This window comes from Musca vetustissima, unplaced genomic scaffold (assembly GCF_032173495.1).
Source record: "Musca vetustissima isolate MV318-11 ecotype Yass unplaced genomic scaffold, APGP_CSIRO_Mvet_v1 utg25715, whole genome shotgun sequence".
In the NCBI taxonomy this organism is placed as follows: domain Eukaryota; kingdom Metazoa; phylum Arthropoda; class Insecta; order Diptera; family Muscidae; genus Musca; species Musca vetustissima.
Window position 1 is genome coordinate 1 of NW_026872799.1, and position 137,819 is coordinate 137,819.

General features: G+C 33.6%; 2 protein-coding genes across 2 annotated transcripts; one reads left to right on the forward strand and one right to left on the reverse strand.

Moving 5' to 3' along the window:
- Positions 1–61,890: 61,890 nt before the first annotated feature.
- LOC133338629 (serine/threonine-protein kinase BRSK2) lies at positions 61,891–87,922 on the reverse strand. Its single transcript, XM_061546799.1, has 15 exons — positions 87,742–87,922; positions 80,412–80,506; positions 73,432–73,658; positions 73,214–73,364; positions 72,676–72,891; positions 72,123–72,322; positions 69,287–69,511; positions 66,598–67,124; positions 66,366–66,524; positions 66,128–66,294; positions 62,835–62,939; positions 62,569–62,644; positions 62,323–62,492; positions 62,120–62,250; positions 61,891–62,039 (listed from the first exon to the last, which is right to left on the reverse strand). The coding sequence occupies exons 1-15, from the start codon at positions 87,827–87,829 to the stop codon at positions 61,955–61,957; spliced, it is 2,622 nt and encodes an 873-aa protein (XP_061402783.1). The 5' UTR covers positions 87,830–87,922; the 3' UTR covers positions 61,891–61,954.
- Positions 87,923–126,846: 38,924 nt separating this feature from the next.
- LOC133338619 (larval serum protein 1 beta chain-like) lies at positions 126,847–129,236 on the forward strand. Its single transcript, XM_061546787.1, has 2 exons — positions 126,847–127,050; positions 127,116–129,236. The coding sequence occupies exons 1-2, from the start codon at positions 126,847–126,849 to the stop codon at positions 129,234–129,236; spliced, it is 2,325 nt and encodes a 774-aa protein (XP_061402771.1).
- The last annotated feature ends 8,583 nt before the right edge of the window (positions 129,237–137,819 follow it).

Sequence of the window (137,819 nt, forward strand, 5' to 3'; positions counted from 1 at the left end):
TAACTTGGCACATATATATTTGAAGATTTAAAAAGGAAGAAAAATAATTTACCAAAATTTTTTGTTGTTGTTTTGTTGTTGTTTTTTGGGTTCAAAGAAAAGTCCTTATTTTCGATGGCGGGCATGATAACTCCTCACTGGAACATCGGAATCCGAAAATTCCAACGGTGTTAGAAAGAGGACATGTCTGGCTCTCGTATGAACAAGGATTATTGACTTCGCATAACAATTAACAAAATGGCGGAACTTTGAAAAATTTTTTATGGAAAATCGCCTATTTTTTACCACAAACTAAGTTAAAAAATAAGGAAGATCTTCACCGATTGGCTTTATCCTAGTTCATACGTGAGCTACACTCTCACAGAGAAACGTGTCAAAATTTGAAACCGATTGCATTACTAGTTTTTGAGTTATCGTGCCCGCCATTCGTTTTGAGAATAACGCGTTTAAAGTTTGAGAAGCCCTTTAGCCGTCACTTGATGCTGACACAATAAATCGGCTATATCTTCAAGAGTTCTTGAGATTTTTACTTGAAATTTTGTAGGAACATTCTAGAATTAGAGTAGATTCGAATTAAATCAAAAAAATTTTTGACACCGAGAATGGGGGGGGGTCCCCTTAATACAAATTAAAGCTGTCGTCTGTCTAAGCTATTAGACGAAGATATTCCGATTTAAGGAAATTTGAAAGCGTTGTTGCTATATAGAAAGTGATGGGATGAACGACTTAGAATTTTTGGCAAGGTATTTAAAAAATTCAAAAAGTGCTTCCTTTTCGACCGTCGTAATAAACACAATAATTTTTTGGGTTTGGATCCAACATTTTTGAGAGTATATGATGGCTCCTCTAACATGTCAGGTAACTGTAATGGAGTGCAGATCATTATTAAATCGGTATACATTCATTATTCTTCACATTTTAAAATTAAGTTGAAATGCAGCTTCGAAATATATTTTCTACAATTTTGAAAATTTTCTTATTCGTTATAAAATCCAAAAAACTCCGATACTTTATGTAGAATATTTCGAGAAGCACATAAATCTTTCAAACAACCACATTCATATTGGTAAAGGCGATGGTGATCAGCATGATTGCGTACAAATATTTAACGCATCTATAGAAGAAATAATTGAAATAGGGGAAATGGTAAGATTCAATTTGGATTTATTTCTAAGAAAAAGTAGAAGTTTCAGAGCCAAGCAAGGTTGATACGCAAAAGTACAGTTCAAATGTAAGGTGTTCCGAATATTTTTATAGAACTATATTATTCGTTCCATGTTTTGACGAACTAGTTGTAAATATGCCAAGCAAATTTCAGGACAATGAAAAAATAGTTAAAACATTATCATGGATTATAAAATTTTAATGTAAAGTTTTTAAAGAAATCATACCATTATGTGAAAAATATCTGAAAGTGGATCACTATGTGGAAAGCCAAAGATCCCCGACCCCGTATGTGACCATAGCACGGCAACCACAGCATCACATGAAATAAGTTTTTAGCACTTTTTAAACTCGTTTAGCACCAAAAAAATTGATCTAGCACCTATCACTTTTTTAGCATTTTTATTTTTTATGGAATCTTCTTGAGAATTTCTGGTATCACTCCAAAAAAAGTTGTCATTATACCCTACACAACTATGTTGTCAGCGTATTTTGGGTTTGTGCAGCCCCAAGAGTTTGTAACGCCGAAATATTGGTCCTAGACCCACCTTTAAGTATACCGATCGTTATATCTCGACTAGCTGAGTCGATCTAGACATGTGTGTCCGTCCGTCTGTCCATTATAATTTGTAAACACGATACAGGCCGCAGTTATGGACCAATCTTCACGAAATTTTGCATGTATGTTGGGTTCTGCCCAATGAAGATCCCTATTGTTTTTATAAAGATCGCTTAATAGTTAGGGGATGAAGTGGACCAAAAACTAAATTTTTGTCTGATTTTCTGGTCGCTCTAGAGGCCGCAATTATGGCCCAAACATCGCGAATTTCTACATGGAGAAGGGGATTTGGCCAAAGAATAAGCATGCCTTTTTTGATAAAGATAGGTCCATATTTAGCTGGCCAAATGGACCCTTACTTTTGTGTGAAAAATTACAAAATTTGTATTCTATAGCGTATATATTTACTCATGAATGGCATAGAGCCGAGAAGTTGATAGTATATCCAAGAGGAGTGGTTGACCTTTAAATTGATACAAATTATATTGTCGTATGTACTCGCATGTGGGGATTATTTTAAATATTTACAGGTGCTTACGTACTCAGATATTATTTAGTAACACATTACCACAATAGAGGCGGAAATAAAGCCCGGATCGCTTTGAAATTTCCCATGAGGGTCCAGGTATGGTCTAGGATAACGCCTATAATTTTGGTGAGGATCAGATAATAATATTGGGATGAGGTGGACCGAAAACTTAATTTTTTGTGTTTTTTCTAGTCAATATATATAGGCCACAATTGAAAGCCGAACATCATAACACAACCCACGGTGAAGGGAATCTAAACAAATAATTAAAAGGGATTTACTGAATATTAGTAATATTTGTTGACCTCTAGTCGGCCAAGAGGTTGCAAATATAGCGAAATATTTTCCATGCTCAGAATATACAGAAAGTTAGAGTTTCGTGGAAGTTGTGTAGGGTATCATGTGGTCGGCCCCGTCCGACAATACTGCTCCGCTCACTGGTTTTTCGATTTCACATTGACAAATTGAAATTTCTGTATTTTTTCCACGATGAGTTGGATTTTCCAACGTTAAATCAGCGAGCGGAGCAGTAAAGTCGGTCGAAGCCAACCATATGACACCCTGCATAATTACCAGTGGACCTCAAACGAATTCCGGTGTTGGTGAAAAATTCGCATATTTATCATATGCATATACATCTCCTTCTGTGATAATACTACTAAACAATATTAGAATGTGAAAACTATCAAAAACTATAGATTTCTTACTTGACCATAACCGACATTTCCGCCCTCTGGTGTGGGAATGGTAATATTATACAATATTAGAATACGTAGACACCTGTATATATTTATGTATAGCTTCCACATCTGATTACATACATCAATATTGGTATCAATTTAAAGGTGAACTACTTATAATTCAACTTTTTCGGCCTATGTCTTTCTAGAGAAAATATATACACAAATTTTGACATTTTTCACACAAACGTCTCGGTTCATTTGAGCCGTAAAATATTGAAAATAGTCCAAATATTTTAGGGGAAATTCCTTCTGCATTTCGCGATGTTTATATTATAATTGCGGCCTCTAGAGCGACCAGAAAACAGGCAAATATTAAAACTTTTGGCCATTTCAAATGCTAAATATTAACCGATTTTTACTAAAAACAATATGTATCCTGTTTGGAAGAGTTTCATTTCAACTTTTAATTTATATTTAAGTATAAAAATTAAGAAATATAGATCTCATTAACAACTTTTTTTATATTAAAATCTAGCACTTTTTTCTGGCACTTTATTAAATTTTTTAGCACTTTTTAGCATTTTTTTTAACAAAATCTAGCATTTTTTCTCAACAAGGTTTTGGCAACACTGTATGGATCAGAAGCATGGGTACTTGCGCAAGCAGATGAGGCAGCGCTTGGGGTGTTTGAGAGAAAAATTCTCCGAAAGATCTACGGGCCGATCTGCGTCGACGGTGAATATCGGCGTCGAATGAACCACGAGCTCTACAATTTATACGCAGACATCGACATAGTCAGTCGTATTGAGCTGCAGCGACTACGGTGGCTAGGCCATGTTGTGCGGATGAATGAAGAAGCCCCAGCTCAAAAGGCATATAAAAATGAGCCTACGGATGGTTCCCGTAGAAGGGGAAGGCCACGAATTAGATGGAAGGACCAAGTAGAAAACAACATCTTGGAACGTGGTCTTCCAAATTGGTGGACTTGCGCACAAGACCGACGCGCTTGGAAATCTTTTTTAAGCTCGGCTTATGGAACAACCGTTCTGTAACAAGCCAGCTAAGTAAGTAAGTAAGTTAGTTGGATCCAGAATCCAGAATGTTAAATTAGAGCGACTTCATAGTACCGAAAATGGGTCGCGTCCCTCTTCATATGGGGGTTATGTCCAAAGATGGACCTACATCGAAGAATTTCCCCAAACATATTTTTTTTAAATTACAGCCACTTTGGTGAGAAAAAAAGGTTTTAAAACCTTAAAAGTATGCAAAGGCCGGAAATTTTATATGGAGTATATCTCCAAATATAGGAAATTGTCCGTATAAATATTTTCTACCCTAACAGAGCCCGGAGAATACGACTAAACCCCTCAAAATACCGAAAATAAGTCGGTACTTTAATATAAGGGCTGTGAGCATATGTGCCAGCCTCTGAAAACGTGCAATGTGATATTACAATCAATTCTATTAAAACATTTCCCCGACCGTACCTTGGAGGCTACTCCGAGACACGTACCAATACTGATAATTCATGGTATGGAGATTTTCTGCCTAATGAGAATCCAAAATATTAAATTGAAGCAACTTCTGTTGAAAAAACCGTATAATTGAGGTACCGCACTACACCAAAGCATGGACCCATATTGATAATTTTTGGTAGAGAGATTTTTTCAATTAAAATCCAAAACGTCAAATTGGAGCCAATTTGATTGGGGCTACCCTAAAAACGACAGATATATCCCATTTTTAGTGCCAAACACTGTAAAAATGTTAGTAATGTAATGTAAGTATAAAAATTAAGAAATATAGATCTCATTAACAACTTTTTTTATATTAAAATCTAGCACTTTTTTCTGGCACTTTATTAAATTTTTTAGCACTTTTTAGCATTTTTTTTAACAAAATCTAGCATTTTTTCTCAACAAGGTTTTGGCAACACTGATGGACAGTATCATTAAATATCGTAGCAGTCTCATTGCGATTCGTGTTTACACCAAATTGAACTATTTGTTAATTGAGGTCAAGTAAGCAAGTGATTGTGATGTGGCGAAATATCTTCATTTGAGGGAGGGAAAAATGTTAAATAATATTGAAACAAAAAACCAAGAGATATCAAAAAAATGTGTCTTTATTATTTGATTTTGATTTGGTTATGGTTAAAATCTAATGTCAATGAGACAATTATATTCAATTTAATTAACTTCACTTTAGTACTTGAGTCGGACGGGATACGATACCCTACAAAACTACCCCGGAACTCAAATTTTCTGCGGATGTTTATTCCGAGCCTGGGCAATATTTCGTGATGTTTGCACCCTCTTGCCCGATTAGAGATAAACAACACCTCTTCCTCACACTGACATATTTTCCGAATATTACGAGTATTCAGTACAGCTATTGTCCAGATTCCCTTCACCGTGGGTTGTGATGTTCGGCTTTCATTTGTGGTCTATAGATCGACTCGAAAATAACACAAAAAAATAAGTTTTCGGTCCACTTCATTCCAAACTTATTATCTGATCATCACCGAAAATTATAGGCGTTGTCCTTGACCATACCTGAAACCGCATGGGACATTTCAAAGCGATCAGCGCTATAGTTCCGCTCTCTAGAGTGATAATGGGTTACTAAATAATATACGAATACGGAGATACCTGTAAATATTTAGGTGTAACTCCCACATCCCAGCACATACAACAATATAATTGGTCTTAATTTAAAGGTCAACCACTCCTCTTGGATATAATATCAACTTCACGGGTCTATGTCTTTCAGTGGTAAATATATATGCTATAGAATACATATTTTGTAATTTTTCACACAAAAGTCAGGGTGCATTTGACCCGCTAAATATTGACCGATCTTTATCAAAACAGGCATGCTTATTCTTTGGCCCAATCCCCTTCTCCATGCAAAATTTCACGATGTTCGGCCATTATTGCGGTCTCTGGAGCGACCAGAAAAACCGAAAAAATAGTATTTGGTCCATTTCATCCCCTAAATATTAACCGATCTTTCCCAAAAACAATAGCGGTTTTCATTGGCCAGAACCCATCCTACATGCAAAATTTCGAAGATTGGTCCATAACTGTGGCCTGTATCGTGTTTACAAAATATAATGCACAGACGGACGGACACACATGTCTAGATCAACTCAGCTAGTCGAGATATGACGATCGGTATACTTAAAGGTGGGTCTAGGACCAATATTTCGCGGCGTTACAAACTTTTGGGGCTGCACAAAGCTATAATACCCTGACAACATAGTTGTGGAGGGTATAAAAAATGTTGTTCTTTCTCATTCTATGCAGTGTACCTCGATTTAACATCATTAATTTTCCCTCATAACCGATATTAATTTTCTCCCGTATATTTTGTTAAGAAGATACAACAATTGCTGATGATATTTAAATTCATTTGCACTGGGGAATTATTACGTAAATTATATTAAATAATAATATACCAAAAGTAAAACTGCCGACGCTTATGTGAGATAATTTATTCATAATTCACTGAATCATAATGAACATTTATTTCCTTTCATTTTCATTCGTAAATAAACACAACAATGCCATTAATTTCAATTTTTCGCACAGTCAGTTTTATAAAAAGGAAAACTGTGTTATACAAATGTAATTTTGTCATTGTTCCTTTTTTACAGAAAAAATGTTGGGTAAACAGATATCCAGTAATGAAGCATGTTTATAAGGAACTATATCAAAGAACAGCCTATGGATGGTCGTCTACTAAAGGGTGTGACATTCGCCGTTACATTTTATTTTCGAACTCAACCTTTCAATGGTAATTTGAATGAAAAATATTACTGACTTTGTTATGAAAAGTGTCAGAAGGATTTATATAAAAATTATTTTTTTTTCTCAACGTAACAAAAATTTACTTACACAAAATTTACTATTCATAACTCTTGCCATAGTAACATAATTTATTTACTATAAAACTAATGTACACCAAAGGCTTATTTGTTTCTTTGAAATCTTCACTTTTTTATCTAAATTAGAATTTCAATTAAGACTTCAGTTTTAAATAGTTATTTACAGGAACCATAGGCTCAAGTACTAAAGTGAAGTCCTTAAGTCAAATCAGAGAGAAAGCAGTTGAAAAAAACTTTTCTTTTTAAGCCTTTATTTGCAGTAATTGCAGCATTGTTAGCTTCTTAGCCCGTATTTGTAAAACACCAGTATTTTATCATTATGAGGATGCTGAAATGAAGGTTTAGTAGCAACAACAACAAATCCCAACTGCAGTTTTTGTTCATTGCGTTGCGGTACAATAAACCGACAATGTTGAACACGTCTCTTGAATAATATCTAAGTTTTCCCCTCAACCAAAAATTGTTAAAAATTTGCTTTTTTTCTAAGTTTCTAAATAAGTTTGTGTGCCTGAGTATTTAAGATTTTATGTTGATGTACAAGGTGTCGACTACATGCATGCATACGAATTTAGTATGCCTTTCAATGGCTTATATTTTTCTTCCACAATTTATTACGAATATTCTCTATGGCCCACTAACTCTCGCCATTTCCATCTCACCTCACTTTCTCTACCGTTGGAACGACATCCTTTGTAAGCCTGTGGCTGAAGTTCTAAAATATTCTTTTGTTGGTGAAATTCAGGGTATTAGGAATTCGTTATTGCTAACTCAAGACATGTACTGCTTTTGCGTGTACACGCGTACAACTACAAAAACACAGAATGCACATGAATACAGATGTGCATTACAACAACATCACCACTACATATGTGTAGAATGTATATTAGGATGTTGTACAAATTCATAGGTAGCACTTGATTCGAATTTAATGTATGTAAATGTGCACAATATGCACTTCCGTTCCAACATCAATTGTTAATTCCTCAGAGATCAGGTAAAGCAAAAAGGATTCTCGGTGAAGCCATGAATGCTTTTAATGTGCTTTAATAATCACATAAATTTGTCGAAAAGTTTTATTATTCAAATAAGTCAAAAAACTATAGACTTGTATGTACTCTACCCTATACGGTGCTATATTATGATTTTTAGTTTTAATACACAACATGAAGGAAATGTGTTCATGCAAATGTTTACATAAGTATGTGGGACCGAAAAATGGAAAATGACAAGTTCGGGTTATAGCGGTTTAGATTTGGATATAGGCCACAAACACATTTCTTTGATTTAGCTATAACATGTACAAATTTTGGACCTCCAAATTCATAAAGTATTGAATGCATGACCAGCTAGTGACATTTACAAATTTATTTCACTCATATATGAATTTGACGTTGGGCAACGAAGAATATCAGAATAAAGACAAATATTTATCCATAACTGAAACTTTTGTTAGCAACAGAGACAAAGCTTGCAAATTCTTTACTTTTCGATCGTATATGTAACATTTTATGGCTACTTTACTCTTTTCCGTAATATATTCCCATTCAAATCATATATTCCAATAAATCCTGATATTAATGCATGTTTAGCAGTTTAATATTGTGTTTTGTCTAAATTCCCAATTTACTTGTGCACATTGGAAGACAAAGCTAAAAAACCGGTAACGAATGTTCAAAGCACGGATGGGACCGACTATATAAGAAATGCTAATATTGCATCTTTTCTGAGGACCAAAGAAATGTATTTGGACGAAATTAAATGTGTTGCCTACATAGATATTTGAATAAATTCAGTGTATACACTTACCGTTTAGTATACAATTACCTTTCTGAAATTTATAAAAATTGCATGTCAATTGGGCAGACTTGGATTCATTGGTGTACCATATATATGAAATCGAACAACATGATGTATGGGAACTATATGTTAATCTGGACCTAATTGAGCAACCGGAGCATACACAATTTAACCTAGTTAGAAGAAACCTTTACTTTTTGGTGCTCAAATTACATGAACTCATACGAAAATATAAAGGGGTTATATCTACATCTGAATATATTTTACAAAATCCAATACGGGAGACTGGGGCACCTTCGGCATCGGGGCACATTCGGCAATCGCGTTTTCGATATGAAGCTCACATTGTACATCACTAGCTTCGAGACATAGGTATCGAATATCAAAATAATTAACTGTCGCAAAGTTTGAATTCTATAGCTAATAAACTTATTTCGATGTCCGGTTTTTTATAATTTTTACAGATGGTTTTTTTTTTTAATATTTCCATTCCATTTCGTAAGTATTTTGTGTATAAAACTTTTCAATGTTTAAGGCAGTATTATCAAAACGTTACTATGCGCATTCTTATAAAAATAATTAAAAACACAATGTTTTTAGAAGATTGGTAGAAAAAATTTAAAACAACGCATAAAAAGTACAATCGGCGTAGAATCGGCATTTATTTCGTTAAAATGTTTTTATGTTTATCTTTAAAAATAATCATTTAATATGGTTCGGAATTACATATGTAAGACCAAACGAGCTTGTAATGTCATAATTGCGACAGAAAAAAGCTATTTCTGATAGTGTATGTGGCCTTGAGACGCCAACGTCCGCCGCTAGAAAATGTAGTATTAAAAGTCAAACATTGAGTCGCGTATTAAAACAAAAACTAGTAAGGGAAATAGTAATGTCGGACGGTGCCGACTATATGATACCCTTCACCACTTTGGGTATATTCAACAGATGAATCCTAATATATGGGGGTTATATCTAACTTCGGACAAACTTTGGGTCTTTAGTGCACAATTTACATAAAATCGGAAGAAAATATATAAGGGAGCTATGTCTAAATCTGAACCGAAACATAGCACACATCATTCTAGAATTAATAGGAGCTATATCTAAATCTAAACCGATTTTCAGGAAACTTAACCCATTTCATTCTAGACCTAATTCATTACGCTATGCCCACTTTCGTGCAAATTGAAAGATATAGATTGACTTTGGTGCACCATTTACATTAAATCGGAGGAAAATATATATAGGAGCTATATCTAAATCTGAGCCGATATTAGCACACGCCATTCTACCAACCAAATTACCAAATTAGGTACGCTGTGCCAAATTTCATCCAAATTGAGAGATATATAGGAACTTTGGTACACCATTAAATCATTAATTCGGACGAAAATATATATGGGAGCTATATCTCAATCTGAACCGATTTTCAGGAAACTTAAGGGAACCCCCCATTCTCGATTTTAATTTTTCGAGATTTTCAATGGGCGGTAAATCAATATTAATGCTTGTTAAGGTTTGTAACTTTGCACATATATGTTTGAAGTTTTAAAAAAGAAGAAACATAATTTTCAAAAAAAATTTGTTATTGGTTTGTTGTTGTTTTTTGCAATTAAAGAAAAGTCCATCGGAATCCGAAAAATCCAACGGTGTTAGAAAGAGTACATTCTGACTCTCGTGTGAACTAGGACCTTTGAAAAAATATTTTTTGAAAATCGCCGATTTTTTAACAAACCCCAAGTTAAAAAATAAGGAAGACCTTCACCGATTGGCTTTATCCTAGTTCATACGATAGCTATACACTCTCAGAGAAACGTGTAAACATTTGGAATCGATTGGGTTATTAGTTTTTGAGTTATCGTGCCCGCCATTCGCAAAACAATGTTTGAAGAAAAACGCGTTTAAAGTTTGAAAAGTCCTTCAGCCGTCACTTGGTGCTGACACAATAAATCGGCTATATCTTCGAGAGTTCTTGAGATTTTCACTTGAAATTTTGTAGGGACATTCTTGAATTAGGTTAGATTCGAATTAAATCAACAATTTTTTTGACCCCAAAAATGGGGGTCCCCTTAACACACATCATTCTAGACCTAAACCATTAGGCTGTGCAAAATTTCGTGCAAATCGAAAGATATATAGGGACTTTGGTATACCATTTACATTCAATCGGACGAAAATATATATGGGAGCTATATCTAAATCTGAACCGATATTTCCTAATTTCAAAAGGGTTCGTCCTTGGGCCAAATAGGTGACCTATGCCAATTTTCGTCCAAGTCGGATCATAAATGCGACCTGTACTTTGTTTACAATTTAACATGGACAGACGGACATGAATAAATTGACTCAGAAAGTGATTCTATGCATATTCTCAAAAGGAACCATGTGTCTATCTCGTTTCCTTTTGCCTGTTACGAAAATATGCACAAACACATAATACCCTGTACCATAGAGTGGTGAAGGGTATACACAGAACCTTCAGAAGTTCTAAATTCCAACCGCGAGTAGGGGCACATTCGGTGAATTTGACTTTTTTTACAAAAGTGTAAAAATGTTTAATTAATACTAATATTGGTAGTTGGATGCACCATTTAGATAAAATCGGACGAAAGAACAAATGGGAGCTATATCTAAATCTGAACTAATTTTCTCCAGTTTTATTAGGGTTCATCCTTGGGCCAAATAATTGGCTTGTGCCAAAATTCATCCAAATCGGTTATCAGATAGTGATTCTATGCATATTCGCAAAAGGAACAATGGGTCTATCTCGTTTCCTTTTGCCTGTTACAAACATATGCTTCTGTGTAGTAAAGTGTATAATAAAGACGAATGCCTTCCTCACAAAGGGTTAACATTTGAACATTTTTTAAATCTCGTATGAAACTAACGCATTGTAATATTTTACCAGGCTTACCTTCCACACCTTCTCATTTTAAAATTTGTAAATCCAATATCGAATTGAGTTTTGAATTAAAACAAACTTTGCGCACCGTAATACTTTTACCAAGCCTCAATCATGTCCAATAACTAGTGAATTGAATGTCAGATTTTATCCAAAGTAAACCCTCCGTAATATTCTTAACAAACCTCATTCTAGTACTTTCACAACACAAAATTTTAAATTTTCGTATGAATCTAATGAAGTATCCGATTTGGTCCATTATAGTCGTATCATAATATTTTTACCAAACTCAGATCGATGCCGAATATTGGATCTATCCGTCAACTCCTTCTGCTATCTCTCCAAAACGAAGAATCAATATGTTGAAAAATTGTACATTTTTTAGCAATCTAATGGAGTATCCGATTTGATAAAAACATATACTTAGTATAAGCCGAATGGGGAATCCTGCTGTGATATTGGATATATAGGTCCATCATCTCTGTTATCTCCCCCTAAAAGGCAGATTTAGTGTATAGTACCTACGATACACAGTGTCACGACCGCGGCCAAAAATGGTCAAAACCAATTTCCTCGGAAGACAAATTTATTGATGAGAATTGATAGAAAACACTCCAAATAGAATAAATATGAAATTTGGTATTGATACGTCAAGTAGTTTTGTCTATACAAAGGTTCAAATCTGGTAATTGTGGACAAACTGTTTTTTTCAAATTTTTTTTCGAGAAATGGGTACATTTTTCTGATGCTAAAATCTTTGAATATTTAAATTAACGGTTATTATAAATTGTTTATTTTGGTTGCTTGGGATGTTAAAAACTAGGATTGACTGTTGTTTTTATGTACAGTCAAATTCGGATAAGCGAATGCCGGTTTATCAAAAAAATCTGTTAATTGAAAGTAAAAATTTTAAACTAATATTTCGGGGGAATTTTCAAAAAAAAAAAAAATCTGAAATTAGACGTTTTCGCTTAACCGAATTCGACTGTAAATAGAGACAATATGGAGTTTACAGCTATCCACGCCTTTAGTTCTTGGTTCGTATAATTTGTAAAGCAAATTTTTAAATTAGTGGAGTAGAACAAAAAAGTTTAAAAAAGTTCCGTCCTAATTCTTTTTTTATTTGAATTGTGAAAAGAGTGTTCTTCAACGTGTTGAAAAAAATTAGCGGAGATTTGCGGTCCTAAAAGTTATTTACGTTTTTTAGTGACCACCTTATTAAAAAATATGACATATTCACGAAATAGTTAGAAGTTATGCATACCAGGAAAAAATTATTGAGGGTCAAATTGGGAAGGAGAAGGACTGATTCAGAAGGACTGATTCATAGTAATCATACAATATTTTACATAATATTTGCAATTAATTGGAAAATAATGTTATCAGAAGCGGAGATATAGTCGAATTAGTATTAAAATTTAGCTTTTTCATGGTTGCTTTTGAACTAGATTTGGTCAGCATGAATATTATACTAATTTAACGCATTATTTAGTCCTTGTTTAGGGAAATTATAGTATAAATGTATGCAACGCACTTGCATTACCTTTATGGAAAGTTCATACAGAAAATTTTCGGTACATGGCATTGGATATGTATTGTACTGTACCTTTGGAGTGACATTCACAAGATGCAATCAAGTCATGCCACAAAGTAATTAGGACCAACCCGAATATTTGGAAGAGCCGAGTCAAATAAGGATTTTACTCAGTATTTTATATAACAATCCGACCCTGTTATATCCTTGAACAGCCATAAAATACGGGTCCGAAATATTGTCCGGGAAGACAATATTTAATTTATTCCTGATGTATGTTCTGAAAATCTAATGAATGATAAATCAATAATAGTGGTAAATAGTGAAATAGTGATTTTATGGTATAGAATAGTTACTTATTCAGGAATATAATTACTTATTAAGCGTTCTGAAACGTCAACCAACAACTAAATTGCAACACTTATTACTGTCTTCGTCCCAATTTTGAGTAAACTTTCAATTTTCATCGAATCTGGCAGAATATTAACGATTTTATAGGTACAAAAAGAGGATTTTTCAAGACCCTTTGTATGGAGGAATACCAAATCGTGGTCCGATCTATTCAGTTTTTTGTCAGTTGCTTTATGGATCCAAGTGGATATAAATTGCCAATTTTCGTTGAATTTGGTTAAAGATTAAAGATTTTATAGGCCAAAAAGGGTAAAATTCTCAAGACCCACTATATAGGAGGTATATCTATCCAATTTTTTGTCTCTTGCTCTTTAGGCCAATAATAAGCACTTGTATCAAATTTCATCCACCTACGACAACTCCTTAAATTTTTGGCCGCTGTTAATATGAACTCGCGACATAGTGAGATATATCATGGGCTGAAGGTACACAGCTGTCGGCAACACCTACTGACACTTTTTTATTTGTTTATTTTATACGTCTACTTCTCTCTCAACAAAAAAATAAAAATTTCAAAGTTTCCCATTGAAATTTTAAATGTTGTTTAGGCCAAAAATATATAGTGGCGCGCGAAATGCTATCCTTCATCGGGTTTATAAAACCATGGTCAAAATAATGTAGTAAACCATATGCAACTAAACGATTCTTTATAAGTCTTCGACGTCGACCCATACTTTGATATTTTGTGAATTTAGGACACAATTTTAAACCGACCCATACTTTGAAATTTTGTGAATTTAGGACACAATTTTAAACCGAACTACGAAAGTAAATATTTGAATATTTTTAACCATATTGAAAACAAAGCAATTAGATTTTTAACTAATAAATAGTAATTTAGTTCCTTCCGCCCATTTTAATTACCTGTTTTTGTAATCATATTCTACCAAAAATAAACTTTATTTTCATGAATGGTAGTTGCTCTAATATACATACATAAATATCCTTTATATTAACCCTTTGCTCTTGTACAATGTCTAAGCTAACATTATCGTTTTAGCCAACTTTGACTGGTGCTGAATGGAGGGCGTAACACAATGACATAGAACAAAAACCGCAACAGGCGTATTGCCTCAGTTCACTTGGCCGCTTTTATGGCATTGTGTATATGGAAGTGTGTTCGTTTGTTAGTGTATTTGTGTGTATGCTTTCGTTCTCCCCCATTTGCATTTTTCTTGTGTTGTTGTTGTTTTTACAACTATTGTTAGTTTTTGTTTTAGAAAAGGCTTTATTTATGATTTTTTTTTTTAAACAATCCCCTTTGTTGCACAACTACAGCAACTGTTATAAAAGTGTACAAATGCGGCAACAACAACAACAATAACACAAACACTAACAATAGGAAGAGGGCTTTAGGTATCAGTAGCAGCGATATAAATCAAAATTTGAGTTTTTTCCTTTCAGCCAATTGGTTTTTTGTATTTGAGTATTTTTTCCCTTTCATCGCCATAAGAAACAAATACAAATTCAAATGAATACCTTCCGTTTTACAATTTTGGCCAGTTCTTTTACATTGATTTTGTTTCTTGTTTTTCCCTCTCGAGCAAACATTTTCCATTTCAAAAAGCAATTCTAATGAAATTTTTTCTCCATCGTAGTACATGCCTCATCGACCAATATCTATTCCATGTTTTATCGTTCATTGCAGTCTCCATCGCTGTTCGAACTATTTTAAAGGGTTGCAGCCGAACTGACCAGAGGAAATCAAACATGTCAGTCGTTTAATATGATTTCTCAGTTGGCATTCATTGGAGCCAAAGTGAAGCATTTCAATATGTTTATTGTCCGGGTAGATACGGACACAGGTGATGTCTGCCAAACAAAAGGCAATTTTCATTTTCATTCGATGCACTATGAATAACATTTTTCAACTATGCCCCTGAATTCCCATCATTACTTCAGTTTCGTGTCAGGTATTTTGTTCGTATCATTTATATCGGCAAAAGAATTGTCGGTATGGACGAAGGAAATGTAAGAAATGTGGAATGAAGTTGATGGAATAAAAAAAGAAACGAATGTCTTTCTATACCTGTCCCATTTTATAATATGTTATATAAGCCGTTCAGTGCACACATTGGTTAACTCCAATATTTAAAAATTAAATTAAAAGTCCTTGATTTACGTATGTCCGACATTGCTAGTACACCTTAGATGTTTGGTATTGGAAATGGGATTTATCGGTCCATGTTATGGTGTAGCCCCCATACAACGGTACCCCCAATATTCCGTATTTTTGAATTTTGGACACGTTATCCAACTGAATTGGTTGTAATTTAGTTTTTTGGGTTCTCATTAAATAACACATATCCGTACCAAAAATATCCGAAAGTGTTTAATATTACCTAAGATTAGGGTGGCAACCGATACCTCCAATAAACGATACCTCCAATATTCCGTATTTTGAGGATTTTGGACACAACATGGCTGTAATTTCATATTTAGGGTTCTCATTTCCATTTTTGACACGTTGTTTAATCAAATTGGCTGTACTTTGATATTTTAGGATTCTCACAACGGTATCACCCAATCTCCGCACTAAAAGATATTCTCATTGGTTGTCAAATCTCACTACCAAACATATTAATATGGATCTCCGTTTTATTATAGGCCCATATAGCGGTAGCTCCACTTTTAGATATTTTGAGAGTATCAATCATCTGATTACTACTGATTGGAAAATAATTTTTTTTATCAATGCATTCCCGTATACGTGATTAACTTGTAATTAGCCATATATGAAAATAATTTTCTGAATATATTGCCATTGAAGAACATATCTAAGAGCCAAGAAATTATTACTTATATCACTTTTCACAGATCATTTTGTCCTTAATGTGATGATATTTTTGTATTAATACATTCCTCTACTAAGTGAAGAACATGTCTCAATACGCATTTCATTCTTATTGCTACATATTCGTTACATTTCTTTTGATGGGTACGTGAAATATTTCACATAATACAATCATATATATATATATATTACATATAGTTATACTATGCTGAGCAAATTGCTCTTCCTTCATGTACGAACATACATACATCCCTACTCGCTGCAATCAATACATTTTCATTTTTATGGATCATTGGATGAACGAAAATGTGAATTAAAAAAAAAACGTTGGCGCGTATAATTTCTTCCTCATACCAATTTCCTTCATGTCCTCGAATATCCGTTGCAGTTTTTCTCCACTATAGCAAAGAGCAAAGAGATATAGATTAACTCGATGACAATGTACTGCAGCACTCAACACGACTATTATCATTGTTGACTCTGTGTCAAGTGTATTTGTGCTTGAATAAATGTAAAGAGAACACTAGCAGGTTATTATTTGTATATATGAGAGTAGTGATCCACCTGCACTGTTCTTACACATACATCTATTTTAATGGAAATGTATGATGTGTGTAATTGGATGGAATTTGAGTAAAAATTGGGAGGTATGAATTCGGTTACAACAATGTATAATTTTAATAAAAAGGTAAATATTTATGTAACTACTGTAAATTTGAATTATATATGTTATATATAGCAAATAGGAAGTCAATGTCTAAGGAAGAAAATTGGAAAATTACCTTACAAAAAAATTGGGATATGGTGCTAAAATGTTTTACATTGGCGACTTTTGTCTGCAGGGCTATATAAGAACTATATTGATTAAGGTTTGGGCATATACCCTAAATATCTCAAATAGTTTACACAATTTGTCCAAACGGGTTGGCTTAATTTTAGCTCTTGCCGTTCTCAGCAGTTCGTATTGTAATATGATATTAATGGCTTTATTTGTATACAAAATCTCTCTACAAAAAATAATCAAAGCTGACTCACATGCAATTTGGACACCCAAAACCAAAAGCTTCACATGAAGCACTGCGGGGAAAACGTACATAATGGGGCCTTTGATCCATCCAAAAAGTTGATAAGATATTAAAGAATGATGTATATTTGATTGCTAATTCCGATTTTCTAGGTCGTGCATACGTCCAAAATTGTGGAAAATCTCTTGATGTGCAATTATTCTTTCTTTTAATTAATGCAGTAGCCAGCACAAAATCCTGATCTGAATTCGAATAAGATTTTTAAACTTCTCCCTTCCTCAAACTCCCCATATTGTAATCTGGAAACTTCTATGGAATGTAGTCTTGGAACCTGATCTTTGATTTTATATACATCATATTGCCTGTCAATAATGTTAACATGCATCTGTATCACGATAGAGATCACAAAAATTAAAATAGAGCTCTGAAATTTTGCATGGTATTGTAAATGGGATATATAGCCCATCTCCATGGAGGGGGTACCTATATAATGGTACCCCCTCCCCCAGTATGCGGTATTTTGAGTATTGGAAACGTTTTCGAACCAACTTGGCTGTAATTTTGTATTTTGGGTACTCATTGCAAGCATATCTCCGCACCAAAAATTATTAACATTGTGCTAGGATTCAGGGTAGCCCCCATAAAACGGTATCCTTTAAGTTTTCGGTATTTTGGGGATTTTAGACACGTTTTCGAACCAATTTGACTGTAATTTTGTTTTTTGGGTTCTCATTTACATTTTTGACCCCGTTATATGGTATGGTGATTTTTGATACGTTTTTCAATCAAATTGGTTGTAATTTGGTATTTGGGTTCTCATAACGGTATCACCATATCTCCGCACTAAAAATTTTTAATATTGACCCAAGTCGGTATTTTTAGAATTTTGGACAAATTTTTCAATTGAATTGGCTGTAATGTGACTATTTGTATTCTCACTGGCTTTCGAATATCACTACAACAAATATCAATATTTATCTCCGTTTTTATAGAGCCCCAGTATTAGATATTTTGAAAATTTGAATAACCTTTGCATTTGTTTAAGGACAAATTGACTTCAAAAATTCCCAGGCCTATTTATTGATTTTCCAATTCCCAAAGATATATTAATAAATTCCAATAAAAGAATTAACCTTAAACAATTTTTGCAACTTACTGGGAAATGTCTTCATAATCGTTTTTTTCAACCTTTATTGGAATATTAATGACAATCTCTAAAAAACACTCAGCAGCGATCGGCGATAAATCAAGGATTTTGTATATTACAAATACTATCTCAGTGACATTTAATTTATTGAGTATATGGTTAATTTGATTTTAATTTCCCACATATTAACGCTTTGGCAACAAGGTCAGCCTTTCCCACGCTCTTGAGTGTCTAATTGAAAACATCCGTTTAATGTTTTAGAGTCATATTATGTACCTGGCAGGCACTTATACATTAAATTACATGGCAATTTAGCCATTTACGCTTCTAAGGAGGACAACGGAGCATGAACAGAAAACAAAATGTTGTTGGCAATATAACGACGACGACAACAACAACTAGAACAAAAACATTGAAAATGAAAGCACTGCACTACACTGCATTGTATACGCTAGGCACTTGTACTCACCTAATTAACAACGTTTTCCAGTTAACACATCTACGTCGTACAGAATGCTACACGCATACGCCCAAAGTCCTTTTTTTAAGTTCTCATACAATAGATGGATAGATTTGTGTTAAGCTAAGTTGTCGTGTGTTTGTGTGTGTAGTTGAGTGTGTGCACGTCGTCAAACAACTGCAATTGAGTTGAAACACAAACAATAAGTCACAATGGCTGATGTTGCTGTTGTTGTCGTCGTCTTCGTCGCCGTTTGTCCAAAGTGCCTTTAGCGTTTTCGTTAACAAATAGAGAACGCACACTCACACAAGCACGTAGGTATATATCTTCGTCGTTGTCGTCGTCGTCTCGAAGAGATGTTTTAAGTAAATAACTGCACTTATCTAGAGCAGACAATACCAAGTGGATGTATGAGAAGCAGAAGAACGCATGGGTCAGACATACAAACAAACAAGCAAACACAATACGCTACATAGCCACCCCTCAACTCAAATTGGGGCTCAATTATTGCTGTCACGGGGACTACCCAGATGCTTAGGCACTGATGTAGGCTATTTAAGATTGCTACAGACTTGCCGGTCCTCTATAACTGTTGTACGAATTTGTTTTTTGTCGTCGTCACCGTTGTTGTTGTTTTATTAGTATATATCAAATGCGCTAAAAAGCTGAATTGCCCAGAATTTTGTTTTGCTTATATTCGTTTGGGTTTTAAACTTTGTTTTCTTTTTCTTCACTACTCCGTTGAGATGCTACAATTTTCTTCCACTTCAATGATAACAATTTCGATATTAAATCTTTGGGAGAATTGTAATGTGGTCTCTGATGCTTTTGTCGTTACCAGTAAAGTTGATGACAATTGTGACGATTGTGATGCTGGTTCCGTTTCAAGTGCTGAAAATAAAAGAAAATGAAAAAATTCCGTTACCACCACTACAATTATAATATTTGACATACAATAACAAAATTTACTTATTTTCAAATATTAGGTTGTGGTAAAAGAAATCTATTATTTTTTTCGTCGAAAATGTCGATAAAATCAGAGAAATAATGGAAGTTCACCTGCATGTTAGCAGTCGTAGCATCACCCAGGAGCTAAAAATCGACCATAAAACTGTTTTAAACCAAACAAAGTTGCATTCAAAAAGAAGATCGATGTTTGGGTGCCACACCAAAATTTCCATCTGCGAAGCCTTGGCCAAACGGAATGAAGTAGACCCATTTCATAAGCGGATGGTGATTAGAAATGAGAAATGGTGACTGTGCGAAAACGATCGCGGTCAAAGGGCGGTGAATCACCTCAAACGGTGACCAAACCAGGACTAACGGCCAGGAAGGTTCTGCTATGCATTTGGTGGGACTGGAAGGGGATTATTTATTGTCAGATGCTTACATATGGCCAAACGCTTAATTCTGATCTCTACTGTCAACAACAGGGCCGTTTGAAGATAGCAATTGGCCAGAAATGGCCCGAATTGGCCAACAGGAGAGGTGTCGTGTTCTACCAGGACAAGGCCACACACATATACAGTGAAAATTGGTATCTAGGGAGGATTGTGAAAATCGACTACAATAGTTTTTTGCAAAATAGAGAGCAGGACTTCTATGAAAGAGGCATTGTGAAGTTACCTTTAAAATGGTAACAAATCACACAACTAAAAGGTATTTGGCCCAAATCGGACATTTCGAAGCATGTAAAATAAGGTCCTATCGTTCATATACAAATAATGGATTTCTTTTTCCCCAACCTAATAGAAACACACACACACCCACACTTATTTCTTAAATAAAGTTATTTAAAATATGACATAGAAATAATTACACTGTGACACAAAACCATGTTCATGGTGTATGTGGTGAAAAATTCAAGAAATTCCTTGGCGATTATGTTAAGGACAAATTGGCCATAGGTCAAGTTTTTGAGTTATAGCGTTTGAGTTTGTTTGCGGCTATTGTCGTTCATAAGATTTTAGATTAGGGTGCTCAAAAACAAGAAGTCGAGTCGATTCTTATGTTATAATCGTCCCTTTCCACTGTTAACCCAACCTTGCTCGGAAAACCTTATATTTACCATTCAAAATAAGTCATATGACCATAACGCTCCGAATTGACGGTCGTTTCATCGAAGAAGTAGGGTCCAATCACACCTTTGGACCAAAAGAGCGCATTAAAACAGTGACTTTTTTCTGGATGTAATGGCCTTTATTCAATTACTTGATGATTCGTTGAAACCCAAACACGACACTTAAGATTGCTGCATTTTCATAGCCTCATTATTTGACGAAGATCTTCAAAATAGCGTAAACAACTTAGATCGGCCTTCTCTGCCAAATTTACTCACAGTCAGATGTTGGAGAAATCTATATATAAGTGAGCTATATATATATATATATATATATGTTATATTCTTGGTTTTTGGAACGGCAAAATGTTTTGTTGAATCTATATACATCATGGTTTATCTAAAGAATATTACGATGTATGCAGATGACATATGGGGTACATAACATTTCGCATCAAAACTGTGAGTTTTTAATAATTCCTACCCTTTTTTAACGTTGTGTGCTAAAAATTGTACAGTCATAGGATGAGGGCATACATATGTCGTCTAAGCCGAATGATAATTTCAAATTTGTCTTCGCCTTTCTCTCTCTATCTCTTAACAATAAAATTACTCATACGACAGACGACACGATAATAATCAGCAGACTGTAAAACAAAAGGTGACAATCTAATTGTCTGTGCACTTACCAGATTTGCATTCTTTTGTAGGCCAGAAATGAAAGGAAAAAAAACAAAAAGCATTTTGGCTCACTTCTTTTCAATGAAATGAATTCATAAAATTATCTCAAAGAACAAAATGAATGCAGAGTTGTAGTCATAAATATTCAAATGAGCACATCTTACCGACTTAATTTAGACTATTTTCATTCAGGTCGTAATTAATTTGAAAGATATTCATACAATATATTAAATTTATGGAAATAAATGTCTTAAGTAATTTCGGCGCCTGTTGGCAAATTTCTAGATTGGTGATCACATAGGCATTGACTGAGCCAATTTATATCTACATTACATATATTACAAAAAGTGTGTTTAGATTTACGAAATCCACTCGATCTCAAATGTTTGTATATTATACATTAAATGCTGAAAATTAGCTGCATACTTCTTAAACAACTGGCTCGATTAAGGCAAAACCACGCCTACTATTCCTGCAAGCTGTACTTACGAAATTCACTCGATCTCAATCTAAATTTCTCTTTACCAACATATATTTGGCAAAGAAATTAAAAAAAAAAATATAGCGGTGCTGTGACACTAGATTTGACTCCTATCAGAATTTTTTGTTTGCAAGGAAAACAGTTCCAATTCAATTTAAATGAAATGTTAATTATCATAAAAAGTTTTTACATATAAACCAAAAATGCGTGACAGCCTGATACGATAATTCTCCAAAGAAGTTGCAGATTTAATCCAAAATTGCAAATCGTAACATTTCTTCAAAACACAAATCAAGTTCAATGGTGGATAATTCCAAAACACTTCATATTCCTCCCCTAAAAATGGTCAACATTTAGCTAGGATATGGTGGGAAATATTGGTCCGCTCCTTCTTATACCACTCTCCATTTTTTGATAATTTGTAAATATCTGATTCAAGTGCGAGGTATCACACATCGGTTAAAAGGTATCACACATCGGTTAGTAGACAGTATTTATCAAAAACTAGGTCCAAGAATTAAAAATTCCTGGCCAGGCGGAGAAAATTGGACGATATTTAACAATAGCTATCATATATGTTCGTATATTTTAAGGGGATTTAAAATTTTCAAGATTTTCATTGGGATGGTAAATGAATACCAATGCATCTTAAGGTTTGTAACTTTACTCATATATAATTGAAGATTTAAATGAGAAGAAAAATAATTTCCAAAATTTTGTTGTTGTCGTGATTAAAGAAAAGTCCTCATTTTCGATGGCGGACATCTCTGGAACATGAAAATCCGGAATATCCAAGGGTATGAGAAAAAGTAAATGTCTGACTCTCGTATTGACTTCGCTCAAATTAACAATTAACAAAATGGCGGACCTTCAAAAATACGACATCTATACACTTTCAGTGAAACGTGTAAAATTTTGGAACCGATTAGATTATTAGTTTTTGAGTTAACGTGCCCGCTATTCGTAAAAACACTGCTTCGAGAAAAATGCGTTTAAGTTTGAGAATTACTCTTGCCGTCACTTGATGCTGACACAATAAATCGGCTATATCTTCAAGATATCGACCAAAATGAGTCTATAATATATGTCATGTTTGCTTCAGGTATACTCAAAGTCACAAACATCTAACTTCGTATATATGTTTTCGTATATTTTATTGACTTTGGTCTACACTGGTGGTGATCTACACTATAGCAACTGCGCTAGCAAAGTGATTATATTGTTTTTTCAGAAATAAATAAGTAATTTATTCAAATAAAAAAAGCAAAAACAAAAAATAAAAAAAAAATTAAACGCAAAATTTATTTTGAAACAAAAATTATTCTATGGAGACCTAAATTGACCCAATTTTAGTTGTACAAAAATAAAGTAACTTTTTAATAGTTTATCATAACCGTTATTTCTGATTACGACAGCGGACCTACGAGGCATTCAATCAATGAAATGCTCATGTTGATCCTTGGGTATACTATTCCTTGCATCCTGAACCTTTGGGGAGAGTTATGTGCGTTTGTTTGCCAAACTTTGTTTTTATGGTGCTATCTACGATACTACAAATATTTTTATGTAGGAAGAAGATCTGATGGTTATGCCATTAAATTAAGGCCATTAAAACCCTGATTTGACTCCCGCAAGCAACCTTTGACATGTTCGGTGTATGTTTGGGTTTATTGTCAAGCCAAAACGCATAAACAAGCCGTACATTAGGTTAGGAATTTATTTAACACGCTTTGGAATGTCCGATATGCATCGTTTTGTTGTATAATTTGTTGCCATTCTAAAGGTAAGTTCATAATTCCTCTCTCATAGAAGTCCTGTTCTCTATTTGCAAAAACCTCTAGTAGTCGATTTTCACAATCCTCCCTAGATACTATTTTTATCATTAAAGACATTTTGCAATGCGAGTCACTGTAGATGTGTGTAGCCTGGTGGAACATGACACCTCTACTGTTTGCCAATTCTGGCCGTTTCTGGTCAATTGCTATCTTCAAGCGGTCCAGTTGTTGACAATAGAGATCAGAATTTTGCTTTTGTCTTTCACAATAAATAATCTCCTTCCAGTTCCACCAAATTCATAGTAGAAACTTCCTAGTCGATATTCAAAATCGTCCTTAGTTACTATTTTTTATCATTAAAGAAATTTTGCAATGCACGAAAATATGATAATCGCTTGGTGCCATGTCCGGACTGTATGGCGAATGCATTAAAATTTCCCAACCATGCACCCGCTCCGAAGTTTCTGCGAGTCACTGTAGATGTGTGTGGCCTGGTGGAACACGACACCTCTCCTGTTGGAAAATTCTGGTCTGCTAACATGCCGGTCAACTTTGATCATTTCTCCGATTTTATCGAAATTTTCTTACGAGAAATCTATCAGTACAGTTATCTGCCGAAAAAATTATGGATTTGTTTTTCCCCAAACTAATATATAAGAATCGAAATAGATATGCATACCAAAACATAGTAATTATATATAATAAAAAATTTGTTATTTGAATTTTGCCTTGTAAGGGCATTGATCATTTGAAAGTAATTTTAAGTGAGTTATTTATTGTTATTTTTGTCCAAGCAAAACTGGGGACAATTTATTTCTCATACATTATTATTCATTTCAAAAGAAATATTGCATTTATGCTTTTGTGTTTTTAAAAGTAAGTAAAGTACTCGAATAATTACTGAAAAAAACAACGCGATCTTTCTTTTTGAAAAAGTTATACGCCATTTATTATTTTTGTAAGTTCAGTTTCTTTAGTTTTGGCCACCAGTGTATATATATATATATATCAATATTATTATTTTATAATACTCCGATTTTTAATAATTTAATAACATATTTGTGATGTCCACTTTTTCCTTGTGACTTTAATATTTTATTAGTCACAACTATAACAAAACGACCTTGAACGAATTTTCTTAATTTAATTATTACAAATTTTGTACGTGGAACGATGTAGAAAGAAAAACAGAACGGCATATAATTAAATAACGGCAAAGGAAACTTAATACTTCGCTCATGGGCAAAATTCAATTTTTTCAGAATCGTAAATTCTGCAGCACACGAAATTTCAACCTTACTTATAAATCTAAAAAAATTATAAATAATATGTAAATGAGTTAAATATGGGATAATATAGAAGCTTATTTGAATCTATATACTTTTTGAAATATTCAATCACAATGGTCTAATCATTAGGTTTTACTTTGAAAACTTAAAATTTCATTTCCATTTTAAATTCAATTGGTTGTCTAAGCTTACGTTAAATTTAAAAGTATATCCTAATTTTTTCAAGCCACAAATACATAGTTCCAAAATTCACACGCAATTTCAAATTCCCTGTTGACATCTTTCAAACTGCATGCATACGAGCACTACACACAAACGTATTTGGCATAGCCCAAGCAAACATTTGCATTCCATTTCACAATCTATGTGTGTGTGTGGCAAACAAACTTTAGCTCACCAATACATCCATTGTTGTTGCGAACAATTTGGTTGTTGTTATTTTTTTGTTGTTGTGTACAAATGATGTCAAACATTGCCAGCAGCGTTGCGAACCGAATGTCCCCAAAGTCTCATAAATTATAATGTCAAGCTATTTATTCAACTAGTCGAGCGACCATTCACACTCGTTCGTCTTCGCGATTGGGAATTCACATGCGACCAACCACTATCGATGGATGGATGGAAACGTGTAGACGGAGTGACGTTCACATTTTCACAGTTCTAAACAAAAACAACAGCAAAAGACGCCTAGATACAATTAGATAAATATGCATAGAAAGATGTTCGTATAGCTAATAAAATTTAAATTTGATATTTAAGAAAAAAAAATATATTTTTTTATTTATGATTGAGTGCAAAAAATGGTTAATCTTGTTCCATAGTGAAAATGTGTGATGAATTGGAGGGATTGTAGGCGGCAGTCTAAAGATCATTTGTGTTTCTACATACTCCACTAAAGGGTGGAGAGTATATTAATTTTTTTGTTCCGTTTGCAACACCTCGAAATATTTATGTCAGACCCCATAAAAGATATATATTGTTGACCAGAATATCATTCTATCTGTTCTATTCCATCTATCTGTTCTTCAGTCTATGGTAATCACGATATAGCTCGCGTTATTGAAGATAGAACTTTGCAATTTTGAAAGTGTATATATGCCACAGGTCTGTAGAGAGAACACAGGTCTATATAGGAATCACTGGTGTGTATACATACCAATTGGTTTGTATATAAAATACAATGGTTTATGTTTTCGAATTGGTCTGTATAAATACTAAAGGCTTTTATAATTAACAATTGGTTTGTAAACTGCCCGATTAGAAGTGTATAAATATCACCGGTCTGCTGAAAGACCTTTGATCTATTTTTACACAACACAATTTATTTTCAAATAATTGTTGTTAGGACAATTTTTGTTGGAATTAGACAGATTTGAAATTTTAACATTTAAAATTGGGGAAAATATATATCAAACGGTTCGGTCCTAAATTAATTCATATACGTTGTTGATACGATCGGGTGATTTTGGGTAATCAATAAAAACACATGCCACTTTCAATTCACTAATTTTTGTGTATATAACATTTACATTAAATTAAATGAATATAGGAGAGCTATATCTGAAATTGAAATTTCAATAGAGTTCCTCCTTGAGCCTGTATCTGTATCTTCCGAATGCAAGGATGTAGCGACGTTGTTTATATCCTACTTAGGATAATTGCATTAGATCTGCCCACAAAAAATAGTTCTATAGTCACGAAAAAAATTCGGGGCTCAATGAGTTAAATAGTTTGGACTGTATATACGAATTAGTACTGTATACATATTTGTCCTCTTCTCAATATTGAAATGCTCATAACCAAAAATTTGAAATTTTTTTATTTTTCTTTTGATATGTGTAGTCCATAATCAGGATTTGACACATAAAATCCAAAGAAGATCTATCTACTAGCTACATATTACGTATAAGCTCTAAAAAATTTTGTTACAAAGGGTTAATGTTCATACACAAAATGAGACTATTGACTCCTGAGTGTAAGTCAGTTGTATTAAATTCGAAATATAATTTTAACTATAATATCTTATATGCCTAATGCCACTGTAAATATTTTACTATATTATTTTCTGAAATACCACTGTCCACCACACATACTATTCATACTTATGTATGTAAATGCATCGTTATTGGAAACACACACACAAAATGCAGTTGTCAAAACATTGTGATTCGCAATGTAAGTCTGTAAGTAGACTAATTGCGGTATACCGATAAATACATGCACGAACTAAACATGCACATCAGCCATTGACAAATTGAGAGGGCGAAACTGGTAAATAGACAGACAGACGGACGGACAGACAGCCAGCCAACCATTTGCAATATCTACAGCTCTATTTGCGACAACGAGAGAGGGCGTACTTGGTACGAAATGTGTATGCATGTGTATCTATCTGGGCATTTAATGCACAACACATGTAAGAGGATCTAATAAAAATTCAATGGTCCCATAAAGTATTCGATTTAATCATTGCCATTGTGACAATAAATCGTATTCGTTTAAATGGTTACAAAAAACGAAGGTATTTGTCGTATGTCGTATGTACAGATACATACAGGTAGCATGGTGTTATCTTTCCGCATTACAATTGGATAAATACAAATATTTGCATACTTTAGTGCAAATCAAATTCAAGTTGATGACACATGTGTGGATATTTGTGCAGTGTGTAGTATCTAACGGTATTTTGTATTACAATTGAGATACGATACCGCTAACAGAATAAAACACAAAGTGCAGTAATACTAGTATATATAAGAAAAAGAAGAATCTAGAACTTCAAAACTTTTCATTTTAAATTCAAAGTATTTCATTTGTGATTCAAATAATTTATATTTGCATTTCGAATATTCACCATTACATATGGCTTTTTTTTGTAGCCTCCACCATCTTGATCTTGAACAGAATAAAATCGATGTGTACAATCGTACACTGGTGGCCAAAAATAAAGTAACTAAAATTGCAATGTTAATAACTTTCTCAAATCGGGTACATTATTCTCTTTAAAAAACAAAAGCTTTTTTTTTTAAATCATATAAAAAATTATATTTTTTGAATAAGGGAATTGTCTCAACTTTTACTTCGACAAAACTAAAGCAACTCAACAGTAAAAACAAATGTTTTTACTGTTGTTTTTTTCGTTATAATTACAGTAAGCTCTCGAAAACGTGAACACTCAAACTGACATTAAATTATTGCAAAATATCAGAGAAATATCAGCAAAATATCAGGTAAAAAAGATGGTCGAATCGAAAATGTGAACAAATTCGAAAATATGAACTACCCCGACATAATATTATAGTTCACATTATCGAAAGTTCTCTGTAGTATGCTTTGGTTTTATACACCTATTTCGATTCTTATAGATTCTTATCCTAAAGGTTTAGGCTACCCAAGGATAAAAATGAGCATCTAATAGATTCAATACGTTGTAGGTTTGCTGCTAAAACAGAATAGCGGTTATACTGTCGATTACAAACAAAATTTACTTATTTATAGAAAAAAACCAAAAAGTTGCTTTAGTTTCGACCAAGTAAAAATTGGGTCCATGGTCCAAATATCAGGTCATCCAGAAGGCGAATTCCTACAAAAATACAAACCTACATCTACATGTATTGTCAAACGTTATTGTTGTGGCGAAAATGTCTTTTGGTATATATTTTTATATATTTTTTTAACGCGAACGACAAAATTAGCACCCGCACTGATTTTTTGTTAACCATAATTAGAAATTAAATATTTTGAGAAAAAATGTAGATAGGTCAATCAAGTGAATAGAGTAAATATTTATTTCTAAAAAAGCTTTTATTATACGTTTATTTTTAAATAGTCATTTATTCAATTTGCAATTTTAGGTGCATTAATTTTTGCCACCAGTTTATGTCTCTCGAAATCACGATAGAGCTCGCAATATCCAAGATAGAGTTTCGGAATTTTTGGGAGCGTTTTTATCCTAATAATCTGTAATTTGGTATTTTGGGTTCTATCATGTAGTAAACCTTGTTACTTAAAATTATCAATATTGGTCCATATTATACGACAAACCACATATAACGCTACATATTACAATTTCGGTATTTTGGGGAGTTTGGGCACGTTTATTGACCAAATTGACTATAATTTGATATTTGAGGTCCATATTTTCAGAATTTTGTATGCATACATATATTCCGAATATTATCAATTACACATAGCCTCAATATAAAAGTACACCCTATTTTTGTTTTTTTTTGAAAAATTTGGCAGCATTATCCCCTAGAAGTGGCAGTTATTTGGCATTTCGAGTTTTTGTAGGTTAAAACATATATACAGTGAGTATAATAAGTATTTTGCCTCAACACAAATTTGACAAATTTCTAATATATACGCCTAAAGCCATCATCCTAAAGATGTAAAATGAATTATGTATGATATGAAATGTATGTATACATATTTAGATCTAATTACTGCAAGAATCACTGCGAAAGACCTATTGGTCTCGAAGATATCGGCCAAAATCTATACCATCCCAAAAATGATCATCACAAAAAAGTATTTTGCTTTTTATTATCATTTTTGAAAAAATCATTATATATAACACGCTTTGTCTTTTTATAGTTTTTAACCACATATAAAAGCAATTTGGCGGCGATTCCAATAAACCACTGCATTTTTTCGCGAATATTTTCTCACATTTACGTTCAATACATTCTCCAGCAATTTTTCATTTTATATATGGTAATTTCTCGTCCTAATCTCAAAATGAGAGTATTAGATATGGTCGTCGCGGCTTCAAAACATCCCAAATAACTTTTGAATAATAAAAAGGAGGTTTTGCAAAATATATCGCGAGGACAGGGCCCTAAAAACTATTAAAACCAAAATCCGACAAACAAATTATTAAACAAAAATATCGCGAAATCCCATTTTTCAGACTTTGAAAACTTTATGGTCCATTAATATTGATCTAGGAACCAATATATGCGATGAAAATAGCAATAAGAAGGTCAGATTCTAAGATATGAACGGTTTTGTGGCAATAGAAATACAGCAAATTTCGAAAATAAATAGATCGACCAGTTTATTCACTGATGCCTTTATTCGCAACTGATGGTGTTAAACGGATGTAAAATATTGACTGCGTATTCGTCACCAGCTACCACAGTTTTTTAAAACGCAATACTATTTGACGAAGAATGATGTTTTCTCCCAACTTCATGTAATGCTTGTAGTTTCTGTTGTTTTAGAACTGTTCAAATTGACCACCTTATTGCTATTTTCATCGCATATATTGGTTCCTAGATCAATATTAATGAACCATAAAGTTTACATAGTCAGAAAAATGGGGTTTTGTAGGCGAAAAAATGCAGTGGTTTATTGGAATCGTCGCCTAATCGCTTTTAGTATGTGGTTACCCGCAATGGTAACTATAAAAAGACAAAGCGTGTATTATACAATGATTTTTTCAAAAATGATAATAAAAAGCAAAATACTTTTTTGTGATAATAATTTTTGGGATGGTATAGATTTTTGCCGATATCTTCGAGACCAATAGGTCTTTCGCAGTGATTCTTGCAGAAATAAGACCTAATTATGTCCACAAACATATCCCATCATACATAATTCATATTACATCTTTAGTATGCTGGCTTTAAGCGTATATATTAGAATTTTGTAAAATTTTTATTGAGGCAAAATACTTATTACACTCACTGTATATGCAGAAATTTTTCTACATCAATTTAAGTACGCACCTTGCGTACTTTTAATGTTTTTGAAGCATTTGCCACCAAAGAGGTTTTAGTTTGAAAATACGTTTGCCAAAAATTTTAAGTTTTTGATCCTCCAACGGTTATGTTGGCTACAGCGGTTATTTTTACTACATTTTCCAACCAAATTGAGATAATAACAAATTTAAGGAGTTGTGCATCATGTGGCCTAAGTCTTCAAAGTCTTTGGGGAGCTATACCAAACCGCAATCTGAAATTGATCATTTTTTGTAGGAAGATTTGACACGCCATTAGAATTTGAAAAATCAAATTAAATGGAATTCGGTTGAAAAACATGTCCAAACGTGTACATTACCACGGCTAAAATCCAAAATATAAAATTACAGCTAATTTAGTGGAAGCACTTTTCCAAGCTCCCCAAAATACTGACGTTTGGAATGTAGCGTTATATGCGGGATTCCCTAAAAAGTGAACCAATACTTATCATGTTTGGTGGGAAATTTGATACCCCATGATAATTTGAAAAAAAAAAAATTAGAACCAATTCAGTTAAAAATCGCACCCAAAATGGCCAATGTTGATAAATGTTCGTAGAGACATTATCTTCTCACAAAAAATTTTAAAATCAAGCTCCCAAAATACAGTTATTTGGGGTGTAGTTTTAAAGGTGATCAATATTGATAATTTTGAGTAGGAAATTTACTAACATACCACAAGCAAAATTAAAAATTACAACCAATTAGGTAGAAACATGTGCCTAAAACCATAGAAATACCGAATATTGCTGGATACCGTTATGTGGGGGCTACCCCGAAACATGGGCCAATTTTCGTAGGCAGATTTGATGCCAAAATCAATCAAAAATACCAATTTACAGGTGATTCTGTTGAAAAGCGTGACTAAAAACCCATAAATACCGAATAATGGGGGTACCGTTATTTAGGGACTACCCTAAAAAGTGGACCAATATTGATCATTTCCGTAGAAAGACTTGGTACCCAATGATAACCAAACGTAGCAAATGAAACCAATTCGGACGAAAAACGTGTGAAAACATTTTCTACAATATCGAATATTTGGTGTACCGTTATATGAGGGCTATACCAAAACGTGAACCGATATACCCCATTTGCAATACAAACCATCATAGGAGTAGTAGCAATTTAAGTGCAAAGCTATATCTCAAATATTGTGATCTCTATTGTTATTCAACAGACAGATGGACACGGCGACATGATACAGAATATGTGAATATTTCGATGTGTTGCAAACGGAATGGCAAACTTTATACACATCTATATAAAAATATGTTGTGTGCGTTTTGTTTTAAAGAACTCATAAACTCTTTTAACATTCTTCATATTGTATATAATTACTAGCGGGCCCGGCAAACATTGTCTTGCCTAGCAATATTGTTGATTTATAATTCCCGGAATTTTAGATTGGTTTTTAAACCCCCACCATAAGGCATTTTAAAGTTTCTGTTGATATAAATTTATTAATATTCGAATTCGTGGAAAAAAATAATTTTAATAAATTAAATGCGCATATAAGTTTGACTTAGGGATTTAATTAAATTGATGTATATATATTTATAAGAATCCCTCATAACGGTAGCCCAATATTAAATTAGCTTTTTATACCCTCCACTATAAGAGAGAGCTTTGAAATTTGCACATACATTACTACTCCTAGAATATTTGGTATTGAAAATGTTCCATATTGGTTCTATTTTAAGGGTAAAACGGTATTTTGTAATATGTGGAATTTTGACGATTTTTTAAACAGAATTGGTAGTAATTTTATATTTTGGATTGTCATTAAGTTGAAAATTTCCGTAGCTAAAAATATTAATGTTTCAGGGTACCGGCCATATTCTCAATATTCGGTATTTTGAAGATCTTTGGCACGGCCTTCAACAGAATTGCTTCTATTTGAATATAAGGGATACTTACTGAGCAAAAAATATCTCTCCTTAATACTATCAATATAGGCCCATGTGTCCGGGTCTCCCCCTAATAACGCCATCCCTTAATATTCGGAATTTGGCTTAATTTTATATTTTGGATCATCATTGAGTACAAAATGTTCCTAACACAGTTTGCCCGAGTTTCCCTAAAGCCTCCACATTATACGATCCTTTGAGGACTTGGACATGTTTTCCAACCTAATCAGCTGTAGTTCGTTGCTTGGTTGTTTTATTTGGTAGCATAAATCCTACTAAAAGTTATCAATATTGGTCCACCTTTGTGGGGTAGCCCCTATAAAACGGTACATACAATATTCGGTATTTTGGGGATTTTCGTCACGCTTTCAAGCAAATTGGTTGTAATTTTATATTTTAGATCATCATTGAGTACAAAATATCATTACAAAAAAATTATCAATATTGGTTCAAGTTTCCGGGTAACACCCATAAAATGCTTCATAATTTTTTTTGCAATTTTTTCGCGATTATCAAATTTTTTGAACCTTTTAAAACTTCCCTGAAGCTCCACTAACATTTCAAGACTACAATTTGCAATTTTAAAAAGATATCCTTTCAGCCGTTTTCGAGTTTTAGCGAGACTAACGAACAGCAATTCATTTACATATATAGATTAACATTCTAAATAAATTGAAATTCGCTGTTGCACATAGTTTATATCTGCTTACCCTGTTACAACACATAGTTTCGTGTATTAACTAATTACATACATATTTAGTGTACAGACCACTGAACTGATTTGTTCACTAGTGGCCATTTGTTGTGATATTTTATTTTTGGGATACAATAGAACATTCCCAGTTTTGAGTTTTTTTTTTTTTTTTTTTTTTTTTTTTTTTTGAATAAACATTGTTGTCAATATTTGTAGGCCACGCTGTTTGTTGGTACTGTGAGGGGGTTGCCTGACCGTGGCATTCTCAAACACACATTCATACAAGTTGTGTGTGCTTTAATATTTATACAATTATGGGTGGACGGCAGACGATATTGCGGACGGACCATTTAACGAGCGTACGGTCGAATGAATGGGCAGGCTCTCGTTTTTAACACCGACGGCAACGTACTGAAGTCAATCTGTCGTGAGAAGGGTGAGAAAGCGATGACAACAATCTCTTCTAATGTTCAGCTATGCCGCCATTCAATCGCCTTGGCTACGACAAATTTTTACATATTTTCTATTTTGTTGTATCGGTTTATTTCGAGAAAATTTGTTGTGAGTGCTTCGTCTTTGGTCTCCTCGCACACAAATATTTCGGCCGACATTGCGGTGCTACGAACCGAACTAAATAAAAATGTGTCGTTGAATTTCAGTTGTGTGCTAGCGTCCCATTTTAATACGCTTTTAATAGTGTGCTTCGGTATTTTCTATGTTATTGTTATTACTTGTTATTGTTGTTGTTATTTCTGTATTTTTTATGTTATTTCCTGATAGCTTGGTCGGTGTTCGAATTTCGTACGGTCTGCACTTCTTGTTGGTCGTTCGTTGAAGTATTATTATTTTTATTTTTTCAAGTTTATTTTAGTGGGTCTATAGATGGAAGAAAATGAGAACGTATGCATGGGTGCGACTGATACTTCTGTCTGAGTGTGTGTGTGTGTGCGCGCGTCTATTTTGTTTGCTTTTATTTGAGAAACACTGACGAACAAACTTGCATATCTCTTTATCGTATCTATTTAAATGTTTGTGCTGTTTATTTCTTCTTGCAACATTTACCCTTAACATTGAAATCTATAAAAATATCAAACGCCTGTGTGGATAAATGGACACAATAAATACAGTGGCATATGTGAACTTGAAAATGTATCACATTTTAGAAATTTAGAGTTTGTATATGATTTACCATAGAGTGGTGGGTATATTATGTTAGGTCTTCTCTTTGTAACCTATCGATATAATCTCTTTAGATAAACTGTATATAGGTAAATTTGTATCTTGTTTTTATTTTAAAAAGGACCAATGTAATGATAAATTGTATATCCTATTAAATATCACAAATGTTTACATTACTTGTTCATGTAATTTAAAAAAAATTACATTACGATCTAAACATCCCAAAGTAAAATTAAAAGCGCAAAAATACCCCTTACCCCTCGGCAAACAATGCCATACATTCCCCACTAATAAATAGTTGTTTTTTATAAAAACAACAAACTGGGATTCAGCCAGACTATTTTGTAAAAACAAAATACAAATGGTATCCCAAATAAACCGCCAACACTACTGAAGCGCAAAAATATTTTAAACTAGTTTTATCGGCCCGCGTTGCCTGTACCTAGGTATTTCGGATTCACATTGTGTAGCAAATCTTCCAACCAAACGGGATAAATATTGGTCCACTTTTAAGGGATACCCGCATTATTCGTTATTTGGAAAATTATGGGCCCGTTTTTGTTTGAATCGGCTCTAATTTGGTGATTGTACTCTGATGACGTATTCCGGATTTTTTAAAATCTCAGTGTCTGTAATGTGGTTTTTCATTTTCCCAAGTACACAAACTACTAGGAGAAAATTTTCAATGAAATTGTCCACATATGAAGTTCCCTACCCAAGCTTTGTTCATAAGGTAAACTTGCACTGGTTGCCACTAGGTTCTGAAAGTCAACATTTTTGGAAAATATGATATTTATGAGTTTTTTTATAGTATAATATTTATGAGTTTATAACCACCAGTTCCTTCTCTTCAATTGACCATCATTTAATGTTAATATTTTGACATATGTCTAGGTTATATACAATTTTTCAAAAATAAATTATATTCACGTCATGTCACTTGTAAACCATGACCCGCTTAAGTCGAAATAAAATCTTTAAATTCAGGTGTTTTTAGTCTGTGACTTTATTGTCACTGAAACACGTTCTTTTTATACCCCTCACCTCACTGTGGGACAGGGTATTATGCCTATGTGTTTATGTTTGTAACAGGCGAAAGGAATCGAGATAGGCCCATGGTTCCTTTTGAGAATATACATAGAATCATTTCCGTCTGTCCGTCCATGTATTTTTGTGAATAAAGTACAGATCGGATTTATGACCCGTTTTGGATGGATGAAAATCGGCTCAGATTTAGATATAGCTCCTATATATAGTTTCGTCCGATTTTAGATAAATGGTGCACCAAGTTTCCAATATTGGTCCGCTTGAGACACAATTTTGCACAGAGTGCTGAATTAGGTCTAGATTAATATATGCCAAGTTTCGTTGAAATCGGTTCAGGTTTAGATATAGCTCCCATATATAGTTTCGTACGATTTTATGTAAATGGTATACCAAACTCCCAATATTGGTCCTATTGAGATAAAATTTAGCACAGAGTACTGAATTAGGTTCAGATTGATGTATGTGAAGTTTTGTTGAAATCGGTTCAGATTTAGATATAGCTCCCATATATAGTTTCGTCCGATTTTACGTAAATGCTGCACCAAACTCCCAATATTGATCAGGTTTAGATATAGCTTCCACATATATCTTCGTCCGATTTCGTCAAAATGATGTACCACGTAACTAAAGTTTGTCCGCTTAGGACGAATTAGTACACAATTGAACCTATAATAATGTGTATTGGATTTTGTGTCGAGATAAATTTTGGATAGTGCACTGTGTTGCAGTATACCAAATGGTGGATGCTACAGTTGCTCACATACGTCCATTTATACATATTTTGCTCGATGATTGACATTCAATTGTTCATAAATTTCAGATTTGTATGTGTATGGGTTGTTATAATTTAGATCAAATATCTATATAATTCACGCAGTTAATATCGTTCGATTCCATTTCAATGGTTTTCCAATGGTGCTATTCCAATGGTGTCTATTCGATCTAAAGGATTTGGTACATAAGAGCATATCTTTTATGTACCCAGAGTGGTGAAGGGTATCATATAGTCGACCCCGTCCGACTTTTGAACTTTCATTGCTGGTTTATTTTTAGGTGGTCTGAAATGCACAATAATGAAAAGACGGACGTAAATTTTTAACTATATACTACGGCATATAGCATTTTCCTCTCTATATTGCTTATCACCGTGTATTGCTGATATGTCCGTAGAACTTTACCATATTAACAATATTAATATTGAACGCACACATTTTTGACTGGGACAATTACTATTTCCACCCGAATTTAGGCAGAAAACTGTTACCAGTTATTTTACACAATACTGTTGCGTGTTCGTCGTAAGAACGACATACATTAATGATGTCTGCCATTTGCAGTCATGTATAAATTATTCATTTGGAAATGAATGAAAAAATATGTTAAGGATGTCAATAAAACCCGTACCTGCCTTTGTAGAACGTTCACTTCCGTTAGGGAAAATGTACACATTTTCACGTTGTCTTGGCAATATGCATATTTACTTAGTAGTACACTTGTTGTTTGTAGCAAAGGCTACAAATAATTGGAAAAATAAAACTATAATCAAGATATAAATGTTTAATTTGTTCAACATTCTTACAAAACTTATTAATGTGTCTATTTTTAATACTTAGATTTGGGGTAATTTGATAGGTGTGTCAGATTGCAGTTGTATTAGTCAATTGCATGTAAGACGATCAATATAGATATATGTAAATATATTGTAATTTATAACTATCATGCCACATATATAATATATTATAGGCTAAATCAACAACAAAAAGAAGGTAATATTGTAGAACTGTCTCGAAATTGTTGTAATTTAGCAATTGATCTTCGTAGTAATCTTTCTTTTGGCAAATTCACGATGATTTGAGCATAATATCAATTGTTGGTTATAAATCAGACTACAGCGTTTAAAATAGCAAAATTGGGAGTTACGGTAAAATACTAGTCCTATTCCGTTTTATACCCTGCATCACAAGATGAAGTATGTATTCAATATGTCATTCAGTATACAACACCTCGGAACAAACCGGTATATTCATCGAAAAGGTATATAATTGAATGATCTTAGTAAAATACTATGTTGATTTAGCAATCTCCATGAGTTCATGTCAATTAGAGAGAAAAAAATTGTATACATTTAAAATATGGGAATTTTGAGGACATAAACATGGGTTCGCAGTCAAATAGCGTTAATATCGGCCAAACTTTGAATACCCTCCACCATAGGTATATCAGGGACGTACGTGAAATTATTTTTTTTCTTTACATAGTTTTTGCTTTGCAGCAAAAAATTTTTAATTCCAATAGAGTTCTCCAAAGTTCATACACGTGCAGATGTGTTCGAATTGCGTCGTTTTTCAGTTAAATTATACCCGGCTTGGCCTCCAGGTTTCATGTATCATTTACTCCGATTTAGCAAAAGGTTCTTTTTGTAAAGTCGGCATCTTATTTTGAAATAAAGGAGGGTGCGCAAAGGGTTACCACCAAGTCCCAAATTACTTCTGTCGCACCCCCATACAAATTGGATCTACTCAGGATTTTATATCGAGAATGAAAGATGTTTTAAAACTTATAGAACATGTTACGGACAAACAAGATTCAGATATATTGAAAGAACAAACTTATACAGTTAAAGTGGCAATTGAGACAATTTTATTGTGTTAGTGGGATGGCATTGCCTTGAGGGGAAGTAAAGCCTCCTGAATACTTTCATCAGACGTAAACTTAGAAAATGTTTGGAGAGACTACACCCAAAAATGCAACATACCTGAGTCCCACAATAGGGTTTATCTGATGAAATATTATATACGTAAACGATTTTTGCAAGGTATCTAAAAAATCATATAATGTTTCCTTGCTACGTGGAATTAGAAGGATTAACAGGAAAAAAATTATTTTCGACCGTCATAATAAACACAGTAATCTGTATATTTGGATCCAAAATGTTTGAGAAGTTAAGTATATGGTATATGGAATTTTTATTTTGTAAAGCATTTTTTAAACTTATTTTTTAATATTTTTTAAATTATTTACAATCATACAAAACGTTGTTATTATTTGTTTTCGGCGGGAGAGCTCCCGAGTTTCCCTTTTTGAAAAATAAGAACGCGGACAAAATGTTCAAAAAAGAGGAAGTCTTTACTCTAAGAGTGAAATCGACTGGAAATATAAAATGTATTTTTCCCGATTTGTGTGTTCGTTTGTGTTTCTAGAGTAGTAAACGGGTTTCGATGTTGTTGTACTGATCTGGTCATATAAGAAATTTACTTTATACAACAATAAAAGTAGGTTGATTATTTAATATTTCACAAGACTGATTGACTGATTGATTTTAGGCCATATAGGTATAGCACATGTGAATACAGGGAATGAAAGAGGGGAGGAAGCAGTTACTATGATTAAAAAACGTAGTTTTATGTGGTACAAAAAGTCACCAAATTTTAAAAAGCTGTGTCATAATATACACAATTATTTTTGTACTTGAAATTGAAAACCCATCAAAATTACCGCTTTCGGCAATCTAGTGTTAAATCAAAATCTTTTCTGCAGTATACATTCATTGTTCTTTTCACATTTTAAAGATTCGAGAAATTTGAATATTGGACATTTGCTTATTCTTTACAAAATCCAAAAAGGACTGCTGCTTTATGCACAAATTTTCGAGAAGCAAATAAATCTTTCAAACAACATCATTCATATTGTGAAACACGATGGCTTGAGCACTATGATTGAATACAAATATTTAACGAATCTCTAGAAGAGATAGTAGAATCGTTGGAAGAAATAGGAACAAATGGTAAGATTTAATTTGGTTTTATTTCTAAGTAGTAGAAGTTTCAGTGTCAAGAAGGGTTGGAGTTTGAAAAATGAAAAAAAAACCAGTAAGGAATGTAGTAAAGTCGGACGGGGCCGACTATATGATACCCTTCACCACTATGGGTATATTAAACAGGACTATTAGCATGAAATTGGATGAAATAAAATATGTGATATTTATATAAATGTGAATCTACCTAGATCTATCCATAAAGTATGTAAATCGACTTCAAAACAAATATAAATAGGTCATCCGTTGGTCTATGCCTGTACTTCTAGAAAACGCAACTATATAATTTTATGTTCAATTTTGTACGATGTGCAAACTTTGATGTCAAGCTGATTAACATGAGGAGTTAGATACCCAATTTACTTGAAATCGGGCGAAAATATATATGGTGCGTCAATTACTTAAAATTAATCTATAATAAAAAGGGCTATATCTATCTAAATCTGGACCGATTTTCACGAAACATGGCAGACATCATTCTAGACCTAAATGATTAGGCTGTACCAAATTTCGTGCAAATCGAAGTATATATAGGGACTATGGTGCACCATTTACATGAAATCGGACGAAACTATATATGGGAGCTATATCTAAATCTGGACCGATTTTCTCGAAACTTGGCAGACATCACTCTAGGCTTAATTCATTACGTTATGCCAAATTTCGTGCAAATCAAAAGATATATAGGGACTTTGGGGCACCATTTACATGAAATCGGACGAAACTATATATGGGAGCTATATCTAAATCTGGACCGATTTTCTCGAAACTTGGCAGACATCATTCTAGACCTAAGTGATTAGGCTGTACCAAATTTCGTGCAAATCGAAAGATATATAGGGACCGTTTACATTAAAGCAGTTAAAAATATATATGAGAGCTATATCTAAATCTGAACCGATAGTTCCTAATTTCAATAGGGTTCGTCCCTGGGCCGAATAAGTGACCTATGCCAAATTTCATCCAATTTGGATCATAAATGCGACCTGTAGTTTGTTTACAATTTAACATGGACAGACAGACGGACAGACGGACGGACGGACGGACATGCATAAATCGACTTAGAAAGTGATTCTATGTATATTCTCAAAAGGAACCATGGGTCTATCTCGATTATTTTTGCCTGTTACACAAAGACATAATACCCTGTACCACAGTGTGGTGAAGGGTATAAATATTTAAAACATTATCGAGAATTATAAAATCTTAATGTACAGATTTTAAAGAAATCACACAATTTTATGAATTCATCTAACCCACTTGATACGATTTTTGTATGTGACGAAATCAATTTACAAATATAAATATATTGTTACAAATCTTAATAACGATACTGGTAATCACAGAATTAGCTAAAAGAAGTTTTTCTACCCCACATAAGGAAGGAACATTTTTACTTTTTTATTTTGCACCATCGGACATTTTTATTAATAAAATTTGCCTCAAAAAGGGCGAATATTAATAAGTTTGGTAGGAAAATTTGTAAAGAAATAGGAATAAGCAAATTCGAAAATATGGGGGTACGGATCAAAAAATTTGTCCAAATCCTCATAATGTTTTGGAGTGGGTTGGCTACCTAAGAAGTAGTAAAATACCCAACAACATCCATTTGGGTTGAAAAGCGTGCCACACTCCCAAAATAAGAACGAAAAGTACCAAATTACAGGGAATTCATTACAAAAATACGCTCGAAAGCCCCCAGAATACTGACATTTTGGAAATTATTACATTTGGGCCTAATAAGTGGACTAAAATTTATATTTTTTGGTAGGTATATTTGCTTCGCTATGAGCATGTTGGATACCAAATTATTTATTAGATTTAAAATCCAATTTTTAAAAACAATCTTCAAATTACTAACAAATTGTTCGTTTAAGCACCAAGAACCTACACTGGAATATGAATGAAAACGTCGAATGTTCATCTATTTCTATGACCAATGTCTCATTTTGTAGCTTCCCATGGAAGTTACGAAAATAAAATTGTGTATGTATGATTATCGATTTTGCTAAACTTTTAAAATGGAATAAAACTTATTTAAGTCATTAATAAATCTCTCTTTAATATTTTATTTCTACTTTTTGAAGTCGGTTTTGAGTCGTTTTTGAGGTCAAAAAGTCATAACCGTGATGTATGTACTCTAAAATACCTGTGTGTTTATATTGTTTATTTTGCAAACAAATACATAAACCCTATATCACAATGAGATGAAAGATATAGAAACAAAAAGATCACCAAAGCTTAAAACAATTTAGAACTACTACTACTACTACAATTTAGAATAGTACAACATAACTTTACATATTTCATTAATAAAATAATAACACTGTGCGACACGACTCAGGGGTTCTAATGTACCAATTCTGTTTAGTTGGAGTCTCTGGACCACGAAAATATCTTTGGTTTTTCTGGGTCACTTCGAAATTTTATAACGGTAAATATAGAGAAAAACGTGGTGTTATGAATTTTCAATTTGAAACTCGAATAACTTATTTACTTTATAACGGATTTATGTTATTTTTCTTCGGACTGTACGATGAAATTATAAAATAAATTTTCGAAGTGACCCAGAAAACCCAAAGATATTTTCGTGGTCCAGAGACTCCAACTAAACAGAATTGGTTCATTAGAACCCCTGAAAAAATGTTTTTGTTATTTTGTAGCACAGTGTAATTTACTCAGAATAAGGACAAAGGGACTTACGATCGCCAATGTTTTTAAAATAATTTCCCAACATCTATGCAACTCAATATTTCTCTCCTTCCCTATGAAAACTTAATTAACCGTGTTTGTTAGACATGTCATAATCCACAGTGTGAAAAAATATTGGTCAAACCCCGGAAAAGTCGGATTATTTTCATTGGGGAGCTCTTACCCCAACGCCTCTTACCCCAAATAACACCCTACGTTAATTAAACTTTGTCCAAAGATACAAATCGGAAAGAAATAATTTAGGGGAAAATATATATTATTTCAATAATTTGAAAAATTATATTTTGGACTTAAACATAAACCCCTGCACTATGGTAGCGGGAAAAATGGCTATATATTTCAAATCTCGAGACTATGGGTCACGGTTTAGAAATGGCATGAGGCCAATGTCAAAATTTCATATTTTTCTGAATAGAATTTTTATTTGAGAAATGTTATATAACATTGGTATTCGTCACAATATTTATAAATCAAAATTTTCGCATATAATATCCATAAATATCATTTTTTCCACCTTCAAATTCTGTAGTTCCCCTTAATGTTACTAACGTTGGTACTGGTCCATCCTCCACGTATAACCGTGTTTATATCTAGGCTTCACCCTAATACCTCGACTGATAACATCCGTGAGTATGTAAAATTTAATTGAAAAGATTTATCTGATGGTGGTTTTAAAAATCCTTGAATTCAATTCCTTTCAACGTCGTTGCAGCTCAATATGTATTGATATGTTCAATATTTATTATTAATTTACACACATATCTGTGTGTAAATTAGTGCATCTATTGTTCGTTATCTTAATTGTACTGCTCTATAACACCGCATGCTCCTTAATTACCTATTCTGAATACTTTTTATTTCTAGATATTTCAGTCATATTATAATTTGTTTCACCTACAAATTATTCTTGCCAAATCGTTTGTTTCATCGGACATTTGTAAATATAAATGAAAAACAAACAAAAAGAGCGACACCTGCGATCGCATCGGTGATTATCACGCCGTACCTACGCTACTGATGCCTCAAAAAGATACACGGGTAGTGGGGGGTGTGGGTCATGGTGCTCGGTGTCCACTTAACATAATAAGAATTGTGATGGTCGCTAAACATTGTGCGGTCGTTAAGAATAAAATTAAGAGTCAAGTGTGCAGTGGCATAGATTCGCTCTGTAAAGGGACACACACACACACACTCAATTTTAAGCTTCGTATCGTCTTCGGCGTCATTGGTGGCCATCGTTTCGTTGTTCATTCACTGTTACAATGCCAGGCGCTGGTAGTACACATTTATAGATCTTGCTGGCTTCATTCATGTTGTGGTTTGTTGCATGTCATGTTAAAGGAGCAATTGCTATGTGAGGGGGCATAGAGGTGGATTGGGGGCGGGGTAAGTCCTAAAACTAATGTAAAGACATTTTTGTAGTTCAGCTATGCAAGAACATTGTTGTGTGCATTGGCATGTCTGGGGATATTTGTGTTGTTAAAATAAAATAAAAATACAAAACAGACACACACACACATAAACACACTAATATATACACACCTCTAATATAATCTCAAATGCTCCTGTAGTAAATGTGTGTTATATATGAGTCTTGCGTGTAATTCGTAATTTTTTTATGAAAAATAAATATGGGTCGCAACTGGGAAACCTTGATACCGTCTATTCCCTATAACCAACACTGCTACTAAAAAAATAGGGAAAACTTGAATTACATTCCTTAAATTACCTACCTACCTACCGCGCTACAGGAATGGAATGCCACAGACCCCTTTAATTTATTGCTAAACTTTGGCCCACTTCCTTGACAGTCTGTTGTGGTCTACACGGAAACCACAAGAACAACACAAACAAACCAACCACTGAGGCTTGTGGGAAATCTGAGAAAACGTGTCACACGCTTTCACATTTTAATACCGTAAAATACCAGCTCACAACATTGAAGACATTGATGTATTGGTGTTGTCGTTAGTTGGCGGCGGTGTCAACACAATCGAAAATACCAGCAGCAGCAACAACAACACGCGATTTTTCAACTCTAAATTGTTTTTTATTATTATTGAAACAAAGAAAAGCAAAATAGAAAATAGAGAAGTAAGAAATAAAAAACACAAACTACTCCACTTTTGTGTATTCCACTTTGAATGAATGAATCATTCTCTTTTTCGAAATCCTGAAAAGTTTGTTACCTTTTTTTCAATGTGCAGAATAGCTTTTTTAATTTTATGTTCTTTTTCTGTGTTAAATTTTCACAAACCTTTTTCCCATTCGCACCGATCAATTTGCTAAAATTTCACTTAATATTATTTTTAATTAGAGCCTTGGCACACATATCTCTCACAAATTATTTTTAGCCTTTTTACAATAAAAGTTTTGCAAAACAAAAATCAGAAAGAACACAAAAAATGCACAACACTTGTACGAGAGCAAAAAACAACATACTATTCATTCAATTTTTATTTGAAATTAAATATTCAGCATTACTTTTTCAGATTCGTTGTTGGTTGCCAGTAATTTCGGGCAAGGGGTGGCCAGGGAGGTGACGAAGTTTTTCCTGCTCGTGGAGTTTTTGCTTTTCACTTTCAGTTAGGGAGTTCGTATTTTTCACACACTTTACATAACCGCCCGAAGCTTAGCATTCGAATAACTTGCTTCTTCGCTTCTCGTTGTATTTTCTAGTATATTTTTGAAAACACTTTTTTCACTATGACTTTTTTTTTGAAATTTAATTTTGTTAACTTCTATTTCTCGCTTTCTATTGGAAATGTTGACTTTTTTAGTTTTCTTCGATTCGTTAGTTTCGATTTTTAACCACTGCTAATCATATTTTTCCTTCTTTTCTAACTGACTCTAGTATAGAAATCAGTTGAATTTTTAAAATATATATGCTATACGCTGCTGAACATATATAATAATTCTCTTTTTTAATATATTTTTCTTCTTTTCTTCTGTTTCGTTTTTCGAATTGTTGGTTTATCCGTTTTGAAGTGTTGTTGAATTGCAAACCCGTCCCGAACTGAAAAGAAAAATGACCAAGTTTTTCTTTTCATACAGTGCAGTACGCATTTTTGGTAAATTTTTGCTGCAAATTTGAAGGCTTTTTCGGAATCACTCCGAATAAAATACCCTTTGAAAGCTTTTGCATATTTCAAAAAGAAATTGAGCTTTAAGCTATTGGCGGCCGTCTGTTGGCCCAAGTGATTGTTGGTGGAAAATATTTTGTTTTGGGATATTCCTTGGCCAACATGTGCCGTCATAGTGCCGCATTGTGGCAGTACAAAGCAAATAAACTGAAGTAGTGGTAAACAGAGAATCAAAACATAAACAAGAAAACGAGGAAAAATGCTCATGCAAGAGAGACAGTGCAAGTGGAGAGCAACGTAATTAGAAATCATCGACAGCGACAATGAGAATGGACACCATTGACATCTAGCAAAGAAATTTAAAAATAAAAACACATCAGCTGAAAACTTTGTTTATGTTTATATTTTGCCGCTTGGCAAAAATATGAATGCTAAAAATACTTGAGGCTAAGTGCTATCTATTTAAGAAGACAACATGGTTACGTTTAAATGACGGCAATTTGATAATTTAAATATTTAATATTCCCATAGGCTTTATAAGCCAATGACAAACTCTGTAGAATTACGAATTAAATGTAGAACATCTATCTATGTCGGTATCTTTTAGTCCCAAAAGAAATGGGTGGAAAATCTAGTTCACAATGACGTCATTTAACTTTCATTTGGACTTGTTTTACGTTCCGCTTTTCTTATTGGAGTTATTTGTCATGTGTTTGGATGTGTGTGTTGTGTTTGTTTTGTTGTCAACACTTTTCCACATTTCGGTTGGTGGTACATTGAACTAGAACGGGCACCACAATGCAACCGTTAAAAAAGCTTTTATCTTCTTCTTAACATTTTTTGTTTTTGGTAAAATAAATTCCTTCATATGCACACAAACACACACTCACAAAATGCAATGTTTTCCGAAAGCTTTATGATGTCATTCCTTAGCCCCTCATAACACCCAGCGCGCACACACACATTTTCTCACTGTCATTCCTACACATGTTTTCGAATCGTGTTATTGTTCTCACTCCGTTTAGCTTTCATCAACGCAGTTAGTTCGTTGAGAGGCAGGGCGAAGTGATGAGCAGTTCAACACACAACCCTCACTATCAACCGGTGCGTATGAGTAATCCCTATTGTTTGTTGTTTGTCTGAAGGGACCGCAGTACGTATGAGTAACATTGATAATAATTATCATCACCATCATCGTCATGCCGGCAAACAGGGCACGGTGCAAATAAAGCAAATAAGAAATGAGCGGCAATTTTATTTTTATTCCATTTTATTGTAATTGATAGCAACACAATACTACTATCATCATATCAGATACTGACTTTAGTGGTTTCACTTTAAAGGAAATATCAATATTGTGTAACTTTGAAGAGCAGGAATGATAAACTCGAAGCTGAATTAAATTAAAAAGGTATTTCAATAAAAAAAAACGAATAAAAAGTTCAGTTTTTTCTTTTTGTTTAAACTATGAGTTAAGCATAGACGGTGATAAAAATCGGTTGCTTTTCTCTGAAGATGGCTGCCGAAGAGAGGTCAAATATTGCAAAATAAAAATAAACACAAGGAAAAAAACTAACAATTTTTTCAATTGAGCCAATGAGAGCCAAACAAAAATCCACATAAAAAGTTCCATTAAAAAGTATATTTTCAGTTATTAGGCGAGAGATTTGAGTGGGTATCATTGTCCTAACCTGCAAAAGACCCTTATTGAAAATGTAAATAATATTTTAATGTTAAAACAAATTAGTTTTTTTTTTGTTTCTTTTTTTGTAGTCAAGTTAAATGGTTCTTCTAACTCGACGCACAATACTCAATTTTCAAAAATCATTTATATAAGTGTTGTACTTCAGACTGTGCATTTTTTTTTTTTTTTTTTTTGATACCAATAGTTATAGGTGCTTTTTGATTTGGAAGCTTTTTTCAATTTCACTACTCTCCTCCTATTAGCTGTTTGGCGCATTAAAAATCGTATAACATTATGATTGTATTATTATACCCTCCACCATAGTATGGAGGGTATATTAATTTTGTCATTCCGATCTAGGCATGTCCGTCTGTTGTAATCAATTCTGATGGATTGGGTTGTTTTTGTCTGCAGGCAGGTCAAGTTCGAAGATGGGATATATCAGTGCACGTTTAGGCATACCTCCCATATAAGGGTACCCCCCAATTTTCTGTATTTTGGGGTTCATGAGCGTGTTTTTCTACCGAATGCGTCGGAATTTGGTATTTTAAAGCCGTATATTGTAACAAATCTCCCTACCAAAAATTACAGTATTTTTCGGTTAATTGTACATTAAAATTTGCACAATTTTTTGATCAATTAACCGAGGATCCAATTTTCCGATACCCGCGTAATTAAACTGTTTGTTGAATTACAGAAATCACGCATAATTCGGCAAAAAAAATCATTCTAGACATAATTCAGTACCCTATACAAAATTTCGCGCAAATCGAAAGAAATGTAGAAAATATATATGGAGGCTATATCTAGATCTAAACAGATTTTCACGAAACTTAGCACACATCATTCTAGACTTTATTAAGTACGCTATGCAAAATTTCGTGCAAATCGAAAAATATAGAGGGACTTTGGTGCACCAGTTACATAAAATCGGACGAAAATATATATGAAAGCCTTATTTAAATCTAAACCGATTTTCATGAAATTTAGCACACAATATCTAGATTTGAACCGATTTTTCTCAATTTCAATAGAGTTTTCCTTGGGCCAAATCAATTTTGTGTACCAAATTTCATCTAAATCGGATTATAAATGCGACCTGTACTTTGTTTACAATTTAACATCAACAGACGGACGAGCATGCATAAATCGACTCAGAAAGTGATTCTATGCATATTCATGCATATTTTATAGACCCATTCTATGCATATTTTATAGAATGGAACCATGGGTCTATAAAAATGCCAGATTATTTTTCAATAATAATGCAATTAACCGGTGAAAAATAAGGGGAAATTTATTTTTGATGACATGAATTTTGAACCAATTTAACGGGAAAATCAATTAACAGGGTTTAATTATCCGAGGAAATTTACATGTGTTTTCGTATGCAATATTTTTTGTCTCATCATGTGGTTCAATTAAGCGGGGAAACCAATTAACCGTAGGGTCAATTAACCGAAAAATAGTGTATTAATATTCGCCCCATTTTTGGGGTAGTCCCCATATAACCCTCTTTTTCATATTAAAATAGTGGCGATCATTTCACCTTCGGAGGATATTGAAATAAAAAAATAGAACGTAAGGTTCGATAATGAACTATAACCCGCATTAAGGCCTAGCCCCTCTGTGGGAGGTACCAGATGGAGTGGTCCGATATTCCCCATCTTTGAACTTGAACTAAGTTTGGAAGAAATCATAAGATGGGCAAAGTTTGGGTGAAATCAATATTTTCTGAAACAAATTTGGTACAAGGAAACATGGGGTCTGGAACCTATATTTCGATGAGGCTAATTTTCACCGTGTTAAAAGTGTATACGCCCTCATTAGCCATAAGGCTGCGGGTATAATTATTCATTAAAACTTTCTGAAAGTAGTAGTAGTAGTTTACATAATCGGTTTGCAGAAATGTCGGTATGAGTCCACTTTTTGGTATTTTCCCTATATTTTCATTTCAACTACATGCCAGTATAACAATGGTGGAGGGTATCCAAAGTTTGGCCCGGCCGAACTTAACACTTTTTCTTTTTCCTCTCTCTCCAGTCGAGCTTTATTATCGAAGTTTTGCAATGAAATGCCTAACCAACATTTTTGCCACCACGAGTATGACATTCAAAATATTCCAAGGAGAAAATTCAGGTTATGATAGGACCTTGAACATTCATGCTTGTGTTATCATATTCGCGAATCTGTGTGAAAATAGGTCAAAAATATATCGATACGCGAATAATATGCGTATTTTATCCAAAATCGAATGTTGAGGCACATCCGCGGTTCTTCACCGATCCTTTTAAAATAGATGCCCTTTTGTGTATTTTCATAAGGGATTACTGAAATCGGATGCGCATAAAAATCGTATGCCCGTTGCGTCATTTTTAGCCATTTTTAGAGTTTTTGCATAGTAAAGTGCATCGAGCGGCACACTTTTGCCGCTAAATGAAACATCGAAAAGTTCATAATTATTGGAAGAGATTGATTCGATTTACACGAAAACCGCATGCGCAACAACTGATTTCCATGAAAACGCGAATTGCATGCTTTTCAATATTGATCATTTTTATGTATTGTAAGTGCAATATATTTAATAATTTTTAACGTCGAAACTCTTATCAGATGAATCTACCGATATTTAACAATCATGCAAAAGAATTTGCAGAAGAAAGTGTCATATATTTTAGAAGATTAATGCAAAACCATATTCCCTTAACCACACTAAAAAATTGAAAATTCAAAAAAAGTTCTGTCTTAATTAAAAAATTAATTTTTTTATTTTCAGATATCCTTATGCTTCTTTTTGTTTTTTCCCGAATATTGTACCGTATTACAATGTGATTTGACAAGTATGCAAAAAAAATGTGTTTATCCATTTGTGAAGAAATTCGCGAATTACAACAAAAAGGAATCCATTTAATATATATTTGAAATACAAGATATAAAACCGCTATAACTTTTGTGCGCAGCATCCGAATTTGTGAACGCGAACAGATTTCGAATCAGCATATTTTTCTTAACCTATGTACCAAAAATCATAAATGTGCTCGCAAAAAAATTTTCAAATTTTTTTAATGGAATTTTAAAAGAATTTTGTAATTTCCCATATATCACTATTGAATTTTTTTGCTAGAGATTTGAAAACGAATGAGAATACAAAATACCAAGTTACAGCCAATTCGGATAAAAAAGTGTCCATTTACCGAAAATGGGGATACCCTGAAACTTAAGCCAATTTAATAGTATGTAAATGAGAACTCAAAATACTATATTATAGCCTATTGGTTGAAAAACGAGTCCAAAATACCGAATATTGGTAGGTACCGATATCGATATATCCCATTTGCAATACCAAACATCCTAGGAGTACTAGCAGTGTCTGTGCAACATTCCTGTGCAAACCTCTGTACCATAAAGGGCAAATACTAAATCCACTTTCTAAAAAGATTAAAAGAGGGACTAAATTAATTTATACCTTCATACTTACGTGTTACTTTTATATATTTAACCGCTCATTAAAACAAAGCCAATAAAATATTTTTAAATATATTTATTTATTTAATTCTTATTTTATTTGTTTTTTGGTTTTATCATTATTTATTTTTTTTTGCAAATATCATCTTTTGTTAATTATAATATTTATCTCTTCTTGGTTATTAATCTTAACTTAATTGTTGTTGTTATTCTTGCATTATTTCAGTATGATTTTCATATAATTAATACTGCAAACAATACAAATAATTATTTAACTACATAAGTACAAACATTACATACGTACATATGGATGTCTTCTGCACGTATGCACTTATATGTGTATGTATGTATATAATAACAAACTAACTTTTACAAAATCTAAGAATAAATAAATCATCACATAATCATTATCTGTTTTCTTCCGTTTAAATATTAAAAAAACCCAAATAGATAATCTAAAATGAAGTAACTTATTTTTTTTTTAAATATTATAAACACATTAATGTATGTATGTAGGTGTATGCTGGCATACAGAACACTAAAACTAAATTCGGTATGTAAGTATGTATATATAAATATTTGTATGTATGTGTGTAAGTATATACGCATATTATCTAATAAAGCAAATCCTTAAATTTTAAGTTCTTTGTTTTGTTGTTGTTGATATCTTTAATCGTGTTATTTTAGTAAATGTAAACATAAGTCATACATAAGCTTGGAATTTGGAATAATAATAATTATATAGATTACGACAATCACTATCTTAGAGTTACGAAACCAAGTGGAACGGAAATGAAAACTAGTTATGATTTACAAATCACTTTCAAAACATAAGTATATCGCTATGATCACTTTGTGCATCATACATCTCTTTTCCGATTGTATTACGAATTAAACGATATTCCAGTGAGTAAATGAGAGAATGACAATGAATGAATTCTAGATGATTCGTGATGGATGTGAATATACATATGTCTTCACGGTTGCTTTTTCGGTATCACGAAAATAATGAATATAGTAGAGTAAAGTATGTAAGAAAGCGTTTATATGTATGTATATGAATACAGGTTCAATGTGAACAGCTGAATGTTAAGTATAATAATTAATGTGTGTTTTTGTATTTTGGCCTGAGTGTCCGCTTCGCATGTATATATACGTATGTGTGTTGTGGGTGTATATGATTTAGGATAATAATGATAATGACTGACGATTAATACATTAATGGCATTGTTGTGATTAGTAATGAGAGTGAGTTGGGTGATTGACGAAAAGCTTGTACCATAAGTGGAGATAAATATATTTAAGGGTCCATTATTTCATTTCAATATAAAATAGATTATCATGCGGATATTAAGATGTGCCAAGATAGGTTTAAAATTTAATATAAATTCACAATGGTTCGTCTAAGAATTTATAAGACATATTTTTTTATAAAATCACAATTTTCAATTAATTTAATGCATTATCAAAAATCAATGTGGGATATTTTTTGTAGGACTAATTTTCGAAATTACTCGCCAAAGATATAATTTATTTAATAATTTCAATTATCCTAGTTAATATGTTCATCTAAAATGTTAAAAGAATATTAGAGAGAGAGAGAGAGAGAGAGAGAGAGAGTGTGTGTGTCCTAATCCCGTACCTATTTGTTATATTTTGTAGTTAATTGGTTTAATCAGTTGGGACTCTTATCCCCATTTCCAATTTGTATCATCTTATGAGAAAAATATTATAAGTCCGACTGTTTAATAAAATTGCAAAACGATGAACCTAGATATTAAAATTGATTTAAAGCCTACCGTTGACATTGCAGTTATTTGAATACGTATTTTCTATTTTCAAACTGCATTCTCCATTCAATCTATGGGTTTATTGTAAAGAATTTGCAAAGGCGTTAGGTTCGGCCCAGCCGAAAAACGACAATACGTAGACCTATTCCACATTTTGCCACATTTTTATTCCAAATAAAATGCCATTTATCGTTCGAGACCTTCATAAATGGCGCGAAGATAGAGCCAATTGGATTAAATTTATGCTCCACGTTATAGTGGAGGATATATATTTTTTTTTCAAAAGAACTTTTTAACCTTCAAATACGGCATAAATTTCAGCAACTTCTTATAAGAATTGAATTACTCTTTTAAAACGGGGTTATAACAAGTCAGAATATTTTACCAAAATGTTCTTTAGGCTTTAGGCCTGAAATGATTTTTCATATTTTCCATTTAGGCTGCTTTTCAAGATTTGGCATTTGAAGATACAGTTTTAATTATTGTAAGGCCAGTGAATCATCGTTTTGATCGTTCCGCTGAAAATATCGCTGCTGTAAGTGAAAGTGTTGCCGAAGACCCGAATGTGTCGATTCCTCGTTATTGTGTGCCATATTTTGCATTTAGATCTACATCTCCATCCATATAAAATCCATCTCACCCAAAAACTGAAACCAGCTAACCATTCACAACATCGTAGGTACGTGGAACAGGTGGTGGAAGACAATTTTTCAAACAAATCTTTCTTCAGCAATGAAGAACATTTCAGAGAATCCTCAAGTAAATGAATAGAGGAGAATTCTGTTTGGTGCGCTCCGAAAGTGTGATAAGATCATAGTTCTTCCAAAACGACGATCGAAACGACTTGGAGAAAATGTGGTTTCAACACGACAGTACCACACAATTCGAGAGAAAATGGCTTTCTCATCATGGCGATTTCAACTGGCCGCTAAGATAATGCTACTTTTTTATTTGGCTATACAAAAGACCGTGTTTATCCAGATGAACCTTCATTTCTTAAGCACTTAAAACCAGGGTGAAAAAAAATTACCCGCGAACAAATAAAAATACGATCTTTTCGTTTTTACTCTTTTTGAATTTATCGCGATAAATTCTTTACCAAACGAACATGCACCAAACGAATGTTTGTACACACATCACAAATGAACTTCGATCGTTCGTTGCGTTGGTGAATGAAATCATTTCTGGTATTTGCTCACGAATGATAACGAACCTTAGCGAATGCTCAAAACAGCAACAATAATATCAACAAAAGTTCGTGAATTCAATAGTTGTGTGTCTTATTATTCCACACATGCCCAACACTTTCTTTTGCGCACACATTAATTCACTGATTGTGTTTATTTGTTTATGCTCATTTTGTTTGTTTGTTGTTGTTTTTAACAACGCTCGCGAGCATTCGCGAATATTTTTGTTTGCGTTTTTCAAATTATTGCTCTTCAGCAACGAATTCCAGCGAAGGATCGAATCGGCGACGCTTGCAACGAAGTTTTATTGTTCTTGAATTATTCGTACAATGCGAACATTCGTGAAAGATTGCAAATGCTTGATCGTTCATTATAACTTCATCATTCGCGATAAGTTTAAAACAATACAATTCTCGCCGTGAGAAAGTGCGTATTTTAGTCGTTCGCCACACACTGCTTTAAACTAAATATTCTTGAAATTATGGCTGAGATAATAATATTAGATTGGACGAAAAAATCCATTATTTTTATATGAACTATAGGACATTAATTACCATGCTTCTGAATGTTCGATTTGGGTCAAATATGCCCCGTTTTGTTGTATGATATGTTGCCATTTTAAAGGCAACATATCATTGAGGTGCTTCACCTCTCTGTGACCACGATCGTTTTCGCACCGGGTTATCTTAACCATCACCATCCGTTTAAGAAATGGGTCTATCTGATTCCGTTTGGCCAAGGCTTCGAAGAAATTCGATCCATCCTATATTTTTTTAATTGCTGTGGCACCCAAATCTATCTGTACAGCCATCTGCAGAAAAAATAATGGATTTCTTTATCCCCAACCGAATATGTTGAAAGCTACCTCAACAGGCGCAATGCTTGCAACATTTAGCTTGAAGGTCATTTAAGTGACGTTGTGATTCACACATAATGTTAACGATCAAACTTTATAATAAAACCGAGCAGTATAATCAGAAAATCAGAAAAATATATTTTTAAAAATTATAATGGACAGACGGGCTTACGAACTCACATATCTAGATCAACTCAGCTAGTCGAGATATGACTATCGGTATACAAAAAGGTGGATTTAGAACCAATATTTCGCTGCGTTACAAAATTGTAAGCCCATATTCTCTAAATGAAATGCTGATATTCTAACAATAAATTAAAAGGGACCAACCCAAGACTTTTAAAATTAAAATAAAACGGCACGACGAACCACTGTATAGAGTGCGTATTGTGGCAAATATTCATATAAAGCGTTTTGTTTGTTTTTGTTTTTAGATTAGTATTTTCTTCTCTTGGTTGGTTTGTTACTTTTTCGTTTCATCCTTTGTTGTTTTTGTGACAATAAAAAAAATATTTTATGTTGTTGTAGATATTAATAACAATATACAATATTTTATTTATCAATTTATTTATTTGCTATGTAAATATAGAATATATATTTTTGGTTTCCTTTTACACACTTGTTTCTCATTTGTTCTCTCTGTTTCATAGAGTATTTCTTTTCGGATTTTCGGCATTGCATTGCATTTTATTTTCTATGGATGTAAGTAATAATGTTTTCGGTTCTTCTTCTTCATTTCTGTTATTTGTCAATTTGCTGTGATTTTATTTCCATGTTAATTATTATTATTCTTTGTATATGAGTATGTATAAATTGTTATAATTATAATAATCATAATAATAATACTTAAGCTTAAATATAATATTGTACACTTAAAAAAATTATTGTATGAAATGCTAATAATGCATATGGTCACATCTTAGTGGATCTCATTTCATCTTCATGCTGTACGCTGTATATAAGAATGTGTTAGTATTTTATGAAATTATGTATTTATGTATGTATATAGAGGTATGCATATGAATGAACATATATGTAATTTTTTTTGTGAGCCAATGTTAATGAACAATAGTTGTTATTTATTTCTTTGTATGTTATGTATATATTAAATTGAATGTATGTATATAGATGTTTTATAATAACAATATTCGAAATATAATACATGCATGATGAGTATTTATATATAATGTGTGTATGTTTTTGTTTGTCTCTGTAAATGACAGCATATGAATGAATTAGGCGGATGTGAATACAATGATTATGAATACTATAATGTTCCATTTGTTTGACTAGATAGTTATACGTAAATAATTGTAGCTGTATGTATGTAGGTATGTTGCAACATATATCGGTGAGCTTTGACAAATTTTTGTTGAGTATTTCAAAGGTATGATGTAGTTGAAAATACTGTATCTAGCTAAGATATTATTGAGCAAATGCATTTGAAGAAATCCAATTTTTTTATAAAAAATAAAAAAATAAACAATAAAACTAAATATTATATCTTTGTTTTATGAAATTTAAAAATAATCCTAATATGTCTAGGAAAGAATTTTTCAAGAACGAACTGATGTTCATTGGCAACATTCTTTTTCAGAGAATATATGTGGTGTAGTTTCCATTTTATTTGAAAAAAGTGTGAAATTTGATCAAAATAGAATAATTGCCAAATTAGAGATAATTTTTTACAAATAAATATCGAGTTTACAAAAATATTTTCTGTTACAACTAACAGCGAAATGCGATGTAGAATATTTTTGTCTTTGCCGAAATATTCCTATGATGCATTCTTATTGAAAATATTCTCACATTTCTTCAAGGTCTTTAATTAACACTTATTAAAGTGAAAACAGAATTTGTTGACAATATTGTTAAATTTATACTGAAAAATGTCTTTAAATTTTAATATATAATTTGTTTTGAGACTCATAGTAAACTTTGACCTAGAATATTTCATTCTTTGACGAGGTTTTATGTTACTTACAAATTACTGGGAAATTTCTATGAAAATAATTGTTAATATTTTTAGAATTTGTTGTCCTAAATTCACGGCTATATATTCGGTATATATATTTTATAAACCTTTTTATCTTTCTCAGTGTCTTACTCTTAAATTTGATGGAAAATTTTTTTCTCTTTTATACCATCCTTTTAAAAAGACATCTAGTGGAAAAAGATTGGTACAAACTCGGAATAAGATCGGTTTTAACCCTAAATGAGTTATCATATTTTTAAGATTTTTGACATTTAGGCAGATTTTCAAGTTTTTGTGCATGCCGAGACTTGTAGTATGCAATTTATGGCGAACATTTTTGTAGAATATTCGTATATGCTATAACCCCGTTTTCTGGCCACTTCGGTGGGAAAATGCTTCCAAAATCTTAAAATAGGTCGATATTTTTATATGGGGTCTGAATCCAAACGTTGGACTAAATTGATAATTATCTGCAGATATGTATCTTAGCCTTAAAACCCCGCAATGTCAAATTACAGTCCATTTGGAGGGAAACTAAAAAACCGGAAATGAGGTGGCACGTGATACGAAGGTGGTACTACAAGAGGCGTTTATATGATCGTATCAGGTTAAGAATTATGGATTTATACCCATGAACCAGAAAAATAAAAGCAGTTGACCGTGTGGGTCTTCGAGGATGGGCCAAAACCAAACGAACAATATTTGTGGTAAAGCACTAACCATAGAAGATGAATTGTACACCAGACATTGCCGTACATTTTTGAGTTCAAAATCTTAAAATAATAAATTACAAAAATATGTTGGAATGTCTAAAGAAAAATTTAAATCAATTGTGTATGAAATATTTCTTTGAATATACAATAGTCATTTATTTTAACAACTAGGTATATGAACTTAGATTGTAAGGAAATTAATGAATTCCATTGACTGAATAAATAAAAAATAAATGACACAGGATTGGTTTAAATTTGAAATTAAAATAAAAATTGAAAAGAAAATTGATTTGCTCTATAATACCTTAGATAGAAATCAATATTTGTTTTCTTTACAATATATACTTATGTATAATTAATTACAAATTTCTTTTATCTATTTCATGTGAATATTTTCAAGATATACCGAAGATAGCTAAAAAAAATATTCACACAATTCATAATTTCTCAGAATAAAAACTAATAAAATAAAATACTGTTCTAAATAATTAATTTATCATATGGGTTACCTAATTAGTTTTTGGATTTCTAAGATTCGTTTTCTTTTCTGTTTTTGCTTGTTTGTTTTTGAAAATGAATAAAATTCTAAAATTACTAATGACCTTTTGTTGTTCTAATTCGGCAATTAGGGGGTTTGTTAAGTTATATGGTTTGTTGTTTTTTAATATATATCTAAGCTTTCACTGCAACATTTCACAATTTTGTGATTTCATTTTGTTGTTGTATTTAATTGTTATTAGTTCTTTGTTAAGTTTAAGTTATAGGAGAATTATTATTATTTTGTATTTTAGTTTATTTTTTTTTCTCTCATTTTGGATTTCAAATTCAAATGCTTTACTCTAAAAAGGTAATTCTCAACTAGTTGTGGCTTACAGTGGTTTCTTTTATTTTTGGAGTGGATACAATTGTATTAGCTTGTTTTTGTAATTACATTATTTATAAAAAGAAATCGCTCAACTTGTTTGACTGTTTTCCAATGATTGCGTGGAGTACCATATTTTGAAGTAGTTTTCATATTTTATTTCCAAAATATTTTCTTTTTTTGGTTTTTGCAAATTATTTATTAAATAATTTGTATAAATTGTTACACGTTTGTTATTTTATCATAATTATTACTTTCTTTAGCTTAAATATGCAAAAATATTTTGTTGATTAGTTTGATAATACTTTAAGGTGCAGTTTGTATGTTTGTGCATTAATGGCCGCTATTTAAAAGGGGGAAACTTGGAAAAATAAAAATTATATGTCTCTCTTTTTTGTAAAAAATGGACGGTATGTTGATTGGATATTTTTGTTGTAGTTTATTTGCCATTATCAAAAAGTCTATAATTATTGGAATTTCATTAAAGGAAAGGTAAGCAATTACAATTTAAATAAATTGAAACAAAATTTTTCCTTTAACTCAGACTGGAATACTACCAAGCCCATATAATCATTTTTCCACTACTAACGAGGATCCCATTCCACACATAAATTACATACCAAAACACACGGAGTAAATAATGACATGTGTTTTCTTATAAATAAAAATAAGCTTAACTGTCATTACCTTCATACATCCCTTGATATCATATTAAAAAATCATTCGACACCCAGACCAACCATATCCTGACATTGAGAATAGAAACGTCGATGTTATCACCCCATGTTCAGGGAGGGGGACATACTTAATGCAAAGTAACTCTGCTGTGTGCTCTAATAACTTCTCTCACATCAAAGAGTCCATTGCTGTTTTAAGATCTGAGTTAAAGGTTAGATCGAGTATTTGAATAATATTGCAAATTATACAAGAATTGAAATAAACAAGGACTATCATCTATAGGTTATGCCTTGGCCCATCTAAACACAGTATGTGTCATCATCCAGCAAATTAATTTAAACTGGTATTTTTGGTTTCAAATATTAGCAAAAAAGCTTTGACAAAATAAATTTATAAAAAAATATAAATCATTCAAAATACACTGATCGCAAATACAAACATTGTGTTTTTATTGTTTTTTTGTTTAGAAACTTCAACAGAACTGCTACACAAAAAAATGCCGCATAGAAAAATACATTTTTATAAAAATTGTAGGTACCATTGTTTATGTACCTTCTGCAAATTCAAAACAGGGTTTTTATTTCTCTCTGAATTCAATTTATACAAATTATTTTGTTTTCAATTCAGTTAAAAATTGTAGTTTGATTGTGAGCATATTTATTGATTCAATTACGTAAATTAACGCCATGTTTATTTGATGGAGGTATTTTTAAATTATGGAATATGCATTGCTAATGGATATTGTAAACGAACCCTAAAATATAACGGAATAAGAACTGTAAATTTAATTTGGTTATGTATATCCATCATGCTACTTTTCTTATGTCAAAACTACCAGCCGTTTTCACATAAGAATAGAGTGAAAACATATTTATAACCTACATAACTTTGTTTTGAAAATAGTCCATTTTTGGTGTCCATATATTTGTTCTAATATTGAGGGTCATGTATGACCAAATTGCAGATCGCAATTATTACCGTATCATCAGCAACATTTGCATAGATTTCAGTCAAGCAAGACACCGGTGATAAAATATATTAGAAGATACAAATTGGCATCTAATAAGCGAGGATAAAAGTTACTAATTATATAGCCCCACTACAGGTTTCAATTTTGGCAGATAATAAGCGTTTAACACTAGATTTACAGAGTGAGCCAATTTGACTCATTTCAAATTAACATAACATTTCATGTTTAAAACTTTAATATTAATTTTAACAAATAAAACAATGTAAAGTTCGGCCCGACGGAACTATTCATACACTCTACCATGAGGATGAAAACCATTATATGTAAAATTTATGGGGGCTCCTAGAATAAAACTCATGTTATAATGAGAAAAATACGATTGAAACTCTCAAAATATTTACTACCGTTATATGGGGCTATAATGAAACGAATATCAATATTGAGTTTTTTGTAGTGAGATTTGAGATCCCCACATTGGGGATTACCATATTATGATGTCTACCCTTAAACGTGGGTCAATAAAAAAATAAGGAAATGAGAATTTAAAATACAAAATTATAGCTAAATTAGTTGGAAAACGTGTCGAAAATCCCCAAAATACAAAAAACTGCAGGATACCCTGAATCGTTTGAAACACATTTCGAAAATCGCCCAAATACCGAGTATTGGGGGTACCGTTATATGGGGGTACCTACCTTGAGACTTGTTTCAATATTATTAATTTTTGGTACTGATCTGTGTTATTCAATGAGAACCCAAAATACCAAATTACAGCCAAAATACCGAGTATTGGGGAGTAACGTTATATTGAGGCTGCCCTGAAATATAGGTCAATATTATACATTTTTGGTACGAAGATGTGCTATTCAATGAGGATCAAAAATGCCAAACTACAGTTGTTGGTGGATACTTCAAGGTGTTTTTATACCCTCCATTTTATGGTGGACGGTATTAAAATGGACCGTAACAATTGTACAGGGAAATCGTTAAAAAATCAAGAACAGCAAGACAGTCGACTATCAGACATGGCTAAATCGCTTTGGAAAAAGGTAGAGGATACAATTAACTCCAAATACCGAAAATTGTTCGCAAGGAATGTCGCTAACACATACTAAAGACCTAAACCTGCAAGGTTTACCAAAATATGGGAAGTATATCTTAACATGGACCGATTTAGCCGACTTTTGGACATGACCTGCCCGAATTACCAAAATCGAGCAAAATTATAGCCTATATATCTCACAATTATCGGAAGAATGTGAGATTACAGTAGGTCATCAGAAGTGGCTAAATCGGTTTGAAATATAATAGAGAGTGTAATGTAATGAAACATTCCAATGGACGTAACATTGAACATTCGAATTTATGTCAAAATGTCCTTACAAAAAAAAAAAAGATATTTTGATTGAAAAAACTGAATTGGAACACATGGTGTATGGCCTAAATAGACGTAGAACTTTATATAAAATACATTCTGCAATATTCATTGAAATGTACTGTGACACAATATTTCAAAACAAATTTTAAACCTTACATTGAGAAAATTTAAATTCCGAATTTAAAGATCATTGAACTGAATGTTACAAGGTAAAATCCTTTTGTTGTAGGCATTATCTTAAAAATGTTAACTTTTACAGTTCGTTTACAAATTCCGTTAATTACATATTCAATAAATTCATAAAAATAAACAAATATGTATGTGTATGTATGTACCAAAATTAAAAAATACCTATGAATTACATATCATTGTTTTATTTTCACAATACAGGGAGGCCATTTTGATTTGTTTTTTCTCTTTTGTCAAGCATTTAGATGAAATTCTAAGATGATATTTTTTTTATTTTATCAATTTTATTAAGCAGAACTTTTTTTTAATATAAAAAATGTTTTTGTCAAACTTCTTCGTCAATTTTCTTTAACAATTTTTGTTTTCTTCTAAATGCATAGAGTTTTTTCTGGGTGTTGATTATTTTTATGTGTGTGTGTGTGTGTTTTTTCGTTTTCTTTGAAATATCTGAAATAGCTAATATTGCATTTTGAGGTTCAAAGGAAATTGAATAAAATGTCATTGTTATTGCTTTATTTGTTTTGTTTCAGTTTCTTTGGTTTTCGCTTCGAATGATATATATATTGAAAAATTCAAGGACAATTCAGATAATACGTACGTTAGGATTTTAAATACTTTAACTTTACGATAAATTATTCTGATTCTGAGTTTTTTTTTGGTTTTGGAATCCTCTTAGGTATTCTGGATTTTGCTACATAGGGATTTGCGACGAAGGCTGCTGCTCATGCGGCTGCTATTTTCAAATATTTGATGTTGCTGTAGTAGTAGTGGTAAAATTTTGGAGATTTGGAGTTGAAATAAAATCGGTTGCATAAACGTATAACCAAATCAGAGAAATAATTCTCATGCTATTGCACTCCCGGACATTGTTGTCGCCTGACGATCACTCTGCAGTTCGCGCGTGCGTTCCTGTTCAGCCGATTCGGAGCTAGCAAAGAATAGATTGTTTCTGTTCACATTTTTGTGGCTACACTACTTTGGGATGTCATTTCGCTATTGGGCACTTACTTGGATCTCACTGCTATAGGACTTCCGGGTATGTCGATTGGATTGGCATTGTTGTTGTTGGTAGCTGAGGAACGACGACTGCTGCCAGATTTGTATGTGAATATTGAGTCATTTTCCACTTCGTTTTCAATCTAGTATCCAATGGGGGGAATAGAATAAAAATAATATAAAAACGCACATTGTACAATCTGAGTAGCACATACCTGACGTTTGTATGACAGTCGCTCACTGGAAACCGAACCGCACGATGAACTTTCTGACACAGCCTGCGTGACAGTTGTCACCGATGGTGGACTATTGGGTCCGGGGAAACGTTTCGAACACACCTGTGATTGTATGTGTTCACAAATACGCCGGAATCGTCGTATATTTCCTGCGGTAATACAAACAAGGGAAAACGTAATATATTTATTGAGAGTCCTTTTTAACCAACCAAATTCCAAATATACCTGACAACAGTGTAAATGTTAAAGCAAATAACATATCGGCCACGTCACCTTGTTTGCAAATTGCACTAATATCGACCTGGAATAATAGGTAATTTGTTATATATAACGTATTTAATCCGAAGGTGTAAACGTTTATTAAAAAAGGTTTCCATGATGTTACCACACAAAATAAATATTCCATTATAAAAGCGACAAAATATTCTCAATAAATTATATCGATACTACTATACATTCTTTCCATCACATAGTTTGAACAAGACACTTACCTGAAATTTGACATGTCTTTGAAACATGACTGGACCATTTCCGTTTCGTTTATACTCCACACGGAATGATGTAGGAGAAACCACACTGTGTGATAATTCTGCCATCTGAAAATAGAACAATGTTAAAAACAAATTATAATATCAATTGCAACAAGTGAAACCACTAAGGGAAGTAGTAAAGTCGGACTGGTCGGACCCTGCACCACTTTATGTATGTTGAACATATGTATCCTAACAATTTCATGTCAATGTTCACTCGAAGGGACATACACTTTGCTGCAACCTATGCTAAATTTAGTTTCAATCGGGCAGATTTAGACTCGTTTGTGTACAATGGGACATATTTATGGAAATCGATTTATAGCAAACTTGACACACGCTGCTCAGTATATCGCACTGTTAAAAATATAGCCTCAATCAGACATCCGTTCGAAATATATATCATTCTAGACTTAATATAGTACGTGATGCAAAATTTCGTGAAAATCGAAAATAGGGACTTTGGAGCACTATTTACATAAAATCGGACGAAAATATATATATGGGAGCTATATCTAAATCTGAACCGATTTTCACGAAACTTAGCATATGTAATTCTAGACTCAATTCAATGCGCTATACCAAATAACGTGCAAATCGAAAGAAATATAGAGGCTATGGTGCACCATTTACATAAAATCGGACGAAAATATATATGTGAGCTATATCTAAATCTGAACCGATTTTCTCGAAACTTGGCACACATCATTCTAGACCTAATTCAGTAATCTATGCCACTTTGATGCACCATTTACCTTAAATCGGACGAAACTTTATATGGGAGCTTTATCTAAATATGAACCGATTTTCTTGGCACACGCCATTCTAGACTAAATTCAGTACTCTGTGCGAAATTTCGTGCAAATCGAAAGATATATAGGGACTTTGGTGCACCATTTACCTTAAATCGGACGAAACTTTATATGGGAGCTATATATAAATATGAACCGATTTTCTCGAAACTTGGCACAAGTCATTCTGGGCCTAATTCGGTACGCTATGCCAAATTTCGTGCATATCGAAAGATATATAGGGACTTTTGGGCCTATATCGGACGAAAATATATATGGGAACTATATCTAAATCTGAACCGATTTTCACCAATTTCCATTGGGTTCATCCTTGGGTCAAATAAGTGACTTGAGCTAAATTTCATCCAAATCGAATTATAGATGCGACCTGCACTTTGTTTACAATTTAACACCAACAGACGGACGGACATGCATAAATCGACTTAGAAAGTGATTCTACGCATATTCTCAAAAGGAACCATGTGTCTTTCTCGGTTCCTTTTGCCTGTTACAAATATATGCATTCTGGGCCTAATTCGGTACGCTATGCCAAATTTCGTGCATATCGAAAGATATATAGGGACTTTTGGGCCTATATCGGACGAAAATATATATGGGAACTATATCTAAATCTGAACCGATTTTCACCAATTTCCATTGGGTTCATCCTTGGGTCAAATAAGTGACTTGAGCTAAATTTCATCCAAATCGAATTATAGATGCGACCTGCACTTTGTTTACAATTTAACACCAACAGACGGACGGACATGCATAAATCGACTTAGAAAGTGATTCTACGCATATTCTCAAAAGGAACCATGTGTCTTTCTCGGTTCCTTTTGCCTGTTACAAATATATGCACAAAGACATAATAAAAAGGGTTAAGTATGACCGGGCCGAACTTTGGGTACACTGACAATTGAAATTAAAGTTATAGTTTCACGCGCCCAAAAACTCCGATCCGTAATAAAAAATGAGTGGGATCTTTAGATAGGAGACATTAAATACAACTAAACTAAGTTTCAGCATTTATTGATGACAAATTTCGAAAGTTTACACCACATTGGTTTGGTAGTGGCTTTTAGATTTGTATTTCGGTAACGACTAAACATTTAACATTTAAAATACCGACAATTGGGATGAATGGAGATTGGTATAGCACATTTTCTAACATGGCTTTTAAGTTTTGCATCCCGATGCCCCATAAAGATAATATGATTCCAACATATGTACAGTCGAATGGAAATAATTAAAGAATACCACACTTTGTGGGATATAAGCAAGCAATTACGAGTTCAGAATATCCTCCATTCTATGTTGGAATACAGCGAAACAAATCAGTTAACTATTTTCCAAAAAAAGGCGAATATATATAATTTTTAGTATGGAGATTTGTTACCAAATAGGAATCCAAAATACCAAACTGCAGTCAAACCACCAAAATAAAGAAATTTCGGATGAATTGTATGGGGCCACCAAAAAAATTGGAGTAATATTTTTAATTTGGTACCCAATTCGCACCCAACATACCAAATTATAGCCAACTTCATCGAAAAATTTGTCCAATATCCTCAAAATCCGTATATTTGGGAGTACCGTTATATGGAGGCTGTACCGATATTTAAAATACAACCATTTCGGTTGCAAAATGTAGCCAACCGAAAATATGGTATTATTATATGGGGCCTACCCGAAAAAGTGGACCAATATTCATGTTTATAATGAGAACACAAGATAATAAATTCCAGCTAATTCGAATAAAGATCCGCAAATTTCGACAATTTCTCTCTCAGTTTCTTCAAGAATATTGGGCAGAACCGTTATATGAGAGCTATACCAAAACATGGACCCCATATACAATATCAACATGCCCCATATGCAATATCAAACATCCTAGAAGCACTAAAGAAGTCTGTGCATAGACATAGATTCTTATCAGGATTGTATATACTTTATGGAATCTCTGGCGATTATTTCAAGGAGTAGTAAATGGAATAATAAATTTAATATACCCTCCACTTTGCCTAATAAGTGACCTATGCCAAATTTTATCTAATTGGGATAATAAATGCGACTTGTACTTTGTTTAATAAATTTAACATGGACAGACAGACATAATATCCTGTCCCACAGTGTGGTGAAGGGTGTAAAAGTTGAGTTTTATATTCAAGCTCGGCAAGGCAACGGTGCCATATAACCTTCAATACATGATTTAACCATATGGGGAATGTATTACAGATGACCCCACAAAAAGGATTTTATACCACAATTCTTATTTCCTAAGGACCAATCCTGAACCATTCTTACTACGCAGAAAGTCTGAATCGGCAGTAAAAACAATTTTAACTAGACAAGGCCGAGGGACCTCGGTCATGTCACTTCGGAAGAAAAACGTATCAATACTACAATTTTTAAACTGATTTCATTCGATCACATTTTCACATCACTTTTTTACATACTTACCGAAAGAAATGCATGTATCAGATGGGCTTTGACTGTGGCAATGGGTTTACCCTTAACTAAAATTGTAAAGGTCTCATCCTTTTCGGTTGTTATTAAATTACCAAACCAGGAACGTTTGGTTAATTCGGGCGATGATTCCGGTGTTAAATGTACCTCATCTGCGGAAACTAAATATAGGACGAGGGGGAATTTAAATTAATAAAATTATTCATTCGAATTATATATTTCATATAAATACCCTGAAGTTTTCTACGATGGAATCTTGGACTGCCCAAGAAACTGTTCTTAATATTGGTGAGTCTAGTTTTCCACAATTGCCCGCCAGGTGCATTACAAGGTGATCCTGGCATGGCAGCTGTGCTATTGTTCATTAGCGGCGATGTTGTAGGATTCATAACTGTACATTGGAGTTAAAGGAAAAGAAAAATGACAAATTTCACATGCTAGGGCTAATAAATAGAAATCCATACCATTATTTGCTTCTGGGTCGTGGAACATACTGATGGCGATTGTGGGTCCCGAATTGGCCCTTTGATGTACGGTAGCCGAATTACCACCAGGACTTCCTGGCACACAACTAGTCTGCACTGTGGATGAACGTTCGTTGCGTGATTCCCTTCGTTCTCGCATTTCCCGGGCCACAACATCGTTACTGGTGTTACTGCTGCTACTACCGCCGCCGCCGCTACCACCACCGCCACTTCCACTGTTGTTATGGCCCTCGACACATGTCTGTGACGAATGCGACGACGATCGTCCACTGGGTGGATGATGGACCGAAGCTGATCGTTCTCGATCACCATAGGAAGAATGGCGTGATGCATGTCCTGATGAAGCGGCCGGTGATGAGGGTCTCGACAAGACATTGGCCTGTTGTTGGGCCGAATTAATGGGCGAATTGCATCTCGTTGGACTATGATATGACGATGAACGCATCGAGGAAACCGAAGTCGGCGAACGTCGTTGATGGTTGCGTGTGCTACTGTAGGACCGGAAGCTGTTTGTTAATGACATTCGGGATTGATATGTGGCGTTGTATGAAGCGCATTGTATTGAATGTATAGTTTGTGATATATTGACATAGTTACATAGATGATGATTGATTTGGTTGGTTGGTTGATTGCTCATTTAATTAATTTGTGTTCATTGATAATGTCGATGATGGTGTTGTATTTGTTGTTGTTGTCGAGCATGTTTCCGAGCAAAGCAGGTGACAGCGCATTCATTCATTTGTATAGATATATTTATTTTATTGTACATTTATAAACATTCAGTTAACCAAATGATTGTGTTGTATATAGACGTGATGTTGTTGTTGCAAATGTACATATGATAATTGTATTTAAATAGATATGTATGTGTGAGTTGAGACATGAAAATACAAAAAAAAGCAGATATATGTGTATTAGACTTAAATGGTATTCAAGCTAAAATCTGAGCGTAAGCATTGTCTGCAATGGAAACTAGGAGTATTTACATTAAAAATATAATAAAGAAAATTTGTAGAACACTTAATTAAAGTGTTACTGTTAATCAATGCTCTGCTAGGAAATAGACATTCCCTAAGAACTACCGATCAAATGGCATTCCAAAAACTAAAATATTTTTCCAGAAGTCTGGGTAGATTATTTGGTCTCATATTCAACAATGTAAGTTCCATGTTCAGAGAGCTATGTATTTCAATATATCAAAGTATAAAGGTAGCTATACGATGGCTACTATACATATTTTCTGTAGACTAGAGTATGTGTCTTGTCCAATATGAATACTCGGATTCAACTCAATGTAACTGAACCTCATAATGCCGAAGACTTTAATATTTTTTTAAAGGTTATAAACATTTTTAAAAAGGTTCTATTCGAGAGGAAAGCCCTTGTCGAGTGTATTAAGAACCCAAAAGGACAAATTCGTCAAGTTTAATAATTTTTTTAAACGGTTATATGGATATTGCTAGTATGGATTTTTTGCTAGTAACCTTAAATTGCATGACTAAAAAGCCTTATAATTTGTTTGTGAATAATGTAGGTTATATTTGAAAACACATGTCTTGAGACATATCAAATTAGGAAGATTTTTTGTAAAACACACCCTACTTATACCTCGAGTCCTTGTGCATGTTTTTCATCCTTATTTTTTATTTTGAATCGTAAGATTTTAGATATGTCCACCAAAAACAAGAAATCGATATAGGCATGTTTTCATCACACTTAGGTTATGCCGACCTTCTGTGTGTTATACTTTTTGGGCCGCACATCGAGTGTCCTATGTAAAACTTTTCAACATTTTAAACTGGGAGACTATCAGTGAACAGATGTATCGAACCATAACATATTTGACACACTTACGATCTGTCCTTACAAATTCCATACCATTCTTTTGATGCCGTGTTCAATAAATTTAAAATTCCAAGTTGTTTTGTACACAATTTCATGATTTCATATATCGTATATTGGCCTAATCAAATTAATATCTCAACTATAATTTTTAAATCAATGAAGCCACACAGCCATTAAACTTAGCCGACTGCCCTGAACTTTAACATAATGATGGAGAATACAAGCCAACATATAAACTAAGATATTTACCACACACACAAACTAAATCTCAATGTTTTCTTAACACACACAAGCGCTCGCACACATATAAACACACACGGCCACATGCATTTGCTAAAAGCTAAACATGAATCTGATGCCAGAGATGTCTGGCGTTAAATAGCTTTGGTAGTTCAAAGAAATGCCACTGCACATAAACATTCATTCACACTAAATGCACGACTGGAAAATGATAGAAATCAAAAGGGATAGGATGCTATAATAAGAATATCCTTGCCTAAGGAAAGCCTGACGCATTCAACATTCAATGCTACAAGTTGACTATAATTTATTTGCATGCCTGCAGGCGGGGTTAAGGCCTTTGCGGTGCAAAAATAACAAACAGCAACAACTAAGACAGCAATCACTAAAAGACTGGAATGCTGGGCTATGGTTTTTGTGAAATAATCGTTATTGGCACTAAACACTAAATTTTAACTAGCATTATGCACAAACACACACACGCACATTCACACCGATAACTAGATACAATCCATTGTTTAAACACTTTTGGATATAGAAATGCACACTCACACATTCAGACACACACAATGCTGATACTCACTTGAATGCCTGTCTTCTTGGCGTCAGTGGAGATCCTTCGGAAATTTGGCCATAGCTGGGGGAATTGGTGCCATTGATGCGGCATGTATCCAAACGTTTGCGGGGCGGATCGGCAGAATCCAATTCACTGCGAGACTTTTGAGTAATTTCATCATCGTCCTCTAATGCTGGACGTCTACGTTTACGATCCAGTAGTAAAAAATAAATCACCTTTTCTGTGTTGTGACTGAAAATAAAATAATTTGTTGTTACATTTTTGTTTTAGAAAGGATATATATGTTAAAAATTCGTAGTAGGTAAATAATAGTATCGTAAAAGCTGATTTTATTTCCGATCTTGTAAAGATTTCAGAATATTGCATTTCGTTAAACGCAACTGACAGATGTAAAACCAGTAAGGAAAGCAGTAAAGTCGGACGGGGCCGACTATATGATACCCTTCACCAATATGGGTATATTAAACAGGACTATTAACATGAAATTGGATGAAATAATATATGTGATATTTATCTAAATGTGAATCTACCTAGATCTATCCATAAAGTATGTAAATCGACTTCAAACAAATATAAATAGTTCATCCGTTGGGCTACGTCTGTACTTCTAGAAAACGCATCTACGTAATTCTATGCTCCATTTTGTAGGTTGTGCAAAATTGGTTGTCAATCTGACTAACATGAGGAGTTTGATGCCCAATTTACTTGAAATCGGACGAAACTATATATGGGAGGTATATCTAGATCTGGACCGATTTTCACGAAACTTGGCAGACATCATTCTAGACCTAAATGATTAGGCTGTACCAAATTTCGTGCAAATCGAAAGATATATAGTGATCGTTTACATTAAATCGGTTAAATATATATATAGGAGTTATATCTAAATCTGAACCGATTTTTCCCAATTTCAATAGGGTTCGTCCTTGCGCCCAATAAGTGGCCTATGCCAAATTTCATCCAATTTGGATCATAAATGCGACCTGTACTTTGTTTACAATTTAACATGGACAGACAGACGGACGGACATGCATAAATCGACTTAGAAAGTGATTCTATGCATATTCTCCAAAGGAACCATGGGTCTATCTCGATTCCTTTTGCCTGTTACAAACATATGCACAACGACATAATACCCTATACCACAGTGTGGTGAAGGGTATAAAAATGAACATAAATTTAAATTTTTACATGAATAATAGGGGAGAGGTGGGCACCTTTCAACGTGGGCACCTTTGAACAGGGCTCATAAAATCTTGGTTTAAAATTTTTCCGATCCGCAACACATTTTTGTATATGGCAATCTTTTTCTCCATCTGCGTAAACCACTTTGGCTAGCTTTTTCAGTTGTCGACAAAATGTCCATGGGTGACTATGTATTCGCATTGCCATTGTAAACGCTAGGGTTGCAATAAACCATATCGCATACAGTAGTTTTAACTTAGCTGCCTTGTACATAGCTGCACTTGGATGATTTTTTCCTAAAATCTCAAAACTCAAAAGTTGGACCGACATTTATAATGTGTTGCAGGGAGGAAATGTGTATAAACAGGATTTCATTTCAGGGGTGGGGTTCAATATGAACATTTTCACTGCAGAAAAAAATTGTTGTATACCTACGTCCATACATTTGAAATTATTATGATATGCTATGCCTAACATTTTTGCATCACAATACCTTCCTTCACGTTAAATACTAAAAACACCGAAAATACGATTCTCAAACCTGACTTTCTAATTTCTTATCTCGATATCCTCCGAAGAATGATTGCAACATATGGCCATACCACCGAGTAAATTATATGGTGGAATACGGATATATAGGGACACAACCAAGAACGCGCTTATGAACCCCAAAATACAGAAAATTGGGGGGTACACTTATATGAGAGCTATGCCTAAACGTGGATCGATATAGCCCACCTCAGAACGTTACCATCCTGCAGACAAAATACAACTCTATGCTAATTTTTGGCGATCTATCTCAATTCTTTTAGAGACTAGAGTGATCATATTTTCAACAATCGCTAGGTTTCTAAAAACTAAAGTAGTTTTAAATATTCCTAGCTATTCCATAATGATGGCGACAAAACAGTATTTTTCGGCAGAACTTTAAATTTTGTATGGTTTTTATTAAAGTATTTGTAATTTCCATATTCGTTAATGGAAATATCTTTTTGTTCTACTAATTCAGCCAATCTTCAGATAACAGAATCAAAGAATTTTTTATTAATGAAGAAGGTATTACAGTTTATTTTTCAGAAAGAAATGAATTTAGAAATCTTCTTTATTTAGCCCTATGGTCCAACAACATATTGACTGTCACGATTCCATACGATCTTATTTTAATTGAGCGAGGGTACTGGAGTATGGCGGCTTCTGTTCGGATTGTATCAACGTTGAAACAACGGTATACCTAATTTTACAAGTTTAGTAATATTTTCTTAAATCCAGTATAATTCAAGATTCCGGGCTAAAATTTGTTTATGGGGAATCTGTTTTAGATTATAGTTAAATAAATCTGTTTAATGTAATAGAAAGCTTCAAATAATTGTATATATACTTCATGTTTTTGCTGCGTCATTTAATTATCGCATATACTTGTTCAAAATTTAATCTTGTTTCAAAATTCACTTTTCCCACAGAGCAGCAAGCAAACATCTTAATATTTACGTATTAAATACCCAGTAGGTACTTTATTACATACCACCCAAAACTATAAACCCAAATTTGAGTTAAACTAGCTGTTGCCGCATTTCAAATTAATTTAAACCCAAACTGCATTCAAATATAATATTTATTTTTATGATGAAGACATCATAAATTGTCATATTCTACTTACGTTGTACTCAGCAACTCTTGTATTAGTTTATCCTTTTCCTTAAAACAACCCAAGGAACAGATGGCATTTAAAACATCAGGATCCACAGCCGAAGCAGATGGTATTACATGTGTCTGAACAACTTCCATCATAGGTAATTCCAATTCCAGTTCACCCTTGCCACCGGCCGTTACCCAAGGATGTCGATTGATTTCCGCCAACTGTAAACAGCAAAACAAAATAATTTTAACAATCATATCCTGCTGCCCCACAAACAGTTATATGTAGGGATTTTGGGGTTGTGTGTAGAAGGGTGGAGGGGCGAAAGTACATAAAAATATATTTGTCTCAAGATTTGACTCATCAGTCATGTATTGTTGTTGTTTTATTGTCTTTTTGTTTGTCGTTGTTCTATTTGTCTTCTTGTCTTTGTGTACTTCCGATTGAATTCTCAAAAAGAAAAAGAAATTTTGTCGTCACTGCACCGTGTGGGTGTGTCGATGTTTATAACAAATAATTGTTCTGTTCATATCAATAAATATTTTTTTTGTTTCTTTGTCTTTCTATGACTCACCGTCAGCCGCCGTTCAGGATTTACTTCTATCATGCCGCGCAATAGACTCTGGCAATCGGGTGGCACAAAGTGTGGTATGTGGAACACACCTCGCTTCACTTTCTCCAACAATTGTCGCAAGTTGTCGTCATCGAAGGGTAGTGCGCCCACCAAAAGTGCGTACAAAATAACACCGCATGACCACACATCCGCTTTCCGGCCATCGTATTTTTCACCCTTAAATTAAGAAATGAATATTTCATTTTATTGCAATTCTCATTTCAACTTAACTCAAATCGCTTTTTGTTTGTTTGTGGTGGCAATGTGGCGATGTGGTCAACTTGTCGTTCGCTGAAGTATGCCATCAACGACACAATTAACCACCATAAAATGTAATAATTTCATATTGACTCGAATTGGGGTCATCTCGAAAATGTTGAACAAAAAAGGCACAAAAATGCCACAAATACCAATGACTGCTACATGCACACACACACACGCACGCACGAACATATATAGCAAAGCGTGCAAGGACAACCACAACAGGCTATTTACATACCCTTATAACTTCGGGACAGGCATAGTGTGGTGAGCCACATGATGTTTCCAACATTGAGCCGGCCGGCTGTAGTGAGGCCATACCAAAATCTGCTATTTTAATATTATTTTTCTCGTCCAGTAGTAAATTTTCTGGTTTCAAATCTCTATGACTGATTAGGGAAGAGGAAACATATAATCAAAGAGCGATAAATGCTTATTTTAACTTTTGCCGCTTACCATATTGAATGTGAATGACAAAAATCTAGCGCTGATATAATTTGGCGGAAAAATTTACGCGCTTCTTTCGGTGTTAATCGACCCTTTTTAACTAAATAATCAAAGAGTTCACCGCCGGACACGTGTTCTAATATTAGATATAAATATTTCTTATTTTCGTAGACTTCACTTAGACCCAGTACATGGGGATGATCAATTAATTTCATAATAGCTATTTCACGTTCAACCTGTAAGAAAGAAGACAATTATTATTAATATGCCATAGAAAACATCTAAAAAATAATATAATGCTTATAGTGTATAATGAGATTTATATTTCCTAATTTTTATAATTAAATTAAGATATAAATAAAGAAATTAAATAAAATATGTTCTTAAAACCCAAAAAATATATGTTCAATTATTTATTTTTTTAATAATAAATCAAAAGTGAATTCTTAACGAGAATAATGTCTTTATCAGTCATGACAGTTTGGAAAATCGTTCAATATTTAACGGCTGAAGAAACTCGAAACAACAAGATTTACAAGATTAGCTTTTTACTCCGTGTTTAGGAATTGCTTTCAGCTTATGATCTGAGTCCATCAACTTGGGCAAGCGTGGGTAATGATCTTAAGCCTTCAGTGTTCGCTAAACGAATTAGAGACGGGTGGTCCGGACTCGGAGTGTAGCTATTTTATTGATTCAATTCAATTATATTTTCATCAAAACACTAAACATAGTTATTAGATAACTTATTGACTAACAATATTTCTTACGATCTACTTAGCATTAAATCTTATTTTTCTAAGTTTACTTCATTAATACATAAAGTCCTCCAGTTTTGCTGCAGACTAACTCTAAACTTATATACACTTACGATCTATCTATAATTAATTTATAACTATATAATCTCCTAAAAAAATGATGAGAGAAAAGGAGCCCCTATCGAATTTTTATATTTTAACTTAAAAACTACTGAACTAAAAGCTATGTATTAAATCTAAATTAGGGGTTTATGTACAGGGTTAAGAGGGATGGGATTAGAAGTAAAGAATATTTACAGGGGTATGGCATGGGGGATTTATTTACAATATATACAAGAACAGATAAGGACGCTTTACCCGCTACTGCGATGTGCTATAAACGGTACTATCTATATCTAGTGTCCCAAACCTACGATGATAGAAGAGGAGCTGGTCATCTTTATATAAAATACCTTCTTCGTTCAAAGTGGCTAAACTGCTCGGAAGCCTATAATTGGCCCGAATTAACCTTTCGACGTCTGTTTCGTGCAGAAGGCTATCTCTAGCTAGCTTATTTTCTAGAGTTGCCGCTCGGTCTAGGAACCTAAGAGCGGATGCCATTAGAAAGTCGATGGAATAATACACAACTTTATTGGCAGGTAGTCGCCAGATTCCATCTACTCCTTGTTCTGGCCTTAAGCCTAAGCAGGACCTAAAGATTCGCCTCTCCCAAATGCGCAGCCTCTCCATTTGATAGGAAGAGATCCCAGACCAAACAGGGAAGGCGTACCCAATTAGTGGCCTTATTATTTGTTTGTATATAAGTAGCCTAACTTTCACGGAAAGCCCGCCAGCTGCTTTGAGAGCACGCTGGTAGAGCCAATATATTCCTTTGACTTTCCTGAAAAGGTAGTCAATATGCCTAACAAACTCAAATTTACTATTTAAGATAACTCCCAGATATTTAATCTGGTCGGAGTTTCTTATTGTTTGCCCTCCAATAGCAAGAGTAGGTTCATACTGCCTGACGCTGCGGTATAAATATTTCTTCTTGCCTTTGAAGGTTATTGCTTCACACTTTTCGACATTTAAATGTATTTTCCAAGTATGGAAGTATTCGGAGAGTTGCTCCAAATATGCATTTAGTCTATCATTAGTATTCCCTTTTCATTTTATATATTATTGAGCTTTGCCATACATTATCAAATGCTTTGGCAAAATCCAAACTAACAGCAATAGTTATATGTCTGTTATTTGGAGCGCGAGTCACATATTCCCCTAAGACCATCAGGGTATGTGACGTCGAATTACCCTGTCTGAAGCCGAATTGACTATCAGATAGGATTTCTCTCTCTCTTTTAGTATATCTCTAATTTCAGAGAGTACAAAATATTCAAAAAGCTTACCGAACGCTGAAAGTAAGCTAAGTGGCCTGTAGCTATTTTATTGAAATTTGGGTTTGCTAAAGTACTACATTTGAGAAGCGAGATTCTAATATAGTATTGGTTGTATGAAAATGTAGTAATATCAGAGATGCAGTTTTTGGTACTATATACAGACTATTTACATAAGAAAACGTTAATTTCAAATATTTAATAAGTGTTGCATATAAGTATTCAAATGATCAATAAAACGTATGTGTTTATACTATAGTAATTAAAATTTGAATAAAAATAGAGTTTATCCGCTTCATGGCTCAGCTGAGCTAAGACTTTTGTGTGAAAATTTTCAAAATTTGCATTCTACGCCGTATATATTTAATCCAGAAGAACATAGACCTTTGAAGTTGACAGTGCATCTTAGAGACATGGGTCATCTTTAAATTGATACTAATAATATTGACGTATGTACTTTGACGTGGACGCTATACATAACTATTTACAAATATTACCACACTAGAGGGCGGAAATGTCGCGCTGATAGCCATGAAATTTTGAATAAAATTCCGGTTATGATCAAGCGCGACATCATAACATTATATCCGAACGCCAATAATCTAGTCAACCAAAATGCATGGCTGTTTTGATAATGATTGGTCAATATTAAGCGTCAAATCAAATAGACCAAGACATTTATTGGAAAAAAAAACACTCGAAGGCATAATAAATGCCCTTTACCGTACTTTGGTACAGGGTATTATGTCTTTTTACATATGTTTATAATAGACAAAAGGAAACGATATATACCCATAGTTCTATTTATGATGCAAGGACGAACCCTATTGAAATTGGTTGAAATCGGTGCAGATTAAGATATAACTCCCACATATATTTTCGTCCGATTTTATGTAAATCGTGCACCAACCTCCCACTTTTTGTTCTATTGACACAAAATTTGGCATAACGTATGGAATTGAATCTAGGATAGATTTGTTATCGTGACCCACATTCCGGGACTTGATCTCGTCTCTAAGTTTACACTCACCTATAGAAGTTTTTCTATGGCTTGGAAGTCGTTGAAGGATACGTATGACAATACACGTATTCTAGTGTATAACCATCTCAAGCTCCTTTTCGACCCTCCAGTTTTGGATTCTGAATCTAGTTCCAATTTGAAAATTCAACAGCGTGGTATCAACGGCTGAATTTCGGCAATGTATGTCAATGATGTAGTCACAGATCATAGGGATACAATTTTGATCTATATTTGTCAGTAGCGTTTACCTAAACCAAATGCAGCTTTGTGGGAGCAGAGTATAAAAGATAAATCGACGTGAACAAATTCCTAACTGAAAAAATGCTAACCTTAGCTTTCAAGTCCGATTTCGAAAAGCAGTGTTAAATTTATTTAACTTAGCGGTAAAAGGAAAATAAAAATTCACCTGCATTCTTTGTCGATATGAATCACATTCGTTACGTTCATATTCCAAATCAGTAAAAATTGATCTAGTAGTAATAAAGGTAATTTGTTATTTGAAAAAGGACAATTCAATGAACCAGCAAACATTTATTATTACAAATCACTAATTCACTTGTGTTTTTATTATACCCTCCACCATAGTATGGAGGGTATATTAATTTTGTCATTCCGTTTGTAACTCTCCGAAATATTCATTTCCGACCCTATAAAGCATATATATTTTTGATCAGAGTAAAATTCTAATACGATCTAGCCATGTCCGTCCGTCTCTTTTGTCTGCAGGCAGGTCAAGTTCGAAGATGGCATATATCGGTCCACGTTTAGGCATAGCTCCCATATAAGGGTACCCCCCAATTTTCGGTATTTTGGGGTTATTGAGCGCGTTTTAACCGAATTCTCTGAAATTTGGTACTTTGGGTTCTTATTGGGTACTAAATGTCTCCACAAAAAATTATATATATATAGGTTCACTTTTTCTGGTAGCCCCCATATAACGGTACCTCCTAATTTTGGGGGTTTTGGTCGTATTTTTCCACCGAATTGGCTGTAATTTAGTACATTGAGTTCTTAATAGGTTCCAAATCACTCCACAAAAAATTATGAATATCATTTTTTCTGGTAGCCCCCCATATAAGGGTACCCACAAATTTCGGTATTTTGGGGTTCTTGAGCGCGCTTTTCAACCAAATTCACTGAAATTTGGTATATTGGGTTCTTATTGGTACCAAATATCTCCACTAAAAATTATAAATATAAGTCTATTTTTTCTGGTAGCCCCCATATAAAGGTACCCTCAAATTTTGGCATTTTGAGGTTCTTGAGCGCGTTTTTCAACCGAAATCACTGAAATTTGGGATTTTGTAGCCGTACATGGAAACAAATCTCCCTACCAACAATTATTAATAGTCAACTCCTTTTAGGCGTAGTCCCCATATAACCCCATTTTTTATATTAATATAATTATCTGATTTTTCCGCGTATGTAGGGTATATTAATTTTGTCATTCCGTTTGTAACTCACCGAAATATTCATTTCCGACCCTATAAAGTGTATATATTCTTGTAAAATTTTAAGACCAACAATTATTAATAGTCAACCCCGTTTTTAGGCGTAGTCCCCATATAACCCCATTTTTTATATTAATATAATTATCTGATTTTTCCGCGTTTTGGGTTTGGTTCTAACACTCTGTTGTAATCATTTCACCTGCGAAGGATATCCAGATAAAAAACTAGAACGTACGGTTCGATAATGAACTATATGTGAACTATAGCCCGCATTAAGGTTTAGCCGTAGCCCCTGTGTGGGAGTTGCCAGAAGGCATGCACCGATATTCCCCAAATTGAACTAAGTTTGGAAAACATAATAAGATGGGATGAAATCAAATTTTTCTGAAACGGATTTGGTCCAAAGAAACATGGGGTCTAGAACCAATATTTCGATGAGGCACATTTTCACCGTGTGAAAGTGTATACACACTAATTAGCCATAAGGCTGATGGTATAATTTTCTATTAAAAATTATTTTATAATCGGTTTATAGAAATGTCGGCATAGGTCCATGTTTGGTATGCTCCCTATATTTTCATTTCAAGTACCTGCCAGTATATCTATGGTGGAGGGTATCCAAAGTTCGGCCCGGCCGAACTTAACGCTTTTTCACTTGTTTTATTTATATTCTCCCCCCTACATACAGAACCCACCCCATTTGCGGTATAATTAAGTCTATGGCAGAATTTTCTCATCAAAGTGACTAAAAATTTAAAAAAAAATATTTGTGCGCGTTTTCAATCAAATTGCATGTAATTTAGTATTTTGGATTTTCATTGGATATTTAATCTTGTTACCAAAAATGGGTAATATTGACTTAAATTTCGTGAGTAGGCCCCTTATGATCTGACCCCTCATTATTCGGTATGTTTGGGAATTTGAGCACGTTTTTCGACCGAATTGACTGTATTTAGGATTTAATGTATCCTATAGTTGTATACCCGTAATATATAGACCACCGATTTTACGCAATTTTGATCTTTAATACTGCTAAGAAATTAAATATTTATCTTATGTAATCCATCATTTTGGAATCATTTTATTTGATTTTCGAATTCTGATTTCTTGATTTTTAGTGTTTTTACGACGTAAATAATCAAAATGCCAATACATTATCTTCTATATTGGCCCCTCTTTCAAAATCAGTTATTTTTTCCCGGTAATTTTCGTAATTATATATCTCTGTAGTTCTCGTTTTGATATTATATAAAAGTAATTTATATAGGCAACTTCCGATAGCAAATAACACCATGTCTTTGTATACCAATGTCATAATTTAAATAAAATTATCTTTTATTTATAAATAAAGTGAGTATAACAAGTTCCTATCAAAATGAATCAAATTTAAAAATAGAATTTTTACGTATCCATATTTAATAGGCATAGTTCAATGGCTTCTTGATAATTATCGAACAACGAAAGAATAAAAAAAACACACACACACATACTTGTATTGCCACGACAAGTTGCTAGGTTATTTATTAAGTTCATTATTTGAAGAAGTTAACTTACCCATAGGTATTGTTTATAAATAAATCAATACACGTATAATACACAGATAGGACACGGAGACTACACAAAGACTCTAAAGTAAGTAAACTTAAGTAATAGTGCTCTATTATTATTAAAAAATATTTACATCCGAACTTTTCAATAGGTTGTGGTGTCGCGCTGATGGATCATTGAAATTTGGATTGGAATTGAATTTAAATTCATTTGGATTGGAAAAATTGGAAATTTACACGTGTGCTGTTTAAAAAATACAAAAGGAGAACTGTTCATTATAGGAAAGTTCGTTAAAACCGTATGACAAAAATTTACCCCAATAATCCAAATAAATAATCGTGCTATAAAATATTTAACCATTTAATAAACATTAAATGGTAATTCACTTTTTAATCTCACAGTATATACGATGGGAAGAATAATGCGATACTTTCCACAATATTAATTACAATCTGATATTAACTTAACAAAAACTAATTAAGAACTTTGTTAATATTTAACTAAAATGCAAACAATTAAACATATCAACTCAACAACAACAAAAAACAGTCGACCGCAAAGAGAATAGCAGCAATGGCAAAACCATTATTGAAAACCTGAACTTTTTACCTCAAACTGAAGAAGGACAATGGAGGACAAGGTAAACAAAAATTACATTGCGTGCTCATAGAAATACTCGTGTATGCATCAAAGTTCTGCACGCAAGGATTAACAAAACAAAAAGAAACGAAAAAAGAAAGACATTGAGAAAAGTGAAAAAAAAAACAAAATTGCAAATTGTTTGAATTATGTGTTCAGAAACGTTTTTGGGCAGACCTTTATTTTATCTTTACAAACTTACCTTCATTAACACAGATTCACTTAATTTTTCACGATTGATAATTTTAATGGCCACCTTTTTCCCGGTCACACAGTGTACGCCCAGTTTGACCAGACCTATTTGGAAGAAATGAAAGAAGAATGTTAGAATGTTATACGAGGTGTATTTTTTGTAAAAAAGTAAGAATATTTAGACTATTTTTATCCTATAAAAACATTATTAACTGTGGGTTGCACATTTGTTGCATTACAAATTTTAAATCCTAGTCGAACGACTTGTTAAATTTTGTTTTATATGTAGCCCCATGTAATTACATCGACTTAGTGTAAATCATTAGACAATAAGACAATAAATCAGCAAAATTAAAACATATATTGTTTACCATAATAATAAAATTTTTAGAAACATATTTATTTCTACCGATCAGACAGCTTACCGAAAATGTTTGTTAATGAACGAAATTATAAGCAAAGGTATATTTACGGTTATTCGTACATTTTTCCACTTCTTCCGTGAAAAAGATAAAGCAAGTAAAGGTTTGGACTCTCAACAACCATGAACAAAATTTGGACCAAATTGTCAGCCAAAACTTATAGTGTGTACGTCGATTTCCGGAATCGTAATACCTACGTCTGTTGAAATCACATCGTTAAAAATCAGGGTGCGCAAAAATTCGCTCGCGAATGAATTAAAATACATTCTTTTCGTTTTGTGCTCATGTTAAGAATGAATTTATGGCGATAAATTCTTTACAAAACGAGCATTCGCCAAAGAATGTTCGCACACACATAACAAACGAGTGAGAGCACACAACAACGAGCGTTCGTTTCGTTTGGTGGTTGAAATCAAGGTGCGAAAAATTAAGTCGCGAATAATTTAAAATACATTTTTTTCGTTTTATGCTCATTTTAAGAATGAATTTATGGCGATAAATTCTTTACCAAACGAACATTCGCCAAAGAATGTTCGCACACACATAACAAACGAGTAAGAGCACACAACAACGATCGTTCGTTTCGTGGTTGAAATCAGGGTGCGAAAAAATTCGCTCGCGAGTGAATTAAAATACATTATTTTTGTCTTGTGCTCATTCTAAGAATGAATTTATGGCGATAAATTCTTTACCAAACGAACATTCGTCAAAGAATGTTCGCACACAGATAACAAACGAGGGAGAGCGCACAACAACGTCCGTTCATTTCGTTTGGTGGTTGAAATTCTTTCTGACATTCTCTCACGAATTAAAACAAACATTCCAGAATTCTCGCGAATGCTCAAAACGGCAACAACAACAACAAACGTTCGTGAGCTCAATAGTTGTTGGACATGTGTTTTGTTATTCTACACACTTTCTGCTACACACACATGCTTTCGTTGTTTGTGTGTGTTTTTATGATATTTTTGTTTGTTGTTGTTTTTCACAGTGCTCGCGAGAATTCGCGAACATTTGTTTTTTGAGTTTTTCAAAAGAATATTCTTCAGCAACAAATGCTCGCGAAAGAATGAATCGACGTATGCAGCGAAATTTTATCGTTCGTGAATTTTTCGTACAATGCGAACATTCGCGAGAGAATCCAAATGCTTGTATTTGCGTATTTTAATCATTCTTCGCACCCTGGTTGAAATTCTTTCTGACATTCTCTCATGAATGAAAACAAACATTCCCAAATTCTCGCGAATGCTCAAACCAGCAACAACAAACGGTCGTGAACTCAATAGTTGTTGGACATGTGCTTTGTTATTCCACACACTTTCTACTACATACACATTCATTCGTTTCGTGTGTGTTTACTTTTTATACCCTTCACCACACTGTGGTAGACGGTATTATGTCTTTGTGCATATGTTTGTAACAGGCAAAAGGAATCGAGATAGACACATGAATCTTTTTGAGAATATGCATACAATCACTTTCTGAGTCGATTTACGCATGTCCGTCCGTCCATTTATTTTTGTGAACAAAGTAAGGGTCGCATTTATGATTCGATTTGGATGAAATTTGGCATAGGTCACTTATTAGGCCTAAGGACGAACCCTATTAAAATTGAGAAAAATCGGTTCAGATTTAGATATAGCTCCCATATATCGAGCCATATTCGCCAAAAAACGTAACCCTCAAATTTTACAGGAGAAAGTTTGTTTTAATAAATTCAGATTTAATAACGCTATTATTTTGCAATTTAGAATTATAGTTTAAGGGAACCCCCCCCCCCATTCCCGATTTTTTATTTTTAAGATTTTAAATGGGCTGGTAAATGAATACCAATGCTTGTTAAGGTTTGTAACTTGGCACATATGTATTTGAAGATTTAAAAAGGAAGAAAAATAATTTACCAAAATTTGTTGTTGTTGTTTTGTTGTTGTTTTTTGGGTTCAAAGAAAAGTACATATTTTCGATGGCGGGCATGATAACTCCTCACTGGAACATCGGAATCCGAAAATTCCAACTGTTTTAGAAAGAGTACATGTCTGGCTCTCGTATGAACTAGGATTATTGACTTCACACAACAATTAACAAAATGGCGGAACTTTGAAAAAATTTTTATGGAAAATCGCCTATTTTTTACCACAAACTAAGTTAAAAAATAAGGAAGATCTTCACCGATTGGCTTTATCCTAGTTCATACGAGAGCTACACACTCCCAGAGAAACGTGTCAAAATTTGAAACCGATTGGATTATTAGTTTTTGAGTTATCGTGCCCGCCATTCGTTTTGAGAAAAACGCGTTTAAAGTTTGAGAAGCCCTTTAGCCGTCACTTGATGCTAACACAATAAATCGGCTATATCTTTAAGAGTTCTTGAGATTTTCACTTGAAATTTTGTAGACATTCTAGAATTAGAGTAGATTCGAATTAAATCAAAAAAATTTTTGACACCGAGAATGGGGGGGTCCCCTTAAAACAAAACTAGTTTATAACAAAACTATAGTTCATTAAAACAACAAAACTATAGTTTATTAAAACAAACCTTCTCCTGTAAAATTTAAAATTTGAAAGTTACGTTTTTTGGCGGATATTGCTCGATATATTTTCGTCCGATTTAATGTAAATGGTGCACCAAAGTCCCTATATATCTCTCGATTTGCACAGCGGAATGAATTAGGCCTAGAATGATGTGTGTTAAGTTTCCTGAAAATCGGTCCAGATTTAGATATAGAGCTCATAGATATTTTCGTCCTATTAAATGTAAATGGTGCACCAAAGTCCCTATATATCTCTCGATTTGCTCGAAATTTGGCACAGCGTAATGAATTAGGTTTAGAATGATGTGTGTTAAGTTTCGTGAAAATCTGTTCAGTTTTAGATATAGCTCCCCGATTAATATTAATATTTTTCGGTTTGCACGAAATTTGACACAGCGTAATGAATTAGGTCTAGAATAATGTGTTAAGTTTCCTGAAATCGGTTCAGATTTAGATATAGTTTCTATATCTGACCAAATGAAAAATTTAGTATCGCTTGCAGAATGACATGTTTATGGATCCAATTTCATTTTACTGCGACGTCTGTTAGGATTCATCTGTTGAATATACCCAAAGTGGTGAAGGGTATATATATAGTCATATAGTCGGCCCCGTCCGACTATACTACTTTCCTTACTGGTTTATGATATTTTTGTTTGTTGTTGTTTTTAACAGTGCTCGGGAGCATTCGCGAACAATTCCTTTTCGAGTTTTTCAAAGAATGTTCTTCAGCAACAAATGTTTGCGAAAGAACGAACCACTGCTCTAATTATGGCCAAAAATTGGAAATCCTGGCCAATAGTGATACGGTCTAAAATAAAATGTCGAAGTTTTCCAAATTAAATTGTAAAAATATCTGTATATTCATTTAGAAAATTGTGTCTTTTTTACATTTCGAAAATTTAAGTTTAAATTGTTTTGAGTTCATCATTTACTAAATTATTACTTAATTACTATAAATGTTCAAATCAGATTCGAGTGATGGTATATTGGTACGCCCTAAAATGTGTTATACTACACTTAATTGTATTGTACAGTCGCGTACGTTTATAACGAACATCGATTCGTTATAAATGAGATGAAATCCTGTGTACGTTGGTGAACGATCTAGTTATTTAGTCCCACCATAAGTTGGAGTGTATTAAATTTCAGATCAGAATAAAATCCTATGTCGACTTATGCATATAAGTCTATATGTTGAAATTTTGCACTGACATTGCTATTACTCTTAGGATGGTTGGTAATTAAAGGTTCGGTAATTCTAGGGTTTTTAACACGTTTTTTTAACCGAATTGGCACTACCTTGATTTTTCAGGTTCTCATGGGGTGTAAAATCTTCCTATTAAAAATGATCAATATTGGTCCATTTCTTATGGAATCTTCCATATAACGCTACGTTTCAAATTTCGGTATTTTCAGGAGCTTGGCATGTGCTTCAACCAAATTAGCTGTAATTTTATATTTTGTATTCTCATTAAATAAAAACCCCCTACCGACCTATTGGCCGAGGATTTGCGGGTTTGACAAAGTATTTTGCTTTCTCCTTCTTCTTGCTTAGAGTTTGGAGATCGTTCTTCTCTGACAATAAATGGGCTTATCGATGGCATATCATCTGGTGTGTGGGCTATATTCTACAACTGTATCTTCTCTATTAAAATTTTATTTCCAAATTTTGTCTTTGCCTTAAATTTTGAATATTTGAAAATATAACAACAAGATAACAACAAATTAGAAGGCCATTTACATTTTACAAATGTGCTGTGGTAATATGTGCAACTATTTGACCAAACTGTCAATATTAACTGTCTTCAGTTTTTTATGTTTTTTTTCTGAAGTTCTCCATTTAAAGAACTCTTTCTTAGACAATCATCCGACGACGTTTTTACTTGTTTATTTTAATTTGGTTATAGCAAACTTGGAAATACAAGAATACTTAATAATTAACAATGACAATAGTCACACAAGTTCAATTTTATGCGAACGCTGGCATCCTTCATAAGAAGTCATCTGAAATGTCAGGTTATTCAAAGAAAAAAGAAGCAGTTTAAGTACGCAAAAAAAAGTAACGGCAGGAATGGCTTCTCAAACGTCAAACGCCTTTTATGGAAACATCTTTTTTAACAAATGGCGGGCAGGATAAGTCAAAAACAAATAATCCGTTCCAAATTTTTACACCTTATTCTGTACGTATATAACAATTCTGTACATATATAACAATTCTGTACATATATAGCATCGTATGAAGTAGGATAACTACAATCGTTGTTGTTTTGTTTTACCCTAGGTATAAAGTCCTTCCTATATAACGATATAATTTGGTTATTCCCTACTAGTTCGTTATGGTTGAAAATCTTCATACCAAATCTATCAAAGTTGTCCTAATTCCGGAAATGATTCCATATGCACGTACCATCCATTATTCGGTATTTTGAGCTTGTAATTTTGTATGCCCGTAATACATAAATTAACGATATTTAGACCTTAAATGTTTATTTTTTGTTCTCTGGATAATAGTGCATATCCTCAAAATTGACCACAAGTATATTCACAAACTATAAAAACCTGTAACACAGTGTAGTCTATAAGTGATAAATATATTGATCAATTATGTTTTCGATGGTAATGTTTTTGAAAATTTGCTAAGATATTGCTCTTAAAAGCGTTTTTACAGATAAAAAATTATTTTTTCCAATCCTAGATTTGCTTTGCGAACTGACAAATAAATAGTTAATACCATACACTTTCTAGGAATAAAATATATAATTTGTATTATCTTAGCATAATAGTCAAGGTTTTAGGCTCGTTTTTGACCAAATTCGTTGTAATTTGGTATTTTGTTGTCGTATATGGTAACATCTCCCAAATTTTATTAATATGCAGCCCCTTTTAGGGGTAGTCCCCATACACACACCTCGAAATAATCACCCACAAAGTACATATATTCTTGATCAAAATAAAATGCTATGTTGATCTATCGTGATTTCATCTGTTGATTGTACAGTACATTTTCATACTAATCAAATTGACTGTAATTTAGTATTTTGGGTTCTCATAGCGGTATTCTCAACTCGGTATTTTGAGAATTTTTTAATAGTAGTTTGATATTTTCATATTCTCATTGGCTTCAAAACTCACTACCAAAAAGCTCCAATATTACATATTTTGAGAATTTCAATCATTTTTTTCTCACGTATTTTTCGGTATATTCGGCAGTCTCGACAGTATAACATAGTTCCTCGTGGGGTGGGAAGAGTGTTTGCTAATAAATGTCAATACTCCATGATGAAAATTTTAGGAATTTTATATTAATTAATATATTTGGTCGTCAGTAGTTAATAATATATCATTGGTTCGCTTATTTGTAATATTTAATATTAGTTTTAACCACACTTCCCAGGTCATTCGCTAAAGTATAAATCTACGGGGGTTGGAACTTTGATTTCAAGTAACTGTCAGTATACGTATGGTGGAGGGTATAGAAAGTTCGGCCCGACCGAACATAACGCCCTTTTAACTTGTTTTATTTTTAAACCCTTAGATTTGCTGTACTCAAGAGATTTAGTTTGAAGAAACATAATAATTGAATGAAGACGATATTTGAGTAAAGACTGCACGATTCACTTGATATCAGATGAAAAAATATATGTGAGCTACATTTAAATCTTACCCATTTGAATTCAACGAAATTCCATTCGGTCCAATCTATGTTCATTTGGAAACGAAAACCTAGTATAGCTCAATGGGGAGATTTTTGCTTAATCGGACAAACTTTAGGAGTTCGGTGTACCGTTTACAGGAAATCGGAGCTATATCTATAAATCTAACAAATACAGGGTCTTTGGTGAACACATTGCATATAAATCTGAATCGACAAACCCACATTGGGCTATAAAAACATAATTTTCTCGGGTTTTTTGCAATTTAACTCCTTAACATATTCAATTAAAACATTATAATTGTCTCTATTTGCGTCTGACTTTTAAATCTCAGAAAGGAAATATATAATCTGTGCATAGTAACTTTTATGAGTTAATATTATATTACAACAAAATATGTAGTTTAATCTAATTTCTCATTTGTATTATATAATCTATATTATCTACTTAATGAAGCTTTCGACATTTGACTGGTCTAAATGAACTTGTAGAATATTACATAATGTAATAATATTGTATGATATTACCACTTTTGATGCCTTGAGTAAAGAACGCTAATATCCCTTCAACAAAAATTTTCATGTTAATGAATGATAATTCACATCTACACACACACACACGCGCGCGCCCTACAAGAACGATCTAAATATATATGTATATAAAATGACAGTGTGTGTGCGAGTGTATGTGGGTCTCTTGAATTTGTGCATAAACTTTTATTGGTCTACATACCAGTCTGTCCTTTGCCGAGCGTTTTTTCCAGACGATATGGCCCCACATATTGGCAATTCTCCACTGTTGTATTGTTTTCCTTCTGCATTTTGTTATCTTCGGCTTCGGCCCGCGTTCACACTTCTTAAATCACATGAAAATTCCATGCACTTTGGCCACCAGAGGCTGTCCCAAACGCTTTTCTCTGTCGCCTCGCGCTCTTTGCCTCTCTGCGCCCTTTGTCTTGTACAAGAACGTTCGTTGTCTCTTCCCGTTTCACCACGATAATTTATTGTTCGCCTAGCCGTTGATACTGCTCCTGATGATATTGTTCTTGTCGTTGTCGAGTTTTCCCTCTTGGTTATAGAGTAGCTGCAGTTTTTAAGTTCTTGTTGCTGCTATCGTTGTTGTTGTTGTTGTTGTTGCTGTTGTAGGTATTGTTGTTTTTGCAGTTGTTACGGCCGTATTGCAGGCAAATTGGGTTAAAGTTGCCTTTTAATTACTTTGGCGTGTATGAAATGTTTATTGCTTGTTTCTGTTACTTGCCACTGCTCTCTTCGCTACAGACTCGCTTTCGTGCTGCCCTGGCCAGCTTCATGTACTTGTGGGTCGTTCCAGTTAAGAAACGAATGTTTTATTCATGAGTAGCTTTCTTTGGACACCAACACTGACGGATGAGATGATTGCATTTGAGTTGAGGATACTTCTTCTTTGCTGTTGCTGTCGTCGTTTCTTTGGGAATAATGAACGGAAAACATGAATTAACACCTAAAACGAAAAGAAGAAAAAAATCAGACAAATAAAAAATATGAAACAGACAGTTTTGTTTTTTCACGCCGCTTTTAATTGAGAACATTTTCGTTGATTATGTTGTTTATGTCATCTCAGTTAGTGGCTCATTATCCAGACATGTTTCTCAGTCAAAGAATTATTTTCTTCTGAAGTATCCTAATGTACCAACATTGCGAATATTTATGAAAGTGCATGTCAGAAAACTTTTTTATAAAATATAATTTTGTAAACAATTGATTTGGAAATTTTGCGCAGAAATACAGAACAATAATTTTTGCATATGAGAAATATATTATAACACATTGCCACTTTTTGGAAATATGATAAGAGTTGATCATGATAAAAATAGGATTCAGGCATTTAAGACGGATTTAAATTGACCCGAAAAACACTTATAACCACAAATGCTAAAGAAAATTTCACCTTGAAGATATAGCCGATTTATTGTGTCAGCATCAAGGGACGGCAAACAGTGTTTCTAAGATTGGCAGGCACCACAACTCAAATACTATAAATACAAACGACTCCAAATTTTTACAAGTTTTGAGGATTACGCGTCTAAATCGCGTAATCCTCAAAATCATTTGATGCGCATGCGGTTTCGAGGAAGTTCATCTTCCAAACCATTTATATTTTGCGAAATTTCATTTTACGGCTAAGATGTGCCAGACGTTGCATTGAAGTACCCAAAAACTCGTAAAACGCGAATAATTTCCGAAAACCCCGTATGCCACAAACGCGCACCCGATTTCTGTGTGCAACCTAAAAATATACAACTATCTATACCTATTTCCATGCGGTCCATTAAGAACCATGATGACCCAGCTCATACTATTTTTGAGATAAATTGGGTACATCTCTCTTTCGGCTGAAGTTTTTAAAGTTCTGTTTTACAAAACTTAAAAATCGACAGAAAATGCAATTGAATCCGTGATATTTTCTAAAACATTTCTTCCCAAATTTCGTGTTTTTGGAAGGCCAGTTCCTGTTGTGCCTGCAGATGGATGTTCACGAAGAAGATTTAATTTCTTCCGAAACGTAAAAAAAAAACTTTACTGATTGCGGGTAACCTTATCATTCAATTGACAGATCTAAAATTTTGGCCCGAATAATAGGTTTTTAGATATTATTTTAGACAAATTTTTCACTTTTGGATGAGTATTACTCTGAAGCTGTGCATACTACATACACAAAATATATAACAAATAACTCAGCGACTACAATAATCATGTAATCGATTTTCGGAAATTTGTTATTACACATTGAATCTAGAAGTGAAATTCAAAAAACACTTAAAATCGAGCTTCAAAATGTCAGGTAGATGCAGATAAAATTGTGAAAAATGATACATAAGAGACGTAGTCCTCGTTTTGTAGTCTCCTAGTTTTACTTTGACACGAAGATATGAGTGGCTTAGTCGCAAATCGATATAGAACATAAAAAAAGTTTGGAGGTCAATATCATGAAAATTTTGCAATGACCCACCCAAAACTATTCACTTTTTTCATATACTTAAGTAATTCCCGATTTATAAAGGGGTGAATCGGTTTCAGCTATGTTAAAAAATTTGCAATTCTGCCCATATATACCTTATGGCGTGTCCGAGGAATATTTCGATGTGTTGAAAACGGAATGCCAAATTTATGTGGACAATATGCTGGAAGCTATAAAAAATGCCGAAGAATGCACTTCAGGAAATGGACCCATATGGCCTTTTCAAAAACGATGTAGATTTAAAATGTTTTAAACCCTTTAGTTAGTTGACAGAAAGAGTGGACCGATTTCGACCGTGGACACATTTTCGTATATGATTTAGATTTGCTAAAAATATTACTTTGTGCAATGTTTTTAAATATGACCCATATTGAATATTAAATTAGCTTCGTATAAGATTTACACATTTACGGGGAGGTTCTACAAGGAATGCACCTATAAATCCCATTTTCGGGTTAAAAGAGAGTTTACCTAAGAAGGAATAAAGTATGAGAAATATTACAATGAGTAAAGTTTGCATTAAAGAGAATTATTTCATACTGGCATTTATATACAAATGTCTGATCATGAATATTTATCTTAAGGGGACCAGCCCCCCCCCCCCTTCTCGGGGTCAAAATTTTTGTTGACTTAATTCCAATCTACACTAATAATGTTCCTACAAAATTTCAAGTTAAAATCTCAAGAACTCTTGAAGATATAGCCGATTTATCAGCATCAAGTGACGGCTGAAGGGCTTCTCAAACTTTAAACGCGTTTTTCTCTAAACATTTTTTGCGAATGGCGGGCACGATAACTCAAAAACTAATAACCCAATCGATTTCAAATTTTTACACGTTTCTCTGTGACTGTATAGCTATCGTATGAACTAGGATAAAGCCAATCGGTGAAGATTTTCCTTATTTTTAAACTTGGTTTTTGTAAAAAATCGGCGATTTTCCAAAAATATTTTTTCAAAGGCCCGTGATTTTGTTAATTTTAGAGCGAAGTCAATAATCCTAGTTCATACGAGAGTCAGACATGTACTCTTTCTAACACCGTTGGAATTTTCGGATTCCGATGTTCCAGTGAGGAGTTATCATGCCCGCCATCAAAAATGAGGACTTTTCTTTGGTCACAAAAAAACAACACAAATTTTTTGTAAATTATTTTTCTTCCTTTTTAAATCTTCAAATATATATATATGCAATGTTGCAAACCTTAACAAGCATTGGTATTGATTTACCAGCCCATTGAAAATCTTGAAAAATTAAAATCGAGAATGGGGGGGTTCCCTTAAATTAAATTGGAACAGATTTCTTTATAAAAAAAACTCTAATTTTCTCGTTTGAGTCAAACTGGTAAATTTTAGTAAAGGTAGGTACATATATACTCAACATCCGTAAATATAGTGTTAATATTCTAAATTGCAAATGATCACATTATATGATTTCTTTTAAAATTAAACAAAAAATGTGTTGCTAACTGTTATACCAGCTGTAAAATATACTCACTTGCATATTTTTATTTTTCTTAAGAAAAAAAAAAGGAAATTTGTCTATATTAGAAATGGCATTAATTTGTGTTCATTTCACACTGCATTATAAATTTCTAAAAATAAGTTTTCAAAATCCCCCCATATCGAACTAGATTAGATGATTGCAATATTTGTTTCTTTATTTATTGAATGCCTACATAAAAGCTAAATCTCTATGGACATAATGTTTCGAATTACAAAAGAAGTCCGGAACAAAGTTGTCAAGTCAATGTCGTTTGAAAATCTAGGACAACCACACAAACTAATAGTACATTATATCATATTGTGTTGTTGTTGATGTTGCATCTGTATCCTTTCGATTCTTTGGCCATTTTTTTGTTATTGTTGATCCAATTCGCTTATTTTTCCCATTTAGGACTCTGTGAAATTTGTATCCTGATGCCTGACATGCAAACAATTAAAACCCATTCATTCATGTTGTTATCATCAGGGTATGTATAAATGTGTTTTCGGTATAGTAGGCATGTACCACCACATAAATCTAGTTTCTAAGGGAGTGGCTATATTGCGTGTGTGTGTGAGCAACTTTTCATATTGCACTTGTGCATATTTCGACATGTTGTCCGAAAAAAAAGAACTTTTGGACTCAAGTACAAAACATGTACAATGGTGTTCGAGCTAAACACAATATTAGTTTATCTACACACGAGGTCGTTCTAGCATTCTTATTCATTTGGGGCATATTTCTTCTTCTAATACTCGTAAATACCAACATACACTCATATATTGTTATGCGTATGGATATTTTGGTATTTAAGAGATATTTCACTTTAAAGAAAGAAAAGATTTGCTAGAAATTCGTTAGTGGCGTGTGTATGTACAGTGGCGAGCAGAAACGAGTACATGTTTGCATTTTGGACACCTTTTGCGTCATAAAAATACAACTAAAAAAGCCAATTCAAAAATGTTGGTTGCATTTTATTGGGTATTTTGTACTTAACAAAACAACCTAAATTTAAAAATCTAAATCTTAAAAATAACTAAGAAAAAATAAAGAAAACGAAATCAATCCTAATGTACTCACTTTTGCACGTCTGCATTGTTTTAATAATGTGCAGAAAAGGAATGTAAAATCACGTTTTTTTTTAATCTCTTTTTGGGTTTCATTCGTTTTTTTTAAGAAAATATATAAGTTTTACATCATTTAAATTCCGTTCACTAAAAAAATGTACAAAGTTTTGAACAAAAATCAAATAAATAACTTATAATAATAAATCAAGAAGAAATATATATAATAACCACTTAAATTTTGTCAATTATTGGTCATATGGGTACAAAAACGGTGTTCCGTTGTTCCCAAACCTCAAATTAGAGGTAGTACACCGCTTATAAGTTGTGTGGACCCACGTATAATGATGAGGAAAATGTAATTTGATAAGTTTTAACACCATAATATGCTTCGTAAGTAGGGGAGACTGGGGCACCTTCGGCATCGGGGCACCTTCGGCATTCGCGTTTTCGATATGAAGCTCTCACCGTACATCACTAGTTTCGATATATAGGTATCGAGTATCGAAATAAATAACTGACACAAAGTTTGAAATTTCTAGCTAATAAGCTTATTTAGATACATAGGTTTTTGTATTTTTATAGATGTTTCTGTAATATTTCAATTCCATTTCGTAAGTATTTCGTGTATAAAACTTTTGAAATTTTTAAGACAATATTATATAAAAGTTGTTAACTACGATGTGTATTATTATAGAAATATTTAAAAATATAATGTTTTTACAAAACTGATCGAAAAAAATGAAAAAAACTATAAAAAGTACATTCGGGGTACATTCGGCATCTTAAAGTGGGGCACATTCGGCCATATACAGATAGTGCAATATTATTTCCTTAAAATGTTTTTGAGTTTGGCTTTAAAAATAATCCTTTAATATGGTTCGAAATTACATATATAAGACTAAACGTGCTTGTATTAACGAAAATGCGATAGAAAACCCCTATTTCTGATGGTGTGTGCGACTTTGAGATTTCAACGTCCGCCGCTAGAAAATATAGCCCTAAAATTCAAACATTGTGTCGCGTATTAAAACCAAATAGTGCCTTTAGAGGATCAGAATTTCAACCAGACTGAAAGCGATGACAATTACCCGGCTATAACTATGGTGCCGAATGTGCCCCATCAAATGCCGAAGCTACCCCGGGTTGGGGCACATTCGGCGAATTTGACTTTTTTTACAAAACTGTAAAATTTTTTAAGTAATACTATTTTTTTATATCTTTTTGGTACTATTTTTTATAATTAAGTGTCAGAGGACAATAATCAGCCATAAAGTTGTTATATATGTTGAATAAGTCCTGAGATATAGAGCTCTAAAAAAAAAGTGCCGAAGGTGCCCCAGTCTCCCCTACTCCTCAAACCTGTTAGTCATTGAACGGCGTGAAGAGCCCTTCCCGACATTGGATATACCAGCATTAAAAAATACTAAAAACCTGTATTATAGGAAAAAACTGCAAAATAAGGGTAAAGACTTTTCAACTAGACCAAAAGTTGAACTGTGGTCGACTGGAAACGTGCGATCGGGTCCGACGAATCCAAATTCAACCGTTTCAATCCGACGATAAGCATTTTTGGTGATGAAAACTAATTCAAAGGCCCAATGTGAAGCACGGTTGAGGAATTGCCATGGTATGCGTAGGCATTAACTTATGGGTTCTGGACCGATGTTAAAAAATTGACAATATAATAATGAAAGAAGTCCATTTAGATCATTGTAGAGTCATATCAGTCAGTTTAGGTAGCTAAGAACGCCTATTCTGTAGAAGAAGTTATTATGTCGAGAACGGTGATCAAAGATATACGTCAAAATTCGTGAGAGAATATCTTTGTGAACAAAATTTTGCATTAACACAGTGGTCAGCACAAAGTTTCGACATCAATCCGAACGATTATTTTGGGGCCAATCGCAAAGAGAGAGGTTAGACAGTACCAATCAGTCCCTAATAGTTTAGACGAACTTTGGCAGTGGATCTGAGGCGATTGGAAGAATAATTCAAATAAAATTGTACTAGAATTGGTTAAAAATATGCCAAATTTCATAAATGATACATTAAAAATATAAAACTACGGTATAATTAATAAAAATATTCGAATTCGGCAAAATTGTTCAAAAGTGCAAAAGTGAGTACATTGGAGTTGATTTACTTTTCTCAGTTTTTTTCTTAGAAATTAAATAGTTAAATTCTTTAACTTTAGTTGATTTGTTAGGTCCGAAATACGTTATAAAATACAACCAATATTTTTTAATTTGCTTTTATATTTTTATTTTTATGACGTAAAAAGTGTCCAATGTACAAACATGTACTCATTTCTGCTCGTCACTGTATATGTATTTATAAGTGCCTGCAACGATGTTGTTCACACAAATAATGAGCTACATCTTAACTAGTCGCCAAAAATTGTGTGTTACACTTTAATTAAAATAGAGAATTAATGCCTAATCCATTCCCATTTTCAACCACATTAAAACTAGTTAAATTAATGTGTTTCTTCGATATTGAAACATCTTAGTAATTTACCAAAAGTTGTAAATAAATTAGATTTATGTACTCCACTATAACATGGAGTTTATATTTAATTTATCATTCCTCAAAAGAACACTTAGAAATATTCACCCCATTCTATGTCGATTGTCATTGCCAATACTCCTTACATTTTTATACCCTTCACCACACTGTGGTACAGGGTATTATGTCTTTGTGCATATGTTTGTAACAGGCAAAAATAATCGAGATAGACCCATGGTTCCTTTTAAGAATATCCATAGAATCACTTTCTGAGTCGATTTATGCATGTCCGTAAATTGTAAACAAAGTACATGTCGCATTTATGATCCGAATTGGATGAAGTTTGGCACAGCTCATTTGTTTGGCCCAAGGACGAACCCTATTGAAATTGGGAAAAATCGGTTCAGATTTAGATATAGCTCCCATATATATTTTCGTCCGATTTAATGTAAACGGTCCCTATATATCTTTCGATTTGCACGAAAATTGGCACAGCGTAATGAATTAGGTCTAGAATGATGTGTGTAAAATTTCATAAAAATCGGTTCAGATTTAGATATAGCTCCCATATATATCTTCGTCCGATTTAAGGTAAATTGTGTACCAAAGTCCCTATATATCTTTCGATTTGCACGAAATTTGGCACAGCGTAATGAATAAGGTCTAGAATGATGTATGCCAAGTTTCGTGAAAATCGGTTCAGATTTAGATATAGCTCCCATATATATCTTCGTCCGATTTAAGGTAAATTGTGTTCAAAAGTCCCTATATATCTTTCGATTTGCACGAAATTTGGAAAAGCGTACTAAATTAAGTTTAGAATGATGTGTGCAAAGTTTCGTGGCAATCGGTACAAATTTAGATTTAGCTCCCATATATAGCTTCGCCCGATTTTACGTAAAAAGTCCACTAAAGTCCCTGGAAATCTTTTGGTATAGCGTACTGAATTAAGTCTAGAATGATGTGTGCAAAGTTTCGTGACAATCGGTTCAGATTTAGATATAGCTCCCATATATATTTTCATCCGATTTAAGGTAATTGGTGTACCCTATATATTTTCGATTTGCACGAATTTTGGTATATGGTACGTTGGTCAGCTAAGTACTTCGCTTTGTTACAACAGACATTTGGGTTTGAAAGGTTTTTTTGTATAGAAGCAATAGCTTCTTGGGAGAATTTCCCAACAAAAAACTAAGGGAACTGATGAGGATCAGTGGCGTGATCCGAAACTATAGTCTTCCCTGCCTTTACCCTCGGCAATCAATGCCATACATTCCCCACTAATAAATAGTTGTTTTTTATAAAAACAAAATAAAAATGGTATCCCAAATAAACCGCCAACACTACTGAAGTACTGAATTAAGTCTAAAATGATGTTGCTAAGCTGCGTTAGATCTATAGCAAGGCCGAATGAAACAACGTACTGAAGTAATATAAATTAGTCTCTGGCAATTTTCCCTGAAATCGGTTCAGATATAGATATATAACAAAAACGCGTCGTCTGTTGGGATACATATGTAGAATATACCCAAAGTGGTGAAGGGTATCATATAGTCGGCCCAGCCCGACTTTACTACTTTCCTTACTGGTTGGTATTGAAAATGTGATTTATCGGTATATATATATATATATATACATATATATATATATATATTGGGAAGTTCAACCGACTTGGGTGCAGTTTGGAAATTTGTGTTCTCATTAGGTTGCAAAACTTCTTACTACAAAAGTAAAAAGGTCGTTATGTTCAGCTACGCCTAACTTTTTATACCCTCCACATTGTGATCTGCATTCAAAATATCTTAATAATGTCGGCAATTCCACATGGTGACTAAATTGTCTGGTAGCAGTTTCAGGTGGGAAAATGAAAATTCAAATTATAGACATTCAGGTTGGAAAACTGGGCTAGAAACATCAATGTTCTGGAAATTGAAGGGTCCGTTGTATAGGATCGATGTAAAAATTATAAAACTTTGTTGAAAACTTTCTGGAAAGAAGTTTATTAATCATCAAGAAGTCAGAAAAAGGAAAATTACAGCCACTCCTTAGTACGGTAAATGATTCACGTCCCTTTTTACCCTCCACCACAAGGTGGAGAATGTATTAAATTCTCCACGTTGTGGCGGAGAAATATTCACCGGAGACCCCAAAAAGTAAATATAGATCAGAATCAGAATAAAATCCTGCGTCACCGTCCGTCTGTTGAAATCACCGTAGAGACCGCAATATATAAGATAGAGCTCTGAATGTTTGGTATTGCAAATAGGATATATCGGTCCACATGTTGATGTAGCCCCCATATAACCGTATTTGGTATTTTGTATCACATCTGATAATATTGATTCAGAAGATTCAGGGCAGCGCATTTATTTTACCCTTAACCCGGAATGCCAAATTCCGACCAAGTTAAGGAAAGATATTGACTTAAACCGATATTTTTGTGTGAAGGCTACATATATGTAAAATATATCCCGACATGCAAGCTTCACCAAATACTAATGTTAGAAAAGGTGATTTATGAAAAAATGGGCAGGTCACGCCCCCAGCATGATGGGTACTTTGACGATGTTGGGTTCGTTTTTCAACCCAACCAATTGATTGTAATTTGGTATTTTGGATTCTCATTGTATATAAAATCTCCCTACCAAAAATGATCAATATTGGACTATTTTTTCGGGTAGCCCCCATATAACGGTATACCCCATTGTTCGGAATTTTTGGAATTTTGTGCATTTTCTTTCAACAAAGTGGTTGTCTTTATGTATTTAAGATCTTAAATGGGGAGCAAATCTTCCAACTAGAAACTGTCGATATTGGGCAACTTATTAATGTGGTCCACATATAACGGTATCTCGGAAATTACAGTATTAAGGGGCGTTTTGGCTCGTTTTTTAACCAACTTGACAGTAATTTTATATTTTGGATTCTCATATGTTCTGTATTGAATCACATCAACAACTTTTGAAAAATGTTAAGTTGAAAAAATAACTTTTTGCCGCTAAAATGACAATTTCGCCTATAGTGCATCGGTAGGAAAATGTAGTTAAAACCCTCAGAATACCGAAAATGGGATGATACCGTTATATGGGAGGTAGATTTGCTTACCAATGAAAACTCAAAGCCAGTCAATTTCATCGCTATTTCAACATTGCAATCTCTATCGTGATCGACATAGACATTTATTCTGATCAAGAATACATATTTTATGGAGTCTCAGGTAAATACTTCGAGGTGTTGCAAACGGAATGACAAATTTACCTTATGGGGTAGGGATATAAAAAGATAAATATTTATCAACGTTTCCTCATTAAAGTCTCGATTCATTTTAGAGTTCACCTCGGCCGACACATTCTTCATGTCATGCCGTCAAGTTAAATTTTATTGGAGAGGTTGGAATTTCGGTTTCCCAAAGGATAGAAACCCCCTGCTACAACATTACCAATTTTTAATATGAAAGTTACTAGATATAAGGAAACTATTAATTCGCTATTGTATAGTAAATATTAAAATCGCTAAATATATAATCTCTATTAAAATTCTAGTGACACCTATCGTAATTTCGACAGAACGAATTAAAAATTACTTTTACTCTGTGCCTAAATGTGATCTATAGGAGCTGTGGCGAATACTTTTAAATGTTTAAAATTTCAATGTCGTTTAAAAAATATTTTTGAAAATACAAAGCAAAAAACACGAATTGCCTTCAATCACTTTATGCATTCAATATGTTGTACCGTCGAAAATGAAAGCTGCATTGTTCATTGTTTAGTACCAGCTTGATTGGTAACTTGATGTCACTTGAAATGACACAAAGGACATAACAATGCCGTTACACAAACACACACGCACACGCACACACACGCACACAGGTAAATTTAACCACAAATTCATAAACACCTTCTCATCAGTATGAGTGTGAAAAGATTGATGGTGGTAATTGACTTTTATTATGTCGTCACTTATTTTTCCTATTTGCATCCGACAGGTGTTCCATTTTTATAAATTGACAACAAACTTACATATTCCCCTCGAGTATTGTTGTTGTTTTGCATGTAAGTGAAATATTTTACAAATCACTTGTCCAGTCAACGCTAATATGAAGTGTCAATCTATCATCAGGTCTGTGTATATTTTTAAATACATGCCCCTTTAAAATATTGAAGTGAAAGGCGAATAAATAAAGATACATGTGTGTGTGATACAAAAATATACGCAATTTCATATAGAACAGAAGGACACAAATATGGCGAATATGTGAAACATTAATAATGACAGCAGGGATTAAAGGAAGTAATAAATTTACTTTGTAAAAGGTTCTAAGCTTGCACAGGTCATAACAAAAGTATATTTTATTAGCATGTTGGTTAAAGTAGAAATTTTAATTGTTATGAAGTGTTATGTTATTATAAAGTTAAGTTTATAATTCATTTTAATCCTATTTAATAAATTATACTTTTTAATATGAATAATATTTTGTTCATATGATACGCCCAAGATATATTTCATTAAAAGTATATTGGAAGCTTAATTGCGATTTTATTAAGCAATACACATGTTTCCGCAATGTTATATTAATAAAATAACGTGCACTAATGGGTTCATCAAAAAATTCTAATCATTACAAAATCACATTTTTGTTTCAATTATGTGTATAGGGTTTTGTTAAAGTGTATAAGAGTGCTAGTTGAGGCCATTTGGCGAATTTTGTTCCTCATTGTTAATATTAAGTTGTTATCGGTTATTACAGCACCATATTTACGAATCTTGAATATATACCTTCGTTCACTATAGTGAACCAGAAAATTTAAGTCTTTTTTTATTGTGAATCAAACTTCTCCAATTCAATTTAAATTGTGTAATGATATTAGAAAACTCATAGAAAATATTTTGACATATACATTCATTTTTTATACACACAGCCACGATAACTCTCGAAAGGATTTGCTGTTTTAATTCAAAATTTGTAATAGTAATATTCTTTCCAAATCTAAATCAACTTCGATGGAGAATATTAGATCACGCCTTCTGTCAACGCCCCTAATAATGATCAACATTTTGCTGGAAAATATATTTTAAATATCTTGCAAATGAATTATCCGTTTTTATCCAAAATGTACATAGTTGAATATATTTACTAAACTTTGAACGCGATATTCGAAGATGGAAATTATTGGCGAGCGCCTTCTGGTATATATTTTGAACATTTTTAAATATCCCATAACACGAACTGAGTATCCGATTTGGTAAAAATTCTACACATTGTAATCTCTTTGTCAAACATTCTTTAAATCTCACAATCTAGGGACGACATTTTTGACTAAATGTAAATCTAATACCTAGGTAATTGAGTATTCGATTTGACCCAAACCTCCAACAAAGCAATATTTTTACAAAATCATATATCATATCTGAAATTGAAATCAATAGGTCCACTCCATCTGGTAATTCCCCAAAGGGTTAAAGATTTTAAATATAAATCGAAAATGTGCCCTATGGATCCACTTCTACCCTCCACCATAAGGTGCAGTGTATGTATATTAAATTTGCCAAACCTTAAAATATCCAACGGAGACCCCACAAAGTATATATATTCTTGATCAGAATAAAATGATATATCGATTTACGCATGTCCGCCTGTCTGTCTGTTGAAATCGCGATAGAGATCGCAATATTTAAGATAGAGCTCTGATAATTTGCACAGACATTGCAAGTACTCCTAAGATATCTGTTATTGCGATGGATAGATCGGCCCACCTTTTGGTGTAGCCCCCATATAACAGTATCCCCAATATTCGGAATTTTTGGTATTTATTATTATTGGCTGTCAAATCTCAATACCAAAAATATCAATATTGATCTCCCGATATCAGATATTTTAAGAATTTCAGTCTGTCAGTCATCTTTTTCTCACGTATTTTTTGGTAGGTTCAAGGCCCTATTACAACATGTGTTTTCTCCTCGGAGCCCCCATTAATTTTAGAATTTTTGATTTCCATTTGATTGTAGGGTATAACAAGTTTGGCCGTTCCGTTAACATAGTTTATGCTTGTTTTATTTTAATTCATCCATCTTCGAGGCAAAATTTTAATATGCATCTAAAATCAGCGGCGTTCTTCAGTAGGGATTATGGCAAAATGTGGACAAATATTAGGTTGGGAAAAAGAAATACGTTAGACCGGTAGTCGAAAATGTCGATAAAATCGGAGAAATTATCGACGTTGACCGACCGGCATGTCAGCAGTTGTAATATCGTCCAGGAGCGAAAATTTACCATAAAACTGTTTTAAACCATTTACACAAAGCTGGATTAAAAAAGAAGCTCGATGTTTGGGTGCCACACCAATTAACAGAAAACTCTAGTGAGCGGAGCAGTACACAACTAACACGGAACATTAATTTTCTGCGAATGTTTATTTCGAGCTTGGGCAATATTTTGTGATATTTGCACCCTCTTGATCGATTAGAGATCAACAGCACCTCTTCACTTACACTGACATATTTTCCGAATATTCCCAATATTCAGTACAGCCCTTCTAATTACTTATCCAGATTCCCTTCACAGTGGGTTGTGTTATGATGTTCGTCTTGTGGCCTAAGATCGACTCAAAAATACAAAACTTAAGTTTTCGACCCACTCCATCCCAACTTTTCATGTGATCATCATCGAAAATTATAGGCGTTGTCGTTGACCACTAGAACCTCTCGGAAAATTTTCTGCCTCTAATGTTAACTGGTTACTAAATAATATCTGAATACGTAAGCATCTATTAATATTAAAGTTTAACTCCCACATCCGAGTACATACGACAATATTATTGGTACCAATTTAAAGGTCAAACACTCCTCTTGGATATACTGTTCATTTGGCCAGCTAAATATTGGCCCATCTTTACCAAACAGGCATGTTTTTTTTCTTTGACCCGATCCCCATCTCCATGTAAAAATCGTGATTTTTTTGGTCATATTGAGGTCTCTGGAGCGATCCAAAAAATCGACAAAAATTAAATATTTGGTCCATTTCATTCCTGAAATACAGGCGAAAAAAATTTCTTCAGCGATGAAGCACATTTCGCACTCGTTGGACATGTTAATAAACAAAATTGTCGTAGTTGGGATTCTGAGAAACCTCAAGTTATTGAAGAGAGGCTATAACATCCAGAAAATGTCACTGATTTTGTGTGCTCTTTTATTCAATGGTGTGATTGGACCTTACTCCATCAAAAACGACGATGTAAAGACTATCAATTCGGAGCGTAATGGTCACTTTTTGCCTGCTATTGAAGAATATAAGGTTTCAATAAGACGGTGCCATATGTCACACAACTCCAGCGAATGTGAATTCATATATTTCTTAGCCGCGTAAGTTCTCGTCGAGGCCATATCAACCGGCCACCAAGATCATGCGATTTGACATCATCTTTCAGGGGTAAATATATACGCTATAGAATACAACTTTTGTCAATTTTCACACAAACGTCAGGGTCCATTTGACCCGCTAAATATTGACCAATCTTTATAAAAACTGACATGCTTATTCCTTGGCCCGATACCCTTCTCCATGTAAAATTTCGCGATGTTCGGACCATAATTGCGGCCTCTAGAGCGTAAGTATTTTATTTTTAAGTATTTTGTCCATTTCATCCCATAAATATTAACCGATCTTTACCAAAAACAATAGCGTTCTTCATTGGCCAGAACCCATCCTACATGCAAAATTTCGTGAAGATTGGTTCATAACTGTGGCCTGTGTTTACAAATTATAATGGACAGACGGACGGACGGACACACATGTCTAGATCGACTCAGCTAGTCGAGATATGATGATGATATGATAGGGTATTATAGCTGCACAAAGCTATAATACCCTGACAACATAGTTGTGTAGAGTATAAAAATGTTCATATAATTTCGAGTACTAATTTCGAGCCTAATTATCGCATCGCATTTAATTAATAAAAATCCAATTCAAGAATCAACATTAGAAATTTGATATATGACACAGGCAAATGCCTTTCCATATTTCGATATAACCAAAACTTGGAGGCCCTTGTGACACTTGGAAATATCTGTAAATTATGTTCAAAATTTTAAATGTTAAAAATCACCCTTTCGAATAAAACTACCAGAAGTATATAGTTTACTTTTTGTCAATTCAATTAGTACAGGAAAGCTAAACTACTACTAGTTATTCTATATTCAATAAAAGTCTTATACCAATCTCCAATATAAGCAACGATAAAAGAAACATGTCCATCATGCAATGCCATTCCTACTATTCATTCGATATTTTTTATTACCAGACGAACCAAAAAAACCCTTATTGAAAGATTTAGGTCAAACAAAAATTGTTTACATCAGAATAAATTGTTTATTGCCGTCGAATGATTTGAATGATTCTGCTGTTCTCTATTATTTTCATGCAATTCTTTTCCTTTTTTGCTGCCTCATCATGTTTGAGGGGTGGTACATTTTGCCCACTGCCATTGACATTTTGTGATTAGTGGAATCACACAAACACATAACTGTCAATAAATTTCTTTCTTATTTTATCCACAAAATTCCACAATCAAAACAATATTTTCGTCCCAAACACACTGCTTACATCTCGAATCTAATGTGTACGTGTATGTATGTATGTGTGTGTGGTAATATAATCTTAAAACACGTTTCGCAAAAAAGATTCGTATTTCTTTTTATGCGTCTTTTCTGCGTCTATTATACTTTTAGGTATGTATGCATACTCACACAAACATACATACATACGTATATGTATCAGGTTTCGTGTGTAACCGAGTATGACTTGACTTTTTATACTTTTTTTATAATAAGAAAAAACACCTGTATTATATAGCTTTTAATTTGGTACAAGGACTTGCCCCACCTGCATCGTACTTAACCTATCTGAAAAATAAATTGTTGCATAACAGCTTTAACAATCGATAAAAACGCAAATGTTTTCCACTTATATAGTACATTTTATTATTATTATTTTTGTTAACAATAAAATGAGTACGAGGATAAGGTGAACATGTTATTAACGGCTTTTTCTATTAAATGAGAATTGCATTTGAAAATACTTGAAAAAGTGGAACCGATAAATAAGGAATTTAGCTGTCCAGTAATCAGAGAAAATCGACGGATAGAGATTTTCTGTAATCTCTGCATTATTTAAATGATTAGTCGTTGTTTCCATATATGCGAAATTACAGATCGTTCTACTTAATTATTAATTACTGGCATATGTCGGCTATTTCTTTTGCGAATGTGGGAAATATTTAAACATGTCTTAACATATTATGCTGTTTTCACAGAAAACTGCATATGTCAGAAGAGATAATCAACATATACACCAATATCGACCATACTTAAAATTTAGTACCATTTCTACCTTTGTTGCTCTTCAAAGGTGTCCCACGTATTCTTCACAATTTGCTTAATGTTGATCTTCATAAATCCGTTATCTTATGTTTAGCTTTATACAATGGTACGTACATACAAAATGACGAAGAACATTATAAATAGTGAAGATGATATAGAGTGTGCTATAATATCAGTTTTAAATAAGAGTATGTCTCTAAGTGTAATGTCTTCAAGCAGACAAAAATAAATAAGCACAACCGTTGCGATCAAAGTCTAAATTGTTTTGTCTTTATTTTTTTGTTTACAAAAGAGAATAAGGTTTAACAATCAGGGTTTATTTTAGCATTTCAAAATGACATGCTTTGAAAAAAATGTCACCAAATTTGGACTAAATATTGGAAAGTTGGAATGGATTTGATTAAGGCATTAATGAAAAGACACGATCAATAAGCACAACGTCGAAGAATTTTAGAAAAAAAATGAAACAAGAAGAAAAACTTAAGCGGGATCAAATCGAGATGTACAGGGGTCAGAACGAAGTCCGGAAATTTTAACAATGAGTAAAACACCATACCGAAGGCTTTGATACGGGCACAACCTCCTGTAGAGATGAAGATGGAAACCTGGTGACAGAAAGAAACCTGGTGAAGGATTATAAAGCAACAGGTGCCGATGGGCTACCAGCCGAACTATTCAAGACTGGTGGTCAGATGCTGGTCAGGAGCATGCACCAGCTATACAAAACGATATGTCCCAACTATAGAGGAATAAGTCTATTTCCCATCGAATATAAAGTCCTATACAGCGTGCTGTGTGAGCGACTGAAGCCAATGGCCAATGACATTATTGGACCATACCACCTGGCAAAACCACCATTGACCAGATTTTCACTCTGCGCCAAATCCTGGAAAAGACCCACGAAAAACACATAGACACATTCTACCTATTCGTCGAATATAAATCCACAATCGACTGCGTTCGGCATACCTGCAAAATTAATCTGGCTATGCAGGACAACTTTAACTGACAAAAGGTCAGTAGTTAAAGTCGGAAAGACAAGGTGACAGTTTGTCATGTGACCTGTTTAACATCCTGCTGAAAAAAGGTCATATCAGATGCTAATGTGAACAGAAATGACAACAACACATGTTACTCGCATACGCCGACGATATCGATATAATGGTCGAACATTGCGAGCGGTGACAGCCATCTTTTAACAAATTGAGAAGGAGTCAGCCACAGTGCGACTGGCAGTAAATGGCGAGAAGACCAAGCCGATGGTATCAACGCCCAAGACGTCCCGTAGACTCAGACCAACTGTGGAACTTGAAAACTACAGCTTCGTGGTAGTGAACGAAAATAACGCCATAAACAAAACTAATGACATCAGTTTTGAAATTCGGAGAAGGATAGTGTTGGCCAACAGATGCTGCTATGGTCTAAGTAAACAGTTTAGAAACAAGGCCACTTCCCGCCAGACCAAACTTACACTCTACAAGACGCTCATATTATTCGTGCTGTTATATGGATCTGAAGTATGGAGTGTTTGAGAGAAAAATTCTCCGAAAATATACGGGCCAATCTGGGTCAACGGTGAATATCGACGTCGAATGAACCACGAGATTTACAATATATCGAGCAGCGACTACGGTGGCTAGACCATGCTGTGCGAATGAATGAGGATGCCCCAGCTGAAAAGGCATATAAAAGCGAGCCTACTGATGGTTTACGCAGAAGGGGAAGGACACGAATTAGATGGAAAGATCAAGTGAAAGAGTTTTCCAAATTGGAAAATACTGGCGCAAAATTATTGTTCTTGTTACATAATGAATCATCCAAGTTTTCCCTGGCGCAAAATTATTGGATAATGAATCATCCGGGAAAAAAACTATTACAATACTCGATCTTGAATGTGCAGAAGTCACAAACAGACAAATACTTTAGTCTAATATTGATTTATGAACTCAATTGCTATAAAGTGTGAAGACGAGTACATCAATATAAACCAAGATCAATTGAATTCAGAAGACATCTTGGTCGCAGCAAACCAATTTTCAGGTTCGATTTTTTTAATTCTAAATAAGTTAATAAGAATGAGTATTAAATATTGGTTTTATGCATTAATTAGTTTTGATCTGATTTTTTTTAATCTCCCACATTTATGTTTATGACCCCCTCCCGGAGGCAGTTTTGAACATAATGATTTCCTCTATTGAAAACATTGAAGTCAAACTTATAGTATGTCATATTTATATTCAATTAAAGGTTATAACAAAAATTATAAAATAAAAATTTAATGACGCTTTTATGAAACAAAAAGTGTTCAAAACTGCCTACCTCTTCTCCTATTTATTTGATAATTTGAGATCTAGTGGTTCAGCAAATTCAAATTGTTCCCAAATGTGGAGCCATTTAGTACACATTAATATAAATTTACATATGTGCCTACCTCAACAATCCAATAGAAATTATATTTTAAAATTTCACGATTCCAGACTGACCGATTCCCCAAATCTATATTTTACTAATTTATACAACTTCCTGCATACCCCAATCCTGTACTTCAATTCCAAATTTCAGACCTATCGATTCGCCATAAATCCAAATTGTATCAAATTTAGTGCCATGTTGTACACGTTGGTAGAATCTTCCAAAAAAAAAATACCCCAATTCTACATACCACAATCCAAAACCCCAACAGTGATCCTAACTCAAAATTTCAGGATTCCACTTCTATCGATTCACCTAAAATTCAAATTGTACCAAATCTAGTATCATTTAGCACACATACATACGAAATACTAAAAGTATCTACATATCTCACTTACACACTCCAACAGTCCTCTTAAATCTAAATATTTACCAAATATTCCAGTTCTATCGGTTCACCCAAATACAAATTGTATCAAATTTAATACCATCCATATCTCAATCATAAACTCCAACAATGGTCCAAACTCCAAATTTCAGGATTCCAACTCTATTGATTCACCCAAAATTCAAATTGTCCCAAATTTAGTACACATTAGTACGAATTTCCAAAACCTCCTACATAACCCAATGCTACACCCCAACGGTGATCCTAGTCCAAATCTTCCAAGTCTATAAATTCACCCAAACCCAAATTGTAACAATTGTAGTACGATTTAACACTATTCGTACACAAATTTCCCAAACTACTTACATATCCTAACCTCCGACGGTAATGCTAATTTTAAATTTCTTCAAATTCAAATTGTACCAAATTTAGTACAGTTTTGTACTTTTCGTATACATAAGCACTCGCTTAATTCTCATTCCAAATTTCAAGCATTTAGCTCTATCCATTCACATGATACGAAATTGTACCAAATTTGGTGCATTTCGGATGATTGTATTCGAATTTAAAAAAAGCCGACGCTAAATCTATTATACATTCTATCAGTGATCCTGATTTCAAATTTAGGAGTTCTATCCCTTAGTACTTTTCGTGCCGTTCTAGAACAAATTTCCAAAAACCCAGCATTTTCTGACACTACTTGTCCAAGAGTGACCCTCACCTCACATTTCAAGATTCTAGCTTAAACCGTTTTGTCTGGGCATTGATAAATCTTTAAATCAGGCAGTGAATCAGCCAGTCAGTAAGTAAATCGTTGACATTACTTTTTTTTAATTTGTATACCCTCCACCATAGTATGCAGGCAAATTAAGTTCCATAACGGGCTATATCGTTCACAGTTCCCATTTCAAATTTTTTATATTTTACGAACAAAATCTCCCTACCAAAAATAATCAATATCGGTCCCATATGAAGAAAGGTATCCCCCGATTTTCAGTATTTTGGACAAGTTTTTCGATGGAATTGGCTGTAATGGTATGTTTGGTTGTTATTGGATGTCTATTATTAATATTGATCAGATTTTGTGGGTAGCCCCCATATAATGGTAACGCCAATTTTCGATATTTAAAGAATGAAGTTTTAATGAATTCGCTTTCGTCCATGTTTTCTTCTATTGAGATATTTGTGTTTCATTTCTTTCAAAAATATTATTCGGACTTGTTCTGGCATTCACTTCAACGGCATTCACTTCCGCTTGAAGTAAATTCTTTACACTTAAATTTTCATAGTGAGAGTTATGTTTTTCTATATAAAAGAATAGTTTTTTAAATAAAAAGTGTACTTGATGGTAGTGTAATATGCTATTATTGCGTATAATTTATTTAAAATCACAAAATTAACATGAAACGCCATTAAAACCCAATTTTAAATAGATACTAAGGTTTGTGTTGGATTCAAACCACTTTAAATTAAATGACTCAATTAATTGTGAATAGGATTTCTAAAAGCACACATTTTCTTCCTGGTTTCATTTTTGTTTAGTTTTAAGGAATTTATTCAGAATATTATTTTCGTGCTCTTAAATATTTTACCAGCATTAAAAATCCAAAACAAATCAATTAAAACGTAATAATCACCGTTGTAACATTTCAAACCCTTCACAAAAAATCCACTTCATAAAGACTTAACTAAAAATAATAAATCCAAATTGTTAATTAACGGCCCACAATTTACAACTACATACAACGAAAAACAAGAAACCGCGACAATTCAAATTGACAACATGTTTCCCCTCCCCCCACCATTCATTCTAAAGTAGCAAAACCCGGCAAGTCTTGCCAACTCACAATGCAATAAACGACGACGGTAAGTATAAAACGTTTGTTGCCCTCCTTAACCTCAATTTAAATATTGAAAACATCACGAATGGAAAGAAAGACGAGAAATGCTCGTTCGTACTTTTCTTAATGACACTTAACGGGCACGCAAACACACACACAGACAAACTTGAACATCGCAGCGTATACTTGATGTTGACGTTGTTGTGTGTTTGTGCGAGTGTGTGTGTGTGTCGTCCATAAATAGAAAAGAAGAAAAACAATAAATGGTTAAAGCAAATTCGAAGCGGAGAAGGAAATCCTTTATAAAAATTTATTTAATTCGGATTACAAAAAAGAAAAAAGTGATACTCAATTATTACGCTCGAAGGAGTATTGCAACCACTCAGATATTGTCAATCTGGTAAACAATGTTATTTTTGCAATATAAATGTCAACGGATATCACCTTTCATGCTGATAAGCCTACCATCCAAATTAAAAGATGATGAAATGTCCAATCTATGACGATAATGATGATGATGAAGTGTGTAAGGCCAAAAACAAGACAGTATTTTAATTACATTGCTTCTATGTTCAATATTCAGTTAATTACGAGCTGTAGGTGTAATGTATTTTCAGTTTCAGTTATTTCTGGTAATCGAAAAATAATGAAGGTTGTGCTACGTCAAGAGCATATTGACTAGTAATCATAAGTCAAGGTGAGTCATTTAAACATTTCAATAAGAATTCCCTACTCAACTCAATGAACATAATCAGCAAATACACATATTTAATTCTGATTAAGTTAATCAATCAATTTAGCAGTTAACAATTATTTTTCAATCACGAATGAAAGAGAAAAATTTATAGCATTTAGAAAATTTTCTATCCCTATTAATTTAATTGGAAAAGTAAAATGGAACGTTTTATTACTTCTCGTAGCCTCCTGAAAGATTATATCCTTGTGTTTTTTATACATAACAGCATTTACAAACGATTCTATTCAATTGCGATATCATCAAATTGACATGTGATACCCCACGTCGACGTTCAGAGTGCGTGCATGGAGTAACTGGACGAGATACTTAGATGTTATACCAACAAGTGGAATACTTTTTGTAAAATGTATATTGTGTATTTATAAGAGAAATATACTAAATCAGTAGAGATAGTTAAGAGTGTTGACAGTGCCAACTATATGATACCCTTCAGATTCTTATTCTAACCTACAGTAATATATATTCCGATGTACATCAAGCATAACAAATGTAATCACAAATGACATTGATTGTAAATGTATAATATCATGTCGAGAGAAAAAAAGCATCCTAAGTAGACCATTCACTTGAAATCGGACGAATTTGAATAAGCGATCTATACAAATGTATGAACCAATTTTAATTAATTTATACACATTTCACTCCCGAATCCATCTTTGGATTTATTTTTTTTCTCATTTGAGTCTCCCCATAAAATGTATTTTTCCCAGTCCCTAGCTATTTCAACGAATTTTTTGGGTTTCACCAAAATTTTGGCATTATTTACACCTATCGTAGATCGGTCAATGCAACTTCTGGCGATTATATTTGGTATCTCGTTTCCTTTTATTCCTATGTATCTCGATACCCATATGATTCGTACGAGACCATGTCGCGAGAAATTATTTATGATTTTGATACATACAGTTTACAGTTTTACTAAAACAGTTTTGAATTTAACTGTTTGAAGTGTTAATAGCATATGTGCGCTACTTCGTTAGCGGAAGTGAACATTATTTAAACATGTATAATTATTTTATTTCATTTTTACAGAGAACTGCATATGACAGAAGGGCTAATCAACATAAACAGCAATAATGATCATGATTAAAATTTTAGTATCATTTAGTTATTTTTTTTTATCTTATAATACGTATTACAAAAACTACCTCCATATCTCAAAACTACACACCAATTTCGACCGTAACACAAATATAGCTCTGTACTAATTTTGGTAGCATTTATTAACTATTGTACTCTTGTAGTACTTATTTCCAAAACTCATGATAGATTCCAAATTTCATGATAGATTCACCCAACTCTTACTTTTACCAAATTTAGTACCATTTAGTATACATTAATATAAATCCAATAGAATTCATATTTTCCTATTTCAGGATTCCAACCCGATCGCTTCACAAAAATATAGTTGTACCAAATTTAGTACCGTTTAGAAAACAGTATATATTTCTTCCTAAGTAGCTCAATTCTACGCCATAACTTCAAATTTTAAGATTCCAACTCTATCGGTTCATCCAACTCCACATTTGTTACAATTTTTGTATACATTAGTACGAATTTCCAAAAACTACACCCTAACGTACAAATAAGTACACATTTCTAAATCTACATCCATATCGCTATGCTACTCTCCGACGGCAATGTTAATTTTAAATTTCAGTATTCCAGCTTCCAAAATTTAGTACTTTTCGCATACTTATAGTTCGAATGTACAAAAACCCCTTTGCTATATCTATTCTACACTCCATCAGAGACCCTCATTTTAAATTTAAGAGTTCTAGCTCTACCGGTATTTTAGTTCATGGTAAAGTGCAGTAAAATATCTTTGGAGTGACTTTCACAAGATGCTATCAATTCATTTCATTCCGAACAATCAGACGCTGATCTTATTAATGATAAATCAGTAATGTTATTACAATAAAAATAACACGAATAAAACAATTATAGTGAATTTAATTGCATATACATATTGAAGAATACGACTTGGAGAATCAACAAGACGGAGCCTCATAACTCGAGCGAATATTACTTTATTGCAAGAGACATTTCCTGGCCAAACATTTTTGTCGTTTGACGATATCAACGGTCCACAAGGTCATTTGTTTAAATACCGCCCAATGTATGTCAAAAAGTTGTCGAAAATTACCTCATAAGAATCAATGCAAAGATTTTGACATATTCAACATATAACTGAACCTCCTCTATTTACTGATGGATTACAATAGAATTAGATGTAGTTTCCAATTTAGGGTTATGTAAGGAATACAAACTACCTCGCATCTAGACGGACACAAATTAGGGTCTATTTTGAATTGAATTGGTAGAATTGTTCATGTTTATTTGTTCAAAACGGACAATAGAAATTATTTATTATACTACAAGGTTTATTCATAATTAATAAACCTTGCTATACTATACAATTTATAATACAATTCGAAAAATATAACTATACCACAGGAACATATTTCAATAATAATAATAAACACTTAATCAATCGCATCAGAAATAATGTGCCGCCATATGTTTATCACATCAATCAATTCTACATACTCGTATATGTATGTAGGTTCTATAATCTCTGCAAATTTTCTCTTTCTGATTCTTATATGAAACATATTAATTTCCTATTCTCCCAAAATGGTTTCGTTACAAAGGACTCCGCCAAACGTCATCTTCTGTGTGTTTTTGTAATAAAACGCCTCCTAGTTGTATGTTGCGGGTTGCCATTAAAAATGTCGTAAAAATGCCACAATATTCGATTTCAACGATTTTTTATCGCCTTCAATCTCGTAATATACACTCAGCCCAGTATTCAGTACCCCAAACACTAAACAATATCTAAGGAACAGTGTAATTAAAAATAACTTAAGGGGAAGGCGAAAAAAGGCGAACAAATACAAAACAGTTCGGATGTAATCAAATCATATTTTCCTCCCTTTACCCTGACGGCCACTGAATGATAAGGTGGAATGATTGTGTATGTGCGTAGCTCCCACACACTTTTGAAAGAAAACCCGAAAATGAATGGGATTTGGAAAATTACAAACAACAGCAACGCATTGGAATGCTCAGTTGTTTCTGAATTATTTTTCCTCTACTTCCTTCTTCTTATTCGTATTCCGTTTGATACCTAAGGCCTGAGTATTTTAAGTGAACTTTTTTTTCCTGAGCAACGTAATGTTATTTAAAATTCACCACAGCGAGAGAATGACATCGCCAGACAAACAACGGAGAAACAACAACGACAACAGCAGCGTTGAAGGAAATTATAGTTGTCGAGAGAACAACAAATTTAAAAGCACACAAAATGCCGCTATCCACCTTAGCCCCGTGGCCCGCACACCCACGCAACAATGCTCACAAGCACATGTACTACTACGTGTACACATTGAACACTCACGACCGAACGGAGACCGTACCAAACACACCCAGAGGGCTAAAAGAAATGAAACAAAAAGAAACAAGTGCAAAAACAACAAAAACAAGAACGAGATGAGTGGTACGACAGCAGAGGCAACAACATTGACAATCACATGGGGGGTTGATTTTGACATTTGTTTGTTTTAAACCACCCTGAACCCCAACAGCAACAACCACAACAGCGTCGCGAGCAGCATTGATATCAACCGTGGCAGAGACACTGCCAGTGACAACGTTGAAAACATTCGAAGAACTTTAAAACACAGCTGCTAACAGCAAATCCTCAAGGAAAGACGGGGTAAGGGCAGACAATCTGCTACTATCTGTTGTAGTTTTTCGTTGTTTATCTATTTTTGTATGACAGTGTTAATTATCCAACAAATCCTAAAAACCAACAACAATGAACAAAATTCGACAATGTTTTTGTAAATGTGTGCCTTGTTCGGTCATTCAGGAAATTGGCTATTTGTTTTCTCTCTACTGCCTGCCTTCATATTTAGCTGGCCAACTAATATAACGAACTGCTTATCAACCCACAGCCAATTTCAGTCTTTCAATTTTTTCCTGGTGATGTTGTTGTTGGTTTGCTTTTCAATAAGCAAAAATTAATTATTGAATTAAATGCAACACTGTCTCCGTCTCGTGCCCTTTTTGTGTTGTCGAATGGCATTAACATCCGCCATATGCAATTCACTTAATATCGCTTCAGGCTTTCGACAGATTGAAACTCCCCAATTGTCGACAATTTTAGTCAATGTTTTAATTAAAGTAAAATAGAAAGTGGAAATGACAAAACGATAGATGTCTTCAGCTTGCCTGTGTCGCATTTTATAAATTAAAGAACAAGATAAGGCTAAAATGGCCATTTTTCCAACGATTGCAATCGAAAATCAGATGTAAATGATAAATCAAAAACTATTTTTCTTCACTTGTTTACTTTTTTCTGAACTCTTACATGCAGAACTCTCTTCAAAATCATCTAAATATATGTAATTATGTCAGCTAAATAATTATTTTATTTATAATTTGAGGATTCGTCAGTAAACTGATTCAGGATATATTTCCATTGTGTTCATGTTGAGTTACGAACAACCATAAATTTGGGGTTCAGTTTGTGGCATTTTCGATGCAATTCATCAAAAATAAGTAGGTGCCCAAGTGAGTATTTTTTGTATAATCGTTAAGTAAAATTATATATATTTTCTGAAGAAGTTATATCATTATGACGATTTTTTCTATTTGTATAAATCACACTGTGTTAAAAATATTTTATACTTCTATATTGGTATGTAACTCACAAAAGCAATCATGACAGATTGCAATTAGAACTTATTATTGAGTTGAGATACGCATGTCTACTCGTCTATTTATTTACGTAAACAGAGTAAAGGTCCAAATGGAATGCAATTTAGCACAACTCATTTATATGGCACAATGATGGAACTTATTGAGATTCGGTTCATATATATAGCACCCTTATATCACCCAAATAACGTTCCAAAGTCTGTCCGATTGACAGGATACAAATAAATTCATATATAAAACTATTTAACAATATTGAACTCATGGTCTGGCGGGATGGCAATATCCATTTGTGTGTAAAAGTCCTTGAATCCTGAAGAAAAAAAATAGCATAGGCCGAATATCCACATTCGATTTGACTAAAGACATATATATATATATATATATATTTTTGTATCTTGTTTCATACCCAGCTTCATGCTAAAATACATTTTATTCAAAAATAGTCACTTATTTATTTCATTTAAAATATTAAAGTTTTAAATTAAATTTAAGACTTTAAAGAAAAAATCTTGGTGCACTGCGTACTTTGCTACGGCCTGTAACAGTAGCGAGCACAAATAATGCAACGGCGAGTAAATTATGTTAAAGTGTAGAAATTTTAAAATTATTTTTACTTTTGTAAAAAAACATTTGCATTTTTATGGCTCCCTAGTGTATATTCGTAGGAACTCTTCTTGCTTATACTGAAACCAGTAAGGAAAGCTCAAAAGTCGAACGGAGCCGACTTTATTTACCAATCACCACTTTGGTACATAAAAATATGCTGCTAAGATTCTAATAATAATAACATACACTGGAGGCCAAAACTAAAGCAACTGAAATTACAAAGTTAGAAATGCCGCATAACTTTTACAAAAATGAAGATATCGTGTTGGTTTTTCAGTTTCACGTCGGTACTTATTCATTTTTAAAAAGCAAAAGCATCGATGCAAAATTTATTATGAAATAAATAATAAATGGCAAATGTCTCAGTTTTTGCTTGGAGTTTACTTTTCGTGGAATTCGATATATTACGAGATTTATGAAGTTACTAGCAAAGTGCCCGCTAGTTCGTATGCGGAAAGGGAATACAAAAACATATTTCATATGGAAATCGCGAATACTGTATACCATTTAGTACTCTTCACACACATAAGCACTATTTTCCGAAATCATTTTTTTTTTATTTTATTACACAGATTAAAAATAGATCAGATTTTAGCAAATACGTACAAGTTTCACATATAGTTTCATTTAGCACTTTTCGAACACATAAGTACACATTTTCAAGACTACATCCATACCTTCACCACCAGTAAATTTGCTACCAATTACTTCCAAAACCGCCTTGGTACTTCTTTCTAACTTTCCGTCAGTGACCGACATTCTAAATGTTTCCAGCTCTCTCCGTTACCCAAATCCAAATTTAGTGCATTTTCTATTTTACTATTCGTACACATAAATTTGATTTTCCAAAGTTGTCGCCATAACTCAGTACTACACTTTAACAATCATCTAAATTCCAAATCTCTGGGTTCAACCAAACCCAAATTTAGTACCATTTAGTACTTTTCATACTCCTAAGTAAGAATTTCTAAAACTACATCAATCCTACTCTCTAACAGTAATCTAAATTCGACCAAAGTCCAAACCCTACCAAATTTAGTATTTTTCGTACTCATAAGTACAAATTTTCAAATGTACCTCAATCCTGCTTTCAAATAGTAATCGTAAGTCCAAATTTGAGAATTTCAGCTCTGTCTGTTCATTAAAAAAACAAATCATACCAGATTTGATACCATTCTATACTTTTCATACCCATATTACAAACCTATCTGAATATTCCAAATCTGCTTTCAAATAGCAATCGTATGTTCAAAATTAAAATTTTCAGTTCTGTCTGTTCTCCAAATTGTACCAGATTTGGTACCATTCTGTACTTTTCCTACACTTCCACAGTAACCTAAGTGGCAGAACTCGAGTTCTAACCGTTCACTCAAGTCCATATTGTACCAAATTTTGTGCATTTCGTACCCATAAGTACGAATTTCAAAAACTACCTCAGTCATGCTCTCCAATAATAACCTTAGGTGCACAAATTAGGATCCCAAACTATTTTTAATGACAAATTTCAGGATCATAGCCCTATCCGTTCACATAGATCCAAATTGTACCATATTTAGTACTTTTCGTACTTATGAGTTCGAATTTCCAACACTGTCTCAATCCTGAACTCTAACAGTAATTTTAATTTTAAATATACATTTTCCATCTCTATCCTTTTACTGAAATCTAAATTGTACTAAACTTAGTACCATTTAGTACATATAACTATGCATTTTTAAAACTAACTCCATGTCTCACCATACAATCCAATGCTTAATTTTAATTCCAACTTTTATGATTCTCGCTCACACAAAACGAAATGTACCATATCTGGTACCATTTAGTGCTTCTCGCATCCATAAGTACGTACTTCCAATACTACCTTAATTCTGTAATCTTTCATTCCAAATTTAAGATTTCCATCTTTATCCGTTCATTCAAATCTAAATTGTACCAAATTTAGTACCATTTAGTACACATAAGTACTATGCTTCCATATCTCAATTCTATATTGCAACAGGAACCACTATTCCAAATTTTATGTTTCCAGATCTTTCCATTCACCCAAATCCAAATAGTACCAAATTTTGTTCCGTTTAGTACTTTTCGTACACATAAATACGAATTTCCAAAGATGTATCTATAGCTCAATCTTCAACGGTAATCTTACTTCAAGACTTCAGGTTTTCAGCTCTATCCATTCAAGCAAAATCCAAATTGTACTAAATTTAGTACCATATTGAACTTTTCGTACCAGTCGGTACGAATTTCTTAAACTACCTCAATCCTACACTCCAACAGTCATTTTAATTCTCAATTTGAAGACTCCAGCTCTATCCGTTCACCTAAATCCAACTTGAACCAAATTTAGTACCATTTAGTACTTTTCGTACACATAAGTACGATTTTTAAAGCTACCTCAATCCTGTACTACAATAGCATTCCTAATTCCGATGTTCAGGCTTTCATCTCTACACACTCATTTAAACGCAAATAGTACTAAATTTAGTACCATTTTGTACATTTTATATAAATATGTACTATTTTCATAAACCATTTCTATACCTCAATACCTCTTCCCAACCTTTATTCCATATAACATTTCAAGATTTTAGCTATATATGTTCAATACACATACAATTTGAACTAAATTTAGTAAAGTTTAGTACTTTTCGTACACTTTTAGGTCAAATGTCCAAAAACCCTTTTGTACATCTTTCTAACTTTCCATCAGTTCCCGTCGCCTAATACAAAGGGTACCATATTTGGTACATTTTAGTACTTTTCGTACCCTTCTAGTTCGAATTTCCCAAAACCCAGCCTTACCTCACGCCTACACACCAACAACAACTCACACTCAATTTTCAAGCTTCTAGCTTTAGCCGTTTCGTCTGGGCGATGATCTGTCAGTCAGTCACTCACTCACTTAACACTAAGCTCTTTTATATATATAGATGGATTGGATTGTTTATGCCAATGTGTTGGAAAATGTTATGTTTTCCTTCGCTGAAGAAAATATACCGCTTGTTTGGCTGTTTCAGCTTGACAATAACCTCCAAAAATACACCAAAAGATTGGTTGTGGGAGTCAAATATCAAGGTTTTAAAATGGCCAATACAATCATCAGATCTTTACATCATAGAAAACTCTTTCGAGTATCATGGATAGGATGGATCTAATTGAGCATTTTATTGATTCAATGCCTCTTAGATGTGCTGCCGTAATAAAAAATAATGATTATGCTGTCGATTACTAGCAAAATTTGGTTATTTATAAGAAAAAATTGGGTTATTTAGTTTTCCATATTTCAAAATAAATTTTGTGCTTGTCTGAAAAAAAAAAACTTTCACTCATATCATTTATTCAGTTTGCAATTTTATTTGTTTTAGTTTAGGCCCCCAGAGTATATATTTTAGAATATATTAGGTTGGGGAAGAAGAAAGAAAGAAAATCGAAAATGTCGATACAATCGGAGAAATGATCGAAGTTGACCGTCATATTAGCAGCCGTAACATCGGCCGGGAGCTAAAAATCGACCATAAAAGTTTTTTAAATCATTTACACAAAGATGGATTCAAAAAGAATCTCAATGTTTGGGTGCCACACCAATTAACAGAAAAAATAGGATGGGTCGAATTTCCACCTTCGAACCCTTGGCCAAACGGAATGAGATAGACCCATTTCTTTAACGGATGGAGATGGAAATGGAACACATACGATAATCCTGTGCGAAAACGATCGTGTGCGAAAACGATCGTGATCAAAGAACGGTGGGCAAACCAAGACTAACGGCCAGGGAGGTTCTGCTATGCATTTGGTGGAACTGGAAGGGGATTATTTATTATGAGTTGCTTCCATGTGGCCAAACGATAAATTCTGATATCTACTGTCGAAAACTGGACCGTTTGAAGATAGAAATTGACCAGACAACGCTAGGCCACACCAGGACAACTCTTGCGCCCACACATCTACAGTGACTCGCCAGAAACTTCGGCAGCTTGGGTGGGAAGTTTTAATGCATCCGCCATACAGTCCGGACTTGGCACCAAGCGATAATCATTTTTTTTCTTGCATTGCAAAATTTTTTTAATGATAAAAAATTTTTATCTAGGGAGGTTTATGAAGATCGATTACTAGATTTTTTTTTTGCAAATAGGGAGCAGGACTTCTATGAGAGAGGCGTTATGAAGTTATCTTTAAAATGTCAACAAATCATGCAAAAAAACGGTGCATATTTGGCCCAAATCGGACATTACGAAGCATGTTAAATTATGCTTACGAAGCATGCTAAATTATGTCCTATAGTTCATATAAAAATAATGGATTCATTTTTCCCCAACCTAATATAGGCGAATTATATCCAAATCTGAAATATATATGAGCTATATATTAATCTGAACCATTCTAGGCAAAATTTGGTACGTTGCTATAAGTTTCAGAACTTAGTGCCAAACATTGGCAGAGGATATTTTAATGGTTATAGCACCAATTGGCGCATTGACATATTCTCTGTCCAGAATTTTGCGATCGTCTGCGACCGTTCATACATTTAAGAGTTTTTGCTGATAATATATGTAAATATAAAAAATATACGAACTATTTACAGCCATTGTTCCTATTTTAGTTGGTGATAAAACAAATATCAATAAGTCGATTTTATCAGCCACAACAAAGCCTTCAAATCAATGACCCGTAATAATGGTCAACAACAATAAAATTATATATGGTTTTTTATTCTTGAGTCCACCAATACCTTCACAAGAATATTGTAAACAAGTGTTTAATATACAGTATAATCTCGATAGTTCACATGAACTAATTAATGTCAGGTTAGTTCATATTTTTGAATTTGTTTACATTTTCGATTCGACCAGCTTATTTATATTGAGAAAAGATTGATAAATCGGTATATCGCGTATTTGCAAACTATTTAGAATTTGAAGCAAAATTGAAATCAGTAATAAGAAAGACTTTATAAGAGTTTACTATAGTAGAACGGGCACTTGACAATTGGGAATTAATTGTGTGTTCTTCGTCTTTCCTTATTTAATACATAATAATGATATAATTTTTCTTTCATTACAGGTAATAATTAAATATGGTGTTCCATTTCCGAATATGGATAGTATTTATAATTATGTAGCTCATTTAGATGACAAGTATAAACATAGCAACCAGCTTGTCAGATATAAATCATGCAATGATAATGCAAAAATTGCAATTGTATTCTATTTAATTCTAATTACCGATGGAATGGGCGCTTGTTATAGAGAGAATCTATTTATCTCAACACATACATTCATAATAATAAAGTATATATGTAATGTATATGGTACAATTTTAATTTATTTTTTTTTTAAGTTTCAATTATTTCCCAATTATTATTTTTGTAATAAACATCTAATGAAAAAAAAAACAAGCGAAATAAATAAATGCTTAATTTGATTTGAGAAAATCGCCATACTGACAACCCCATCATTTAGACCGTCTATCTATGTTGGTGTTTTTTTTTCTCTTCTCTATGGCGGCACTTATTCTAGTGTTGAGTTAAATTCAGCTGTTGTCCGCGATGAGTTTTTCCTTTTGGCTCTTATGTCGTTTGGTTGGCTCTGAAAATCGATACGTTGGAAATTATATATGTAAGTATGTATGTAGGTATGTACCAGCCGTAGAGAAACCAGAAGCAGAGACCACAGCTACAACAATTCGATGTCATGGGTAGTGGAATATATATCACTTATTGTATCCAATTAAAGGAAAATAGATTTTTTCTCTTCTTATTTTATTATAAGAGATTTTTCGAAATTATTTTCTATATTGTTGTTAACATTATTTGGCGATATCCTTTTTTATGGGTTTTGTTTAAAATTTCTTTATTTTTTATATTGCATCACCAAAATGGCATTGCTGTGAAAATTCTATGGAATTTTCTTTTTTTCTGAATGAGAGACACTTACTTTTGGTTACACTTTAATACACACGCACAGATATACATTCACACACACATTTTTCCTTTTTCACAGACATATTTGGTAATTATGCTTCCATGGAAAAATGAAAATTTTTGCACTTGACAATTTTGCCGTTCTCTTAAATTTAGCCACTTAACACGTCTATTATCCCTGATTAGAGCATGCGAAGGTAGATAATCCCGATATTATTTGGTTAATATTTTTTCCAGATCCTGGTTTCTTTTAACTTTTTTTCTATCTATTCTTTTGTGAAAACGTTAATGCAATTAAAACGTATTCGTTACTAAGGAGAGACGAGTGTTTTGTAAGACAAATGAGTTAAAACTGATTTTGCTGGTACAACGGATAAGGGTAACTGCGAGTAAAACAGGCGCACACACGTACGGACAAACGCCCATAATTGAAAGCTCAGAAGTTGTCATTTCTTGTTCGTCTCTTCCTGTATGTAGAGGATTTTACGTCAAAAATTCACTACTGCTGGGTTGAGTTTGCGCCTGAGCTCCAACTCGGACCTAGAAATATTTCATGTTCACCCTGTTCTCTCTCGTGGCGAAGTGGATATTCAACACGAACTTGAATGAATTCAAAACATAAACATTTAACACCAAAATACAACGAGCAACGTTAACTTGGCGAGCAACATCCATATTGGTTGGCAGTCGTCGAGGAAGAAGAGGGTTGGACGTCATTGTAACCCCCGGAAACGGTGGACAATATAAAGTTGCATAGTTTCGTCGATGTGAGCTCATCGATGGGTTTGTTGGTTGTGTCAAATATGAGGAGCAGTGACAACGTGAATAGTGACGTCATGTTCCGGTTGTTGTTCAAACATAACCCCCCAATAAGGAAAACAATCCAATAAAAAATTCCAATTGGCAAATAAGGGTTGTTTTACTGCACTCATAAAGAGTGGTGAGATTAAAAGGGACTTTTTCAAATACAACAGTCTAAAATTATGCTAAGGGAATTATTCGGAACTATTCGATAGTACACCTTATTGTAAAGAGATGGCGCTTATACATACACATAAAATATGTAACATATACTAAACTGTGTTATGATATGTAGCTATATTTAGGCATTATTGCAAATTTTCAAAAGCAATAAAATTGAATTATATTTAAATTGTTGTTACCTAATTAAAAGTGATTCTTCTGATTAGTTTTTATTTACTTTTTTTTCATATTACAGTACATTATTCCAACAAGAAAGTGATTTTGAAAAATGGGTCTTTAAAAATTAGCTTGAATTATATCGGACACATGTGGTTTGATTTTGGATATGTTGTTGTGGATTTTTTTTAATATCCTTGGTGGGCCACATTTTACATATTAATAATGCTGGAATAATCTATTCCGTATGATGCTTTGAAAAAATTGAGTTTTTCATTATGTGTGATTGAATTATAAACAAATTAGATGATAATTACCTTGGGAATAGTGATATTATATATTTTAATTAATAAATTAGATGATAATTACAAACTTTAAAGCTTATTTATCTTATGACGTGTGCTAATTAAAATACCCGCGAATATAGGGAGATATATTCAATATCATTCATTCTCTTAAAATATACTTAGTTTTAAGACAATTCGAACATTACAAATTAATAACAACATGTTATTAAACAAATAACTGTTAATATACGAAAAGGAAGAAAATAAATGTCTATGAAAATATACATAATAACTATGCTATTTAACGTGTCGCCATTGTCAGCCTGCCAGAACCCTTTTTACCAAATTACAGCCCCCATCGTCTAGGAAATGTGACTAAAGTCTTCAGTGCCGAAATTGGGATGGTACCTTCCAAGGAAGCTATACCAATCTTGACATCGTTTTTAGTTGTTATTGTTATAGCAACAAAATACATGTGATAGGTTATTCATTGTTTGGTTCTGCTTTTTCTACCTCCAAATTCAAGAATGTTGCAACTTGAATGGGTTGCGTCCATGCGAATTCGGCGATAGGTAAGTCGGCTTATCTGGGCAGTTGAAGAGGTGCAACGTGTCGTGTGGTCCTAGTCCACAAGCAGGACATGTGATAGGTATCGAGCCATCAATTCTTGCCCAAAAAGAAATTGAAGCGGTTGCACCATCCTGATCATAGTTGAGCTAAGACTACTCGAGTTTGTCGGGGCAGCGATGAGATGGATGGGATTTTGTCTCCGATTATGGTACTCAGACTCTACTGCTTTGGGGCTGTGTCGTGTGAATACCATTCTGACCTGCTTAATAAGCTTCTTAACCTAGGGGTTCGACAACATATAATTGTGTCGATGGGCGGGTAAGATTTTCGTCTCCTCATGGAAGATGGTCCACTTGAAAAACTGTCGAACGTTATTCCCAGTATCTTGGGCAGTTAGTGATCGGAATCAGTTCTCCATCGACCACTTTTATCAGTGGGAGCTTCATTTCAGCCGTCCATGTGGTAAACAATGTGACCATTGATTTTGTGTGCGGATATTTCCATATTCCTCAGATGGAAGAAATTTATGATATACCGACGCCATGATCCGCATACATTACGATCTCTATATAATTGTGTCGATGGATGGGTAAGATCTTCGTCTTCTCATGGAAGATGGTCCACTTGAAAAACTGTCGAACGTTATTCCCAGTATCTTGGGGCAGTTAGTGGTCTGAATCAGTTCTCCATCGACCACTTTGTTCAGTGGGAACTTCATTTCAGCCGTCCATGTGGTAAACAATGTGACTGTTGATTTTGTGTGCGGATATTTCCATATTCCTCAGATGGAAGACATTTATGATATACCGACGCCATGATCGTACAATCATCCGGATACATTACGATTTCCATGCCGCCCGGTGTTTGTGGAATATCAGAAAGGTAGAGGTTAAACAGTTCCGGAGATATTAACCCTCCTTGGTGAGGTTGGATATTTGTCTTCTCTATATCTTCGAACAGCTTGGCATGGTTGACGGTATCGAAGCCATCAGAACTGTTCGGTTGCACGGCCTGTTCTGGTGAAGTCCTCCGCTAATATGTGTGGAAAAGGTGTGTAATGCTGTTGTTGTGCTGTGCATCTTATGGAATCCATGTTGGTGTTGAGCAACTGGAAAACTGCTTCTCAACGATGAGAGAAGTAGCGCTTCAAGTTAATTTGCTACTGGCGACAAGAGTGAAGTCTGAGGGAATGGACCGTTCTCTGAAGCGGTGATTGGTAAACTCTCTGATACAATGCCAATCAGATTTCCCATGGTTCAGTACGAAAAGTTCGACGATCGGAGGTTTGGAAGTCTGGTGGCCTTTTGACGGAGGCCATGATAGGAAGGTGAGCCGAGTGAAATGACGGGTTGCCAGGTTACGACAGTGATGCGGTGATTATATAGAAAAATCATACATTAGAACTATATAGTCCATAGGGTATTCTGCTAGTTAGTCACTAATCACATATACGTGTGTTGTGTAGTTTAGCCACAAAATGTTCATATTTCGCGAGTTATAACCTTGCAAACCTCAGTTTCATGGAATTTAAAAGATTTTTGTAATTTCCCATATCCATTATTGGAATATTCTTTTTTATGATTTTTGTACAGGTAGTCTTATGCAATACATTTTCCGATCAGCGCAATCGATTATAAGCCAAAATGCAATCCAATGGAATATTCACTTATACATATAAACAAATACAAATTTAAAAATATATTATATTTATAAAATCTATTTAAAAACAATATAAATATAAACTTTATTCATACAAAAAATAAAAGATAAATACATCGTTTTGTTTTCCGACAAATTGAACACTACGATTTTAAGTGTTCCGCCAAGTGGATCACTTCGATTTTTCGTGTTCCGCCAAATGGAACACTACGATTTTTAGTGTTCCGGCCAGTGGAACACTACGATTTTTAGTGTTCCGACCGCGGTACGCTGCGATTTTTAGTGCTCCGACACCGGTACACTACGAATTTCGTTGTGCTCCGGAACAGTACCACTAAAATATTTGTTAATGTTTGTGTACCGGAACACTAACGCTAAAAATTTTTTTGTGTTTGTGTTCCTGGTACGGTACACTACGATAGTCGAATATATTCCTGTAGATTACAATACGAATAAGAACGATGTAGAATATCACTTGTCCGCTTATTTGTTCTGCTTGTTTATTTGATTTGTTCCACCCTACACCATATACAACAAACAATATTCCGGAGTTTGATAGATTTTATAGTTTTTAGTGACATCTATACGACCATTACAGATGGTGCAGAATGATATCGTTTTTGAACCGGTTTATTTGATATGTTATTATTATGTACAGATGGCGCAAAAGGCAAACAGATATGTACTCATTAATATTCCAGGTGTCCGTTATATTTTTCATAACTTGTGTAAAAACGGCCAGTTTAAATCTGAATTGCAATCAATTTGTGTGGAAATATGGCAAAAACCCTCAGGTACGGGACATCTGGCGGTGCAACGACTTTTTTTATTTACTCTTGTTGTTCTAAAGGGAAATGTGTTTCCAATACGCCTATATGTAATGAAAATTTCAACATCGAACGAAGCCAACTACTATATCATTTTGAATATATACGAGAGGTGTTCTAAGAATCGTATTGTTACGCATAGTAATTCAATAAGTCCCTACAATATTTTCCTCCGACTTTTTGCGATTCCTGCAATTTTTTTTTTCACTTGTAAGGAATTGTGCGATTTGGCGCAGGGAGGTTTTCCTAATTTTGGTTCCCATAAGATGGGGATTTCTAGTAAACTTTTATCAGATATCACCTGGAATTGGTTACGGCAAAACAGTTTTTTGCTTCTCCTACACAATTATGCTTTTGTTAGTTACGCCTTTTTTGCATTTTAGCTAACGATTTGTACAAGTCCTCATAAATCTAAAAGTTTTCGGTTGAAAATGCGACAAAAACCCTTAAAATTACGAAATTGAGCGGGATTTTCATATGGGGTCTATATTGAATAAAGGACCTATAATCATCATGCCAGCCCTCAACCCCCTGAAATGCCATATAAAAGTCTTTCAATCACAAGCCAATAAACTTCATAATTACAATCGAATCGGATAAACCTCAAAAGGTATGCGTTAATGTCTATCTGGGACCGAAATATAATATAATGATTTGGGTCAGGTTATAACTTTGAATTAAAATCGTATGCATTTCTCTGGTTTCATAAATTCTTCTATGAATTATCGGCTAGTACGAATGTTATAAAACGCAATCTAACTGTTTACCTATTCAACTCACCGGATGCCCTAACCTATACCGAAATGTATAACTATATGAAATTGGCCTACGAAGGTAAATATGAATTCTACCTATCTATGAGCCGCCCACATTGCAACATTTCAAAGCTCTCTTATTCTGTAGATATTCCTATTAATATAATGAATAAACATACAATAAAAAACAACTTTTATTCTCTGCACGCTAGATCTGCATTTCATATTACTGTGCACTATGGCCTAGGGTATAATATATTCGCCTAAGTCTTACAATTATTCTTATCGTTAAAAACATATATTCTATGCATTTTAATATGCATCTTTATTATGATTTTAGTTCTATGTTTTTTTTTATAGTCAAGTGTCCAACTTTTTCACCTATAAGGCGATAATAAAATGTTGTGTTTCTCTTTAAAGAAACTGATAAGGAAAACCTCATGGTATAAATGCAAGTCCGAAATTTGATATGCCAAATAGTCTTCTAGTTTCTGGTGAAGGTGTGCAAAGGTTTTCGCCATGAAGTTGACCATTGTGCTATTAGCCTGTGTGGTGGGCATTGCTACATTGGGGTCCACTCAAAATGTCACAGCAGTTGATAAATCATTTTTGGAGAAACAAAAATTTCTTTACGAAATTGTGTATCGCGTTGAGGATCCATTGATGTTCGAGGAGTGGATTAAACTGGGTAACCAATTAATTGTGGACAAATCGTTCTATAATGTAAGTACACAAATATTCCAAAAAAACATGCTCGGATTATCAAAGATTTATTTTTTTTATTTTAGCACTATGACATTCATATGGAGAAATTCTGGGAATCCTACAAGGAGAAGGCTCTTCTGCCCAAAGGTGAATTTTTCGGTAATCTCGTGAAATCCCATTATATGCAAGCCTGGGGCCTTTTCAACTTCTTCTACTATGCCAAGGACTGGGATGTGTTCCAACGAAATGTATGCTGGGCCCGTATGCATGTTAACGAAGGCATGTTCGTGCATGCCCTCACTTTGGCTATCATTCATCGTGATGATTTTGTGGGTCTTATGTTGCCCTATATCTACGAGATATTCCCACAACACTTCTTCGATAGTCGATTCGTCTATGCTGCCGAGAAATTCGATTATAACATCTGGAGCAAATACGCCATGTACGAGAAACAATACCTCGATGTCTACTACAAGGACAACAACAAGGGCAATTATGTACACATGAAGGACTGGAAAATGTGGCAATGGTGGAAACTCATGGGTTTGGACAGACAGTGGTACATGGAGGAGAACTATATGCTGCGGGAAAATATTTATGAACATTGTCAGGATGCACAGTGGCTGTCGATGATGAAGGACATCAAAATGTTGTGGATGCCCGTAGACTACACTCGTGACATTGAATATGCCAATGAAGAGTCGGCTCTCTCCTATTTCACCGAGGATGCTGGTTGGAACGCCTTCTGGTACTATTTCAGCATGGATTATCCCTTCTTCTTGGATGGTGAAACTTTCAACTTGCAAAATGATCGCCGTGGTGAATTCTGGGTTTATGGCATACAAAAATTGTTGGCACGTTATTATATGGAACGTCTGTCCCATGGTCTGGGCGAAATTCCGCACATTTCACGTAAGCAAAATGTGAAAAATGGCTACAATCCTCGTCTGGTGTCCTATAATGGCATTGGATATAGTTATCGCAAAGACTACTATCACTTCTACGATTCGGGTAACTTCGATATGATCGACAGAATTCGAGAATTTTTCGGCCGAATTGAGAGTGTGGTTGACATGGGATACTACAAAATGAAAAATGGCACCATGGTGGATTTGCGTCAACCAAATGCAGCCGAACTTATTGGCAACATTCTTCAAGGAAATGTCGATGTTATGGACAAATATTTCTTCAACTACTGGTATTTGTACTCGCACATGTATTTGGCAGGAGTCGATTACAATGATGTGGAAGTCCTTCCACATGCATTCCTTAACATGGAAACTGTTATGAGAGATCCTTTGATCTATGGCATCCATAAGCGTATAGTTGATGTATTCTATCGCTTCAAGAACTCGTTGGGTCCTTACAAGAAGGAAGAACTCTTGTTCCCCGGTGTTCATATTACAGACGTGAAGGTTAGTGAATTGGTGACTTACTTTGACATCTTCGATTTCGATGTGACCAATCTGATCAACGGCAAGATTCGTATTGTTGACGGCGAATTTGTCTGGGACAAAACATTGCTGGCCCGTCAAATGCGTTTGAATCACAAACCTATCAACTTCGAAATTACTGTCGAATCGGATAAACCTCAAAAGGTATATGTTCGTGTCTATCTCGGGCCGAAATATAATGAATTGGGTCAGGTTATAGCGTTGAATGAAAATCGCATGAACTTCTTCTCGTTTGATAAATTCTCCTATGAACTGACGGCTGGTACGAATGTTATAAAACGTAATCCCGCCGATTACCTCTTCACCTCGCCTGATGCCCTTACCTATACCGAAATGTATAACTACATTAAATTAGCCCACGAAGGTAAATATGAATTCAACCTATCTATGAGCCACCCACATTGCTCTTTCCCCAATCGTCTTATGTTGCCACGTGGCTGGGAACAAGGAATGCCAATGCAATTATTCTTTATGATAACTCTCGATGATGATGACCACGATCAGTTTGACTACACATTCTCATGTGGCCTAGGATCTGGTCGACGTTGGTTGGACCACAAACCATTTGCCTATCCTTTTGATCGAGAAATTGATGAATATGATTTCTATGTGCCCAATATGTACTTTAAGGATGTCATGATCTATCATCAGGACAATTTGAAAATGTACCGCCAATTGAATTATACGAATTTCGGTAATTTTGATTACAATTATTTCGATGACTATTATACAAAAGGCGTAAGCAATTAAAATATAATTAAAATGCTGTAGTAGAGTGGCTTTGAACAATCAATTTTTTAATTTTTAAAGTAAATAAACTAATTTAATAATTGCACTTGTTATTGTCATATTTTTTGTTCATAGGTACATTAATAATATAAAACTAATTCTCAAGTCTGGTGAAAATTTCGCTACATTAACCCAGATAACGCCAAGATTTGTTCTTCAAAATCTTTAATTTAATTTTAAAGTGAGAGTAAAGTGATTGACTGACTTACTAACTGATTTACTGACTGACTTAACTATTCATCAACACCCAGACGAAACAGCTGAAACTAAAATCTTGGAAATTTGGGTGAGGGTCACTATTGGTCCAAAGGTGTCAGATATGTCTGGGTTTTCGGAAATTCGTACTAGAACGGCACCAAAAGTACTAAATATGGTATAATTTGTATTTGGCGAACCGGAGCACTCTTAAATTTGAAATGAGTGCTACTGATGGAGAACAGAATAGGTGTTGCAAAAGATTTCTTGGACATTCGAACTATAAGCATCCGGTAAGTACCAAAATGTACTAAAGTCGGTACAATTTCGTAGCATGTGAACGGATAGAGCTAAAAACTTGAAATTTGGATTGTGAATTAAGTTGAGAGAATTAGGGTCTAACCGATAGATCTGGAACACTGAAATTTCGAAATAATATTATTGTTGGCACATTTTGAATTTTGGGGTTTGGGGGGTTTCAAGGTACTGACCAATGTCAAAACCAGTAAGGAAAGTAGTAAAGTCGGACAGGGCCGACTATATGATACCCTTCACCACTATGGGTATATTAAACAGGAGTATAAACATGAAATTGGATGAAATAAAATATGTGATATTTATCTAAATGTGAATCTACCTAGATCTATCCATAAAGTATGTAAATCGACTTCAAACAAATATAAATAGGTCATCCGTTGGGCTATGTCTGTACTTCTAGAAAACGCAACTATGTAATTCTATGCTCAATTTTGTAAGTTGTGCAAAATTTGATGTCAATATGACTACATGAGGAGTTTGATGCCCAATTTACTTGAAATCGGGCGGAAATATATATGGAAGCTCTATCCAAATATTAAGCGATTTCAAACCAATATGTCACAGGTTAGGTTATAGTAATTTCAGAACGTTTTGTTCCTATCAGCCTTTTGGTTCCTTGGTGCGTCAATTACTTAAAATCAATCTATAATAAAAGGGAGCTATATCTAAATCTGGACCGATTTTCACGAAACAAGGCAGACATCACTCAAGGCTCAATTCAGTACGTTATGCCAAATTTCGTGCAAATATGATATATATAGCGACTTTGGTACACGATTTACATGAAATCGGACGAAACTATATATGGGAGCTATATAGAAATCTGGGCTGATTTTCACGAAACTTGGCAGACATAATTCTAGACTCAATTCAGTACGTTATGCCAAATTTCGTAGAAATCGCAAGATATATGTGGACTTTGGGGCACCATTTACATGAAATTGGACGAAACTATATATGGGAGCTATATCTAAATCTAGACGGATTTTCTCAAAACTTGACAGACAACATTCTAGGCTCAATTCAGTACGTTATGCCAAATTTCGTACAAATCGAAAGATATATTGGGACTTTGGGGCGCCATTTATATTAAATCGGACGGAACTATATATTGGAGGTATATCTAAATCCGAACCGATTTTCTCGAAACTTGGCAGACATTACTCTATTTTCAATTCAGTACGTTATGCCAAATTTCGTGCAAATCGAAGGATATATAGGGACTTTGGTGCACCATTTATATTAAATCGGACGAAACTATATATGGGAGCTATATCTAAATCGTGACCGATTTTCACGAAACTTGGTAGACATCATTCTAGACTCAACTCAGTACGTTATGCCAAATTTCGTGCAAATCGCAAGATATATGTGGACTTTGGTGCACCATTTACATGAAATCGGACGAAACTATATATGGGAGCTATATCTAAATCTGGACCGATTTTCTCGAAACTTGGCAGACATCACTCTAGTCTTAATTCAGTACGTTATGCTAAATTTCGTGCAAATCGAAAGATATATAGGGACTTTGGGGCACCATTTACATGAAATCGGACGAAAATATATATGGGAGCTATATCTAAATCTGGACCGATTTTTACGAAACTTGGCAGACATCATTCTAGACCTAAATGATTAGGCTGTACCAAATTTCGTGCAAATCGAAAGATATATAGGGACCGTTTACTTTAAATCGGTTAAATATATATATGGGAGCTATATCTAAATCTGAACCGATTTTTCCCAATTTCAATAGGGTTCGTCCTTGGGCCGAATGAGTGACCTATGCCAAATTTCATCCAATTCGGATCATAAATGCGACCTGTACTTTGTTTACAATTTAACATGGACAGACAGACGGACGGACATGCATAAATCGACTTAGAAAGTGATTCTATGTATATTCTCAAAAGGAACCATGGGTCTATCTCGATTATTTTTGCCTGTTACAAACATATGCACAAAGACATAATACCCTGTACCACAGTGTGGTGAAGGGTATAATTAAACCAGTAAGGAAAGTAGTAAAGTCGGACGGGGCCGACTATATGATACCCTTCACCACTATGGGTATATTAAACAGGACTATTAGCATGAAATTGGATGAAATAAAATATGTGATATTTATCTAAATGTGAATCTACCTAGATCTATCCATAAAATATGTAAATCGACTTCAAACAAATATAAATAGGTCATCCGTTGGGCTATGTCTGTACTTCTAGAAAACGCAACTATATAATTTTATGCTTAATTTTGTACGATGTGCAAACTTTGATGTCAATCTGACTAACATGAGGAGTTTGATACCCAATTTACTTGAAATCGGGCAAAAATATATATGGTGCGTCAATTATTCAAAATCAATCTATAATAAAAAGGGCTATATCTATCTAAATCTGGACCGATTTTCACGAAACTTGACAGACATCATTCTAGGCTCTATTCAGCACGTTATGCCAAATTTCGTGCAAATCGAAAGATATATAGGGACTTTGGGGCACCATTTACATGAAATCGGACGAAACTATATATGAGAGCTATATCTAAATCTGGACCGATTTTCTCGAAACTTGGCAGACATCATTCTAGACCTAAGTGATTAGGCTGTACCAAATTTCGTGCAAATCGAAAGATATATAGGGACTTTGGTGCACCATTTACATGAAATCGGACGAAACTATATATGGGAGCTATATCTAAATCTGGACCGATTTTCTCGAAAGTTGGCAGACAGTATTCTAGGCTCAATTCAGTACGTTATGCCAAATTTCGTGCAAATCGAAAGATATATAGGGACTTTGGGGCACCATTTACATGAAATCGGACGAAACTATATATGGGAGCTATATCTAAATCTGGACCGATTTTTTTGAAACTTGGCAGACATCATTCTAGACCTAAGTGATTAGGCTGTACCAAATTTCGTGCCAATCGAAAGATATATTGGGACTTTGGTGCACCATTTACATGAAATCGGACGAAACTATATATGGGAGCTATATCTAAATCTGGACCGATTTTCTCGAAACTTGGCAGACATCATTCTAGACCTAAGTGATTAGGCTGTACCCAATTTCATGCCAATCGAAAGATATATAGGGACTTTGGTGCACAATTTACATGAAATCGGACGAAACTATATATGGGAGCTATATCTAAATCTGGACCGATTTTCTCGAAAGTTGGCAGACTTCATTCTAGGCTCTATTTAGTACGTTATGCCAAATTTCGTGCAAATCGAAAGATATATAGGGACTTTGAGGCACCATTTACATGAAATCGGACGAAACTATATATGGGAGCTATATCTAAATCTGGACCGATTTTTTTGAAACTAGGCAGACATCATTCTAGACCTAAGTGATTAGGCTGTACCAATTTTCGTGCCAATCGAATGATATATAGGGACTTTGGTGCACCATTTACATGAAATCGGACGAAACTATATATGGGAGCTATATCTAAATCTGTACCGATTTTTACGAAACTTGGCAGACATCATTCTAGACCTAAATGATTAGGCTGTACCAAAAACGGATTTCACTCTGAGATATAATTGAATATTGATCATCACAATCAGAAAACCCCATTTGAGTTGAACCAAATATAGTGTTCGGAAATTTTTTTTACAATTTCTTGACATTCATGATTATTGGAAAGTAAAAATCTCTAAGCAGATAATTTTAAATGTAGGCCCACATTTTGACATAGCCCCCATAAAAGGGATTCAATCCATTTTAAAACTTCGATGGTCCAACTTTCCAACATTGATTTATAAAAAAATAAACAAATAAAACAAAAATACGCAAGTGAAAAAGCGATAAGTTCGGCCGGGCCGAACTTTGAATACCCTCCACCATAGGTATACTGACAAATAGGGAACATACCAAAAAGTGAACCTATAGCGATAATTCTACAAACCCGTTTATGTAAACCATTGTGTACACCAAATACCTATTTCAGCAATCATCAAAGAAGTGCAATAGATTACAAATTAGATTACATAATGTAAGAATTAGCGAATATTTGGGGTTATAATTATATGATATGCCTAATAAACGCATATGTCAATATACAATCATCAAACAAGTGCAATAGATTACAAATTAGATTACATAATGTAAGAATTAGCGAATATTTGGGGTTATAATTATATGAGGGCTATGCCTAATTAATGACGACATATGTCAATTTGGTACCCAATAAGAACCTATTCTATCAAATTTCAGCGAATTCGGTTTAAAAACGCGCTTAAAACCCACCAAAATACCGTAAATGGGTGGTACCGTTATATGTGGGCACATTTGGTACCCAAAAATAACCCAATGTACCAAATTTTAGCGAATTGGTTGAAAATATCGAAAAATGGGCGGTACTCTTATATGGAGGCTATGCCTAAACGTGGACCGATATTGTCCATCTTCCAACTTGACCTGCCTGCAGACAAAAGATGACTCCATTCAATTTTGGCGATATATATATTCGCAGTTATGAGTTTTTTTAAATATAATGCAATAAAATTTTTATATTCAAATATATATAATGTTTGACCTGGAATATATTTAGACGACAAATCTACTATGAAAACAATTTGTTTTCATTTTTTACCGTTGGTACTCCCACAATATCAAAAAAAGAAAATGGTGGTCCACATTACCCGAAGGTACACTATACTTTATAAGGTCGGAGGTGAATATTTCGATGAGTTACAAACGGAGTGACAAAATTAATATACCCTCCATATTACGGTGGAGGGTATAAAATGTTAATGGATTTCAAATCCGTTAAAGACGTTGCTATTGCCTGTGCAAGTACATTGCACAATTCTAGCTATTTTAAATAAATTACCCAAAACTCATCATCTTTGTTATAGGCATGTTTTGTCATACATACAATCTTATATGGCTAAATTAATAAATAATAATCATAATTGTAATTATAATAATAATAGTAATAAATTATTTAATTAATGCGATCTCTATTTAGACTAATTATTTAAAAGATTTAAAAATCTTTAAATAATTGATAATCACTTTGGTCTACTGCCTGGGCGGGTTTCCAATCACCTTCGGGATAATCATCAAAATTACTGGTGTCTCCGTCAAATTGCACCTCTGGTATGATTGGGGGCTGTGTACGAGAAAAAACGGAAATAGAAATGAAAAATTAGTAAGAATGCCGAAATATACTAACAAAACGGTAATAATATTTCAATAAATAAACAATTAATACAACTAAATTTGACACAATTATTTAACAAAGAAAAATTAGCAAGAAACACAAATTGGCAGTGAAAAATGTTTGCTAAATATAACAATGCAATTTGAAAAACAAAAAAAATTGAATTGCAAAAGAACAGATTATAAACAGTTGTTAGCACCCTTTGCACAGCACTAGAAAAATATATATTTGCTCTATTTTTTATTAATATCTTCTCACTAGGGGATTTCATATATATATATATATATATATATATAGTAGTCGATTTTTAATGGAATACATTTTAGCACTTATTTCTATAGAAATTATTAGAAACCATTTGTACCGATAATGAAATGCCCTAATTAAATAAATTAAACTCGGGGTCAATTTTTTTTTTTTTATTTAATTCGATTCTACACTAATTCAAGAATGTCCCTACAAAATTTCAAGTGAAAATCTCAAGAACTCTTGAAAATATAGATGAAAATATAGATTTATTGTGTCAGCATCAAATGAAATTTTTACACGTTTCTCTGTGAGTGTATAGCTATCGTATGAACTAGGATAAAGCCAATCGGTGATGATCTTCCTTATGTTTTAACTTGGTTTTTGGTCAAAAATCGGTGATTTTCCAAAAATATTTTTTCAAAGGTCCGCCATTTTGTTAATTTTAGAGCGAAGTCAATAATCATAGTTCATACGAGAGCCAGACATGTACTCTTTCTAACACCGTTAGAATTTTCGGATTCCGATGTTGCAGTGAGGAGTTATCATGCCCGCCATCAAAAATAAGGACTTTTTCTAATTACCAAAAATAACACAATAACAAAAATTTTTTGTAAATTATTTTTCTTCTCTTTTAAATCTTCAAATATACATGTGCAAAGTTACAAACCTTAACAAGCATTGGTATTGATTTACCAGCTCATTGAAAATCTTGAAAAATTAAAATCGAGAATGGGTGGGGTTCCCTTAAACATAAAATCGTAAATTATATATAAATACATATATACGTTGTCTTGTGTGTATATTTTATTCACTTTACACCACAGTATTATAACATTAATTGAATCACATTATCTGTCAAAGATCACAATTGTTGTTTAATAGTTGTCAGTGACGCCTTAGAAATATATGTAGGTTTAATGTGTTGTTGTCAATAGGTTTGGCTTTAGCGTGAATCACATTTTGCTCTCATAAATTTTTTAATGACAATTTATTTCAAACTATCTATGTTTTTATGTATGTATATTGTATTCTATTTTTTTTATAATTTTTTGAGTGAAATAAGCAGGTTCTGTTAGACAATTGAGACAGATGCAATTTGTTGGAACACTGATAACAATTAATAACAACATATTGTAGACGCAAATAATATTTTCTATTTTTTCCTAACATGAATATTGAATGCTACAAAAATAATGCGATGTATATATATGTAGAGAAAGCAAAAATAAATTTAAAAAAGAGCGGGCATGAAAAGAAAATATGATAAATTTTATAGAATTAAATTTTGTTTATTATAATTTTGTAATTTAGCATGACAAAAAGTGTTCATAACAGAATACGTTCTATAGTTAATTTTTTTCGAAATTTTATATTTCTGAAAAATGTCCTACTTAATTTAGGAAAATGAATTTGGTTTCTTCCATGTTTTGACATAGCCCCACAAAATGGACCAGCTGATTTTACATATTTTGGAAGCACGTCCATCTCATGGTGAAGGGTAGATTGATTTAAAAAATATTTTTCCTAATTACCGTCAGAAGTGTTATTAAACATTTAAAAATGTATACCCTCACCCTTGAGGTGAACATTTTCTGAATGTTCATGCTAACAAAAAATCATTTGGACTTGATTCTAATAGCGTCATCCAAAACTCATGGCAGTAACTTTTCTATTGACGTGTTTCAATTGTGTCTGGTAAGCAGGAAACTATTTAACATATTAACTCTCCAGAGCCAAAATCGGGAAAATCACCAATTATAGCAGTAGATACTAGAAACTTATATACAATGCCAACATGAACGGGTGAAAAGGGTGTTAAGTTCGGCCGTCCCGAACTTTGGATACCCTCCACTATAGGTATACTCATAGTTACATGAGATGAAGATATAGTGCAGAAACCAAAAATTATACCTATACCAACAAAATTATCATGCGATTGTTGTAAACCATAATGTACATCAAATACAAATTTCAACAATTTTTAATTGATATTTCGGGAGTGGGGTGGAAGCTGCTGGTTCAATAAAAAAATTATCATTGCAAAAAAAAAAAAAAATGTATGCGTAAAAAAATTGATTACATCGTGTAGGAATTACCGAACATTTGGAGTTATCATTATATTAGGTGTAATGCCTAATTGAGCACTGATATAGCTACATATAAAAAATACCGAAAATCGGTAGATATCATATGGGTGCTAGGCCTAAATGCGAACCGATATATTTCATTCTCGAACCTGACGTTTTAGTTTTTTATCTCGATATCCTTCGAAGGTACAATGATTGCAACAGATGGCTAAATTGTCTTAGATGTCAATACTTTCGGGTACAGAATCTCCCCTTCAATGGTGAAATACGACTATATAGATATAAACCCAAAACGCGGAAGATATCTGATAACTATTTTAATATAAAAAGGGTTTTTAATGGGGACCCGTAAAAGGGGCGAATCTTAATAATTTTTGGGAGGGAGATTTGTTACCATATACGACTATAAAATACAAAATTGCAGCCAATTCGGCCTAAAAATACGCCAAAACAAAACCCCTCAAGTAGTGAAAATTGGGGTACCGTTATAGGATGTTACCAGAAAAAG

What these genes read in the sequence shown, in the direction of transcription:
- LOC133338629 (XM_061546799.1), bottom strand. Translation starts at nt 87,829, where the DNA reads ATGCAGAAGGAAAACAATACAACAGTGGAGAATTGCCAATATGTGGGG. An exon ending in GTGAATCTGTGTTAATGAAG is followed by an intron (nt 73,659 to 80,411) that starts GTAAGTTTGTAA and finishes TCTTTCTTACAG; the next exon opens with GTTGAACGTGAAATAGCTAT. An exon ending in CCTGTCCCGAAGTTATAAGG is followed by an intron (nt 72,892 to 73,213) that starts GTATGTAAATAG and finishes TCTTAATTTAAG; the next exon opens with GGTGAAAAATACGATGGCCG.
- LOC133338619 (XM_061546787.1), top strand. Translation starts at nt 126,847, where the DNA reads ATGAAGTTGACCATTGTGCTATTAGCCTGTGTGGTGGGCATTGCTACA. An exon ending in TGGACAAATCGTTCTATAAT is followed by an intron (nt 127,051 to 127,115) that starts GTAAGTACACAA and finishes TTTTTATTTTAG; the next exon opens with CACTATGACATTCATATGGA.